We start from the raw sequence: 144,179 nt of genomic DNA on the forward strand, positions 1-144,179 counted from the left end.
CTGGCTCTGGGGAAGATGCCACAGCTGCCATGGAATAATCTGAAGGAAAAGAGTCTAGGTACACCATGCTCTTTTGTCTGTTCACTTTATTTCTCTAAGGCAAAATTCAATCTACACAGCTTCAGTTCTGTCCCTTCTTTTCCTGTCCTCTCTTTGCCCTAACTAAGCTCTTATGCTTTTGATCACATCTGTTCTTGGTTTCTCCCTCTATACTCATTTCTTCCTTTCCTCCTCTCCTGACCTGACCCAGTTCCTACTCTCTACAAAACCTCTGCCCTGTTCTTTCTTCTCCAGCCATGTGACTGTGCCTGGACTGGGAATTCTGCCCCAGTCTTTACTGCACCTGGTTATGAAACAACAACAACAACTTTTGTTGAGACAATTGCTCTGGAATGCTGTTCAGCCAGTCTGGGGAAGGAAGGTCTGAGCTTCATTTGCACAAGAAACAAAGCTATGGATCTACAATCTGCCTGTCTCCTAGGCTTAGGAGACCGATTTTATCTCTTTAGGGATGTTGTTATCTAGTTCAGATCAGCAGTAGGTCTGAGAAGCTTACACAGTTTGCCATTGTGGCCTAGTAGTATAGTAGCACACAAGAAATCATAGCAGAAGACTGCTGATACAATAAAAGTTGAGTAACATAAAATATTCCCTGATATTCGACTTCTCCAGAAGAATACCTGAATCCTTCTATGTACAGCTTTATCATATATAGCTGAATTTCTATTTCATATTCTTGCAGCCTGTAGCAACTCCCCTTTTCTCATTGAGTTAAAAAAAAAGGATGTTTAATTTTCTCTAGGGCATTGAATAATGTGGATAAATATTAAGTTGGAGAAGACTGGGAAAATGATAAGTAATGATCAAATAATATTGATATACTATTAATATTTGTATCACTAATATATGTTTATATTCCATAAAATATATTTAAAATCAATAATCTAGATAGATGGTAAGCTGAGAATTAGTTTAACCATCAAATAGTTATATTTGCATATAAGTAGAATATCTCTGTCCCAAGAACGGAGCAGAGGAATAACATACAAGTCATTAGCTAGTATGGCATAATGTGGTCAAATGTGTCTAAATACTATGGTTTTGACTTATCAAAAGTAAATGATTAGTTTGGAACATTGACTCTATCTATTAATCTCTGGTAAGTGGCATAAATTTGGTTAAACTGTATTTTAAAGAGGCATTATTAGATAAAATTACCTGAATTAGTTATGAGCATCTATGAGACCAAGGCTGCCATTGAACTTACGTAAGAATTGAAATTTGTAATCAAGGCAATATTAAACCATTAGCTATGAGAGGACATTAACAACCTGTGACAGGGTATACATAGCAAGACTTACACACAGAACAATTGTGAGACGTACATGAGGAGAATATATGATAGTGTATACATTTCAGGACCATGGGCAGAATTTATACAATTAATAATAGAATTTTTTTAAGGGCAGTCCAGCCCCTGGGCTGGAGAGTTCATTGTAGAAAGAGAGGTAAGTGAAAAAGGCTGCAGTGGAGACCTAGGAAAAGCAGGCTGTTTCAGGCTCTGTGAGACATGTAGTGTAGCAGGATTGCCTGTCTTGTGGGCTGTGGGCGGAGCACAAGGCTGAGCTGGACAGCACATCCATGTGGATTGGAGGATGAGATGCAGATCTGCAGCTAGACAGCATGTCCATGGTCCATAGGATGACAACCTATAACTCTTTAAATGATTGGAATTTCTGATGGAAGTAAATAGATGTCTTAATGGTAGAACATGCAGTTGAGGAGTTTTAAAGAGGAAACTTTTTTTGTAGGTGTACCTATGGAATATTAAATGCATGGTTTTAGCAGATGAGAAAAGGGGATATCAGTCCTGGGAGAGAGGGAAAAGCCCCCCCACTAGAGGAAAAAAAAGAAAATTTGTATGTGGGAGAATAAACTGTAGTCAGGTTACATTCCTCTTGGTCCTTCTTGGCTTGTGAGTGTGGGCCAATTTTGATCTCTTGAAGCTTATAAGAACCTTTTTAAGAGAAAAAAATTTTAGATATATTATCAAAATGATAACAGTGGTAAATTTTGTCAGAGTAAAATTATGAATCTTTGGAGTCTCAACAAAACATCTGGATAGCCAGAGAATAAAATTTGAAATGTGTCATTTATATATATATCTCAAATCTTGTTTATCTTTTGATCAAAGTTAATAACATATATTTAGAATAGAATTATTACTTTTAATCATATTTCTATAAGTTTTGATATTGTTGATGAACAGAGTTCATCAAAAGGACCTGGGACTGTATCATTTATTCATAAAGTCAAAGCCCAATTATTAAGGATCTGTGAGTAATTAACAGCCTGTAATCAGACTGGCAGCTTTAGAGTGCCCTTGTCCTGCAGTGGCCTAGTATATGGTGTGACCAATCAATCCAAGATTCATAAATGCAGGTCAGTGTCTTGTGAAAACATGTAAGCATATCCTCTTTTTGTCATTATGAAAACATCAGGGACCTTTGCAATTGCCAGTGAGAAGGTGCTAGAGGTTTAGGTATAACTTTGTGAAAAAATGTCTGAGGAAAGAATTCATATAGTCTTTAGAATGTATTGATTACAAACAGAGCATGACTTAGGATATTGATGAGTATTTATGGTAAGTTTTGTTCATCATAGCTTCACCTGGGGTAATAAGAAATGCCTGTAGTGGAAGATATGAAAAGTTAAGCACCAGGTCTTAAGATCTCTAGAAGTGTATGCAAGGTTGTTGTCAATATATGAACTCTAGGTATTCCTAAAATTGAAAAGCAGTGGAATAAATGTTGTATTATCTCTTATATCATATCCACAAATCATAAGGATGTAGGCCTCCTGGGTAAGTTCCCATACGGGGAGAATTTGTTGTTGTTGGACAGACATATGAAAAGGTTCCAGTATATCCTGTAGAGCTATCTGCCAATTTACAGACTCATACATTTTATAGTTTGATATAAATATATCATGTGTGCAATATATGTACTATAATAAATATGTATATACATGTATCTACACATATATGTATACATTATTGGGTTAGGGGACTGTGAGGAAGCTATAAATGTCTCTGTCAGCATGAGAAATCAATATATCATTTATATAATGAACAAGATAAACATCAGAATATATTTTATGAACTTGCCAAAATGCTGCATCCATAAACTTTGGGCATAAGGTTGGGCTAGTTTTATTTTCCTGAGGCAAGGTTTTTCACTGATACCTCTGATAGAGTCCCTGAAAACTTGGAGAAGGCAGATTAAAAACAAAACACTGACAGTCTTTAGGGTATAGAGGTATGGTAAAAAAGCAACCTTGTAAATCTATGGCAATTATATTTTGAATTCTAGGGATGGCTGCTGTCAAGGCAGGCTGTGAAGTTGCCTTTGGCTCCAATAAATTTTATTTAAAATTTTAAGGTCTTATAACAATATATAACCTAATTTTTTCTAAACAACAAATATTGGGGTTATTCAAGTGCTGGTGGAAGGCTTTGTATACCCCATTTTTAAGTTTTTCCTTCACAACAGGTAGCAGCTATAATTCAGCATTCAAAGGTCATTCTTTAACCAGATAGGGCCATCAGATTTCCAAATAATCATGTCAGCAATGAACAGTGGCCCCTAGGATAAATTATGATATCCTGGCCATGTCTGTCATTTATAATTTCTAGAATAATGGGCTCAATTTTGCCTTGGGCTTGTTTACCCAAGGTCTTTAAAGTTTAAAATCTATCTATAGCATTTGAGCTGATATTAGTCCATATCAGAGATTAATGATACAAATACTTGTATGTCTCTTCACCCAAAGTGTTAGATATAGAGGGGATTACCTATGGGCAGAATATGTCATAATTTTATCTATCTGACCATCTTAATTTTCCTGAACTCCTGGTAACAATATTAGCTTGATCTAGGCCCATAAGAGACAAAAGAGCAAATTGTCTCAGTTACTCAGCCAATATTTTCCTAAAGTGCAAGAAATGATTTTGCTTATGTCTAGCAAGCTAATTGTTTTCTTTCCCTGTGTTTTAAGCATTTAGTTGGTCTGAAATATTTAATTTCTTGAACCCAGAAGGCCATGCCTTAGCGACATTTGCCCTATTCTCTGTTTAATATGACTTTGAATTGTTTTTATATTGTATAAGTAGAACATAAGGACATTCCTAAAGTCCATATATCTTAGGCCTGAATAAAGAATTTTAAAATAAAGGAAAAGTCAAACAAAAAAATGGGAAGCAATCAGAAAACCCCTTGAAAGCCAAGAGAAAGCAATTAAACAAGTGAGGGAAACAGCTTAGGATTTGAAATCTGAAATCAAGACAATGAAGAAGACACAAACTGAGGAAATGCAGTAAGTGGAAAATCTGAGTAAATGAACAGGAACTACAGATGTAAGCATAACCAACAGGATACAAAAGATGGAAGAGAGAATCTCTGGCATTGAAGATACAATAGAGAAAAATAGATTCATTGGTGAAAGAAAACACTAAAGCCAAAAAAGTCATAACACAAAACGTCCAGGAAATTTGGGACACCATGAAAAGATCAAACCTAAGAATAATAGGGATAGAAGAAGGAGAAGAATACCAACTCAAAGGCACAGAAAATACAATCAACAAAATCAAAGAAGAAAATTTTCCAACCTAAAAGAGGAAATGCCTATGAAGATACAAGAAGCTTGGAGAACACCAAATAGACTGGATCCAAAAAAAAGTACAGGCCAAGTAACACAAAAAGGCAGACCCATAAGAATAACACCTGACTTTTCAATGGAGGCTCTGAAAGCCAGAAGGTCCTAGACAGACATTATGCAGACACTAAGAGACCATGGATGCCAACCCAGACTATTACCCAGCAAAACTCTCAATGAACATAAACAGAGTAAACAAAATATTCCATGATAAAACCAGATTTAAACAATACCTATCTACAAATCCAGCCCTACAGAAAGCACTAGAAAGAAAAATTCAACCTAAGGAAGTTAGATACACCCATGAAAACAAAGGAAATAGAGAGTCCCACACCAACAAATACCAAAGAAGGGAAACATACAACACTACCACCAAAAAAATAACAGGAATTAACAATAACTGGTCATTAATATCCATTAACATCCATGGTCTCAGTTTACCTATAAAAAGACACAGGCAACAGAATGGATACAAAATCAGGATCCATCCATTTGCGGCATACAAGAAACATACCTCAACTTCAAAGACAGATACTAACTCAAAATAAAAGGCTGGGAAAAAAACTTTCCAGTCAAATGGACTTAAGAAGCAAGCTAGTGTAGCTATCCTAATATCTAATAACATAGACTTCAAACTAAAATCAATCAAAAGAGATCAGGAAGGACATTACATACTTATCACAGGTAAAATCCAACAAGATGAAGTCTCAAATCTGAATATTTATGCCCCAAATACAAGGATAACTACATTTGCAAAAGAAGTATTACTAAAGTTTAAATCACACATTAAACCTTATACCCTAGTAGTAGGAGACTTCAACACACCACTGTCACCAATGGATAGGTCTGCCAGACAGAAACTTAACAGGGAAATAAGGGAACTAACAGTTATTATGAATCAAATAGACTTAATACATATCTACAGATTACCCCACCCTAACACAAAAGAATATAACTTCTTTTCAGCACTGCATGGAACCTTCTCCAAAATTGACCACATACTTGGTCACAAAGCAAATCTCAAGATATATACAAAAAAAAAAAAAAATTGAAATAACATCCTGTATCTTATCTGACCACCATGGCTTAAAGTTAGATTTCAACAACAACAAAAATTACAGAAAGCCTACAGTCTCATGGAAACTGAATAATGCCCAATTGAATCACCAACGGGTCAAGGAAGAAATTAAGAAAGAAATTAAAGACTTTCTAGAATTCAAAGAAAATGAATGTACAATATACCCAAACTTATGGAACACTATGAAAGCAGTGCTAAGAGGAAAATTCATAGCACTAAATGCCCACATAAAGAAGCTGGAGAAATCTCACACTAGTGACTTGACAGCACACCTGAAAGGTCTAGAACAACAAGAAGAAAACTCACCCAGAAGAAACAGATGCTAGGAAATAATCAAATTGAGAGCTGAAATCAATAAAATAGAAACAAAGAGAACAATACAAAGAATTAATGAAACGAAGAGTTGGTTCTTGCAGAAAATCAACAAGATAGACAAGCCCTTATCTAAATTAACCAAAAAGCAGAGAGAGAGAAAATTCAAATTAACAAAATCAGAAATGAAAGGGGGGACATAACAACAGACAATGAGGAAATCCAGAGAATCATCAGGTCATACTTCAAAAACCTGTACTCCACAAAATTGGAAAATCTGAAATAAATGGATGATTTTCTGTATAAGTACCACATACCAAAGTTAAATCAAGATAAGATTGTAGTTGGAGACCTTCTCTCCAGCCCCCACCAAGTCCTGTTAGTCTAACAACCCACTTGTAAAATAAACACACAGACATTTATATTATTTAAACTGCTTGGCCATTAGGTTAGGCCTACCATCGTCTAGCTCTTACTCTTATATTTAGCCCATTTCTATAAATATATACTTTGCCACATGGCTTGTGGCTTACCAGTACCTTACATCTTTCTTGTCATGGCAGTGGCTGGCTGGCAGTGTCCCTCTCCCCAGCCTTCCACTTCCCACAATTCTCCTCCTCCTTGTTCCACCTGCCCTATCCTCCCTTCCTGGCTACTGGCCAATAAGCACTTTATTTATTTTAACCAATCAGAGCAACACATATGACATACAGAATATCCCACAACATAAGATAAACTATTTAAATAGACCAATAACCCCAAAGGAAATAGAAACAGTCATTAAAAGCCTCCCAACCAAAAAAAGGCCAGGACCAGGTGGTTTCATCACAGAATCCTACCAGATTTTGAAAAAAGAGCTAATATCAGTACTCTTCAAATTGTTCTCCACAATAGAATCAGGAGGAACATTACCAAATTCCTGCTATGAGGCTACAGTTACTCTGATTCCCAAGTCACACAAAGATGCAACAAAGAAAGAGAATTACAGACCAATCTCCCTCATGAACATTGATGCAAAAATACTCAATAAAATACTGGCTAACCAAATCCAGGAACACATCAAAAATTTATCCACCATGACCAAGTAGGCTTCATCCCAGGGATGCAAGGATGGTTCAACATATGAAAATCAGTCAATGTAATGTACCATATAAACAAACTGAAAGAAAAAAAAAAAAAACATGATCATCTCATTGGACACTGAAAAAGCCTATGACAAAATCCAATACCCCTTCATGATAAAGGTTCTAGAGAGATCAGGAATACAAGGAACATACCTAAACATAATAAAGGCAATTTACAGCAGGCTGACAGCCAACACCAAGTTAAAAGAGAGAAACTCAAAGCAGTTCCACTAAAATCAGGAACAAGACAAGGCTGCACACTCTCCTCATATTTATTCAATATAGTACTTGAAGTTCTAGCTAGAGCAATAAGATAACAAAAGGAGATCAAGGGGATACAAATTGGAAAGGAAGAAGTCAAACTTTCACTATTTGCAGATGATACGAGAGTATACATTAGTGGCCCCCAAAATTCTAACAGGGAACACCTACAGCTGATAAACACCTTCAGTAATGTGGCAGGATACAAGATTAACTCAAAAAAACCAGTAGCCCTCCTATTTACAAATGATAAATGGGCTGAGTAAGAAATCAGAGAAACATCACCCTTTACAATAGCCACAAATAATATAAAATACATTGGTATAACTCTAACTAAGCAAGTGAAAGACCTGTATGATAAAAACTTTAAGTCTTTGAAGAAGTAGAAGAAGATACCAGAAAATGGGAAGATCTCCCATACTCATGGATAGGTAGAGTTAACGTAGTAAAAATGGCAATCTTACCAAAAGCAATCTACAGATTCAATGTAATCCCCATCAAAATTCCAACACAATTATTCAAAGATTTGGAAAGAATAATATTTAACTTTCTATGGAAAAGAAAAAATCCAGGGTAGCTAAAAGAATCCTGTACAATAAAGCAACCTCTGCAGGCATCACAATCCCTGACCTCAAGCTCTACCAAAGAACTATAGAACTATAGTAATAAAAACAGCTGGTACTTATATTTAAAAAAAAAAACAAAAAAAACCATGTGGACCAATAGAATTGAATTGAAGACCCTGACATTAATCCACACACCTAAGAACATATGATTTTCGACAAAGAAGCCAAAACTGTACCATGGAAAAAAGAAAGCATCTTCAACAAATGGTGCTGGCATAACTGGATGTCAACATGCAGAAGATTGCAAGTAGATCTATATCTGTTGCCATGCACAAAACTCAAGTCCAAGTGGATCAAAGACCTCAACATAAATACAGTTACTCTGAACCTTATAGAAGAGAAATTAGGCAGTAGTCTTGAACACATTGGCACTGGAGATCACTTTCTAAATATAACACCAGTAGCACAGACACTGGGATCGGCAATTAATAAATAGGACCTCCTGAAACTGAGAAGCTTTTGTAGAACAAAGGACATGGTCAATAAGACAAAACAACAGCCTACAAAATAAGAAAAGATCTTCACCAACCCCACATCTGACAGAGGGGTGAACTACAAAATATATAAAGAACTCAAAAAGCTAGACTTCAAAATACTGAACAATCCAATTTTAAAAAATGGGCTACAGAGCTAAACAGAGAATTGTTAACAGAAGACTCTCAAATGGCTGAAAGATATTTAAAGAACTGCTCAATATCCTTATTCATCAGAGAAATACAAACCAAACCAACTCTGAGGTACCATCTTACACGTGTCAGAATGGCTAAGATAAAAAACACTGAAGACAGCTTATGTTGGAGAGGATGTGGAGAAAGGGGAACACTCCTCCACTGTTGGTGGGAATGCAAACTTGTACAGCCACTCTGGAAATCAGTAAGGCGGTTTCTCAGAAAACTGGGAATAAGATGCAGCTATACCACTCTTGGGTATATACCCTAGGAACGCTCAATCTTTCCACAAGGACCCATGCTCAACTATGTTCATATCAGCACTATTCTTAAAAGAAAGAACCTGGAAACAACCTAGATGCCCCACAACTGAAGAATGGGTAAATAAAATGTGGTACATATACACAATGGAGTATTACTCAGCAGAGAAAAACAATGACATCATAAGGTTTGCAAACAAATGGATGGAACTAGAAAATATCATCCTGAGGTAACACAGTGCAGTAACACAGACTCAGAAGGACACACATAGTATGTACTCACTCATAAGTGGATACTAGATGTGAACCCACAACTCCAGAGAGGCTAGCTAACAGGAAAAAACCCAAAAGCAACACATGGATGGCCCAGTGAAGGAGAAATGGATGAGTGCTACATGAGTGGACTGGGAGTGGTAGGTAGCAGAGGGTGAGGAATGGGGGATGAGGACATGGGGGAATGGGAGGGTCAAGCTGGAACAGGGACAAAGTAGGAGGGAAGTTTGGGAGATACCATGATAGAAGAGGATAGCATGGGATAGAGGAGAGGCAGGGTGCTGGGGAGGCTCTCAGGAATCTACAAGGATGAGCCCACCTTGGTCTGCTGGCAGTGGTCCAGAGGGTGCCTGGACTGGTCTAGTCTGGTGACCAGCCTAGCAAATAACCCAGCTGTCATCATAGAGCCTTTTTCCAGTGACAGATGGAGGCAGATGCAGAGATCCATGGCCAGGCACAAGGCTGAGCTCTGGGAATCCAACTGATGAGAGAGAGGACAGATTCTGTAGGCAGGGAATGCTGAGATCATGACCAGAAGAAGTGCAGAGATGATGGACCACACTAGTGGAAGCCCATGAACTGTAGACTAGTGGCTGTGGAGCCCCCATGGGACCGGACTAGGCCCTCTGGATATGGAAGATGGTTGTTTGGCTCAAACTGTTTGGGGAGCACCCAAGCAGGGGGATCCGGATTCATCCCTAGTGCATGGGCAGGCTTTTGGGAATCTGGTACCTGTATTGTGACACCCTGTGCAGCCTTGGTGCAGTGTGAAGCATCTTTGACCTTCCTAGGCTCAGTGTGCCTGGCTCTGCTGACTCCCTATGGGAGACCATGATTTGGGGGTGTGGGTGGCTTGGGAGAGAGGGCTAGGGGGTGGGAGGAGGGAGGAGGTGGGATATGTGGGTAGTATGTGCAATGAGTAGAAGCAGAAGGAATATTACCAAACTCCTTCTATGAGGCTACAATTACCCTGATTCCCAAACCAAAGAAAGATGCAACAAAGAAAGAGAACTACAGACCGATCTCCCTCATGAACATTGATGCAAAAATACTCAATAAAATACTGGCAAACAGACTCCAAGAACACATCAAAACAATTATCCACCATGATCAAGTAGGCTTCATCACAGGGATGCAAGGGTGGTTCAACATACCAAAGTCCGTCAATGTAATACACCATATAAACAAACTCAAAGAAAAAAAAAAAAACACATGAGCATCTCACTAGATGCAGAAAAGGCCTTTGACAAAATCCAACACCCTTCATGATAAAGGTCTTGGAGCAATCAGGAATACAGGGAACATACCTAAACATAATAAAGGCAATCTACAGCAAGCCAACAGCCAACATCAAATTAAATGGAGAGAAACTCAAAGCAATACCACTAAAATCAGGAACAAGGCAAGGCTGTCCACTCTTCCCATACTTATTCAATATAGTACTTGAAGTTCTAGATAGAGCAATAAGACAACATAAAAAGATTAAGGGGATACAAATTGGAAAGGAAGAAGTCAAGCTTTCACTATTTGCAGATGACATGATAGTATACATGAGTGACACCAAGAATTCAACCAAGGAACTGATACAGCTAATAAAAACCTTCAGCAACATAGCAGGATACAATCAACTCAAAAAAATAAGTAGCCCTCCTATATACAATAGACAAACAGGCTGAGAAGGAAATCAGAGATACATCACCCTTTACAATAGCCACAATGATATAAAATACCTTGGGGTTACGCTAACTAAGCATGTGAAGGACCTATATGACAAGAACTATAAGTCCCTGAAAAATTCTTAATAAAGAAAAATGAAAAAAAGTATGAATGAAAACCATGTGTACAAGTTAATCTGTAACTTGAAAATACAGCAGTGAAGAAAATTCCACAGACTACTGAAAAAGAAATATATTCTATTGTGTTTGGATGGAATGTTCTGTAAATATCTGTTAAGTTCATTTGATTTATAATATTACTTTATTCCAGAAAAAAGAATTTTATCCATAGATCTAACTTAGGTATATATCCTTAATATATCTAGGTGATTTAATGAGATTCATATATCATTTACATCATATCTGGATGTTTATATGTTATATTTATCTATCCCAATAACTGGCAGTTCCTATATCTTAAGTCATTTTTAACTAAACATTCTTATATCTAAACTTTCCTACTCTTATAAAAACTTTACATCTAAAAGCATCTATATATTTAATTCATAAGGAGACACAGGTGATTGATTATTGAAAACAGCCAATATAAAGTGAATTTTTCTAAACAAAGGAAGAGTAAAAACATTTTGAAATCTGTTTGGCAAGCTATCTTTTATTTGAAATTGGATAATAAGGCAAATTACCTTTAGACCTGGTAAATGGGTATATAATCTAAATGATCTCAAAGTATAATTTGGAGAAAACTTTGGCAATAAGAGGCATGGCATAGTTTAAAGTGGGAAGCTTAAACATTTTTAAAATGCCAGGGCTAAATAAAGAATTTATTATATTAAATTTAGCTTACTTATCGTGTATATAAATGTAGTTTTGTATACATAGAAAATTTGACTATTATTAAGATAATCAAGCTTTAACTTGTATCTCAATAATTATCTTTAATAGTTTATAATTTAAGTACAAATGATCCTTAGTGGTTTACAGTTAAGTTGACCAATTAATCAGAAAGTTGTATTTTTTAATTATCTTTAATAGTTTATAATTAAAGTAAACTCATTTTTAACAGTTTATACGTTAGTTGTCCTTATAAACTTAGAACTTTAAGTTTTATATCTGCAGGTTTGGCCCTAAAAATACTGTTTGTATTGAAGTTATTTTAATACAGAAACAAGAGCTCTTATTAAGAAATATAGTATATAAGGAGAGTAACAATTTAATAAATACTTTATCTTGTATTATGACATAAGATAAGCAAAGCAAAAAATCCAAAATAATTATTATATGAATGAAAAAGGAAAGAGGATTATTTTAATTGCAGCAGCCAGTGTATCAAGTTCACTGCCAGTCATCAGGAACAGCAAGGTCAGGGAGGGGTGTAGACACAGGCTGAAGCGAGCAGAGGTGTGTGCAATGGAGAGTCATATTCAAAGAGAAAGAGAAGGCAGATTAGGAAGGTTCTCTTGGTCCCCCAGACATCTATAGAGAAACCAAGAGATCCATATAGAATCTACAGGTCATGGGAGAAGAGCCCCTCCCCATTGACTTGTCTGAATGAGCTAACTAGAAGTTCTTAGACTTGAGCCAAGATTTTTGTAAATAACCCAGAAACAGAAAGAGGGAAAGAAAGACATATATTTTTTTTATACAGCAATAGGAGGAAATGGCTGAAGACATAGTTTAAATTGCCATTAGTTTTAAACTGGCTTTGGCAGAGAGGCTTGTATTGTTATTTAAATGGAGGTTGCAGGAGTTCCAAGCAAACTGCAGGGCAATTTTAAAGTTTAGTATCAACTAACTAAACTCTTTAGTTTTCAGCAAGTCTTAGCAGGAAAAAAACAAACAAACAAAACAAAAAGCCAAAAAAAAAAAAAAAAAATACAACAACTGTTTGTAACATGGACTGCTGCCTTGGAGAAAATAGCAAACCTTATTGTCTCTAATATATGTTCCCAAAATATATAATGGTAGGTTCTCCCTAGAAGGGAGGGTTTAGAATCTTTGCCACTTATCATAATCTGCTGGTAAACATTCTATAAGGTCAGAAACTTTTAGGGGTGTCCTTGGACTAAGATAGTCTGTTGCTTCCTTATCTAAACCCATAAAATGACTGGAGCTGACTGAAATGCCTATCATCTTAAGCCTGTGTCCTGTAACTTCTATGGAAAGCTGTTTTTCTTTGACTTGTTCTGACCCATGGTAGAAGAAATATTCTTAGGAAAAGGATTATTGATAGCTACTCACGATTCCTTAGGTATAATGATACCCAGGCCTCCAGTACCCATTGCTGAGGGCTATTCCATAGGTGAAACCTTCAGAGGTCACCTTTGCGACTCCCCAGGGAAGCTTACCTCTTTTCAGGACAGCATCTACCAAGTGACACCTCTCTCTCTGGATGTACTTGTTTACATTCTTTCTCTGGTCCTATGAGCACCATGTTCAAAGGTGCCACGTACTGGAATTTTCCCAGGGTCCTGTGGAAGATGCTACAGCTGACATGGGGTAATCTGAAGGAAAAGAATCTATGAACACCATGGTCTTTTGTCTGTTCACTTTATTTCTCTAAGACAAAATTCTATCTACACAGCTTCAGTTCTGAACTCACACTCAGTTCCCCTCCATCCCTTCTTCTCCTGTCATCTCATAGCCCTAACTAAGCTCTTGTGCTTTCAATCTCATCTTCTTCTTCCATTTCCCATCATGCTCATTATCCCAACTAACCAAAAGCCAGAGAGAGAATATCCAAACTAACAAAATCAGAAATGGAAATGGAGGCACAACAATTCACAATGAAGGAAATCCAGAGAATCTTTAGCTCATACTTCAAAAACCTCTGCTCCAAAAAATTGGAAAATCTACAAGAAATGGACAGTTTTCAGGATAGGTACCACATGCCCAAATTAAATTCAGACTTGTAAACAATTTAAATAGTCCCAAAACTCCTATGAAAATAGAAGCAGTCATTCAAAGTCTTCCAACAAAAAAGAACCCAGGGCCACATATTTTCAGTACAGAATTCTGTCAGAATTTCAAAGAAGAGGTAATACCAATACTCTTCAAATTGTTCTACACAATAGAAACAGAAGGAACATTGCCAAATTCTTTCTATGAGGATACAGCTAGCCTGATACCCAAACCACACAAAGATGCAATGAAGAAAGAGAATTACAGAACAATCTCTACCATGCATATTGATGCAAAAATATTCAATAAAATACTGACAAACCAAATCTAAAAATCCACCATGATCAAGTAGTCTTCATCCCAGAGATTCAGGGGTGGTTCAACATATGAAAATTGGTCAATGTAATCCATCATATAAACAAACTGAAAGAAAAAAACACATGATTGCCTCAATAGATACTGAAAATGCATTTGACAAAATCCAACACCCCTTCATGACAAAGTTCTTAGAGAGATGAGGAATATAAGGAACATCCCTAAACATAATAAAGGCAATTTACAGGAATTCAACAGCCAACATCAAATTAAATGGAGAGAAACCCAAAGTGATTCCACTAAAATCAGGAACAAGACAAATATGTCCACTCTCCCCATATCTATTCAATATAGTACTCTAAGTCCTAGCTAGAGTAGTAAGACAACAAAAGGAGATCAAGGGCATACAAATTAAAAAGGAAGAAGTAAAATTTTTGCTATTTGCAGAAGATATATTACTCTACAACCCCAAAATTCTACTAGAGATCTCCTACAACTGAAAAACACCTTTAGTAATGTAGCAGGATTAACTTAAAAAATTACAAGTCCTCCTATATACAAATGGTAAATTGACCAAAAGGGAATTAATAGAAATATTACCCTTTACAATAGCCACAAAGAATATAAAACACTTTGGGGTAACCCTAACAAAATAAGTAAAGGACATGTAGGAAAAGAACTTTAAGTCCTTGAAGAAAGAAATTGAAGAAGATTTCAGAAAATGGAAAGCTCTCCTATGGTCATGGATAGGTAGAACCAACATAATAAAAGTGGCAATCTTACCATAAGCAACCTACAGATTCAATGCAATCCCTATCAAAATACCTATACAATTCTTCACAGACCTAGAAAGAACAATACTCAATTCCATACAGAAAAAAACAAAACAAAACAAAACAAACAAACAAAAACAAAAACAAAAACAAAAACCCTAGGATAGCTAAAACAATCCTTTACAATTAAGTAACTTCTGGAGGCATCACTGTCCTTGACTTCAAACTGTCCTATAAAACTATAGTAATAAAAACAGCTTGGAATTGGCATAAAAACTGACATGTGGAACAATGAAATTGATTTGAAAACCCTGACATTAATCCACATACCTATAAACACCTGATTTTTGACAAAGGAACCAAAACTGTACAATGGAAAAAAGCAAGCATCTTCAACAAATGGTGCTGGCATTACTGGATGTCAACATGTAGAAGACTGCAAATAAATCCATATCTATCACCATGCACAAAATTTAAGTCAAAGTGGATTGAAGACTTCAATGACTATCCAGCTACACTGAACCTACTAGAGGAGAAAGTAGGAAGTAGTCTATAAGGCATTGGCACAGGAGACCTCTTCCTAAATAAAACACTAGTAGCACAGACACTGAGAGCAAGAATTAATAAATAAAACCTCCTGAAACTGAGAAGCTTCTGGAAGCCAAAGGACATGGTAAATAAGACAAAAAGACAACCTATAGAATGGGAAAAGATCTTCACCAAGTCCACATCTGACAGAGGGCTGATCTCCAAAATATATAAATAACTTGCTCTGGGACCCAGGACCTAGGACATAGCCAGTTTCCAGAAACTCCCACCCAACTCCACCCCAGTTGCTGTCCAGCAGGGAAAATTCCCCAAAGCTAGGCTCACCCATCAAAATCCCTACTTTGGAACCTGCAATCTAGAAGACCCATGCCTTATACCAATACCCATCTTCCTGTGACCCCAGTAACTTCCTGAAGCAGGGAATCTGCCAGCTCTCATTGGACCAAGAGAGGCTTCCTGAGACATGGAATCCACCAGCTCTGAATGGACCAAGAGTCCTGATAAGGCCAAGAGTGATTCCCTGAGCAACAGAATCAGCTAGCTAGGATTGGGCTAAGAATAGCTCCCTGAGATACAGAATCTGCCATCTCCAATTAGACCAAGAGCTAAGACTGGACCTAGTGAGGGCCCCTGAGACACAGACACAACAAGCACAGAGTGGACCAATAGCAGCAGGTTTTAGACATAGGCACCCCTTGCACCTATTAGAGGAAGAGCTGGGCAGACGTAAATGCAAAAATATATACAACAACATAAAGAGCAATATGGCATCACCAGAACCTAGTCCAAATACAAAAGAAAAAAAAACTGAAAAACACAGTGTAGAGAAAAACACAGGAAAGCAACCTTGAAAATAGCTTCATGAAGATGCTAGAGGCCTTTAATGAAAAAATGAAAATTTTCCTTAAAGAAATTGAGGAAAAGACAAACAAAAATGGAAGAAATCAATAAATCCCTTAAAGAAAGCCAAGAAAACAAAAAGCAATTAAACATATGAAGGAAACAATTCAAGATCTGAAAATTGAAATAGAAACAATGAAGAAGACACAAACAGAGGGAATGCTGGAAATAGAAAATCTGAGTAAATGAACAGGAAATACAGATGCAAGCATAACCAACAGGAAACAAGAGATGGAAGAGAGAATCTCTAATGTAGAGGATACAATAGAGGAAATAGATTCATGAGTCAAAGAAAACATCAAAGACAAAAAAGTCATAACACAAAATGTCCAGGAATACTGGAACACCATGAAAAGGCCAAACCTAAGAATAATAGGGATAGAAGAAGGAGAAGAATACCAACTCAAAGGCAAAGAAAATACATTCAACAAAATCATGGAAGAAAACTTTTCCAACTTAAAGAAGAAAATAACAATGAAGCTACAAGAAGCTTATAGAATACCAAGTGGATTAGAGCCCCCAAAAAGTCCCCTCACCACATAAAAATTAAACCACAGAATAAACAATTAAACATACAGAATAAAGAAAGAGTACTAAGAGCAACAGAGGAAAAAGGCTAAGTGACTTATAAAGGAAGATCCATCAAAATGACACCCAGTTTCTCAATGGAGACTTTGAAAGCCAGAAAGTACTGGACAGGTATAATGCAGACACTAAGGAGACCATGGATGTCAGCCTAGACTAATATACCCAGCAAAACTTTCAATCATCATAGACATAGTGAACAAGATACTCCAAGTCAAAACCAGATTTAAACAATACCTATTCACAAATCCAGCCCTACAGAAAGCACTAGAAGGAAAATTGCAACCTAAGGAAGTTAGATACACCCATGAAAACATGAGCAATGGATAACCCCACAGTAGTAAATCCCAAAAGAAGAGAAATACACACACACTACCATCAAAAGATAACAGGAATTAACAATAACTGGTCATTAATATCCCTTAATATCAATGGACTCATTTTGTCTATAAAAAGACATGAGATAAGAGAATGGATATGAAAGCAGGACCCATTTTTCTGCTGCATACAAGAAACACATCACAACTTCAAAGTCAGACACTACCTCAGAGTAAAAGGCTGGGAAAAGTTTTTCCCATCAAATGGACTTAAGAAACAAGCTGGTGTTGTGATCGTAATATCTAACAAAATAGACTTCAAACTAAAATCAATCAAAAGAGATCAAGGAGGACATTACATACTTATAACAGGAAAGACACAACAAGATGAAGTTTCAATTCTGAACATTTATGCCCCAAATACAAGGGCACTCACATATGTAAAAGAAACATTACTAAAGCTTAAATCACACATCAAACCCCACAAATTAATGGTGAGAGACATCAACACACCATGCTCACAACTGGACAGATAGGCCAGATAGAAACTTAACAGAGAAATAAGGGACATAACTAATGTTATGACTCAAATGGACATAATTGATGTCTACAGAACATTCCACCCTAACAAAAAAGAATATACCTTCTTCTCAACACCCCATGGACTCGGCCACAAAGCAAATCTCAACAGATACTAAACAATTGAAATAACCTCCAGTATTCTATCAGACCACCATGGTTTAAAGTTAGATTTCAACAACAAAAATTACAAAAAGCCTACAGTCTCATGGAAACTGAATAATGCTCAACTGAATCACAACTGAGTCAAGGAAGAAATAAAGAAAGAAACTAAAGACTTCCTAGATTTTTTTATGTACTACATACCCAAACTTATGGGATACTATAAAAGCAGTGCTAAGAGGAAAATTCATAGCAATTAATGCCCCCATAAAGAAGTTGGAGAAATCTCACACTAGTGACTTAACAGCATACCTGAAAGTTCTAGAACAAGATGAAACAAAGTTACCCAGGAGGGATAGATGCTAGGAAATAATCAAATTGGGAGCTGAAATCAATGAAATAAAAAAAAAGAGAGAACAATACAAAAATCAATGAAACAAAGAATTTGGTTCCTTAAAAAATTCAGCAAGATAGACAAGCCCTTATCCAGACTAAACAAAATGCAGAGAGAGAGCGCGCATCCAAATTAGCAAAATCAGAACTGAAAAGGAAGATATAAAAACTGACAATGTGGAAATCCAGAGAATCATCAAGTCACACTTCAAAAACCTGTACTCCACAAAATTGGAAAATCTACAAGAAATGGACAGTTTTCTGGATAGGTACCACATACCAAAGTTAAATCAAGGCCAGATAAATAATTTAAATAGACCAGTAACCCTAAGGAAATAGAAACAGTCATTAAAAGTCTCTCAACCAAAAAATAAGCCCAGGACTAGATGGTTTCAAAGCAGAATTCTACCAAATTTGTAAAGAAGAGTTAATACCATTACTCTTCACATTGTTCCACACAATAGAAACAGAAGGAACATTACTAAACTCCATCTATGAGTTTACAGTTACTCTGATTCCCAAACCACACAAAGATGCAACAAAGAAAGAGAATTACAAACCAATTTACCTCATGAACATTGATGCAAAAATACTCAATAAAATATTGGCAAACAGACTCCAAAAACACATCAAAAAATTATCCACCATGATCAGGTAGGTTTTATTCCAAAAATGCAAAGATGGTTCAACATATGAAAGTCTGTCAATGTAATACACCATATAAACAAACTGAAAAAAAAATGATCATTTCATTAGATGCTGAAAAGGCCTTTGACAAAATCCAACATGCCTTCATGTTTATCATTTACAGCAAGCCAACAGGCAACATCAAAGTAAATGGAGAGAAACTCAAAGTGATTCCACTAAAATCAGGAACAAGTCAAGGCTTTCCACTCTCCTCATATCTATTCAATGTAGTACTTCAAATTCTAGCTAGAGCAATAAGACAGCAAAAGGAGATCAAGGGGATACAAATTGGAAAGGAAGAAGTCAGACTTTCTCTATTTGCAGATGACATGATAATATACATAAGTGACCATACCAGGGAATTCCTACAGCTGATAAACACCTTTAGTAATGTGGCAGGATGCAAGATTAACTTAAAAAATCCATAGCCTTCTTATATACAAATAATAAACGGGCTGAGAAAGAAATCAGAGAAATGTCCCTTTTTACAATAGCCACAAATAATATAAAATACCTTGGAGTAACTCTAACTAAGCAAGTGAAAGACCTGTATGACAAGAACTTTAAGTCTCTGAATAAAGAAATTGAAGAAGATATCAAAAAATGGAAAGATCTCCCATGCTCATGGATAGGTAGAGTTGACATAGTAAAAATGGCAATCTTACTAAAAGCAATCTATAGATTCAATGCAATACTCATCAAAATCCCAACACAATTTTTCACAGACATGGAAAGAACAATACTCAACTTCATTTGGAAAAACAAAAAACCCAGGTTAGCTACAAGAATCCTGTACAACAAAACCACCTCTAGAAGCATCATGAGCCCCTATTTCAAACTCTACTATAGACTTATGGTAATAAAAACAGCTTGGTACTGTCATAAAAACTGACACGTGGACCAATGGAATTGAATTGAAGACCCTGACATTAAGCCACACACCGATAAACACATGATTTTTTGACAAAGAAGCCAAAACTGTACAATGGAATAAAGAAATCATCTTCAACAAATGGTGCTGGTATAACTGGGTGTCAACACATAGAAGATTGCAAATAGATCCATATCTATCTCCATGCACAAAACTAAAGTCCAGGTGTGTAGCATGAATCTTAAAAGTTCTTATTAATAAAAACAAACCTGGGGCCAGTTATTGGGGTGAATGCTAGAAGATCAGAGAAGCAGAACAAGCCACAGCTTCCTCACCTCACCAGTTCCTCAGCTGGTCTTGTTTTCTCAGACTGGAAGCCTCTGAGTCCTCATCCAAATGGGTCTCAGCTGAACTGCTGCTAGAAGCCTAAAAGCTTAACCAGCCAAATGCTTCTAGTTTCTGGTCTTCAAACCTTATATATCTTTTCTTTTTCTGCCGTCACTCCCTGGTATTAAAGTCATGAGTCACCATGCCTGGCTGTTTCCAATGTGGCCTTGAACTCACAGAGATCCACCTGGTTCTGCCTCCTGAGTGCTGGGATTAAAGCCATGTGCTACCACTGCCTATCCTCATGTTTAATATTGTGTCTGTTCTGTCTCTGACCCCAGATAATTTTATTAGGGTGCACAATAGTTGGGGGAACACAATACCACCACACAAGTGGATCAAAGAACTCAATATAAATCTAGTTACATTGAATCTGATATAAGAGAAAATAGGAAATAGCCTTGAACTCATGGGCATAGGAGACCCCTTCCTAAATATAACACCAGTAGCATAGACACTGAAAGCAACATTAACAAATGGGAAGTCCTGTAACTGAGAAGCTTCTATAAGGCAAAGGGCACAGTAAATAAGACAAAATGACAGCATACAGAAAGGGAAAATATTTTCACCAACCCCATATCTGACAGAGGCCTGATTTATAAAATATATAAAGAACTCAAGAAACTAGATGTGAAAATAACACACAATCCAATAAAAAAAAGGGGGGGCTATAGAGCTAAACAGAGAATTCTTAAAGGAAGAATTTTAAATGGCTGAAAGACATTCAAGGAATTGCTCAACATTTTTAATTATCAGGGAGATGCAAATCAAAATCACCCTGAGATACCATCTTACACCTGTCAGAATGGATAAGATTAAAAGCACTCCAGACAGTTTATGTTGAAAAGCATGTGGAACAAGGGGAACACTCCTCCACTGTTGATGGGAGTGCAAACTGGTACAGCCCCTTTAGTAAATCAGTATAGCAGTTTCTCAGAGAATTGGGAATCAATCTACCTCAAGACTCAGCTATTCCACTCTTGGGCATATACCCAAGGAATACTCAATCATACCACAGGACACATGCTCAACTATGCTAATAGCAGCATTATTCATAATAGCCAGAACCTGAAAAAAAAACTAGATGCCCCTCAACTAAAGAATGGATAAAGAAAATGTACATATACACAATGGAGTACTACTCAGCAGAGAAAAACAATGACATCATGAAGTTTGCAGGCAAATGGGTAGAATTAGAAAATATTATCCTGAGTGAGGTAATCCAGACTCAGAAGGACAAACATGGTATGTACCCATTCATAAGTGGATACTAAGTATAATGTAAAGGGTAATCAGGCAACAACCCACAACTCCAGAGAAGCTAACTCATAAGAAGGATGCATGGAATGCCCTGGGAAGGAAAAATCGATGAAATATCCATGAGTAAATTGGGAATAAGAGATGGGCAATGGAGTGTAGGGGATAGGAGATGAGAACATAAGGGAATGGGATGGTTAAACTGGAACAGGGAGGGAGGGGGAATGCAATGAAAGAGATACCATAATAGAGAGAGACATTATGGACACAGAGAGAAACCATATGAGGGAAGTTACTAGAAATCCCCAAGAATGACCCCAGCCTGTGCTACTCACAACAGTGGAGAAGGTGCCTGAACTGGTTTACCCCAGAGATCAGACTGGGGAATACCCTAACTGTCATCACAGAACTTTTCTCCAATGACTGATGGAAGCAGATGCAGAGATCCACAGTCAATCACTAGACAGAACTCCAGGAGTCCAGTCAAAGAGAGAGAAGAGGGATTCTATGAGCAAGTACATCAGGATCATGATGGGGAAACATGCAGGAATGACCAAACCAAACTAGAGGGAACTCATGAAAGATGGATCAATGGCTGTGGAGCCTACATGGGACTAGACTAGACCCTTTACATGGTGAGACAGTTGTGTACCTTCATCAGCTTGGGAGGCCCCCTGGTGGTAGGATCAGAATCCATCTCTGGTGCACGAGCAGGTTTTGTGGAGCCCACTACCTATGGTGGGACACCTTGAGGGGAAGGGCCTGGACTTGCTTCTACTGAATGTGCCTCCCCATGGGAGGCCTTGGCTTCTTGTGGGTAGGAGTGGGAGGGTGGGTTGAGAGGCAGAGGTTGGGGGAGGGAGGATAGAGGATGGGGATCTATGATTGGTGTGTAAAATGAATGAAAAAATTCTTATTAAAAAAGAACTCAAGAAACTAGACATCAAAATACCAAATAATCCAATTAAAAAAATGGATCAGAGAGCTAACCAAAGAATTCTCAACAGAAGAATCGCAAATGTCTAAAAGACATTTAAGGCATTGCTCAGTATCCTTAGTCATCAGGGAAATGCAAATCAAAATGACCCTGAGGTACCATCTTATGCCTATCAGAATGGCTAAGATAAAAAACAGAGATGACAACTTACGTTGGAGAGGATGCAGAACAAGAGGAACACTTCTCCACTGTGGGTGGGAGTGCAAAGTTATACAGCCACTTTGGAAATCAGTATGGTGACTTCTCAGAAAATTGGGGATCAATTTACCTCAAGACCCAAGGATACCACTCCTGGGCATACACCAAAGGGATACTCAATCAAACTACAAGGACACTTGCTCAAGTATGTTCATAGTAGCATTATTCATAATAGCCAGAACCTGGAAACAACCTAGATGCTCCTCAACCAAAGAATTGATAAAGAAAATGTGGTACATTTACACAATGGAGTATTACTCATAAAAAATGACATTGTAAAATTTGCAGGCAAATGAAGGGAACTAGAAAATATCATCCTGAGTGAGGTAACCCAGACTCAGAAAGAAAACATGGTATGTACTCACTCTTAAGTGGATACAATATGTAATACAAAGGATAATCAGACTAAAACCCATGGCTCCAGAGGAGCTAGGAAATAAGGAGGGCCCTAAGAGTGGTGCATGGATCACCGTGGGAAGGAGAACAGAGGAAATTTCCTAAGTAAAATGTAGATGAAGAAGACAATAGAGAGGAAGGGAAGGGGTTGAAAACATCAGAGAACAGGATGGTTGAACTGGAGAAGAGATAGAGTGGGAGAGCAATGAGATGTTTTGAGAGAGGGAGACCTTATGGAGTAAGAGAGAAACTTGGTGCTAGGGAAATTCCCAGCAATACACAAGGACAACCCCAGATTAGACTACTAGCAATAGTGAAGAGGATACCTGAACTGGAGTACCCTGATAATTAGATTGATGAATACCTTGTCTGTCATCATAGGGCCTTCATCCAGGGACTGATGGAATCAAATGCAGAGGTCCATAACCACACACAAGGCTGAGCTCCTGGAGCCCAGGTAAAGAGAGCAAAGAGGGATTATATGAGTAAGGGGAATGAAGATCATGATGGGGAAATCTTTTGTTGTTGTTGTTGTTGTTGTTTGTTTTTTGAGACAGGGTTTCTCTGTGTAGTTTTGGCACCTGTCCTGGATCTTGCTCTGTAGACCAGGCTGGCCTTGAACTCACAGAGATCCACTTGGCTCTGCCTCCTGAGTGCTGCAATTAAAGACCTGTGCCACTGCCACCAGCCCATGATGGGGAAATCTACAGAGACAACTCAAGCAGGCTTATAGTAGCTCACAAACTTTAGACCAACAGATGTGTAACCTGCATGGAACAAGACTAGACACTCTGCATATGGGAGACAGTTATGTAGCTGGATTTGCTTGTGGGACTTTTGGCAGTGTGATCAGGATTTATCCCTGGTAATAATCTGGCTTTCTGGATCCCATTACCTATAGTCAGATACCTTGCTTACCCTTGATGCAAGGGGGAGGGCCTTGGTTCTTTTCCAAATGTATACACCAGGGTTTGCTGTCCCCCCCCCCCCCATGGGAGGACTTACTATTTTGGAGGAGGAGATGGGGATATGTTGAAGGAAGGCATGGAGAGACCAGGTTAAGGGATGAGAGAGAGATCTGTGGTTGGTATGTAAAATTAATAAAAGAAAAGATTTTAATTTAAAAAATGGTCAATTTTTTGATAGGTACTAGATACCAAAATTAAATCAAGAACAGAAAAATAATTTAAATAGACCTTTAACCCTAAGAAAATAGAAGCAGTCATTAAAATCTACCAGTCCAAAAAAAAAAAAAAAAAAAAAAAAAAAAAAAAAAAAAAAGCCCAGGGGCAGATGGTTTCAATGCAGAATTCTAACAGAATTTGAAAGAAGAGCTAATATCAATATTCTCCTGTTAGTCCACACAAAAGAAACAAAAGGAACATTGCCAAACAATTTATATAATGCTAAAGTTACACTGATAACCAAACCACAAAAGAAGAGAATTACAGACTAATATCCTGCACGACATTAGTGCAAAACTACTCAATAAAATACAAAAAAAAAAAAAAAATGTGTTCAAGTAGGCTTCATCCCAGAGATGCAGGTGTGGTTCAACATATGAAAATCTGTCAATATAATCCACCATATAAATAAACTGAAAGAAAAAAAAAAAACACCTGATCATCTCATTAGATGCTGAAAAACTTTTGACAAAATAAAACACCGCTTTATGATAAAGTTCTTGGACAGAACAGGGATTCAAGGAGCATGCCTATTTATACTAACAGCAGTATACAGCAAGCTGAAAGCAAACATCAAATTCAATGGAGAGAAAACCAAAGTGATTCCACTAAAATCGGAAACAAGACAAATCTGTCCACTCTCCCCATATCTATTCAATATAATACTCAATGTTCTATCTAGAGCAATAAGACAACAAAAGGAGATGAAGGGGATGTAAATTAGAAAGGAAAAAGTGAAATTTTTGCTATTTGCAGATGATATGATAGTCTATGTAAGTGACCCCAAAATTCTACCAGAGAGCTCCTACAACTGATAAACACCTTCAGTAATATGGCAGGATACAAGATTAACTAAAAATGATCAATAACCCTCCTATATACAAATGGTAAATTGATCAAAAGAGAATTCCAGAAACATCACCCCTTACAATAGCCACAAATAATATAAAATACTTTGGGGTAATCCTAACCAAACATGTACAAGACCTGTATGACAAGAACTTTAAATCCTTGAAGAAAGAAATTTAAGAAGATATCAGAATATGGAAAGATCTCCCATGGTCATGGGTATGTAAAACCAACATAATAAAAATGGCAATCTTACCAAAAGCGATCTACAAATTATATCTTAAATTAACTCATTTCTATTAATCTATAAGTTGCCATATGGCTTGTGGCTTACCAGTACTTTACATCTTGCTTCTCACTCAGCCTTCCACTTCCCAGAATTCTCCTCTCTGCTTATCCCACCTAAACTATAGTTCCTGTGTTTACTTGGGTCTGAGCAGCTGTGGGCCTGAGTGGACTGAAGAAAACTCCAACTACACTTGATAGAGGAGAAAGTTGGAAGTAGCATATAAGGCATTGGCACAGTAGACCCCTTCCTAAATAAAACACCAGTAGTACAGACACTGAAAGCAACAGTTAATAAATAGGACCTCTTGAAACTGAGAAGCTTCAGTAAGACAAAGGACATGGTTAATAAGACAAAATGATAACCTGCAGAATGGAAAAAGATCTTTACCAACCCCACATCTGACAGAGGGCTGATCTCCAAAATATATAAAGAACTCAAGAAACTAGACACTGAAATACTAAATAATAAATAAAAAATGGACCACAGAGCTAACCAGAGAATTCTCAACAGAAGAATCACAAATGGCAAAAGGACATTTAAGGCATTGCTCAGTATCCTTAGTCATGAGGGAAATGCAAATCAAAATGACCCTGAGATACTGTCTTATGCCTATCAGAATGGCTAATATCAAAACAGAGATGACAACTTACGTTGGAGAGGATGCAGAGCAAGAAGAACACTTCTCCACTGTGGGTGGGAGTGCAAACTTAAACAGCCACTTTGGAAATCAGTGTGGTGACTTCTCAGAAAATTTGGAATCAATCTTCCTTAAGACCCAACTATACCACTCTTGGGCATATACCCATGGAATGATCAATCATACCAAAAGGACACATGCTCAACTATGTTCATAGCAGCATTATTCATAATAGCCAGAACCTGGAAACAACCTAGATGCCCCTCAACTGAAGAATGGATTAAGGAAATGTGGTACATTTACACAATTTCACTACTCAGTAGTGAAAAACAATGACATCATGAAATTTGCAGGTAAATGGATGAAACTGGAAAATATCATCCTGAGTGAGGCAACTCAGACTCAGAAGGGCAAACATGGTATGTACTCACTCATAAGTAGATACTAGATGTAAAGCAAAGTATAACCAGACTACAACCTACATCTCTAGAGAAGCTAGCTAAAAATGATGACCCAAAGGGGCAGACATGGATTTCCCTGGGAAAAAGAAATAGATGAGATCTCCATGAGTTAACTGGGGATGAGGGGTAGGCAATGGAGGGTAGAGGATGTGGGATGAGAATATAAGATAACAGGATGGTTGAGCTGGAACATGGATGGAATGGGAGATCAATGAAAGAAATACCATGATAGAGGGAGACATCATGGGGATAGGGAGAAACTTTGTGCTATGGACGTTCCCAGAAATCCACAAGGATAACCCCAGGTTAGACTACTAGCAATATTGGAGAGGATGCCTGAACTGGCTTTCCCCAGTAACCAGATTGATGAATACCTTAACTGTCATCATAGAGCCTTTCTCAAGTAACTGATGGAAGTAGATGCATAGATCCACAGCCAAACACCAAGCCAAGCTCCAGAATCCAGTTGAAGAGGAAAAAAAGGTATTCTATGAGCAAGGGGCATCAAGATCACAATGGAGAAACCTACAGACACAACCAAACGAAACTAGTAGGAACTAATGAAATTTAGATCAATAGCTATGGATCCTGCATGGGACTAGACTAGGACCTCTTCATGGCAAGGCAGTTGTGTAGCTTGATCTGCCTATGGGGCCCCTGGCAGTAGGATCAGAATCCATCCCTGGTGTATGAGCAGGCCTTTTTGAGCCCACTTCTATGATGGGCTTGCACAGCCTTGAGGCAGGGGGAGGGCCTTGGGCCTGCCTCTTTTAAATGTACCTCTCCATGGGAGGCCTTCCCTTCTTGTAGGGGGGAGTGGGGGATGGGTTGGGAGAGAGAGACTGGATGAGCAGGAGGAGGTAAGAGAGGGATCTTTGATTGGTATATAAAATGAATAAAAATATTTTCTTAATTTAAAAAAATGAACTACAGATTTAAACAGAGAATTCTCAACAGAAGAATCTCAAATGGCTGGAAGACATTTAAGGCATTTACTCAATATCCTTAGTCATCAGGGATGCAAATAAAAATGAATCTGAGGTACCATCTTATACCTGTCAGATTGACTAAGATCAAAAACACTGATGACAGATTATGTTGGAGAGAATGTGGAGTGAAAAGGACACTTCTCTACTGCTAGTGAGAGGGCAAACTTGTATAGCCACTTTGGAAATCAGTATGGCAGTTTCTCAGAAAATTGAGATCAATCTACCTCCAGACCTAGCTTTACTAGTTTTGGTCATATACCAAAGAGATGCTCAATCATACCACAAGGACACTTGCTCAACTATATTCACAGCAGCATTATTCATAATAGCCAGAACCTGAACACCACCTAGATGCCCCTCAACTGAAGAACAGATAAAGAAAATGTGGTACATTAAAACAATGGTGTATTACACAGCAGTAAAAAACAATGACATCATGAAATTTTCTTGTCAATGGATGGAAGCAGAAAATATTATCCTGAGTAAGGTAGATCCCAGATCCAGAAAGACAACCATAGTATGTACTCATTCATAAGTGGATAGTAGATATAAAGCAAAAGACAATCAGACTACAGTCCACAGCTTTATAGAAACAAGGAGGACCTAGGAGGGATGCATGGATTGCCCTGGGAAGGGGAAATAGATGACGTCTCCTGGGTAAATGGAATGTGGGAGGTAGAGGGGAGAGAATGGTGTATGGGAACATGAGGAATCATAATGGTTGAGTGGGGGAGAGATAGAGAGGGAGAGCACCAAAAGAGATATTTTGATATAGGTAGTCATTAGGTCTGGGAGAAATCTGTTACCAGGGAAAATCCCAGGAATATACAAGGATGACCACCAGCTAAGACTCCTAGCAATAGTGGAGAGGGTACCTGAACTGGTATTCTCCTTTAATCAGATTAGCAACTACCCTAATTGTCATCATAGAAGCTTCATCCAGTAACTGATGGAAGCAGATGTAGTGATTCACAACCAAGCACTGGAATGTCCTCTGGAAGTCCAGTTGAAGAGAGGAATGAGGAATAATATAAGAAAGGGAGGGTCAAGTTCATTATGAGGAAACCTACAAAGAGAGATGATCTGAAATTGTGGGAGCTCACAGAATCTAGACTGACAGCTAGGGAGCCTGCATGGAACCAACCTAAGCCCTCTACATGTGAGTGGCAGTGGTGTAGCTTGGTCTGTTTGTGGGGCCCCTAGCAGTGAGACCAGCTTTTGTCCCTGGCATATGAACTGGCTTATTGGAACTTATTCCATGTGGTTGGATGCCTCACTCAGTCATGATGTAGGGTGGGGGGAGCTTAAACCTGCCTCAACTTCGTATGCCATGCATTGTTGACTCCCATGGGAGGCTTTACCTTTTCTGAGGAGTAGATGAGAAAGTAGAAAGAAGATGGGGGATAGAACAGGAGAAAAGGAGGGAGGGAAAATTGTGGTTGGTATGTAAAATAAATTAAGAACATACTAACGATAAAAGTAGACTCAGTGAAATTGCAATACTAGAGTGGTACACTAATCCTATAAGATGCAAAATGGTGAGGGGGCACCAGCACATTTGAGGAGTTTTGTTATCAAACATCTTCTTATGTCAGACCTTAGGACTGGAAATGCTGCTGCTCAATTGGATGAAAATGGGTTTAATTTGGACTTAGGGTAGAAGGGACCAAGAACCAGCACTGAATCGCCAAAGGTGGTGTTTTTATAGTGGGAAGCATAGACAAAAATAATGTTCATAATGACCTAACACATAGTGGTCAGGCAAGATGAACTTTACAGTGGCATGACTCATGTGCAGTTTAGTACCAGCCAGTGATGATGTTTCCAGCCATGAAATAGATAAGAAATCTACTGCACTTTTATTTGACCTGTATAATTAGAAAAATTATTAAGCAAATATAAGAAAGGCTACATTGTATCATGGCAAAAGTCAGTTTCAGCCAGTCTACAATTTTCCAGACTTATGCCTGTTTTCAGTCCCAGGACCACCTGAATGAAGGAGTGGCCAAGTTCCTCTGAGGCTGAACTGACACAGCCATACCTGATAGGAATTGTGAATATCATAAACCCAGCACAGCTGCTTGACAAAAATCCAGCAAAGGTGAGTCACATGATTGCCATCATGTCATCTTTGACTTTTGGTTTTGATCTCCACATGTTCCATACTGGGGGATCTTTTAATATTGTGCAACTTGAGGATATTTGGTTGATGGGAAATTTCTTTCAAATTATTTATGCTTTCTCCAGGAGTTCTGTTTCTAAGCTTCCCTAGGAAAGTCCTGAGCATAGTACTCCTCCTGCATTTAAGGGTCTACTTGAAGGTCTTCCTTGCACCCTGGAGGTTATTATACACCTAAAAAGGCCAAACTTACATCTCCCTGTACTTTCCTGGGAACAAGATAATCACAATAATGTAATTTAAATTGGTCAACAAGATTCAGTGGATTGGAGGAGTTGGAAGCAGATCAGATTACAAGACTCTCTATACGCTCAGGTGATTACATGGCCGAGAAGAATGAAGGCTACATATGGTATGCCCTTCAAGAGAAAGATACTACAAGGAAGTTAGAGTGGCTGGAGTTGACTTTTATATACACAGGGGCTTATGTTGATGGACAAAAATGGTGTGAAAAAATGATAAAAGAATGGGGTGTCAGGACCTCCCTTTCTTAGAAAAGTTAGCTGGTGCAGAGTCACTGTGGTGCCATATGACCAAGGGAAAAAATGATGCCAAGATTAGACATAGAAATAAATTCTATAGAGATGTAAAATAGAAACATTGTATTATATCAGAAGTTGAATAATAACTTCAGCAGCTTTGGCCTGAGGATTTTTCTTGAGCCTATTGCCAATTGGCACTCTGACCATTAACAGTTTATAATACACTGCTCAGGACTTAGCAGTCTGCCTGGTTTTGTTTCAGTGTTTTCTTTCTCTCTGATACCTTTGCAACTGCAAGAGCTGACAGCCTGAGACTGAGCTGCCATTTGCCATATATGCCTCTTTTGACAAAATATGTCTCTAGATAGATTAGCAAGTTACATGATTGGATTGATGAGGAAAATCGTTGTAAAAACAACACTGGTCTATCAAGATTTATTGATATTGACTAAACTTACGGCACTAGATATGCAAGAGGAAGTTAAACACATGTCTAGAGATAGCAATGATATAGTCTATATTTGGGAACATCATAAAGCTATCCCTGCTTATTGAGTTCTATATAAAGAAGCACCCTGGCTCCCAGGCAGCCAAGGCTACAAGATTCTACTGACCACTGTGCCTGTATCAATTCTTTCCTGTTTATTCACTGCCTCCTGTCTGGAGCCTATCAAATGCTGAGACAGGCCCCCAGCACAAAACCTAGATAAGGTACCTAAAAATTTTATGGTTAGCCTTTCTTCAGTATGTCTTCAGAGGACCTATGGCCATTTACTAGGGTAATTGTATATTGGAGGAAAGAAAACAATCAGACTTCCTGCAGTGTATTGGATGTGGGTTCTGAATTGACACTGATTGCAGAAGATCCCAAGAAACACTGTGGCCCCTCAGTTAAAGTGGAAGCTTATGGAGGCCAGGTGATTAATGGAATTCTGGCTGAAGTCTGACTCACAGGAGGTCCAGTAGGTCCCCGAACTTATCCTGTGGTTATTTCCCAAGTTCCAGAATGTATAGTTGGAATAGATATACTTAGAAGTTGGCAGAATCCTCAAACTGGTTTCCTGACCTGTGGAGTGAAGGGTATTATGGTTAGAAAGGCTAAAAGGAAGGCTTTAGAGTCACCTCTAACAAAAAAAAGAGCAAATGAAAATAACTGTCTCATCTCTGGAGATATTGCAGAAATTAGTATTACCATCAAGGACCTGGAAGATACAAGGGTGATAGTTCTCAGGACATATCCTTTTTACCTCTCCTATCTGGTTAGTGCAGAAGACAGATGGATTTTGGAGAATAACAGTTGGCAGCCAAAACCTCAATCTGGTAGAAACTCTGAATACATCTACTGTACCAGATGTAGTGTCATTATTTAGGAAGTTATTAACGTATTTCCTGGTACAGGGAATGCATCTGTTGATCTCAAAAGTGCCTTTGTCTCTTTACCTGTCCATAAAGAACACCAGAAGATATTTGCTTTCAGTTGGCAAATATAATACAGTATATTAAATGTCCTGTCCTTTCTTATAACTGAATTAAAAGGGATCTTGATCATCTACCTCTTCCATAAAATATCATAGTAGTGCACCATATGAATGACATTATTTTGACTGGACCAAGTTAGTGGGGGGTAGCAACCACTTTGAACTCATTGGTAACAAATATGTATATCAGAGGATAGGAGACCCTAGTGAGGACACTTAGCACTAGAGGACATAAAGCCTGAACCAGGCCATTTTCTGTAACCAAGCTAGGTACTCAGAGGTAACACTAGGACACCAGCCCAGTCACTAAAAACCTATGACCCACCACATATTGTGCCTGCAAGATGCTCTTGTCATAGTGGCTCAGAGCTTGAGGGACTGGCCAACCAATGACTGGTCTAACTTGAGGCCCACACCAGGAGAGGGAGCCCATGCAAAATACTGCCAAGATGGCCAGGATCTAGAAGCGGGATGGCTCACGGACCTTGGGTAGAACTAAACACAACTGACAAAAAGTCAATGAAATGATTCCTGATAATATTCTGTATTCATAGGATCAGTGCCTAGACCAAGTATAATCAGAGTCTTCCCAGATATAGATACCCACAGCCAAACATTGGACCAAACTCAGGGAACCCTGCAGAAGAAGGGGAGGGAGGATTGTAGAAGTCAGAGGTATCAAGAACACCAGGAGAGCATGGCCCATGGGATCAACTAAGCAGTGCTTACAGGGGTTCCCAGAGACTGAAGGAGCAACCACAGAACTTGAATGAATCTGCACAAAGCCCTCTGTATACACAATGTTGTAGTTTAGTTTGAGTTTTTTTGTTTGTTTGTTTGTTTGTTTGTTTTGTTTTGTTTTTTTACTCCTAACAAAGGTAATGAGGTTGTCTCTGACACTTTTGCCTGTTTGGAGAAACCTTTTTTCTTTATACCAGGTTGTTTCAGCCAGCCTTGATATGAGATTTTATGCTTAGTCTTATTGCATCCTGTTATACCATGTTAGATTGACATTGCCTGCTCTTTATGGAGGAAAATGGAGGAGCAGTGGATCTGGAGGAGAGGGAAGGAGGGTGGATGGACAGGGAAGAGTGGAAAGAGTAGAGGCTGCAGTCAGTATGTGTTATATGAGAGAAGAATATTTTTGCAAAAACAGATTTAAATTTGACACACTCAGAATCAGCAAGAAAATGACAGCTCATACAAAGATGTGGGAAAAGGGGACCACTTATCCATTCCTGTTAAATGTGCAAATTAATACAATCATTGTAAAGAAGTATGGTGATTCCCCAGGAAGCTGGGAATAGATCTTCCTCAAGGTCCAGTCATACCACTCTTTAATACAACAGTAGTATATTGTTGTATTAAAGTCTGTTTTTTGCATAGTTCAGACACTTTTGAGTCTTGGGGTGTTAATATCTCTGGACTGTTATTGCTTCTTACTGTCTGGGTATATTTGATGGTCCTTGGGCCTCCAGCTCTATGACTGATGGTGGTCCTGTAACAATTAGCTGAATATTAATTAGAAATTTGAATATGCTATTAGAGATACAGAGGGAAACTGATGAAGCAGAATATGGGCAGTAGAGACAGGAGAACTCAAAGTGGGAATCAGGAAGAAAAAATATATGGGGTTCCCAATCCAATGGGATTGAGTACAGTTGTGGGATGAAACCTCATTCTTCTGGAACTGGAAACATGGCAGTTTGATCCTGGTGTTCTCTGGAACTTAACAGAGCAGGGCCCTGTTTACTCCACTGTGTATGAGGAGGAATTCCCCCGGGGTGAAGGAAGGATAAAAGGCTTCAGGTGAGACAGATGAATCCAGTGGGGAAAGCCCTTGAGCTTAGCAGCTATGGGGGTTCCAAGAATTACCTTGAAGGGTCCCTGCCATTTAGGGGAAAGGGTTAAGAGGCATTGGTCTGGAGGGGAAAGAAGAGCCTGATCCCCAGTGTGGATTGGGGGCAGGCATGGATTATTGAAGGGAGCCATAAGCCTAAGTGACCCTTGACACACATGCCACCATATTTGGGCTTCTCTCTTCTTTTCCTAGATCTAGGCCTTGCTTAAGTCTTCACAACACCAGAGCCTCTTCTCATAAATACTAGAACCTCTTCTCAGAAATCAGGTGACCACACTGCAGTTAGGCAGTTAGGCAAGAGTAGGTGATCCTCATAGCAACATTCCCTCCTGGCTGAACAACCCATGGTTAAAGTCCCCTCCCTGCTTGCACCCTCCTTTTGCCCCCCACCTATATATGTCTTAAGAGGAAAATAAAATTTTTGAGCTTGATCAGACATCCTGTCTTGCTCTCATTCTTTGTGTCTATGGTCCCTCTCATTCGCCGGCCCTCCCTTCAGGTCCCCATTGAAGACCCCACTGGCCAGGGCAGATTATCGTGTGACTGGAGTAAGGAACGGTCAGTGTAATTCCATACGACACAACAGAGTTGATAGAGCATGAGAGTGGGCAGGTGATCAGGGAGAGGTGAAAGTTTGGATAGGAGGCAAAGGGTTAGTGCCAGTCTCCCATACATGAGTTCAAATGGCATGATGGAAAGGGGTTATTTTAGAATGGCCTGGAGCCTGAAAAGAGCTACAGGTAATAATTTTACTTAGTCAAGGTGAAGTTCCTGTGACATCTTAATAAGAATGTTTTTTAAAGAGCAGTTGGTACAGTCCACCTTCCCTGAATATATGGAAATGCCAAGGTATATTAAGAGCTTTAGATAGGGTCTGGGAAATCTGGGAGGCGAACTCTGGGCCATTATCAAACTGAAAAGAGGCAGAGATCCTAAATCTTGCCTGACTGCTGGAGTGGCTATGAATTATAACAATAAATACTTCTGTTTGTCCTGATTCACTTTGTAAATGTAGTATGACTCATAGTATAGCAGAATCTATGAATGCAGTGAGTATGGTAGGGACCTGAATTCTTTTAAATATGTGAAAAATCTCATATGCTATAAATGTGAGCCATGTAATAAAACCTCTTACCATCACAGATATCTTCAAAGATGTAAAACCACCCTTAATGAAGGGGAACACCATGAGTATAAACAAAATGTTAAAACTTTAAGAGCTGATTCCTCTTTATAATAAGACCAAATTTTAAAATTAATTTATACAGATACAAAGATTCAAATGGTGTAATGAATGTGGTAAAGCTATTCCATGTGCTAATTATTCTTGCAGGTATAAAAGAAGTCATACTGGAGAGAAACCCTATGAAGATATTCAGTATGGTGAAGAGTTTATGCCTCCTGTAAGGAGAAAAAAGGAACTTGCAAGCACGATGACCAGCTTGTCTGAATGACATGGTATCTGCTTCCATGATGCTTGAAAACCCCTCAGTTAGGAGCATGGAGTGACAGTGATTCCAGATAACATCCAAGTTGTCAGGAAATCCTGAGACTTAAACAAAAGTCACTCTAAGGTTGGGGCAATCAGACATTTACAAAGAGCTGTGGAGTACTGTGGAACTGTTAGGGAGGGACTGTGCATGTGAAAGCCAGAGGGTCAAATGGCCAGAGAGCAATGCTTGGGGTGTATCTGCGGGCAAACTGGCTTCTACTGTACTCTCTGTATCCACTCAGCTGTGGTTCATCAGGCCTCTCCAGGTCTTTCACTCTTTCTTTTGCTTGGCACTACATGTAGCTGTCAGTGTCCATACCCTGTAGGCTCCCGCTTTATTGTCCCCGCTTGTACTTTAAAGCTCCCAAGTCTTCACCACGTCAATTCTGAAACCTGCCTGACTGACTGGTAGGAATAAATATTCTACATTTATATCTGACCCTTTGGCTAACAACTAGTGAAACAGTGGATCCCATGAAACTCTCATTTCCCCAGGAATCTCATCGTGGGAAAAGACTGAATCATCCCATGAGAATGTCTCTACTGAAGAAACACTTACTCCTTCTCTGGCCACCTTGCAGGAGAGCCATGAGCTAAGGGAAAAGATCTTCATCAACCCCACATCTGACAGAGGGCTGATCTCCAAAATATATAAAGAATTCAAGAAACTAGACATCAAAATACTGAACAATTCGAATAAAAAAATGGGCTACAGAGCTAAACAGAGAATTACCAACAGAAGAATTTCAAATGGCTAAAAGACATTTAAAGAACTGCTCAACATCCTTAATCATCAGGGAAATGCAAATCAAAATGACTCTGAGATATCATCTTACACCTGTCAGAATGGCTATGATCAAAAACACTGATGATAGCTTATGTTGGAGAGGATGCAGAGCAAGGGGAACATTTCCTCCACCGTTGGTGGGAGTGTAAACTTGTACAGCCACTTTGGAATCAATTCAGCAGTTTCTCAAAAAATTGGGAATCAATCTTTCTCAAGACTCAGTTGTACCACTCTTGGGAATATACCCAAGGAATGCTAAATCATACCATAAGGACACATGATCAACTGTATTCGTAGCAGCATTATTTGCAATAGCCAGAACCTGGAAACAACCTAGATGATCCTCGATCAAAGAATGGATAAAGAAAATGTGGTACATATACACAATGGAGTACTACTTAGCAATAAGAAACAATGAAATTTGCAGGCAAATGGATGGAACTAGAAAATACATCCTGAGTAAGGTAACCCATACTCAGAAGGACAAACATGGTATTTACTCACTCATAAGTAGATACTAGATGTAAAGCAAAGGATAACCTGACTACAACCCACAGCTCCAGAGAAACCAGCTAACAAGGGATGCTTAGATCACCAAGTGAAGGAGAAATAGATGAGATCTACATTATCAAACTGGGGGTGAGGAGGGGAAATGGAGGGTAGATGGTGGGGGATGGGAACATAAGGGAATGGGATGGTAGAGCTGGAACAGAGACAGAGTGGGTGAGCAAAGAAAGAGATACTATGATAGAGGGAGACATCTTGGAGATAGGGAGAAACAGAGTTCTAGGGAAGTTCCCAGGAATCCACAAGGATGACCCCAGCTTAGACTACTAGCAATAGTTGAGAGGGTGACTGAACTAGCCTACTCTGGCAATCAGATTGATGAATATTGTAACTGTCATCATAGGGCCCTCATCCAGTAACTGATGAAAGCAGACACAGAGATCCATAGCTAGGCACCAGGCTAAGCTCCAGGAGTCCAATCGATGAGAGAAAGGAGGGATCCTATGAGCAAGGGGCATCGAGATCATGGTGGGGAAAAGTACATAGATAGCCAGGACAAACTAGTGGAAATGCATGAACTGTGGACCAATAGCAGTGGAGCCCCCATGAGACTGGACAAGGCCCCCTGGATAGGCAAGACAGTTTAGCTTAAACAATTTAGTGGGCCCCCTGGCAGTGGAATCAAAATCCATCCCTGGTGCATGAGTGGGCTTTTTGAGTTCAGTGCCTATGGTGGGACACCTGGTGCAGCCTTGGTGCGGGAAGGAGGGGCTTGGACACACCACAACTGAATGTACCAGGTTCTGCTGATTTCGCATGAGAGGCCTTGCCTTGGAGTAGGTGAGAATGGGGGGTGGTTTCAGGAGGAAGGCTGGGAGGGTGGAAGGAGGGGAAAGAGGGGGATCTGTGGTTGGTAAGTAAAATGAATAGAAATTTTCTTTAAAAAAATTTAAAAAACTAAATAAATAAAGACAGAAAAATTCATTGTATGGCTTCATTAGATTACTTAGTTTTGCATATCTTCAGCCTTCTATCTAAACCTGTTAGGACCCCAAAGATGGATAAGTTACCCTACATTTATATCACTTTTCCAATTTTGTCAAACAAAATAAATACCATATTTTCAGTCTTTATTAATAATTTGCTTTTTCTTTTCTATTTTTTCTCTTCTTTCTCTTTTAAAGAATATTCTTACTATGAACCCCTGACTGGCCTGGTACTCAGTCTATAGATTAGGCTGTCCTAGGACAGAGAGATCTGCCCACCTTGCCTCTAGAGTGCCTGAATTATTGGTGAGTAGGTCACAACTGGATAACTTGGTTCTTTTGATTGGCTTACTGAGGATGTTTAGCTGAGTCTGGCTAGTTAGGGTAGCCAGGACAAAGGCTCTGGCTCTTACTCCAGGAAGAGAAGCATCTCCCATCAAATGCAGGCCTCCTGCCTTAAAGTTCACTATCTTCCAATTATGAGTAATATTGTTTTTCTTTATCATTGAATTTGTTATAACTCATCAAAGAACTTTGGCAGAGTTCTGTCCTTATTCTACAGATGACAAAACCCAGACCCACAAAGAACCCTCATCCTGTCATTCTAACACTTCACTAAATGATGCTGAAGCCAATTGTGCATGGTGGCACAGGCCCTTAAACATAGAACTTAGAAACTGGAAGCAGAAATTTCAGGATATCAGAGTCATCGAAGGTGACAATGGTCAATGGAGTGGGAGACCCATGAAACCAATGGAGACTCTGATTGGCTCAGGACAGTGTCCATAGTCTACCCTGCAGCTCCAGAAGTTCAGGGTAATGTCACCAGCAAGTGTTAGCTCAGGTATTTACCACTCCAAGTTTACTATTCTTGATAATGTTTCCTGTCCAAGGCAGCCTAGATCATCTAGAAGTCAGACTCATCTTGCTCATTAAAGAGTGGAATTCTCTTGTAGATGGGAAAATTTGCCTCAGGCAGTTTCACGTTCAATGTAATACGTTCATCAATGAAACCATATACATACAACCAGCAGATATAGAATCAGCAGGTTTTATTCCTATATTTGTACATACATATCCTAATATTTTATAAGAAAAAAAATTGGAAGGAAAAAACTTGGGAAGGGGTGGAGAGAGGGTAGGAATGGGGAAAGTGAAGTAATATATTTTAATCATAATATATAAACAAATTTTAAATAAAAAAGCAGCTAGAGAAATGGCTTAACATTTAACAGCAATTGATGTTGTTACAGAGGACAAATATTCTAATTCAAGCAACCACTGTAGGTAACCATCTCCTGTAACTGCAGTTCCAAAGGATATGATGCCTTTTTCTGGCCTCTACAGGAACTGAGCACAGACACTCATGGATAAACTCCATAGATATAAAACAAAAATAAAGCTTAAAATGGAATTCTCTATAGTGATGTCACAGCCCTGAGACACACAGCAGGCAGGGTGAGTTAAAATGAACTCCTCTGGTCCTTCATGGAAGCAAGTATGGCCTTGCTCTAATCCAGCATGCTCAGAGGCAAAAAGCAGCCTTATTCCAAGGTTAAAATAGCTCAACAGGACTGTTGATCTATGAACAACATCCACAATGTTGATAGGTTACTTTTCCTTTATGTTTTCTATATTTGAGCTCTCAGCTCTTTGTATGTATGAGAATTAAAGGTAATAATGCATCTTAAATGTATTGATATATCTTTTAAATGTACATCATAATGTATGATCTAAAAGATAGACTTTCTCTGTAAATCTTCATCTGTCTAAGTGGCTAGACTTGCAGTCTCCTGTCCCTATTTAAATTGCCAAAGTATAACCTGGGGACTAATCCTAAAGAAGATTTAAGGATGATATATGTAAAGTAAAATCTGTTCTAGGCTGGCTCCTCTTTTAACATTAGTAAGAGATGGATGCACATTGTTATTAAAGAGATTTTTGTTTATTAATCTTTTAAGTGTGTGGAATGATTTCTCCCTGGGAAAGCATAACAGCTGTACCTCCAGCCTTTTAGAAAATGTTTCTAAGATAAGCTCTCTTATGTTGACTCAAGTGGCCTTGATCCCAGTCTATTGTTCCCCAAAGCAATGGCTGTACTGTCCTCTTGATTAAACCAACTAAATTCTTAAATTAAAGGGCTGTACCACCACTAATTTTAAAAGTAACCATTTGAGTCATGCAGTCAATTTTCCATTATAATAACAAGAAAAGGATTTGCTTATGGAGCATGACTTGTCCCTTCAAACTAGACTAGGAGGAATAGTTTCTTGTGTACACTCTAGGGGGAAGCAGGATAAGCAATCAGCTGATGAAGGAAAAAGGATCTGATTGTGGTATTGTTAGTGACTTTGTAATTTTCCAGCATATATTAACTCATATCATGTGAATGAAAGCAGGCTAGATTGGTAGGTGTACAGTTTGAAGAGATTAGCTTGAACCAATGAATATTGAATTTCAAACTAGGGGCTCTCCTTAGCAAATATGTTCAATTCTACTTGCCACAGTTAAAGTCAGCTCAGAGGGTTAAAACACAAGCCATTTGCTGTAGCTGTGTGTGTCAGGTTACAGGACTTAGTAGATAACATTGCATATAAGGACAAGGTCATGCAGTATTTTATTAATGCCATTCCTTATACCAGGTAATGGCCTCCTCTTTTTAAAAGTCAGGATAACTATGTGTTTTTTCAATTATATTTTTCTTTTTAAAAAGTCAAATATTGGTTACACTTTTAAAATTTGAGTTTCTTTAAATCTATCACTGCTCTAATCTCATATTTGTCTTATTCTCCAATGTTTCCCAGTCATTAAATATTTATTTCCATTTTTCTCAGGTGCTGTTGATTATTTCTGTTTAGAGCAATTTCTCTTGTAGCTCAGGCTTGCCTCACACTATGCAATTGAGAATTTCTCCAAACATTTAATCTTGCCTCTGCTTCTTAGGGCTGGGAATACAATCCTTCTGCTCCTTCTAGTCTGGGCTTTGAATGGTCAGTGAGAAGTAAAAATAGACCAGTGCATGAGTGTCTTCCCATCTTTTTTGCTTTTGTTTGGAACTTACAAATTCAGAGGGACCTGTGCAATAGTTGAGGTCATTGACCAACCTTAAAGCAGGTGTAGTCATATTGCTGAAATTATTAAGGCCATTCCAAGTAGTTAAAAGGGAGGTTTATTTTATGGGGTAACTTACAAATGAAGGGATAGATTGCAGGGTCTGGGAAAGGTATGGTGCATTCCGGCAGTGTTCTCTGGAGAACTCTGCTCCCTCTACCTCCAGCATCCAGGGTCCTGGAACCAAGAGAGGCCTCTCTTTTTGATCCTGGGTCTTCAGTGTCCTCTCTCAGCCCTGCCTTGTAGGCGTGATCATTACCAAAGCCTCAATGGGGGTTGGAACTTCCAGGCCAAGGCAGGAATGGCTACCCACTACATCTCCCCCTTTTGTCTAAATAAGAAGGTTCTAACCTAATACAAGACTATATACAAAGAAATGGTTATCAAATATTGTCCCAGAGTAATGAGGAATAATGACCTAGATAAGTTGGAACTACAATCAATGCAAACAATATCAAGCAAAAAACACATACTAAAATCCAGGGAAGTCTAGAGCATGAGTAGGTGGCATGTTACAAAGATCATTCCAAAAGGTGTCTTATCCTAAAGAACCTGAGTCTAATACTTAATATATTCTAAGATTATATATATATAAAGTTGTAACTATAACTGGTAGTCTTCAACCTCATCAAAGCCTGAGAAGGAATATAATAATACTTAAGAAATGGGAGAAGGACACAAGCAACTTTCAGGAGTCTTGCAAGAGTAGACAGAGACAGCTGGCAGACTGGACAGTCACCTAATGTTTCTCAGCATCGTTGGTGCATTCAAACTGGCTACAGGCTTAGAGTATCTGACAGACCATTTTCAGAAGCAGGAATTCTGAAAGACCATCTTACCCTGTCTTGGCAAAGTACAGTAGTCGCTTTCCTTGGGTCCTGCTTGTCCAAAAAGCACAGCATTTGTACTGTCAACAGTTGAGGCAAGGGCAGTTCTTTGCCCAGTAGGCCATTTTGTGCCAAGAAGACAAACTTCCAAATGGAAATGTCTTAGAAACCCAACATTCTCTCAGGATCAAATTGGTGCTGCCAGGAGCAACTGTGTCTCACGTCAACAGAATTCTAAGTTATTTAAATGCCATATTCTCTAGGTCCATGAAGTGTTTCAAGATTACCTGGCTATCTGAAATATATCTATGCATACCTAGAAAACTTAACATGACTATAAGTTTGACTATCATAGAAGACTAATTGATCTGTATTTCTTAATTATCCAATACAATCTAAATAAATTGCATAAACATAATACCTCAAACGAGAGTAGAAATATATATACAGTATAACAAAATTAACTTTAAGTTTGTATAAATAGACTAAAATCTATACCAATGTAAGACATTTTAAACAAGTTGTTGTTCTTTAAAAGTAAGTTCATTAATCTACCCTTTCATCCTATTATATCTATATTATATGCCCTTTTTTTTCTTTAGAAAGAGATCACATTTATAATCAACCTGATTTAAATAAAAATATTGGCTTTTCTCTATCCCACATCAGAGGGCTCTTCTGATTTGGGACACAAGAATCTCTTAACCTTTTATTTTATCAATATGCCTGGGTTTAGAGAAGGAGTGAGCCAATTCCATCTCCAAAGCCAGCTTGATAATTTTGGGAATTTGGGCATAGTTTCTCTTACTACTTCCTGCTGGATGGGGGCACTGTATCTTATGGGAACACAAAGAAAATTTTATGGTTATTGAGTAGTCAATGAGAGTAAACCTCTGAGCCAGTTGCTTTTTGGCCATCCGACTGTACTTACAAATCTGGATAATAACTAACATAATTATAGAGATGACAAACATAGGTGACAATAAATCTATAAGTCTTATCTACCTAAACAACCTAAGGACTAAGGCTTCATTTAAACAAGGCAAACAGTCTGTAAGCAAATGTACAGTAAAAGGACAATGACTTTAAAATTGTGACAATACACAAAATATCTTTAACAGAGGTAGGAGTGTATAGTGCAATATGCAATATGATAATAATCCTAAATATATATCAGTATACAGAATATCTTAAACAGAAGTAGAACATACATACAGTATGACAGATATAAATTTACATTTGTATCAATATATAAATATTTCAAATAAGAGTAAAAATATGTGTACATTATAATAAACATAGTTCTGTATTTTTATCAATATACAAATTATCTTAAACAGGAATATAAAAAGTTTATATTTGTATCAACATATAAGAATTCATAACAGTGCAAATTATCTAAGGCTGCTATTTTACTAAATTTGTTTACTAATGTATACAATAGTGTACCATAATATCTTATACCTATCCATTCCATTTCTTCTTTTCCCTTTTTTTTTTTGAGACATATTTTCTTTCCTTAAGGAGAGTACTGAGTTTAATAGTTTCTTCCACCCTCAACCCTAGAACCATCATCCATAACCCTGAGAAATATGAAACCTTAGGGAGAAGGAGTGCCATTTTCTTAGAATTGCTTCCTGCTGTTTAGGGGGCGATGGCATCTCTGTTGGGTATTGTGAGAAAGCTCAGATAGTTAAATCTCAGTTAGACTAACTGTAGATTCCACAGCAAGTCTCAGAGTAATGGGTAAGATTGTCTGAAATTCTGGCAAGAAGTGTAGTATGATGATGATTACCATGGCATCATTCTGGATTGCGTAGAGTTGTTGTTGAAGCCCCATCTTCCTTCTGGAAACTTCAGAGATTGCTATTGGAAAAACTTATTTTTTATCAGAATGGAAGGTTTGGATTTAAAAATGACATGACATGTAAGAAAGGATTCAGAGAAATTAAGAGTAAGCATGGAAAGAATTAGAATCTGGAAGACAATGGTCCCTTATTTTCTCAGTTATGATAAAAGATAAGTTAGATATAAAACCTTAGACTCACAAATATAAGATAGATAGGATATCTTCTTTAATATTGTAACTGTAATTCTTGCTTGATAATTGTTTTGTTATATGTAATTTTACTATATAAAAGTTAAAACCTTCCTTAAATAAAAGAAAAGGGGAAGTGCTGTGGATATCACTCTGTGTAAATAAAATTCTGATTGGCCAGTAGCCAGACAGAAAGTTTAGGTGGGACAAACAGAGAAGAGAATTTGGGGAACAGGAAGGCAGAGGGGAGACACTGCCAGCCGCCGCGATGACAAAAAAGATGTAAGGTACTGGTAAGCCACAAGCCAAGTGGCAAAGTATAGATTAATAGAAATGGGCTAAATATAAGAGTAAGAGCTAGACAATGGTAGGCCTGAGCTAATGGTCAAGCAGTTTAAATAATATGAGTGTCTGTGTGTTTATTTTATAAGTGGGTTGTTGGACTGACAGGGCTTGGTGGGGGCTGGAGAGAAGGTCTCCAACTACATAGTCACAGCACAGAAAGGGATTTATAAGACAGGGTAGAAGCTTTTCTGCTGTGATAGTAGTTGACATTAGCCATGAATAGTGAGATAATCAATCTTAGATGATCAATAAATATCCTGACTGGCCCAGAAACCAGGCAATCAAGAATATGGATAAAGAACAGAGGTTGTGTGAAACCAAATTACTCCAGTTCCTCTAGTTCAACGAAAATAGAAGATCTGGGCAAAATGTGTGGCCCTGCCTAACAGGACTGTTATTTTCCAAGTGTAAGATGTTCAGCCTGAGAGAAAACATGTGAGTAATCTTTGGTGTGCTCTCATGTAAATCCCTAGTCTCTGGAGCACATGGCTACACAGACAGTTTTAACATTTTTAAATGATTTTTGAGACTATAATTACATCATTTAAACATATCTTTCTTGCATCCATGCCCAAATGTGTCAGTCATTCCAAGCTGAGCCTTGACTGGTCAGTGAGAAGGAAAAAGAGACAGGGGAATGAGTGTCCTAATGCAGCCCAGGCTTTTATTGGGTAGTGACAATGCAGAAGTACTTTTGTAAGAATGGGAATTCATGGTCCACACATTAAAAGTTATTACAGTCACAGTACAGAAAGGGGCAGGAAGGAGCTTGGAAGTTTTCCAGTTATGTCTGCAGTTCAGATTACCAGTGTGTAATTAGTTAATCCATTATAGGTGATGTATGAATGTCCTGAGTGGCCATTTCTTGGACTCCACAAGACCAAGTTCCTTGGCAAGAAGATTAACCTTTCTCTATTGAAATGTTAGGTCTGCACCCAGGACAGAAATACTATTTTCTTGAACAAGGGCCGTTTATTCTTAACAGGCTTTCCTTATCACCTTTAACATTCCTCCTAAGCACTTAGCATCAAAGATCAGAGCTCCCAAAACACTTTGGCCTCTGGTAAGGATGAAACTGCTAACAGCCCCAATGATATTTCTGGCTTTTAGTCAAGAAAGCAACTGGTTACTTTTCTTTGAGGTTTTTTTTTACCCTAAACTTCCTAGTCAATTTATACCTCCAGTTCTTATCCCACCTCCCTTTGAAGAGATAACCCTAACTGCCATTATGGGATTGGGGCAATGAACAATCTGATCTGACTTTTTCCAGCTGAATTGGGGGTATCAAGTGGCAGTATTGGGATACCCTTCCACAGGGCCTCTCATAAAGACTGAACTCTCATACAGACAAGAAAGGAATTCCCTTACTGGTGTCTGGAAAGGACTGAAATGTCCAAAGTCCATAAGCCATTCTTGATGGGCTCCCAATAGCCGCCATCTATTAGATGTTTCCCTTTGACCTCCACAGTCGGTCACCAGAGTGATGAATCCACAGTTAACTTTTATATTCTTTCATGGCTGTTTCATCAGCCAAAAGTTAGCATGATGCCCTTCCCATGTTTCTTTTGGATAGGGTGAGAAGATAATCATGGGCCTGACTTCCTTGGCTGTGGGCAATTGCTCATTGAGCCAAGGTGTGGTGATACTTTATGTATGCTATAATAAATAAAGCTTGCCTGAAAATCAGAAAGCAAAGCCAGTCACTAGTTAGCCATAGTGGCCAGGCAGCTACTATGGGCCTTACGCCTTTGCTCACAGTACTTGGGAGGCACACACAGCTTTAATCCCAGGACTGGGGGGGGGGGGTTGAGACAGAAAGTGATATGGCTGGGTCGAGAAAAGAAATATAAGGGAGTTGGAGACAGGAGCACAGTCTTTTTCAGGCTGAGGATTCAGTAGAGGTAAGAACTCTAGTGGCTGGCTGTTCTGCTTTCTGACCTTTCAGCTTTCACCCTGATATCTGACTCCATGTTTTTAGAATTTATGCTACACTAAGGTCTCATGGCTCCCATCTACATAGTATCTTTTTGTAAAGAAGAAAATATTAGTGAGACTTGGTTGTCTAAATAATATCTCATGTGGCCTTATGTGGTGGTATTGTGTTCCCCAAAATATTGTGTGTTCCCTGAAATAAACATATCTGGGGTCAGAGAACAGACAGCCACTAGATACAGAGCCACAAATGGTGGCTAGAAAATGGGAAGAGTAAGCCAAAGCAGAAGTTGGGCGGTGGTGGTGCATGCCTTTAATCCCAGCTCTTGGGAGGCAGAGCCTGGGGGATCTCTGTGAGTTCAAGGCCACATTAGAAACAGACAAGCATGATGACCCACACCTTTAATCCCAGAAACCCAGCCTTTAATCCCAGGGAGTGGGAGCAGAAAAAGAAAGGTATGTAAGGCATGAGGACCAGGAACTAGGTTAGTTAAGCATTAGTTAAGCATTTGGCTGGCTTAGCATTCAGGCTTTGGAGCAGCACAGTTCAGCTGAGAGCCATTGGGATGAGGACTCAGAAGCTTCCAGCCTGAGGAACAGGATTCCCTGAGGAACTAGCGAGGTGAGATAGCTGTGGCTTGTTCTGCTTCTCTGATCTTTCAGCATTCACCCCAATAACTGGCCTCAGGTTTGATTTCATTAATAAGAACCTTTAAGATTCATACTACAGCCTTATGTCTAATTTCTGTCAAGTGTGATCCCATGGGTTGTTACCAATTCTCTTAGTCTTTAGTTAAACTTTCCTGCTGATGCTGAAGACCATGCAGGTGGCCAAAATTAATCTTTCTTTTTGTGCTGTCAAGGCCAGTGGAGCAACTAGTCCTTAGCGGTCACTTGGGCTTAGAGGAACCTCATTCTTTTCTAGCCTTGATTTTACCAGTTGTCCATCAATGTGAGGATGAATCAAAGGCTTTGCTTTACGTACTGTGGCTTCCTTTGAAGCCTTGAGAAAATCTTTCCCATATTGACCGTCCTTCTGTAGACTGGACAGTGTTTCAAATTCATTCAGTGGGGTCTCTATGATCTCCATGAACAAGACAAGTGATCAATGGCCTTAGTCCCCAGCTAGAGACCTCATTAACCTCATAAAGAAAGGGGAGAAATACTCCCTGTTTTAGTCACTCTAACACATTAGAATTGCCTCCAAGAATGATTATGAAACACCCAGATCATTTTATACCAGTTTGGTAATTTCAACTACTATATACTATTTCTATAGCCAGACATAACTCAATATACTTTTGTTTGACATATATTTCAGCCAGTCCTTGAAACAGCTGTTATCTGATCTTGCCAACTTTACTATAATTGTGATCTTTGCATCTCATCCTTATGTACCTGAGTCAACTTAGTAAGTCCTTCATAACTTCCAAAAACTTTCTAGTCTTTTTTATTCTGTAGCTATCCAGTCATTATCAAGTTCATTTATCTAAGTCCTTCTTTACAGAGATCATTTCCATATTTACATTCTTCTAACATGTTTTATGTACTGCTTCCTTTTTCTAATACCATGAGACATAGGAACATTAACAAATAAATTTATAATCTGTTGTGAGTAGTTTCTCCCAGTATGTATAACAGTATACATAAAAGGTGAACAAATATTTACATCCTAACATCCTAATCTCTAACAGGCCTGGTTAACATACTCCTTATCTGTGGGGTATTTTAGAGGCAGCCCTCCCTTAGCTAAATTCTACTTTGCACAATTTACTACCTCCTAATCATTGGTAAATCCTTTATATCAACAATTCTATTCTTCTACATCACAGCTTAGTAGTGGAGTGCTACCGAGTACACGAGAGGACATCTATAACCTTCACAAAATTAACTCCAAATGGATCTTACACCTAAATTTAGATGCAAAATGCAGAATTTCTAGGTCATCCTTGAGAAACTGGGGCTTGTTTGGCAACCTGCTTAGGCCTTAGGAGTTTTCTCTAAGACCCTGGTGGAAAGAGAAGGAAAAAGAGCATCTCTCACATCAGGAATATGCTTGGGAGAGCTGGTGGAGGTCTGTGGCCAGGGCGTTTCAGAGGTGTTGCTTCAGATTCTGAGAACTCAACTCATGGGGCTGTGGTTATCATTCCTAATGCCATTGTGGACTTTGTTTTTAATTTTCTTGAGTTACCCTGTGTTCCTCTTGTGCAAAGTTGTCAGATTAGTGAGGAAAAATAAAAATTAGAGATACATTTTACAATTGCAAATTGCTGACTTTGCTTCTGTAAACTTGCTTGCGTTAGACACTGACCCATCCTCTCCCTGGAAAAAAGTAAAAAGTTTCAGAGTCTAGCCGTTGGCCTTGGGACAAGGTCTGCAATTATAGATTAAAATAATAATAAGTCTCTGTTTAAAAATTCCTCAAAGGGGACCCAAGATAAGGACCATCTGGCGAGTCCAGCAAACTAGGTCACATGTCAGCCAATCATAAGCCTGTAACTATGCGAACTGCTCCCCCTAGACCTCCCCCGAGCCAACCAGTGTTACAAAATTTCCCGCATAACAAAATGATTGCTGAAATATATGATGATTTTTAAATTGGGCCAAACCCGGGGCACCTGGTATCTTATGCTAATTTTGTAGTTTCTGCCTTTAAAAATGCTTGTAACCGCTGCTCTGGGCTCTCTGACTGACCAGGACAGAGAGCCCACTTGCGCCAATGCTGAATACATTCCTCTTGCGTGTTGCATCTGCTGGTTTGGAATCTTGGTTTCTGGGGGAGCCCTCTCGCAAACGAAAGTATCCCAGGGGTCTGGGGTCTTTCAATTAGCATCCATCCGAATTTGCATACTTCCTTTAAAAATTGAACCCATTAGTTTATATTAACAAGATACTTGCTGTTAAATTGGGCACAAATCTCCAGCCAATCTGGGACAGATCTGTGCTTACTGTGGAAGCCAGGGCAGGGAATCCCCGATATTTGCTCCTGCCACTCACCGGCCAATCAGAGCTTCCATGGACCTGCCAGTCAGATGGGAGGGTTCTTCCGGGTGCCAGGCTCTAGTGGTCGGTGGCGGAGGAAATCGGAAGTTGGCTTGTGTAGGTCACTGTGTGCTCTGTTTTAGGGAAAGCGTGGGTGAGCTCTGCAGCCATGCCATGGTGAGCGACAGGTAGCTGTCCCCAGACGAGGAGGGACCGGCCATGGTGAGCGAGGGTGCATTATCTCCAGACTCGGCTGAGCCGTGGGGGAGCCGGTGGGGTTAGTCCACCCTTGGCTGGGTAGGAGTGAGTGGCCAGACAGTTTGGCTTGTTCCTGCTGGTCCTTTGTGGTTCTTACAACAACCCAGGCCTGGGCGGCAGCCTCTGAATAACTTCACTCTGTGGGCTGCATCAGCGAAGAGCGTTGGGAATGGGACTGTACTTAGAAAATATCCTTTTGTTGACATCACTGTGAAACGCTGGTGCCTGTAGAGCTTATATTGTTACCATGGAAGGCAGATTTGCCAGACTCAGAGAGCTATGATCTATCTAGTATCATACAGAAGTTCTGCACTTTTAACGTTCAACATTTAGGTTTATGATCTGTCTTTAGTTAATTTTGTGGCAGTTGTAAATGATATCACACAAGTATATAGCACTCCAGTGCTAAGGTGTGATGTAGACAAATAGAATTGATGGTATAAGGAGTTACCAATTCTTAGGAGACATTAAGTCACACAAAGTAGAATTTAGGTAAGGGAGGACTGCCTCCCAAATACTCCAAAGATAAGCGGTGTGCAAACCATGCTTGTAGAGATTAGTACAATAAGATGTAAATGTTTGTTTGCCAGGATTAACATTAAGCTCCCTTCCCAAAACAAAGGAGACAACCCTGACTTACAACTCCTGGAAAGCCCTCCATCAAAGAAAAAGCCTCTAACATGCTGCTCAAGAGGCCATGAGAGGGTTACAACAAACATTAAGTCCTGGTGTGCCAGAAAGATATATTAATTCTAGAACAGCTGCATCTCCAGCCTTTTGAAAATAGTTTTGAGTCAAGGTCTCCTATGTTGATTGAGGTGGACTTGAACTCTGTCTCTTAGCCCTAAGGGCATTCATTCCCTTTGCTATCTTCCTGACTAACCACCCTAAATTCTTGGATTACAGGTCTGTAGCACCAAAGAGTTGAAAATTTTAAGTTGAGTCACATAGCGGACTGTCCATTGCATTAACAGGAAAAAGATTTGTTTAGGGCATGGCTTCTCCTTCAGACCAGAAGAGGAGGAACAATTTACTGTGCACACTACAGGGGGAAACAGACTAGACAATAGCCAGATCACAGACTGAAGTTTAAGGCAGTGAGCTGCAGGGCTCTCCATTATAAAGGACCTGCTGGAGCAGGATGAGTGACTGTGTAATTTCCCAGTGTCTATTAATTCCTTCCATGTGAGTGGAGAGAGACAGAGTTGGTGGGTGTACTATTTAGGGAAGGTAACTTGAACTACTGAGTATTCAGCTTTCAGTTAGTGAACTCTCCTATATGTTGACACAGCTAAGTCAGCTCAGAGGTTTGAGACACAGGCCATTGGCTGTAAATCTGTGTCAGCTTACAGCACTCAGCAGCTAACATTTTACAGTGGACAAAGTCATACAATGTCTACTAGAGAAATGTCTACTCTATTTCAAAGTCAGTATAACCAAGTGTTCTTGTAATTATGTTTATCACTTTAAAAAGTCAATTATTGGTATCATTTTTTAAAGTTCATTTTCTTTAAATGCATTACTGCTCTAATCTTTGTTTCTATTTTCCAATGTTTCCTGGCCATGAAGAATTTCATTACAGTTTTTTCTTAAGTGCTATTTATTTATTTATTTATTTATATCAGTTTAGAGCAGTAGTTATCAACCTGTGGGATTGTGATTCCCTTTGGGGGATCAAATGACGCTATCACAGGAGTGGTCTAAGAACATTGGAAAACACAGATATTTATATTACAACTCATAACAGTCACAAATTATAGTTATGAAGTAGCAGTAATAATTTTATAGTTAAGGGAGGGGTCACCACAACCTAAGGAAATGTATTAAAGGTCATGGCATTAAGAAGGTTGAGAACCACTGATTTAGATCAATGTCTCCTGTATCTCAGGCTTGCCTCACACTATGTAATTGAGAATTGCTTTGAACACATAATCCTGCTTCTGCTGCCCAGTGCTGGGAAGACAGTCCTGCAAATCCTTCCATACTTGGCCTTGACTGGTCTGTGAGAAGGAAAAATATACCAGTTAATGAGTGTCCTCCAGTCTCTCAGGTTTTTATTGGGACTTACAGATGAAGAGGGAACTGTGTAAGAATTGAGTTCATTGACCAGCTGTAAAGCACGTGTAGTCACAGCACAGAAAGGGAGGGGCAAGAAGAAACTTTTCCTGCTATGACAGTTGTTGACATTACCAATGAGTAGTGAGGTAATCAATCTTAGATGATATGTAAGTGTCCTGAGTGGCCAATTCTTGGGTGCACAGACCAGACAATGAAGAATATGGACAAAGAATTGAACTTTCACAAAACCAAATTACTGTAGTCACACTAGTTGAACCAAAATAGAAGAATTGTATAAAATGGTGTGGCCCTGTCTAACATGACTGTGTTTTCCAGGTTTAAGATGTACAACCTGAGATAGATGCCATGAATAGTAGTTGGTGTGTCCTGATAGAAACCCCTCATCTCTGGAGCATGTGGGCGTAAAGCATGTTTCAACTTTTGAGCATAATTTTTTAGTATTATAATTTCATCATTTTCAGTATCTCTTTCTTGCCTCTAAGCCCTCCCGTAGACCCTTCACTGTTTTCTAACTCGTGGCCTCCTTTTGCTTTAACAACAGTTGCTGTTTGAATGTGATCTGTGTTTGGCTGTAGATGCTCCCAGCTATGAAGCAAAGGGTTGGCTGCATGGGACATTGAGTGTATAATGGAATGTGCATACAAGGGACCCTGTGCCTTGGAAGAGGAACAGGATGTGCTCCAGGAATGGAAGATTCTATTAAACTACAAATTTCCCAGACTAGGGCCTTGTCTGACCCTAGCTAAGGTGAGAGCCAGAGCTGGGAAGGCCTGTGATGCCAGAGTTACTCGATCTCTGCCTACCCAGTTGGGGAGCTGCAGATGTCCTGAGGCCCAGCTTGGTAGTCCAGCTAATGAGGGACTCTGGAAGATTAAGTAATCAAGAGCACCAATGGGAAGTAGTTTACAGCTTCTTTCTAAGATTCTTCTCTGGTTCTTCTGTAAAGATCTATAAGGAAGACCACAAGCCATGCCATGGGGAGTGAGGGGGCCACTGTCCCCAGACCAGGAAGAGCAAGTTGGCTGAGCTGTCAGAATCCGAGCTGCTGGGATTGGATGGACTGTGAGCTAGATAGTGGGTCTTTTGGTCCCTGTAGTGACCTGGGCAATGGCCCTTGGCCTCTGAGCCTCAGTGAGTATGGATCTCCTGGGTAGGGGGATGTTCTGCCACTCTGGCATGGGAGGCTATGATGTTTTTAAAATCACTGTCCAGTGTGCATACAGAGGCATTGTTGTTGGTGTGCAGTGAGAAGACAGATTGGAAAAATGAAGACCTGGTTTCTGGAAGTTCTGAATATTGCATTCCACATTCAGGTTTGTCTTATAAATGTTACAGATAGTTTAGAAAATGGTAGAAATGAGGTGATGGGGATTACCCTTCAGCAATACATAATGGGAATGCTTGTACCTTTCTGCTACTGCCATCCACCATGGTGAGAATCAGGGAGGTTCAGTTCAGGGTACAAAAGATGTTTCTGAGCTCTGGAGGTCTCTCCTGTTGTAAATCTTCTGACAGTGATGTAAGAAAAAGATTGGTAGGTCAGTTAGGTTACTCCATTGTCTCTTCCACCAGTTAGGATTGTTGTTTTATTGGTGGTGTATTAAACCTTGTGTAGTGGTGGTCCAGTTGTTAGAGCATTGATGGACTGCAAGGCAATTTGGTCAGACTTGCCCTCACAAGTCCAGTGTGAACTGGGTGATAGCATTGAGGTAATCCCAGTATGTAAGAGGTGACAGTAGACAGTAGTCTTGTTTACCATGGTTGGTAACCATCCCAGAGATTCTCTTATGAAGGTTGAGGCCTTTTGCATTAAAAACTGTGGTGGTATGTCCGAAAACAATGAGACTAAACCTTAGCCAATTCAAAGTATACAATTCAAAGTAATGTAACTGCTGCTTGCTTAAACAATTACATTTGAGGCCGGGTGGTGGTGGCACACACCTGTAATCCCAGCACTCGGGAGGCAGAGGCAGGTGGATCTCTGTGAGTTTGAGGCCAGCCTGGTCTACAAAGCGAGTTCCAGGACAGCCTCCAAAGCTATAGAGAAACCCTGTTTCTAAAAAAACAAAACAAAACAAAATTACATTTGAGATGATCCAATTGTCCCTGAAACACGCCTTAGCTATGCTTAAAAGGAGCTTGCATGTTCCTCTTAGGCTCATCACCATTTTGTATAGGTGTTGACCCCTGCTTGCTGGAATATTAATAAATGATCTTTGCTTTTACATACAAAAAAAACCCTGTGGCGGTATATAGGCCATGTCTATACAAAATATGGCTGGTTGTGCTAAGGAATTATCTGAGTCCCATAGAACACCATGTAGGCACAAAGTGTCTGGGTGTCTGCATGAGTTCTCCTCAGGAGGTGGGGCTTCATTGTCATAAGATGTGAAGGATTATGGTAGCATGTCAGTCATGATCATGGAAATCTATAATGTTGTGACCCCAGTGATGTAATTTCTAGTCAGCCATTAATAGGTAGAAATGAATCATTGTCTGCCTTCCCTATCAGGTGGTTATTTCATATGTTCATCCTACCATAGTAGGGTAGATTGGGAAATTTGGCCTTAAACTCTACAGTCACATTTGGCTTATTCAATTGTTGGTATAGTCTAAAAAGTGAATTTGGGCAGTTGAATCCATGTGGTTATGGTATTCTGTCCCAAAAGAGAAAATGCTTCTATGGTATTCTCCTATCAGTGTCTGGATCAAAGGTACATACAGTTCTGCCAAATCATATGTTCACATGGATTTGTTGTGATTGATGTTGATATCTCCTCAGTCAAGTAACCTACCTCCTTATTCTGGTCGTAATCCAGATAATTGTATACTTTTTTGTTTGTTTGTTTGTTTGGTTGGTTGGTTGGTTGGGTTTTTTTTTGTTTGTTTGTTTTGTTTTTGTTTTTCGAGACAGGGTTTCTCTGTGTAGTTTTGTTGCCTGTCCTGGATCTCGCTTTGTAGACCAGGCTGGCCTCAAACTCACAGAGATCCAGCTGGCTTTGCCTCCCGAGTGCTGGGATTAAAGGCATGCACCACTGTTGCCTGGCAATTATATACATTTTAATTTGCAATCCTGGTAGTTTTATTGTACTGGGGGCCAAACACAGTGTTCCTCTTCAGAATTTTATGTTTGCTGCTGTTTCAATGTCTGATGATCTCAAATCTTATTCTCTCCTGTTCTTTATAATTGTAAAGTGTAAGGATGATTTAAGAGCTATTTCTCTCAGTGGAAGTTGTAGATGGTTGATGCTGCTGTGATATTTCTCCCAATCTGTGTCAAATGGCATTTCAATGTGTTTCTTTCTTTAAAACTGGTGTTTTCAGCATCCTCTTGGTCATTGGTGGCAATGGCTCTCAAACTTGGTGCAATATGGACCTTAGCATTTCTCATTCATCACAGTAACTACAACAAACTGTATTTCCAAAAGCTTCACAATGAGCACATTGAACATAGAATGCATTCCTGGTGTGTGTGAGGTTTAAGATGAAGTGTTCATGGTCCCAGTCTTATGGTATGAATCCATCCAAGGTGTAATAGGGTAGTCACAATATCACACTTTACTCTTGGTTTATTTGTATTGTAGCGGTTGGTATAATAGTTATTTAATTCATTGTTGCTGATGCTGTAGATATGGTTGTTGATCAGAGTGATGATTATTCTGACTTTGACAATCTCAGTAGTCATGGTGACAGTAAAGTGAACAATGGTGTTGTCAAAGATCCTGAGCTTGGCTCATTGGGTAATGTTAAACATACAGAATTTAACAAGAGGAGTCCCAGGAATATTGTCCTGGGTTCCTTGACCCAGGAGATGGATACTATGACATTGTTCCATCTTGTGTTATCTTTTATTTTCTTGTTAAAGTTTCTATGAGACATAGGGTGTAATTTGTTATGGTCTTGCCTTGTTCTATTTCCCTCTCTGTCTAGGTAGAAGGTATAATGTCTAGTTAGCACCAGTGCTAAGTAAATTAATTCTAAGACTTACTATCCTTATGAAAGTGCAAATCATACATAATGGGTTTGGTCCTAGACACATTATGTTTGTACATCATCTAATTTTCTAGGGTCCACATTTCCCTTCTTATATGTGGTCCAGATTGTATTGCCTATTACTGGTGCCACGGCTTGTCTCCTTTAAGTCTTGAGTATTTCTGTCCTGGTAAACATGCTTATGGGGGAATATTCTACACAGTCAGTAAATACCTGTTTGTTATTCTTTCTCTAAGTCTGACTTAAGTGTCTTCAAATGGAGAAGCTCTATTCAATCTTTGTCTACTATTTAACTCATAGCATGCAACTTCAATAGCATCTTCCAAGGGGAAATCTTTGAGTTGTAATAAGTTGATTTTAAGCAGTCCATTCCATCTTCCTATATTGTCAGCTGCAGTTGGGTTATATGCTACATGGAAGTCCCACTGTATGCCCATAGTCTCGGACCACCTCTGGACTTTAGAACCTGTCAAGGGTGTTCCTTGATATATATCAGTAATTATTGAGGAGCTATATCTGGCTATCCAACACCAGAGTGTATATTTTGTTGCCAACTGGTCTGGTCTATGACTTTCTCTAGCTAATCCAAGCTCTGTGCTTATATCTTCAAGAGTAATCACACAACGTTACTATATTTTATCCATCCTTAAAAATGCTAACACATTGTGCTCTGTAATCTTCATTCTTGAGAATCACTCTTCTAATTTGAGGTGTGACATATTGTGTTGGGATATTATTCTTGAAGTGATTAATGTTAACTGAGAGTCCTTTTGAATCATAAAAAGATGAGAATGCCAGTACTACATGAGAAACGTCTTGCACATTTTTACAAAAAATTTACTATTGAAAGTAAACCCATTGAAAGCATAAAAGCTATCGTCATTCAGCAATGGCTCAGTGTTTAAATGTCTTTGAGACTGATTTGATTAATGAATGTTGCAAAGCCATTTGGTAGATAACTCAATGTCTCTTCAGTTACAATTGATTTGCACATGAAACACAGTAAACCAAGCTGTGTATTTCACAATTTTTCATTAATTTCCCTTGTTAGTCCTGTCATTACTGATAAAGGAATTAGGTTATATTTGAGTGAGTGTTAGAGGCTCTGAAATAGTTTCTTTTGAAGGAATAATAATTTTGTAACTTTTCTTAAGAGTACAGCCAATGGAAATTTTGTCAGGATTAAGCGGGTATTTCTCATTAAGGGGGAATTCCAAAAGAGACATTTCAAATGACCACCAGGGTAGATTTCTTAGGGATACAAAGTCTCTTTACATGTATCCCTCGCAATTGTGTGGTGTCTACCATGTGCCCATTTGGGCATCCTATCCACAATTTGGCATTGTGTTCTCTGACATTGCCACACTTAAGAACTGCTGCTAGTTCATTTGGAGCAATATCTCCTCATTACTTCCTATCACCAAATATTGACCATCTCATTTTTGCCTCTTCTGTCCATGCTGCCCTCAGTATCCTCCTAGTTCCAATATATGATCTTGGTTCAATAATTTGAAGGTGAGATGTCAGTTCTGCTTTACTGCAGTCAATATTGAATCCATTTGTTAGTTAATTTCTTTATATAGCTAGCTATTGAAAGACTTATTACAACAGCTGGTTTATTGTATACAGAGCAATCTTCCATGCATTGTGGATGGTAGTACAACCTGTGGTTACTGCATCTCCACTAATTCACTGTGAAAAAGAAACAACATGAATATTTTTGACAATCATATAAATTCATCTACCTATGTAATGCACTTTTAGGGGGGAAAAAAACAACAACAAAACCTTGATCGTTGTCTTTGTATTCAGAACAGTTCTGGGAAAAAATTCATTTCCAATGCAGCTATTAGAACAAATTTCAGCATACATTTAGTGGCACTTGACCAACATAAAGCATTAAAAATATGATGCCAGATTATAACCTTACTTATTCATGTGTTCATGATATGTGTGTTGTTTGCCATGGTAGTTTGTTTTTTATCAACTTAATATGAGCAGAATTCATTTGGGAAAAGAAAACCTCAATTGAAAAAAATACATCCATATGATTAGTCTTTAGGCTCATCTCTGGGAGATTTTCTTGTTTCATGATTGATGTGAGAGAACTAAGCCCATCCTGTACAGTGATACCTTTGTAGGTTGTTCTGGGAGGTATAAGAAATGTTACTGTTGGAGCTGGAGACATGGCTTCCTGAGCAAGAGCACACAATGCATGTTTAGAGGACCTGAGTTTAGTTCCCAACACATACATCAGGCAGCATAAAACTGCATGTCACACTACCTCTAGGGAGAATACATGCCATTAGTTCATGTCTTCCATGTGAACCTTCATTCATGTGCATTCACATGTGTGTGTGCATGCACATGCATGTGTGAGTGCACACACAGACATTCACACAGTGAAAATAAAGGTTTAATTTTTTTTTTTTTTTTTTGGAAAGTAGCTGACTGAGAGTGTGGAGAAGAAAGAAGTATGAAGCATTCCTCTAGTGGTTCTATTATAGTTCCTGCTTTAGATTCCTACCCTGGTTTAGTTCTTGCATTGGTTTCCCTCCATGATGGACCTTGCTCAGGAAGGTCAGTCAAATAAACTATTTCCCCTCTCACGTGCTTTTGGTCCTTGTCTTTTTCACAGTAATAGGAAGGAAAGTAAGAAATTGGTACCAAGATTATGAGGAATTGCTGAGAACAGTCTGACACTGTTGCTTGTGTGAAGATGGTGGAAGTCTTTGGAACTTCTGGCTGTGACAGCCATTGAGGTTCAGAGCTTAATAAGCTATTTTCAGAGTTTTGAATACCTTGCCGACAACAATGTCCATGGTAGAGATCTGGCTTGTAAAGCCCTAAAAGAACTATCAGGGTCATGCATATTATGTGTTTGTATTAAGAATATGTGCTTTCTGGACATGGGGGGCCAGGCAAATCATAGTGATTATCAAGAGAGGAATACCACTAAAGTGAAATATTGGCTTTTTGGGGTCAAATGATTACAGTGGGCTAGAGCTGAGAAGTCAAATGTGGTTAAAAAGAAATCATCATTACCACCGCAAAATCTTCTTGAAATTATTTCCTTAAAGTCATCAAAAAGAAGTTATGTTCTGTAAGAGTCAGAGGCATCACCTTTTTCCAACAGTAGAATCATATAATAGACAATAGTCATCTAGGAGTTGTGTATTATTTGTACTGAAATGTGATTTTATTTGTATATTAATAAAGTTGCCTTGGGGTCAGAGTAAGCCATAGCAGAAGCTGGGTGGTGGTAGTGCACGCCATTAATCCCAGCACTTGGGAGGCAGAGCTAGGCGGATCTCTGTGTGTTCAAGGATACAGCCAGCATGGCAGACACACGCCTTTAATCTCAATACCTACTATAGAAGACCTGGAGGTCTGTACAGTGATGAGGAGGTCATGTGGTTGGGTTTACAACCAATGAGAAGGCAGAACAGAAAGTCTATAAAAAAGAAAAACCACAGAAAAGTAGGTGTCTTGTGGAGAGGAAAGACAGAGCAGCAGTGAAGGGTAAGATTTTCAGCTCTAAGCTATTGCTCTGACCTCGTGGTTTTTAACTCTGCAATTGGCTCTTTGTTTCTTATTTAACAAGATGGTTTCATCTACAAGGAGTTATTGGTGTAACAGCATGGAAAGTATAGAATTGGAGGTGTCATGGAGAACATTTTGGACTTGATACTATGTAGTGATGTTGGAGTCACTGAAGGGAGATTCATGGTGATGACACAGCCTCAGTTACAGTGTAAACCACATACAGATATGGTGAGGCTGGACAGCACATGGCAGGGTTGAAGTACCTGAAGAGGCTAAGGAATGCCATGGTTGGGTAGTTAACTTCAGTTGCAAGGGAGCCCTAGCATATGGATGATACCTGGACATTGGGATGGCTACCTAGAACAGCAGCATGTGTGGGATAATTGGACCTGAGCTTATTCAATAATCTGTATGTGCACTGTGGAAGGCAAAACCAGAGAAATAGAGAAGATTTAAGTTCCAACACTGGACACTTGAGTTCTTTATACTCTTGGATTTTTTATCTTGGTTTTTTACTTTGCAACTGTGCAATGGCTCTTCCTTCTTGGAAGAAGAAAGTGTGTAACTTATTTTTTATTTTTCCAGAGCCCACAGTTAAAAGACTGGATATAAGAAACGCTGAATCTTTAATATGCTGGAATTTTTAAAAGAATGAAGAACATTTAAAAGTTGGACTGTATTATATTGTGATAATATAAATCTTGTAGATAATGTAAAAAGAAAAGGTTATGACTTGATATATTTGCCTATTGAGTTGACAAGATATCAATCGTACTGGCTAGATTTTTTTTTTTTTTTTTTTTGTCAAAATGACAAAACCAATAGTTCTCTGGGAAGAGGAAACCACAATTCAGAAAATGAATACATCAATTTGGCCTGCACACAATTGTATGAGACAATTTCTTGAATAACGGTTGATGTGGGCTCTGTGAGGTCTCACCTATGGTCCTGAGAGGCATTAGGAAGCTGGCCTAACAGGAATCTAGAGAGTTAGTATTCATAATCTTCCATAGATTCTGTTTCAATTCCTGGCAAAAAGATTTCTATTCTGCTTTGGTTTCAGCCTTGTCTTCCCTCATGATGCACTGTGGGCTGAATATATAAGGCAAATACACCCTCTCCTCCCCATGCTGCTTTTGGTTGTGAAACAATAGAAGACAGACCTATTTTCTGAAACTGTTGACATGTGTATATCAAGATTTGTGTTTGAAGACGAAGGACAAGATTTCATTGTTCACCCCTTACCATTTTTAAGACTTTGTTATTGTTGTTCCTTATTTATTACAGGACAGACGGCCAGGTAGTCTCTCCTGCCATACTTGTCTATCACCCTAGGGGAAGAATTAGGTGAATGCACTACCATGTCCACTAAATCATGGGTTTTGTGGCTCCAAATTGAGGTCACTACAAATTGATTGCAAGCACTTGACACATGAAGCTCTATACCAAAACTGAAGTAGCCTAGTGTTTAGGATATTTTTAACACTGTCAAGACTCAAGGAATACATAGTTTATGCTAGTTAAAAACACTGTGAATTTTCTTAAACCAGAATGAAAAGACTCTTATTTAATGGTAGGAAGTGCTGCTGGTAAATTTCAGAAATAACTTATATCATTCTCAAAGAAACAAGGAGAGCCACAAGTTAAGGTTTAAACTCAAGGTTACTATAGAAACAAAATGGCAGTTCTTTAGGACTTTCCTCAAAGGAAAAACTAAGGAGTGATCAAAGCTTTTTCTAAGAACTATGCGTCATATAGTCTCTTAATAAGTTATTGCCACCTCCTATGTGCAACAGAGCCTAGGGGAATAGTAATCACATGTTTTATGAATGTTCTATTTTTCCACTGTTGTATATGATGGTCTTGAATTTATTCTTAGGAACAAATTTTCAACCCTACATCTATAGCTACAGTACCTTCTTAAAGGGTGTTTCAGCTTGTAAACCTTTGGTTATTTTAGTTGTAACATCTATTTGGGATGTTCTGGTAAAATTCAAATATCATGTATCACATCTTGTCTACTGCTATATATACTATGAAGGTTATTTTTTCAAAGTGAAAATTTTAACTTCATACCTGATAATGATACTATTATCAGTAATGGTTGGTACATAGTTTTGTTTAGAAAAAAAAAAATATGTGGTACCAACTAAGGCATATAACAGAGCCCTCAGTATAGAAAGACAATTTTTTTACCTCTGATGTCAAGTAATCTCTCAGCTCATGAGATGGATATGCAGGTAAAAGCAATGCCCACCAATCCTCATAACTTGAATAAGTCCCCAAGGACCTCATGTGGTCAAAAGAGATAACTGGTTTCCATAACATTTCCTCTGATCTCCACATGTGTGTTATTGGTATCAAAGTAAATAAAAAATATATGAACATGATAAAAATTTTGAACTTACTCTCAAGGCCATCTACAGCTGCTCAGTTTGGAGGATGCTATCAAACATTCTTGGGAAGAATTTCTTTTCAAGGGGAGCTAATTCATGTTGAAGGCTCTTCCTTCCTTTGAAATAACATTGTCCTTCATCAACATGTTACTTTATTGCTGAAAATCAAATCTCAAGCCATTTTTTAAGTTACCTGACAGTGTTAAGGTTGTATTGACTGCTTTAATAATTTCCTCTTAATGCCTGGAGTAGATTGAATGATGAAAGTTACATCAGCCTCAAGACCTCCAAAGTTGGGAATGCTTAGGCATAGTTTTTGTGGCAGTTTGACAAAGAATGGCCAGGCCAGTATATTTAAATGCTTAGTTATCAGAGAGTGGCAATATTTAAAAGGATTAGAAGGATAAGGAGTTCTGGCACTGTTGGAGGAAGTGTATCACTAGGGGTAGGCTGCAAAGTTCCAAAATCTCATGACAGACTCAGTTTCTCTCTTCCTCTCTCATTCTCATATTCTCTCTCTCTCTCTCTCTCTCTCTCTCTCTCTCTCTCTCTCTCTCTCTTCCTATAATTCAAGATACAGATCTCTCAGCTACTTTTTCAGCACTGTCTCTGCCTGAGTGCCACCAGGCTTCCCACCATGATGACAATGAACTATCCTCTGAAACTGTAAGCAATCTCACAACTAAATGCTTTCTTCCATAAGAGTTGCCTTGGTGTCATGGTGTCTCTTCACAGCAATAGAACAGTGATTAAGACATCATTTCAGTGTGTGTGTGTGTGTGTGTGTGTGTAGTTGGAAGATTTCCTGTGTCCCAACCTCTCCCACTCATGTCCCCCAAGTAAACACACAGAGGCTTATATTAATTATAACTGCATGGCCATGGCTCAAAAACTTTTTGCTAGCTAGCTTTTATATCTTGAGTTAGCCCATAACTATTAATCTATCATGTTGCTCCTTGGGTGGCTTGCTGGCACTCCCCCCTTTCTTCCTGTCTCTTTGAATTTTCCACCTGTCTTTAAGCTGCCTTGCCATAGTCCAAGTGGCTTTATTTATTAGCCAACCAGAGCAACACGTATTCGCAGCATACAGAAAGACATTCCCCCATCATGTGTGTATTAAATTTAACAAGAGCAATGAATATTGAAATTCACATATGCAGTATTCCAAGTAAAAGTATACACTTTGCCAGGAAGAGCTATGAGAAGCAACTACTCTAAAAAGAAAAGGTACCACATTGTCATCCCATATTTTAACAATTCTGTTACTGGTGTGTGTGTGTGTGTGTGTGTGTGTGTGTGTGTGTGTGTGTGTTAATTTGGATTTGATACTGATACTTTTCTTCCTAAGTGGACATAGATTTTTTTTTTTAATTGCTATCAGCAGCATTGAAAGCATGTCAAGAGGCTGCTAGGTGGTGGTGGCGCCAAGCCTTTAATCCCAGCACTAGGTAGGCAGAGGGAGGTGGATCACTGTGAGTTCAAGGACAGCCTGGTCTACACATTGAGTTCCAGGGCAGCTAGAACTGTTACACAGAGAAACCCTGTCTTGAAAAATCAAAAAAGAAAAAGAAAAGGGGGGAAGAAGAAAGCTATATAAAGGTGGGAAATACACAGAGAGTCTGAATCCCGTGTACTATTGTAGTGTCTTTAATTTTTTTTTTGGCTGCTGAGAGATATGAGATTATGAAAGCTGCTAGATTAAACCAACCTACTTTTTTTTTTTTTTTTTTTTTAAATCTTCACTTCAAAGTTTAAATGAAAATGTGTGTTGCTTTGGGGAACAGTTTAAACTTTTATTTCCACAGGAAATGAGAAGCTGTGGATTCATTCCAGGTTAAAGATGATCAGATTTGACTGGGGAAAACCCCCTAAAATCCTGACTGCAGACATAAAAAATAAACCTAAAAGAATTATATAATATATAATGCATATTTTACCTGCTCAAACATAAAGCAAAAATCATTTTTGGCTAACTCGTGTACAACACACAGTCTATACTTTCATTAATACAGAAATTTATGTTACCTTTAAAAGTCTATGTATTTTCAGAAGTAGGAGGCCATACACCAATGAAAATGGATGGCCCAGGTGATACAGCATTTGAAAATGCCTCTGTTACAGTCTCCTCAAAACTCCGGATCCAAAAGAACCTCAGACCAATGGCTAAGATGAGACAGACTCACAGACTACTCCAGCCAGGACTTCCTTATTATCCCAGTTTTTTCTAAGTTCCCCCCAAAATACCAGCACCACAGACAGCAGGAAGTAGTCTAGAGAATGATTCCCACATTCCCAAAATATTGGTTATGGATGTCTGTTATCACTTAAAGGGGGTTGGTTATAAGTTGTTATTGGCCATACCCAGAAAAAAAGAAAGTTAAACAAAAGAGTTAAATTTACAGATCTCTTCCTAAATGAAAAAAGGGGGATATGATATAGGAATAATAGGGAAAAAGTATAGATTGCTGAATCCATTTTAATCCAAAGACAACCATTAATCTCAAAATATTTTACATTTGTATGGATTTTAGTTTATTGATAGAAATTTAAAGTTATTTCTGTTATACTGTATGTATGTTTTTATTCATTTGGGATATTGTGCTTATATAGCTCATTTAAAAATAATATATAATTAAGGTTAATGCATAATACAGGTTAATAGTCATCTATAATAATTAGGTATGTTTTTAAGGTTAAACAGATATATTTAGATAGATAGATGGTCTTCAAACACTCCAAAGACCTACAGAATATGGCATTTAAAATGTTTTAATAACATAAGGCTTTTCATGACAGTGAGACACGTCTGCTCCTAGCAGCACCAATTTACTTCAGAGAAGATGATGGTCATAAAAAAAAAAAAAAAAAAAAAAAAAAAAAAAAAAAAACCATGCCATGTGGACTTTATTTTCTTTATGGCAAAAGCTAGCTATTTGGGAAAAGAAACTGCCCTTGCCTCAATTGCTGACAGTTACTGTCCAAACTGGTTCAGCAGGATGCAAAATAAAGCAACTATCAAACTTTGCCAAGACAAGGTAGGACAGTCCTTCAAAATTCCCTAATTCACAAAAAAAAAAAAAAAAAAAAAATCTGTCAGATATATTAGGCCTGCCAGCCAAAGATGGATGCCCCAATGTTTCAGGAAAACTTTGGGTGGTTGTCCAGACAGCCAGGTGTCCTTGTCATTAAGTAACATTTCACCCTTTTGGGTCTTTTAGAGTTAATGACTAAATAATTAGACTTAAAGTTTTTCTTAGTTATGATCAAATGTACATTAGGTATAAAACTTTAGACTCACATAAGTAAAATTGATAATAGAATATTTTCTTTAACTTTGCCAAATATGAATGGACTGGATATTGTAACTAATTCTTGTGTGTGTGTGTGTGTGTGTGTGTGTGTGTGTGTGTGTGTGTGTGTATCTGTGTCTGTGTGTGTCTGTTTGTGTGTGAAATCTTTTTCCTTTTAACCTTAATTAAATAGTATTTTTTACCTTTATTTTATATACCGACCATAGTTTCCCCTCTTCTTGTGGTTCCCCTGCCCACTTCCCATCTACCCCTCTTCCCTTCCACTCCACTCTGTCTCCATTCAGAAAGAGGCAAGCCTCCCATAGGTTTGAACAAAGCATGGCACATCAAGCTGAGGCAGGACCAAGCTCCTCCCTTTGTGTCAAACAAAGCTGGGCAAGGTAATATAACATGGGAAACAAATTCCCAAAAGCCTGTAACTATAATTCTTAATAACTTTGTGTTGTGCATTATTTTACTATGTTAAAACCTTCCTTTTTTATTTAGATGAAAAGGGGGAAATGCTGTGGAATAATCCTTTTGTACATTGTGAAATTGTGTTCTCATTGTTAATGAAAAGTTATTGGCCAATAGCTAGGCAGGATTTTCAGGGCAACTGGGAGCAAGATGGGTAGAGTCTGAGGAGTCACCAGCCAGATGCAGAGGGAGCAAGAGATGAACATGCCATGATAATAAAGGTACAGTCATATGGCAAAGCATAAATAGAAATATAGGAATGTAAGAGCTATTGGCTGGGCATTTATTAATATTAAGTCTCTACTTGGTTATTTGGGAAAGGTGGCTTGGACACAGGAAAGCACCTACAGGAAGGCATAGCAAGGTGTTGTCAAAATCATGGAAATCAGCATGCCTTTGTGTCCCAAGTGCCTGGATGAATGGCATTAGCTATCAGTCTTGACAATATTCATTACTAAAATGATTATATGGACATCAGTGGTACCCAACTGAAATGACTTTTAGAGATATTGTATTGTGCCAATTCTACAACACTTTTTTTCTCTGTCACTAAGTTTTGTTCTTCATTTCCAGCACGATATGTGTGTGTGTGTGTGTGTGTGTGTGTGTGTGTGTGTGTGTGGTCTGTCTGTCTGTCTTTCTCTCTGCCTATGTATGGACTATGTAGCACAGACTTTCCTCAAATTCACAGTGGTCTTTCTGACTCTGTGTCCAGAATTAGGATTAAAGGAATGCACTACCATGCCAAGTTTTATTGGAGCAAGTGTCTCTTCATTTTTACAAAAGAATTTTAGTCATTATTTTATGTATAAAGCTGTTTTGCCTGAATGTGTGTCGTTGTACACCATTCCTGCCTGGTGGCCTGGGAGAACAGGATTTGGAATCAGATCACCTAGAACTAGAGCTACAGAGTGATAGTAGTTAGCTTTCTTATGTGCTGGGAATGGAACTTGAGTATTCTGGAAGAATCTTCAGTGCTCTTAACTGCTGAGGTATTTTCCACCCTACTTTTCTGTTCTTTCATTCTTTTTCTTTTTCCCAGACAGGGGTTCTCTGTGTAATACCTCTGGCTGTCTTAAAACTCGCTTTATAGACCCAACTGGCCTCAGACTCACAGATATCCACCTCCTTCTGCCTCCAGAGTGCTGAGATTAAAGATGTGTACTACCACTGCTAGGCCATGTTTTCTCTTCTTGATAATGTTTACTGTCCAATGCAGCCTATGTCACTTGGAGGTCAGATTGTTGTTGCTAATTAAAGATTGGAATTCTCCTGCAAGTGGGAGAATTAGCCTCAGACAGAGATGAATCCCCTGATTGTTTATTTAATACAGTATGGTCATCTCTGAAACTATATATGCACAACCAACAAAATGGACTTAGAAGGTTGGATTCATATATTTCAGCATACATATTCATACATAGTTAGCAAGGAAGGGGGAAAGGAAGAATTTGGGAAAGGGTGGAAGGAGAACAAGATAGGGGAAAGTGATGTAATATATTTTGATTAAATACATAAAAGCAAATTCTAAATAAAAATAAGGGTTAGAGGGGATGGCTCATCCGTCAGCAGCATGGGTGGTGCCCAGAAGCCCTTTATTCCTCTTCCATAACACATATGGTAGCTAAAAATCTATTTTAACTTCAGTCCTGGGGAACTGATGTCCCTTTCTTGCCTCTGCAAGCACTTTGTATAAACACCTATAGGCAAACATGCATATTCATAAAATAAAAGTGTTTAATAAAAAATAGAAATTTCTACAGTGATGTCACAGCCCTTAGAGAGCAGCCATAGTTAGTTAAAATGAACTCTTTCTGGTCCTGCATGGAAGCAGCTGTGGCCTTCTTTTGAACCAGTCTGCTTAGAGGCAATAACAGCTTTGTTCTGAGGATAGAATAACTCAGCATAGTCATTCATCTAAGAGCTGTTGAGTTAAACAAAAATGTATATTTTAAAGGCACCTTGACTTCAAAATTTGGATGTAAGGATATGTTGCTTTGGAAAGGAGGCTCTGCTTTTGTTTCCACAGAAAGCCAGAGGCTATGGATTTGTTCCAGATTAAGATACATCAGGTTTGACCAGCCAAGACCCCCAGAAAGGTCTCCGATGACACCATGGCCCAGAAGATCCAACATCCAGAATGATTTCAAGGCAACTGGCTCAGATGATACACCCTTACAGACTACCCCATAATCCTAAAATTTTCTTTGTGTCCCCATAAGATACAGCGCCCCCTTCCAAACCCAAACATATTGCTAAAAAAAAAAGGTTAAGATCCATTTGGAGTTAATTTGATGGAGGTGGCAATGGGAAGAGTAGCACTCCACTACTGTGCTGTCATATAGAAGAGTAGAATCGGTGTTATAGAGGATATGCCAGTGCTTGGGAAATAGTAAGTCACACTAAGTAGAATTTAGCTAAGGGAGGGCTGCTTCTAAAATACCCGCAAAGTAGGTAGTACGCTAATCAGGCCTGAGAGAAATTAGGATGCTTGGATACATGTTTGTTCATCAGGATTATCCAGACATTTGGCTCCAAAACAGGACATAGGAGAAACCCAATTTATGTCCAGCCACTAGGCCCATCTCCATATCAAAGAACAGGCTTCTAAAAGTTGCTCATTACAGTGCTAAAACCAACTTTGAGGCCTGGTGTGCCATTAAGGTCCACTTTTCTTCTTGAGAAAAGTATTTTCTGTCAGGCAAGAAACTGCATGACAACTATTTGGAAATGAAAAACACTGTTGTGTTGAGAGCTGACCTGATCAACCAGACCTCCCTTTAAGCCCTCAGGCAGGGAGATTCTAGGAACATACGTCCTTCTCAAACCCATGAACATGATTGGCAGAGCCAGTAACAGCCTGGGGCCTAGCCCTTGGGAACTCTCCCTAAGGGCCTGATGTATTGAGAATAAAACAGCTCCTTCTCTGGAACTAGGAATATGCTTGGGAGAACTGGTAATGGTCCGGGGCTAGGGCCTTGGTGAAGGGACTGCTTCGGATCCTGGGAACCCAGTTCTTTGTATCACATGGGGCTGTAGTTATCAGGCCAAGGACACTGTTGGCTTGGTCAGTAATTTTCTTGAGATACTTTGTGTTCCCCTTGTGTAGCAGGGTTTGAATAGCCTTCTCCTGAGTTTGTCTCATTGTATAAATAGTTTGTGCTTACTTCATAAAAGTCCCCTATTTCCTTGAGTTCTCCCACGAGTGTATAAGACACTGTTTTTAAGAAGCTAGCATGGCACAACCGTAGCTTGTGCAAGACCTCCCTGCCCCACCTTTTCTCCTTTCTTTCTACATTTTCTGACTTTCTCATCTTCTGGCATCTCTACCTCATCACTGAACAGTGACCTGCTGTTTCACATCACTTAAAAAAATACTGTAGGAATATCTTTGCTGTTTAAATCTCCCATCTACCTAAGTGACTAGACTTGCAGTCTCCAGTCAATATTTAAATTGTTCAAAATGGAACTTGGAGCATGAACCTAAAACAAATGATGACAGCATATGTCGAATCCAAAATATGTTCTAGGCTTTTTGCTCTTTGAACATTAGCCATTGATAAATTATTAAAGAGATTTTTCTTTATGAATAGCTTAAGTGTGTGGAGTGAGAGTGATTTCCCCCCAGGAAGGTATATTAATGCTAGAACAGCTGGACTTCAGCCCTCTGGAAAATGTTTCTGTCACAAGCTCTCATTTTTTCTCAGGTGGATTTGTTCCCAGTCTTTTGCTCTCCAGGTCATTGACCTTGTTGTCCTCTATATTACACCTCCAAACTTCTTAAATGATTATACCACCCCAGAATTTTACAATTATGCACTTGAGTCATGTAGTAAGCTATCCATTGTGATCACAGAAAAAAAGATTTGCACGTGGAACATGGTTTCTGCCTTCAGACAAAAACAGGAGAAATAGTTTATTGTGTACACCTCAAGGGGAAAGAGAGAAGCTGCTGGACTCACAATTATGCAAAGGCCTTGGTTGTGGCAGGCAGAGTGGTTTTTTTTTTTTTTTTAATTTCCCAGCATGTATTAATCTAGGTCATGTGAATGAAGACAGAACAGGTTGGTGGGTATTCTTATTGGGAAGGTTACCTTCAGCCAGTGAATATTAAATTTCCAATTAGAAAACTCTCCTGTGCAGATATGTTCAATCCTGCTTGATACAGTTTCGTCAGCTCAGAGGTTTGAGAAACAGACCATTAACTGTAACTCTGTGTGTCAGATTACAGATCTTAGTAGCCAACAGGTACATATGGGTGAGGTTAATCTGTCTCTTTTTCATGGCATTTCCTCAACTTGGGAAGGACCTACTTAAAAGTTTCCCTACCCCAACATTAAGCCTCTTTGCCAATGCAGTAATCCAAATCAAAGCAAATTAAGAAAAAGCCCAGGTTTAATGAGTAAAATGCTCCCAGATGATTTTTCCAGCCCCCAGAGAGGAAATAGGGAAGGGCCCAAAAAATCACATGTCTTTTCTCTAGAGGGCAATTTAAATACCCTGTGGGAGTGGTCTTGAGCATCTCTGGGGCAGGGGCCACTGTTTGGTGGGCTTTCTGAGATGAGGCAGGGTTTGGAGAGAGAGATGGGGGAGGGGGCTGAGGTGGAGTTTGCACCTAAATACCTACTCCTTTTCAAAGTCAGAACAGCTAAGTTATTTCATTTAAAATATTTTTACCATTTTAAAAAGTCAATTATTGATGTTATTTTTTAAATTGTATATTCCTTAAATGCATTCATTCTCTAAAATCTCTATTTGTTTTTGCTCTCCAGTGTTTCTCTGTCGTTGAGAATTTCATTGTTTTTTTCTGAAGTGATATTAATTTATTTATTTCTGTTTAGCTCATGTTTCCTCCCACTATGTAATTTAGAATTGCTTTGAACACCTAATTCTGCCTCTGCTGCCCCATGCTGGGAAGACAGTTCTGTAACTCTTTCCAAGCTGGGCCTTGACTGGCCCAGTTAGAAAAATAGACCCGTTAGTGAGCATCCTCCAGTCTCTCTGGCTTTTATCGCACACGTACAAATGAAGAGGGACCTGGACGAATATTGAGTACACCGACCAGCTCGAAAGCTGGTGTGGTCACAGTGCAGAAAGCGGGGAGCAGTATGGAAGGTGAAGGTACCTGGACTTAGCAAGGCAGAGCCAGGTAATCAACTTTAGATGATCCTTAAATGTCCTGACTGGCCATTTCTTGGGGTCCACACAACAGGGAAATCAAGAATCTGGATAAAGGACTGGCCGTATCATGAAACCAAATTACTGCAGTGAAACTAGTTCAACAAAAACAGATCTGGATAAAATGGTGTAGCCCTGCCTAACAGACTCTTATTTTCTGCTTTAAGATGTTCAGCCTGATAGAAAAGGTATGAGTAATCCTTGGTGTGCTCTCATACAAATCCCTAGTATCTGGAACACATGGCCATAAAGCCTATTTCAACTTTTCAAAATAATTCTTTGTGATTATAACTCCATCATGTGCACAGTCTCTTCCCCGCTTCCAAGCCCTCCTCTGACCCCTCATTGTTTTTAATTCATGGCTTGTTTTTGCTTAACAACAGTTAACAGTAAAAACAATCATTGTTTGAATGCAACATCTGTTTGACTGTAAGACTTCATTGCTACGGATCAAAGGGTTGGCACTGCTGAGTATGTAAAGGAATGTGCACACAAAGGATCCTGTAGCTTGGTATAGCAATAGGAAGTGCTCTGGAAGACTAAAATACAAAGTTCCCAGACTAGGGCCCTGTCTGCTTGGGTGGAAGGGCAGAACTGGGAAGGCATGTGCTGTCTGAGTCATTTGATCTTTGATCACCTAGTAGGGGAGTTGCTAATGTCCTGGGGACAAGCTGGGTGATCCTAGCTAATGTGGGATCCTCAGAATACTTAGCAATCAGGAGTCCCAGTGGGAGGTAGCTTTCAGATTCTTTCTAGGAATTTCCTCTAAAGCAGCTGTAGGGAGTTGTAAAGGAGACCACAACCCATGCCTTGATGGGTATGGGTTCACTCCCTTCAATGACACAAAGCAGATAGCTCTGCTGAGCTATCAGAGCTTCTGGACCCTGAGTTAGTCTGTGGTTTGGTTGGTGGATGTGGTTACCTGGGCAGAGGTCCTGGGACACGGAGCCTTGCTGAGTGTGGGTTTCCTGAGGAGGGGTGGCTCTGCAGCCTTGGCTGTGGGGATCTGTGGTGCTTATAATATCACTGCCCAGGATGCACACACAGGCATTGTTTTTGTTGTGCAGTGGGAAGACAGATTGGAAAACTGAAAGTTGAATTTCCTGAAGTTTTGAACATTACATTCCACTTTCAGGTTTGTCTTATAAATAGTATAACCAGTTTTAGAAACTGGTAGATGGGCTGGAAAGATGGCTCAGGGGTTAAGAGCACCATCTGCTCTTCCAGAGGACCTGAGTTCAATTCCCAGCAACCACATGGTGGCTCACAACCATCTGTAATGAGGTCTGGTGCCCTCTTCTGTATACATACTAAATAAATAAATCATTTTTTTTTAAAAAAGAAAGAAACTGGTAGACAGAGGTGATCCTTTAGCAATACATGATTAGAATGCCTTTAACTTTGTACTACCACCAGCCACAATGGCCTGGTTCAGGGTAGTTCAATTCCATGTGTCAATAGTAGTTTCTGAGCTACAGAGTTTTTTTTTTAGGTGTGCATGGTATTGTATGGGTGGATAGGGCACATTCCACATCTTGTGCCATAGTCCATGTGGTAAGAAGGAGACATTAAATTCTATATTGTTTTGTGATTGAGCATCAATGGGGCTAGATTTTCCTGAAACCATAAGGGGACATGAGAGTTTAATGGAGGCATAGCATGAGATGTCCTCCACTTGCAGAGAGGGCTCTAAAGCATGGGGCCTCTTTGTGAGAAACAAGTGGATGGAGGGTCAGGAACATAACAGTTTAAGGGTCTCTTTGAGTTAATTTTGTGGGAGTTATGAAGTCAGTGTTCAATTTCTATACTTTTAGAATTGTTGGTAGTTGGTTAACATTGGTGAAGATAACACTTTTCCTGACTGAGTTTCCTTTGGTCTTTTGAATGAAAGTAGACCATATTCTCCTGCTTTTATTCTTATCTTTTTCTCTCCATACTCTTTATTCTTTCACAAATGTTGTACACATTCTTGACTGTTGTAGCTTTGTGGTAAGTACAGAAGTCACACTGTGTCAGTGTGTGCGCTATTTTTTCACAATCCTATTCAACATTCCCAGTGTTTCCACTTTGCATTTAGCTGTGGAATCAGGCATCCTGTTACAAGTCATTGGGGATTTTCTTTGGATTGTATTCAGTATATGCTGCAAATTGACCATATACAACCTCTTAATACTGATGCATCATATTCCAAGGATTTATTTACTTTATTTAGGGGGGGTTGTTGTTATTGCTGTTTTGTTGTTATCTGTGGAAAACTTTTAATTTATTGGATAAAAAGTATTATGGGGCTTGGCAGGTAGGTCAGCACATAATCTTGGTTGATGACATAAGTTCAGATCCCAGCACCCAAGTCAGGAGACTCATAACCTCCTGATACTCCAGATCAAAGGATATTACACCCTCTTCTTCTGTGTGTCACCTACACACATGGAAGACATTTTCCCTTACACGCAAACATATACAGCAAAATGAAGATAAACTTGTTTTCAAAATTGCTTGTGATTAGAGCAAAACAATTAGAGCAAAACAAGTTGCTTTAGGTGTATAATACAAGTCATTCAGTATTTCTTTAAAAAATGTTTTCTTGCATTTGGTTTGGAAAAGTTTTTATTTCCTCAATCTGCAGACTTACAGGCAGTCATCAATTGCAGGAAACAAAATTGTGTTTAAATGATCCTAACAAATGTCCATTTCTTTATTCTAAGAGAATGAGATCATTTTAGTACTCAAACTATTTTCTAGTTTCAAGTGAATCTCTCCAATTTTAGTGGAATAGCCCTCCTCACACAACAACCCACTTTCTTTTATTAGCAAAGGAGAGAATCAGAGTGCATAGGATGAGTGCTGGTGAGTGGTTCCTTTTAGTTTGATTTTGAATATAATCTTGTCATTCTTGCTTAAGGGACCATGTTATATATTTCTATGGATGTCTTTATGTGTCATTTGTTTTCCAGTGGTGTCATCTATATTGTTATTTTTATTATCTAATTATATTGTTCTTTCTCTGGAAAATGATGGGACCTTTACCTATTTTGTATTTGGAAAACTTAGTATTACTTTATGAGTTCCTTGAGTTTTTGTTGGCTTGGGAAATTTTTGTAGAGTCATAGTTTTAGTTTCCTCTTCTTGATCTTAGAGGCTTGCCTATCCTCATTTCTAGGCATATTTGTGTTTTCCAATTATGTCTGTCTTCATATTTGGATTTTTGCTGCTTAAGTTATTGATATGCTTAATACATTGTTTTTTGTTTTTTGGGTTTGTTTTTGTTTTTGTTTTTGTTTTTGTTTTTGTTTTTAGAACTTTCTCATATATTATGTCTCTTTGTCTTAATTAGCTTTAGCTGTCAACATGATAGCTTAGAGTCATTTGAGGAACATCAATTGAGGGCATGCCCAGATAAGAATCACTAGTTACTATGCCTGTGAGAAATTGTGTTGATTAATGATTGATATAAGAAGGCTCTTTCACTGAGCATGGCAATATCCCTAACCAAGTGGGTGTGGGATGGATAAGAGAGCTAATTGAATATGAGAAAGAGACAGAAACCAAGCAGGAGAGAAAACTAGTAAACAAAATTCTCTCATGGATTTTTGCCTTTAGCTGCTAAATTGAGTTTCTATCCTAAGCTCCCACAATGATAGATTGTAGTCTGGCAGTATCAGTCAATAAAACCATTCATTACCTGAGATGCTTTTGATTAGAGAATTTAGTCACAGTAAGAAACAAGCAATATAGAACAAAAAAACGGTGAGCCAAAAGTGATTTTGTTGCTACAGAGGACCAGAGATTGATGACTTTTTGAGGAATGTTGAAGATATTAGGACTTTAGATAGGAAGTCATAGAAAGCTGTACTCAGAGCTTAACTGGCTATTCCTGTAGGACTGAAAAGATAGGAGTGTTGGGAGTAATGCAGACAGTGGAGGTCAAGGTCATAATATTTCAGTGGGAAATAGACTCCATCATTCTGTTGGATGGTTATTACTGATGACTCTCATTCAGGTCTACTGTGAAAACAAAACAAATGGGGCAGAAACAAATGAAAAGTCTGTGTTTTGTAGAGAAAAACAACACTAGGTAGTTTTGGGTGGTAGTCCAGTGGTGAAACAGGCAGGAACTTTCAAGGAGATTGTCACCATTAAAGAGAAGGCCCTTCCTCTACAGTAGAATTTATCAAGGTGCCCTAAGGTTAAGACACCATCCAGCTAAACCTTCAATTTATGGAAGGAGTAAGCAAAGTGATTCCTAGTGCCAGAAAGTAACTTCATACAGAACCTGCTGCAACTCTGGTTCAAGCGTGATAGGGTCCATCACAATTTAGAAGCCAAATTTGAGGTGATCACCCATGTTGTACTAGTTCTGGAAACAAGAAAGATGCAAAACTTAGAGGCCATGTATTCTTCCTCTGTGGTTTTTATTCAGCACTTTAGATTCATGTATGTTTTTCATAGTTAGAAATCCAATGAGGAGACAGTGAGAATTCATCACATGAAGCTATGAAGTTGAAGCTTGTATTGTTTTGAGACCTTAGGATGTTGAGAGACCCAAGCTATGAGACATCTGCCATGGAGAGCTACATGCAGGAAGTGGAAACATGTATGAAAAGTTGCAGGCACAGAGATATCTAAGCCTTTTAAGAATCAACCCCCATGTGTCTGAGACAGAGCTACAGGATTTGGTGTTTGCCCTGCAGAGTTTTAGTCTTCCCTTGGTCTAATCTTCCCTCACTGTGTCGACATTCCTGTATTTTCTTTTTTTATTTATTCTTCCCTCATACAATATAACCTACTGTATTTCCCCTCCCTCTATGTCTCCAGTCCTCTGCCCTACTCCCCTCTTCCCTGGATCCCCTCTCCTCTGTTTCCCTTCATAAAACAACAGATCTCCCAGGGATGTCAACCAAACATGGCACAACGAGTTACACTAAGACTAGGCACAAACCCTCATATCAAGGCTGGACAGGCAACCCAGTAGGAAGAGAGGCCCAAGAGCAGGTGAAGAGTCAGAGACCCCCCCTTCCACTCTTAGGAGTCCTTCAAGAACACCAAGATACACAAACATAGATGCAGAGGAACTGTCACAGACCCATACAGGCTCCATGATTTCTGCTTCAGTCTCTGTGAGTCCCTATGAGCTCTACTTAGTTGATCTTGTGGGCTGTGTTCTCTTGGTGTCCTCCTTTAGGCTAGGAGAATTTTGGACTGTGATCTTTTTGAAAATATATTCGTGACCTAAGAGCAGGAATTTCTCTCCTATTCCTTTTATTCCCAGGTTTGGTCTTTTCATAGTGATCCAGAAATTTTTTAGATTTAATATTTTCTTTGATCAATATAGTCATTCCTTCTATCATATCTTCAATGTCTGAGATTTTCTCTTCCATCTCTTCTGTTTGTGAAGCTTGCCTCTGTAGTTTCCTATTCACTTACCTAGATTTTTCATTCCAGAATTACTTCAGTTTGTGCTTTTATATTGCTTCTATTTCTATTTGCAGGTCTTGAACACTTTCATTCATTTCCTTCAACTGTTTTTTCTTGGCTTTCTTTAGGGGATTTATTCATTTTTTCCAATATTTGCAGTCACAAAGCTGAAAGGAGTTGGAGATCTGACATTAGATATGGGAATCTATCTACATCAAGACCCACGTATACCACTCTTGGGCATATACCCAAAAGATGCTCTACCATACCACAAGGACACTTGCGCAACTATGTTCATAGCAGCTTTATTCATACTAGCCAGAAACTACTCTGTCTATCAGAGAGTGTGTTGATTGGTGATTGATGGGGGAAGGCTCTTCCACTGGGAATATTCCTCAGCAAGTGGGCCTCAGGTGAATATGAGAGCTAGTTGAATATAAGACAGTGACCAAGCAAGTGAGACAGCCAGAAAACAATGTTTGTCCATGGTTTTTGCCTTCAGTTGCTAGCTTGAGTTTCTATCCTAAGCTCACAAAGTGATGGACTGTGATCTGACAAGAATCAGTCAAAAAAAAAAAAAAACCCATTCATTATCTGGTTAAAGAATAATTTAATGACAGCAACAAAAAAAGCAAGTTAGAATTAAAAAATGGGACACAAAAAGTGATGTTGTTACTGGTCAGAACCTGGGAATATTGTCTTTTGGAGGAAAATGGAAGATATCCAGATTTTAATTGGCAAAATATATACAAAGCATACAGAGAGCTTGACTGGCTCTTCCAGAACCCGGAAGGTGGGACTGTTGAGAGCAATGCAGACAGTGGAAGTTGAGGTCATAGGATTTCTGTTGGAAATAGATTCCATGAAAAATTAAATTAAAGGTCCTTTGTATGATATTTTGACCAGAAATCGTTCTTATTTTGCCTATGCTCTAAGAAATTGAGTAAGGTAACATTAAAATGTAATGGGCTGATTTCTTAGATGGAATATTGAATCTGTTGGATGGCTCTTAATGATGACTCATTTAAGACTACAGTGAAAAGTATCAACAAGTGAGGCAGAAATAAATGAAAATGAAAATGTAGTTTCAGATGGCAATCAAGTACTTAAACAGAGACAGGAATTCTCACGGAGATTTTCACCATTAAAGAAAATGCCCTTGCTCTACAATGGAAACCTAGGAAGGTGCTCTAAGGGTAATACTCCACCAATTAATGGAAGGACTAGTCAAAGTGATTCCTAGTCCGAGAAAGCAGCTTCATACAGAACCAGTTGCAGTTGTGATCCAAGTGATGAATTGTCCATCCTAATTAAGAAGCTGAACTTGGCAGGATCACTCATGTTGTGCTGGTGCTAGAAACAAAAAGGAACCAAAATTTCAGGTTATGAGTTCTTAGTCTCTGGTTTCAGTTCAGCACTATTGTATGTATCTATGTTTGGCAGAGTCAGAGATCCAGTGTTGAGAGTTCATTTCATGAAGCTGTGAGAATGAAGCCTGGATTGCATTTTGAGACCACAAGATGTAGATATGTCTAAGCTATGAGACATCTGCCATGGAGAGCTGCATATAGGGAATAGAAGTAGCCAAATGGAGAGATATAAGTTGCAAGAAAAAACGAGCCATCTAAGGCCTTTGAACAGAAGCCCCATGTGTCTGAGACAGAGCTAAAAGATCTGATGTTTACCCTGCTCTTTTAGTCTTGCCTTGGTCCAATCTTGTCTCACTATGTCTCCATTATTCTCTTTTGGAATGAGAATGGGTATTCCATGCCATTGTAACTTGTTTTCTGAATTCACAAGATGTTACCGTCAAACTATTGTCTTGGATGTCAGAAGAGACTTTGGACATTTAAACATATAGGGGCTATGGCAGACTATGAGAATCACTGAAGTTAGAGTAAATACATTGTTATCATGGGATGATCCTAAACCTGTAATGACTTGGGTCAGAATGTAGCTAGTTGAATGAAAAGCTCCCAAATAGGATGATTTGAATTCTTGTTTCCCTTTGGTGGTGGCTATCCTTGTGGAACCTTTAGTAGGAGGAGTCTTTGTGGATGAAATTCTTTTCTGGGGACAGGATGTGCATGTCTGTGGCCTCAACCCATTTCTTGGTCACTGTGTCCTGCTGTCATTTTTTCACTACTGTTATACATGATATCACTAAGGCACATAAGATGCAGTTTAAATAATTGCTATTCAGTCTTACGCCATTTTGCTAGCCTGATTTTTTTATTGTTCTAATTTTAGTTTTGAACACAAGGTTTCTCTGTGTAGCCCTGGTTGTCCTGAAAGTAGCTCAGTAGACCAGGCTGACCTCAAATCAGAGATCCAGTTGATTCTGGATCCTGGAGTGCTGGGTTTTAAAAATGGGCCAACATTCCTAAAATATGTATAAAACTGGCTGGTAGGCCTGGAATATAGGATTTTGTACATGTCAAGCATATGCTGTTGTGCTGAATTCTACCCACCCACATCTTGAATTTTGAAATTTGGCAGAGGGTATTCCCTTTCCCATGTTGATGATACTCAAGGCATTAATACTGCCTGAGCCTTCTGAGTCATTGGATTGCAGATTTGTAACATTCTTCTTGCCTATGTGTTTATTTTGAATTCATATGATCAAGTATGAATATTTTGCCTGTATGCATGGATATGCACCACATGTGTGTTTGGTCTTCACAGTAGTCAGAAAATGGCCTCAGAAACCTCTGCATTTGGAGTAATGGACAGTTGTTAATCCCCATGTAAGTACTGGCCATTGAACCTCCTATCTGTAAGAGCAGTAAGAGATCTTAACTGATGAACCATCTATCCTTCTCTATGTTGTTTATTAATGACCAACATTTACATTATTAATACTTTCACCTGTTCATGAGTAACTACACTTCCTTTTAGTAAGATCTTAATGTTATAGTTTAAACTGAGGCACTTCGGGTTTCTGGAAGAATAATACAGAACTAAAGTGAATGCAAACCTCTGTAAGAACTTTAGTAAAAACCTCTCAGTTCTTTCTACCATTTTTTTTTTTGTTTGATTGATTTTTTAAAATTTTTATTTGTTTGTTTGTTTGTTTGTTTGTTGGTGGAGATGGGTCTTATTAACTCTGGCTGTCCTGAAACTCATTGCTTATGCCAGGCTGGCATCCAACTCAATTAAATTCACCTACCTCTGCTTCCTGAGTCCTGGGATTAAAGGCATGAGTGAAGACACCCAGCTTGCCCACCTTTTTTATACTTTGTAATCATTCACTCAATTACTCTGATGTGTTCTCATTATTGTTGACCTGTTTGCCTGCCTCTCTCTGTCTGTTAATTGGCATTTCTCTTTCAAGACTATATCCTATTCAAAGGGTGCAAAAAGAAATTTCTCCTGTAGTTCAGGCTTGCCTTATACTATGTAACTGAGAATTGCTTTGATCATTTTAACCCTGCCTCTGCTTCCCAGGACTGGGAAGACAGTCCTTTAACTCCTTTCAGTCTGGGCCTTAACTAGTCAGTGAGGAAAAAAAATAGTGAATAAGTGTCCTTCCATCCCTCTGGCTTTTATTGGGAATGTACAAATGAAGAAGACTTGTGCAATCATTGAGTTCATTGACCAACTTTAAAGCCAGTGTAGCCACAGCACAGAAGTGGAAGGCACGAAGGAGGGTGAAAGCTTTCCTGTTGAAAGTAGTTGACATTAGCTAGGAGTACTGAAGTAATCCATCTTAGATAACTGGTAAGTGTCCTGCCTGGCCACAGACCAGGTAACCAAGAATCTGGATAAAGAATAAAACTTATTGTAAAAACAAATTATTGTAGTTACTCCAGTTCAACAAAAACAGAAGAGCTGGGTAAAATGGTGTGGCCTGCCTAACAGGACTGTTATGTTCCAGCTTTAAGATGTTCAGCCTGAGAGAAATACCATGAGTAGTACTTGATGTGCTGTAATACAAATCTTTAGTCTGTGGAGCACATGGCCGTAAAGCCTGTTTTAACTCCTAAACATTTTTTATTATAATTACACCATTTCCTCCATCTCTTTCCTGCCTCAAAGCCCAAATATGTAAGTCATTCCAGAGTAGGCCTTGACTGGTCACTGAAAAGGAAAAAGAAACAGGGAATGAGTGTCCTAATGCAGCCCAGGCTTTTATTGAAGAGTGGTGCTTAAGAATGGGAATTTATTGTTGACTCTTATAGGTGGAAGATTCTCTCCTGCCTGCCTGTTCCCAAACACTCAGCAGCCATTTTCCAAATGATTGACACAGAGACTTAATATTACTTGTAAATGCTCAATTGGTAACTCAGGCTTATTACTAACTAGCTCTTGCACTTAAATTAACCCACAATTTCTTTCTTTCTCTCTCTGTCTCTCTCTCTCTCTGTCTCTCTCTCTCTCTGTCTCTCTCTCTGTCTCTCTCTCTCTCTCTCTCTCTCTCTCTCTCTCTCTCTCTTCTCTCTCTCTCTCTCTCTCTCTCTCTCTCTCTCTCTCTCTCTCTCTCTCTGGTTTATTGAGACAGGGTTTCTCTGTGTAGCTTTGGAGGCTGTTCTGGAACTCACTCTGTAGCCCAGGCTGGTCTCAAACTCAACAGGGATGCCGCCTGGCTCTGGCTTCCAAGTGCTGGTATTAAAGGTGTGCACCACCACCACCCAGCTCCCACAATTCTTATCTATGTTTAGCCATGGGACTTGGCACCTTTTCTCAGTGCAGCATTCTCACCTTGCTTCCTCTGCAGCTGGCTGGCGACTCCTGACTCCGCCCTTCCTCTTCCCAGCATTCTCCTAGTCTGGTTGCCCCACCTATACTTCCTGCCTGGCTACTGACCAATCAGCGTTTTATTAAGCTGATTTGAGGGACAAATCTTTACAGTGCACAAGAGTGTTTATCCCAGAGCATTTCTCTTTTGTTGTCTAATATGGAGATTTTTAACCTTAATATAGTAAAGCAAAAACAGTTATTAACATGTACAGTAACATAGCCAATCCTTTTGCATTTGACAAAATTAGAGAAAAATACTTAATTATCTATCTTGGCAAGTCTAAAGTTTTGTATCTTTTATCTTTTATTATAACTAAAAAAAAAAAAAAAACTATAACTAAAGCTATCTAGTCTTCAACTCCATCAAAGACTCCAGAAGGATGTCATGTTACCTAATGACAGGGACATCAGGCTGCCTGGATGGTTACCCAGAGTTGCTTTGCAATGTTGGGGCATCCATTTTCAGCATACAAGCCTAGCCTATCTGATAGACTTATCTGTGAAACAGGAATTTTGAAGGACTGTCTCACCTTGTCTTTTTAAAGTTTGCTACTCTTTTCTTTTGTGTCCTGCTTGTCCAATTTGTTCAGCCTACCTACAGCAGTCAAGACAAGGCACTTTCTTTGCCCACATGGCTAGCTTTTGCCATGAAAAAAAAAAAACCCTCCATATGGAATTTCTTCAATGCTCATTATCCTCTTTGAACTAATTGGTGTGCCAAGAACAGACATATCTCACTGTGGAGAAAAGTCTAAGTTCTTAAAACATTTTAAATGCCATATTCTATAGGTCTTTGAAGTGTTTGAAGATTGCCTATCTATCTGAAATATATCTCTGTATGACCTTGGAAACATATCTAACATGTCTATAAGTTTCTTATTATACATGACTATTAATCTGTATTTCTTAATTACATATTACATTCTTAAATGAGCTGCATAAGCAAGAGTAGAAGTGTACATACAGTATAACAAAACTGACTTTAAATTTGTATGAGTAAACTAAAATTCATACTAATGTAAAAATAGGTAAGATTAACAGTTGTCTTTTGGATTAAAGTAGATTTAATAACCTACCCTTTTTTACCATCATTTCTATATCAGATCTCCTTTCTCTTTCATAACAAGATTAACTATGACCAATAATAATTTGTGACCAAACCCCCTAAACAAAGACAAAAACCCATAATCCATTTTTTGAGAATGTGGTGTAGCTTTTTAGGCTACTTCCTGCTGAGTGGAGGTGTTGTTAATCTTATGGGGACCCTGAGAAAATTTAGGATTATGGTCAAGTCTTGACTGGAGTAATCTGTAGATCATCTCATCCAGCAGCTTTGAAACCTTTCTGGATGCAGAACTCAGAGGAAACTGCATCAGAGGTGCTCTGACACATTGGATCATCTGGGCCATTCATTCCCATTGGAGATTTTTCAGAGGGTCTTCCTTGATCAAATCTGATTTTTCTTAACACAGAATGAATCCATGGCCTCTCATTCCCTGTGGAAATAAAAGCACAACCTCTTCTCCAAAATAACATCTTTTGACTTAAATTTTGAAGTCAAAGCATTTTCAAAATATATAGGTTAACCAGCAGCATTTATAATCAAATATTTCTTAGCAGATGTTGCTCCTTCATCAGCTGTCAAACAATTCAATGACAGCACAATAGCATACAGTATCCAGACTCTCTATATTTCCATCTTTACATGGCTTTTTTTATTATTTACTTCCTTTTAAGAATTTTACTTTATTATTTTAAAACTGTATGTTTCTTTTTTATGACTGTCTATACCTTCTCTTTACTCCCCCAAGCCTATGTGAGAGTATTTTTAAACACATTATAATCTACTTAGAGGTTTTTTGTTTTTGTTTTAATCTGTCTTTATTGCATATCTCAATCTTTTTCTGACAACATGAGCATTTAAGCTGCTAATTGGACATGGCTAGGACTAAAGCTGCAACTTTGGTAGCTGACTCACCCTAATCCTTGGTTCCTTGAGATACTAGTCTCATTTCAGAGGCATGTGTACTGCTCCAACTCTGAGAAGTTTGGGTCTGTGCTACCACTGAGTAGTGTGCCACCTGCTGCTCATAAACTCCATTTAAGTGTTTGGCAGCAGGGCTTCTTAAAAAAGCCACACCATTTTTATCACTAATACTGAGTCAGCAAACTATATCTTAAAGGAGCTGTACCTCTGCTCACTGCCAGCAAACAGAGCCTACCAAAGAAAAGATGGTTACCAAGAAGCTGCTTTTTACTCCAATTTTGTATGTTTAGAATCCTTTTTTTAAGATTTCTCAGGTTTTATATGGAAATTCTCAGCAAAAGTTTGGGCACCACATGTTGACAGAACTTTCTTTCCTGCTTGCCTGTTTTCAGATACCCAGCAGGCACTTCCCAAATAATTGACTCAGAAGTTTAATATTACTTATAAAATCTCAGCCAATAACTCAGGCTTATTACTAACTAGCTCTCATACTTAATTTAACCCATAATTCTTATATATGTTTAGCCACATGGCTTGGTACCTTTCCTAAGTACGGCATTCCCATCTTGCTTCCTTCTGCACCTGGCTGGCAACTCCTGACTCTGCCCTTCCTCTTCCCAGAATTCTTCTAGTCTGGTTGCCCTGCCTATACTTTCTGCCTGGCTGCTAGCCAATTGGCATTTTATTAAACCCGTTTGAGTGACAAATTTTTACAGTGTACAAGAGCATTATCCCACAGCACACACATTTCAAGCCATTATGGTCACAGTACAGAAATAAAGGAGCTTGAATGTTTTCCAGTTTTGTCTGCAGTTTGGATTACCAATGTGCAATCAGTTAATCAATTATAGGTGATCTGTATATGTCCTGAGTGGCTATTTCTTGAGCTCCACAGTCCAGGTTTCTTGGCCAGGAGGTTCTGTTCTCTTAACAGGCTTCCTTATCACTTTTAACATTCCTCCTTACTAAGGCCCCCAGAATCACTTAGCATCAGAAATCACAGCTCCAAAACACTTCTGGCATCTTTGGCCTCTGGCAAGGGTGAAACTGCTAAGAGTCCCAGTGACACCTCTGGCTTTTAGTAAAGAACCAACCAGTTAGTTTTTGGGGGGCCTTTTTACCCTAAACTGCCTAGTCAGTTTCTAACTACAGTTATTATCCCATGCCCTTCTTAAGAGGTAACTTAACTGCCATTAAGGGATTGGGATGATGACCAATCTGGCTTCTTCCAGCTGAATTTGGTATCAGGTGGCCCTTCCAGAGGGCCTCTCATTGAGTGCAAACTCTAAGAACTAAAATGTCCAAAGTCCCTAAGACATTCATGATGGGCTCCAGTAGCCCTCATCTATCATACGTTTCTCTTTGTCTTCCATGGTTGGTCTCCAGAGTAATGAACCCACAATCAGCTTTCACACCCTTCATAACTGTTTCATTAGCCAAAAGTCAGATGGTGCCCCTCCCATGAGGCTTTTAGAAAGAGAAAAAATTGGAGTGTTAAGTCTATCATGGGCCTGTTTTCCTTGGCTGTGAGCAGGTGCTCAGTGAGCCAGGGTCTGACGTCTTACATTTAGGCAACATCTTTTGTGATGGAGAAAATAGTAGTGAGATTGGCCGTCTAAATAACAGCTCGTGTAGACTTACACCTACTGTCTGTGCAGTGTGATCCCTTGGGATGTTAGCAATTCTCCTAGTCTTGTTAACCTTTTCTGTTGAGGGCTGAAGACCACGCATGTGGCCAAAATTAGGAGTTCTTCATGTACTGCCAAGGCCAGTTGAGCAACTAACTAGTCCTCAATGAGTCACTTGGGCTTAAGAGGAACCTCAGATTCTTTTAGCCTTTTGTTTACCAGTTGTCCATCAATGTGAAGGTAAATCAAAGGCTTTCCTTTATGTACTGTAGCTTCTTCTGAAGCCTTAAGGAAATCTTTCCCACATTAACCCTCCTTTTTGTAGACTGAACAATGTTTCAAATTCATGAGTGGGAACGTCATGGCCTCCATCAGTAGCCTTAGTCTCCAGGGACCTCACTGACCTTGTAGGGAAGGAGGAGAAATGTTCTTCCATTTAGTACCTCTAACCACATTAGAATAATCTCAGAATGATTATGAAACACCTACAAGATCAGTTTTTACACCAGTTTGGTACTTTTAACTGTTGTATAATATTTCAATAGCCATACATAACTTAACAAAAGCGAGAATTTGAAATAGTTGATATCTGACCTTGCCAACATTAGTACAATGTATGATCTCTAAAATTATCCTTTCTGTACCTTAAATAACTTACTGAGAACTTCATAACTTGTAAAAGCTTTCCTGCCTTTTTTTATTCTGGAGCAATCCAGTTATTATCATCTTCATATATCTAAGCCCTTCTTTACGAGGGCCATTTCCATATTTACATTCTTCTAACATGTTCTTTTATGTACTGTTTCTTTATTCTAATACCATGAGACATAGGGACATAAACAAATATATTTGATCTGTTGTGAGAATTTTCTCCCCAGCGGAGGGGGACAAAGCAATGTCTATCCCATCTGCATAAATCCCAATGACAATGCAAAGTAAAATTTCACCAAAGTCCACCCTGGGGAACCAATGAGTTTATTAAATTTACTTACTGAACATAATTGAGGAAGTACTTACAGGAGTTTGGATAGTGTGGTGGTTTGAATCAAAATGGTCCCCATAGTCCCCGAGGGAGTGGCACTGTTAGGAAGTGTGGCATGGTTGGAGGAACTGTGTCACAGTCACTTCCTTCTGCCCGCTGGTCTGGCTGTAGATTTCTCAGCACTCTCTCCCGCACCATGGCTGGCTGCATACCACTGAAGGGGAAAAGTCAGTAGCCCTTTAAAGAATCAGCTCCCATCCCAAGGTATCTGCTGACCTGTAGATGAATTTAGAGCTGACCATAATTTAGAGCTAGCCTATAAATGAACCCAGAAGCTTACCAGTAGGTGAACTTAGACTGGAACGATAAATTTAAATGGATATATCCTGGACCCAGTGAACAGGATATGGGGAGTGAAAAATGTATGTCTCTGTAGATATCCTGTATCCTGTCAGCCATTAGTAATTCCATGCTTATAGTTCAGCCAGTAACTTCAAAGAACTACCTCATCCCTAGCTCCCTCATCCAATTCTAAGACACTAAGATATGTAACCCACTGCATGTAAATGTTTCCTATATAGACCCCTTGTAATGAGTATTTGGGGCTTCCTCCTTCATTCACTGTAACTGAGTATCAGACAAAGTCTGCCTGGAGGCAGGTGGATCTCTGTGAGTTCGAGGCCAGCCTGGGCTACAGAGTGAGTTCCAGGACAGGTTCCAAAGCTACACAGAGAAACCCTATCTTGAAAAAAGAAAGAAAGAAAGAAAGAAAGAAAGAAAGAAAGAAAGAAAGAAAGAAAGAAAGAAAGAAAGAAAGAAAGGAAAAGAAAAGAAAAGATGCCCTACAAGCTTGCCTGCTGCCTGGTCTCAGTTGAGGTTCCCATCACTCCAATGACGCTAGCCTGTGTCAGGTTGACATAACACTAGCCAGCCCAACTGACTTCTCACAATTAATGCCAACATACATTAAAACTAAAAAAGTTTCATCCTTTGATTCAAGTAGCTGAATATGAAATGTCACATCTTTAGCATTCACATTTCCTAGCACTCCCTCAAGCAACACCACTCCATATTAATGCCATGAATTGTTGGTTTCATACAGTTAAAAGCTATTTTCTGATAGATAGATAGATAGATAGATAGATAGATAGATAGATAGATAGATATCACCTGTAAAAAAAAAAAACAAAAAAACAAAACAAAACAAAAAAAAAAACCTTTTGTTTTTGCATCAGACATTGGCTCCTTGGTGATCTTGTTGGGGGCGGGGGGTACTCATGATATAGGCATAACACCACTATGCTTCCACCATAACAATAATGGATTAAACACTCTGAATGTAAGTCAACCCTAATGAAATGTTTTTCTTTATAAGAGCTGCTGTGGTCATGGTGTCTCTTCATAGAAAAACTCTAAGACACATACCCCAAAGCAGCCACACAGGAATGTCTCTCTCCACTTACTTTGTACAATGGCTTTCCCATAGCTGCATATGTTGACTCTACCTTCTCTCTATATTTCCACTGCCCATATACTTAGCATTACATTACATTCCTCAGCATATACAGCCAATAATCCCGCAAGGTAAATTCCCACTTTTATGATGGCTTTCTCATAGGTGCATATACAGAATCCACCTCCTTCCAATTCTTTTTCCCAGGCTATGTACTCTATCTCTTCTCCAAAACCATAAGGTAAGATGTCATTAGGGCTTAATTTCACTGCCTCTGTGAAAGAGGCTGTATAATCAATCAGAAGGAGGGGATGCCTCATATGATAGAATATCGACCATCAGCAAACCTAGTGGTGGTCATCCTTTGGAAGCAGGCAGGGCTGATCTTAGGAAGGTGCCAATTGATTGTCTTAAGATAGTGCTGAGCAACAAGAATAAAATAAAAGAAAGCTGAACAGAAACTGTATATAAGATAATGTAATAAATTAATATTTCCTAGGTAAAATCTGTTAAACTAAAGCTTAGAAAAAACACAAGACAGTATTCATACAATACATGGCATCACTACTGTAACCATGCTTTGGGTTTTTAATGGGTCTATATAGGCAATACAAATAAACAGCAAATACATTTTTAAAAAATCAAGTTAGTGTTACAGCATTTAGCACAACACAACTTAAGAAATCCCTCTTAAAACTATGATGCTCCATCTTACTACAGCTCTAGAGATCTTTGCACAGAGGGTCTCTCAATCTTCTCTATGGATGAGCATCCCATTAGCTGTTTTTACCACAGACATGTGGTCAATAACAGTATACATAAATGGTGAACAAATATTTATATCTTAGCATCCTAATCTCTTAACAGGCCTGGTTAACATACTATTTACCTTTGGGTATTTTAAAGGTAGCCCTCCCATAGCTCAATTCCACTTTGTGTGACTTACTGTCTCCCAAGCATTGCTAAATCCTTTATATCCATGACCCAGTTAATGAGATGCCATTTATAACCTCCACAAAATTAACTCCAAATGGATCTTATACTTAAATATCAAATTCAAAATGCAGAACTTCTAGAAGATACTTGAGAAACTAGGCCTCACTGAGTTTGGCAACCTGCCCAGGCCTTGGGAGGTTTTCTTAAGGCCCTGGTGTATAAAGTAAAAACAGAGCTCCTTCTCAAAAACCAGGAATATGCTTGGGAGAGCTGGTGAAGGTCTGGGGGCATTTATTTCTTCAGGTCCTGAGAACCCAACTCTTTCCAAACATAGGGTTGTGGTTACTACTCCCAACACCACTGTGGACTTGGTTTACAATGTGCTTAAGATATCCTGTGTTTCTTTTGTGAAACATTTGTTTGATTAGCCTCCTTCTGAATTTGTATACTTTCTTTTAAAACTGAATCCATTGGTTTACATTAAAAAGAGACTATAGGGTAGTATAGGGTAGGTCTGTGCTTGGAGTGGGGAACCTTTTCAGCTCACCTGGACCCCAAAGGAACTATTCCTGTCACTCAGGCCAGACTAGCCAATCAAGGCCTCACACAGACCAGTCAGATGGGAGGGTTCTTCCAGGTGCCAGTCTTCTGGCTCAGTTCCTCTGCTGAGGAAGTAGGAAGGTGGCCTGTGTGCTAAGGGGAACTGTGGGAAGAGCATGAGCAATCTAGGCTGCAGCACCAAGGTGAGTAAGGGACCTGCATCCCCAAACTGGGAGAAGCAGCCAGTGGAGCTATGGGAGAAGGTGTGGTGGATCCTCCTCTGACTGGGTGGAAGCCAGCACCAAATGCAGAGTTCAGCATAATCTTGTGTGGTCCTGTGTGTTCTTATGTGTTATTTGCAACTCCCTGTGGCTGAGTGTCAGCCTGTGAATAGCTTCACTCCAAGGTCTAGTTCTATGTTTAGAGATATCCTTGTTGTCGACATCACTGTGAAATGCTGGTGCCTTTAATGCTTGTATTGTCTCTATGGAAGACAGAATTGCCAAACTGGGAGAGCCCTGGTCTCTCTAGTATCTTTCAGAAATTCTGCACTTTTAATATTTAACATTTTTTTTTAGGATCCATCTGAAGCTAATTTTGTGGAACTTGTAAATGCTATCTCCTATGTAGAGTAGCATTCCACTGCTAAACTGTGATGTAGATGAGTATAATAGATGGTATAAGCATTTACCAATTCTTAGGAGACATTAAGTCACAAGAAGTAGAATTTAGATAATTGCCTCCTAAATCCCCAAAGATAAGTAGTATGCTAATCCTGCCTATTAGAGAATAGTATAAGATTATAAATGTTTGTTCACCAGGATTAACGAGCCATTACTACATTTCCAAAACAAAAGTGATGACCGTGATTTACCACCAGCCAAAAGCTGCCCCCTACCCCCATCAAAGAATAGGCCTAGTCTAATATGCTGTTCAAGGGGCTATTAAAGGGTCACAACCAACATTAAGTACCAGTGTGCCATAAAGGTATATTAATTCTCTTAACAGCTATATCTCCAGCATTTTTGAAAAGTGGTTTTGAGTCAAGGTCTCTTATGTTGATTGAGGTGGACTTTAACCCTGTCTGCATCCCCACAGGGCATTGCCCTTGCTATCCTTCTGACAAACTACCCTAAATTTTTGGATTACAGGTCTGTAGCACCACAGAGTTATAAAATGACCAGTTTGAGTCACATAGTGGACTGTCCATTGCAATAACAGGAAAAAGTATTGTGTGTGGAGAATTGCTTCTACCTTCAGACCAGAAGAGGAGGAACAGTGTACTGTGCACATTGCAGTGAAAATAGACTGGGCAATAGTTAGATCATAGACTGATGTTTAAGGCAGTGAGCTGCAGGGCTCTCCATCATAAAGAAGGACCTACTGGGGCAGGGTGAGTGACTGTCTGGTAATTTACCAGCATGTATTAATTTCTTCCTTATGAATGAAGGCAGATAGAATTGATGGCTGTATAATTTAGGGTGGGTAACTTGAACTGCTAAGTATTTAGTTTTCAGTTAGGGAACTCTTCTGTGTACATATGTGCAGTTCTGGTTGACACAGTTAAATCAGCTGAGAGGTTTGAGACACAGGCCATTGGCTATAAATCTAGATCAACTTACAGTACTCAGCAGCTAACATTTTACATGGACAAGTGATAAAATGTCTTATTAATGGCGTTCTCCCTACCAAGGAAGTACCTATTCTCTTTCAAAGTCAATATAGCTAAGTGTTCTTCTAATTATTTGTTATGATTTTAGAAATTCAGTTATTAGTTTCCTCTCCTAAATTTCATTTTCTTTAAATTACTGCTCTAATCTCTATTTGTTTCTATTTTCCAGTGTTCTCAGTCATTAGACTATCATTCCACTTTTTCCTTAGTGCTATTTATTTACTTATTTATGTCAGTTAGAAGCAGTGGTTCTAAACCTGGAGAATCCTGGCTCCCTTTGGGGTAATCAAATGATCCTATCAGATTCACCTAAGACCATCAGATAGCCGGGCCGTGGTGGCACATGCTTTTGATCTCAGCACTCGGGAGGCAGAGCCAGGAAGGATCTCTGTGAGTTTGAGGCCAGCCTGGTCTACAAAGCAAGATCCAGGACAGGCACCAAAGCTGCACAGAGAAACCTTGTCTTGAAAAGACCATCAGAAAACACAGATATTTATATTATGTTTCACAACAAAGTAAAATTATAGTTATGAAGTAGCAGTGGAATAATTTTGTAGTTGGGGTGGACATCACAATGAGAGGCTCACAGTATTAGGAAGGTTTAGAACCACTAATTTAGAGTAATATCTCCTGTAGCTCAGGCTTGCTTCACACTATGTAATTGAGAATTCCTTTGAACATTTAATCCTGCCTCTTCTGGCCAGTGTTGGAAAGTCAATTCTGCAACTGCTTCAAGGTTAGTCCTTGACTGGCCATTGAGAAGGAAAAATAGACCAGTGAATGAATGTCCTCCAACCTTGCTGGCTTTTACTGGAACTTACAAATGAAGAGGAAATTGTGTAAGAATTGAGTTCACGACCAACTAACTATAAAGCAGATGTAGTCACAGCACAGAAAAAGATGGCAAGAAGGAAGGTGAAAGCTTTCCTGCTATGAAAGTAGTTGACATTAGCAATGAGTAGTGAGGTAATCATGTTAGATGATCGGTAAGTGTTGTGACTGGCCATTTCTCTGGTCCACAGATGAGGGCATCAAGAATTTGGATAAAGAACTGAACTTATTGTGAAGCCAAGTTACTGTAGTTAGTTAGCCTGTTCAACCACAATAAAGAACAATTTATCCTGGATAAAATACTGTATTTTCCAGTTTTAAGATGTACAGCCTAAGAGAAAAGGCATGAGTAATACTTGGTGTGCTCTAATACAAATTCCTATTCTCTAGAGCACATAACGGTAAAGCCTGTTTCATCTTTTAAAAATAATTCTTTAGGATTACAATTACACCCTTTCCACCATCTCTTTCCTGCTTTCAAGACCCCTCATAGACTCCTCCTTTCTTTGTAATCCTCTCTTTGCTTTAACAACACCTACTGTTTGAATGTGACGTGTGTTTGGCTGTAAGACTTCTGAGGTATGAAGGGTTGACTGCACTGGACATTGAGTGTGTAGTGTAATGTGCACACAAAAGAGCCTGTCCATTGGGAGAGGAACAGGAAGTTTACTAGGAGAATTGAAGATTCTACTGAAATAAAATTTTCCCGGACTAGGGCCCAGTCTACTCCTTGGATGCAATGAGAGAGCTGAGAAGGCATGAGTTGTCTGAGTCATTTTATCTCTGCTCATCCAGTAGGGGAGCTGCTAATGTTTTGAGGCCCAGCTGGGTGACTCTAGCTAATATTGGACTCTGGGAAGGTTTAAAATCAGGAGGACTAGTGGGGGTTAGCTTGCAGGTTCTTTCCAGGATTTTTCTCTGATTCTGCTATAGGCAGCTGTATGGAAAACCACAGCCATGCCATGGTGAATGTGGTGGCCACTGTCCCCAGATCAGTAAGAGCATGTTGGCTCTGCTATCAGAGTCCCAGGTTCTGGGACAGGGATGGACCATAAGCCCTACTGATTCTGTTGCTATATGTGGTGACCTGCTGTATGTTGCTATATGTGGTAGCCTTCCTGAATATGGATTCCCTGGGGGAGGAAGACTATGCTGCTCTGCTATGGGAGGCTGTGATGCTTGTAATATCACTGTCCAATGTGCACACACAGGCATTGCTTTTAGTTTGCAGTGGGAAGAGAGATTGGGAAACTGAAGGTCTAGTTTCTAGAAGTTCTGAATACTGCATTTCACATTCACTTTTATGTGATAAACTTAGCAAATAGTTTAGAAAGTGGTAGAAAGAAGGTGATGGGGATCACACTTCAGTAATACTTGATTGGGAAAATTCAATTCCAGGGGACAAAAGGAGTTTCTGAACTGCAGAGGTTTTTTGGGTGTGCATGGGGTTGGGCAGGTAGATAGATTCCATATATTGTGCTATAGTTTATGTTGCAGGAAGCAGACTTTAAATTATCCCTCAACATTGTTTTGTGTGTTTGGGCATCAGTGGGGCTGGGCTTGCCTGAAACCACAGTGGGCAACAGGGAAGGACTATGGAGCCATAGCCCACCTTTCTGATGACTTCCATTTCCAGAGAGAGCTCCAGAATCTGGGGCCTCTGCTTAGATGAGAGAGATCACTAATTGAAGGGTCAGAAATGTGAGTTTAGGGGCCACTTTGAGTTAATTTTGTGAAGTCTGTTTTTATTTCATTTCTATAAACCTACAATCATAGGTTACACTGGTCAAGCGAACATTTTCTCTGAGTTTCCTTAGGTCTTTTTTTTTTTTTTTTTTTTTGGCTTTTTCTCTCTATCCTCTTATTCTTTCACAAACGTTGTACATATTCCTAATTGTTGTAGCTTTGCAGTAAGTACTGAAGTCCATTGTCAGCGTGTGTACTATGTCTTCATAATCCTATGAGAGCTCTGAAAGCAGTGCTTTAGAATTTTCCACAGATATCAAATATAATAAATTAAAACCATGTTACATCGTTATAGTTGATGTAAAACTGCACCTTTTTAGTGTGTGTATTCTGTTACATTTGGGCATATTACCTCAACTCACCAACCCCATTACCACAAACAACAGAGTAACCATGTTGTCCAGACCTCCTTTTTCTATCCATGTGTTCATGTGTGTCTACAGTATACAGAGTTCTCATAAAATGACAGAATTGCTATGGACCCCAGCAATCTTCTCAGTGTAATCTTCCATGCACTTGAAATTAGTATTAAGAAGTATCAGAACTCCCATGTTCATGGCAGTTATGAAAATGACTGCCTAAATTTGAAAATAACCTAAATGATCACTTGTTAAGAACAAGCTGGGTGTCTCAGGAGGAAAGAAGACAATAGCAGTTGTTAAAGGATTATACCCTGATAGAGGACTCTGACAGGCAGTGCTGTATTGGTCATGGGACAGCATGTCATTGCAGCTGATTGTAATCTCTTGTGTACTCTCATTTGTCAGCCAGCTCTGAGAACTTCAGACATCCTGTCTACATTACATAAATAAAAAGTGAAGGACCGAAAGAACACAGAATCTAGCTGAAGCAATCACCTTCCAAGGGTTGTTCTGACAAATATTTCATACAAGAATTTAACTTTCTTTTCTAGAGTTACCCCAACATATTTTATATTATTTGAGAATATTGTGAAAGATTTTGTTGCCATGAATTATTTTTCAGTCTCATTAGTATATAGGAGGGATACTGATTTTTTTTTTTAGTTGATCTTGTATCTAGCCACTTTGTTGAAAATATTAATTGGTTGTAGTTTAGTAGTGGAATTTTTAGGGTCACATATGTATACTATCATATCACCTACAAATAATACTTTGACTTCTTTCCCAAATGATATCCCATTGATCTCCTTTAGCTGTCTTTTTGCTCTAGCTAGAACTTCAAGGACTTTATTGAATAAATATGGAGAGAGTGGATGGCCTTGACTTGTTCATGATTTTAGGGGAACTGGCTTGAGTTTCTCTCCATTTAATTTCATGTTGGCTATAGGCTTTCTGTAAATTGTCTTATTTTAGGTATGCACCTGTATCCCTAATCCCAACAAAGACTTTTATCATGAAAGGGTGTTGCATTTAGTCAAATGCCTTTTCAGTGTCTAATGATATGGTCCTGTGCATTTTTTAAATTTTGGCTTATTTATATGGTAGATTGTATTTACTGATTCTCATACATTGAATGATCCCTGCATCACTGAGATGAAGCCTACTTGGTCATATGGATGATCCTTTTTATGTGTTTTGAGGTTCTGTTTTCAAGTATTTTGTCAAGTATTTTTGCATCAGTGTTCATGAGTGAAATTGGTCTGTAATTCTCTCTTTCTCTCTCTTTTTTTTTTTTTTTTTTTTGGCCAGATCTGAGGATCGAACCCAGGGCCATGTGCTTGCTAGGCAAGCGCTCTACCACTGAGCTAAATCCCCAACACCAGTAATTCTCTTTCTTTGTTGAATCTTTATGTGCTTTGGGTATCTGGGTAACTGTGGCTTCATAAAAGAATTGGGTAATGTTCCTTCTGTTTCTATGTGAGATAATTTGAGGAGTATTGCCATTAACTCTTCTTTCAAAGTCTGGTAGAATTCTGCACTAAAACTGGCCCTGGTTTAAAAGACTTGTAATGACTGCTTCTATTTCACTAGGTGTTTTATATGTATTTAAATCATTTACTTGGTCTTGATTGATCTTTGGTAAGATGTACCTGCTGAGAAAATTATCCTTTTTTTTTTTTACATTTTCCAATTTGGTAGAGTACAGGTTTTTAAAGTTATGTCCTTATGAGTCTGTGAATTTCCTTGGTGTATGTTGTTAAGTCCCCATTTTCATTTCTGATCTTTTTAATTTGGATATTTTCTCTCTGTCTCATAGTTAGTTCGGATAAGGATTTGTCTATTTTGTTAATTTTCTCAAAGAATCAACTCTGTTTCATTTATTTTTGCAGTATTTTTTTGTTTCTGTTTTATTAATTTTAGCCCTCAATTGTATAGGTTGTTGTCTACTCCTTTCTAGTTTGCTTACTTTGTAGTGAGAAATTTAGTAGGGCTGTTGTTCCTGGTGTAAACTCCAGAGTGATGTCTCACCTAGGCTTTGAAGTAAATGTTTTGTAAATAATCAGAAATTATTATCTGAGCTTTATAGAGTTGTTTTCCTGTAGTAGCTCCAGAGCTTTTGCAAAACTTCAGTCACAAGACATTCCTGGCAAACAAGGGAGTCTTGTAATGGCTGAGAATTATTTGGGTGATGTGTTCCTTCAGGCAACTCCTAGATCAGATCAAAGGTTTAGTATGTGAATACTGACTTGTTAAAAAAGTACTGTTTGTGTAACAATCAATAAAAAGGCTTCTGCAAGACTGCATGGGGTTCAGTCCACTGAGGCTCACTTATCTGCTCCTTTAAGACTTCATTATTTCCTCAGGTGTCTCTCTTTCTTTGGTTGTCCTTCATGAAATGGTTTAATCAGCATTACTTCTTTTCGTTGTAGGGTTTTCAGGTGTGCTGTTAAGTTGCTAGTATATAGGCACTTAGTGCTAGGAACTTTCCTCTTAGCACGCACCATTTTATGTCCCAGGAATTTGGGTATGTTGTATATTCATTTTCATTGAATTCTAGAAAGTCTTTAATTTCTTTATTATTGTTTTGACTCTGTAGTCATTCAGTAGAGAATTGTTCAGTTTCCATGAGTTTTTAAGCTTGCTGTTGTTTCTGTGGTTATTTATGTCTAATTTTAATCCATGGTGGTCTGATAGGATGCTGGAGATTATTTCAGTTTCCTCATCATATCTGTTGAGACTTTCAGTAATGTCATCAATTTGGGGGGAAATTTCATGAGGTGCTGAGAAGACAGTATATTCTTTTATGTTATGTTTGGGTGGAATGTTCTGTAAATATCAGTTAGGTTCATTTGGTTTATAACTTCAGTTAGCTCTAGCATTTCCTTTGTTTTGTTTTTGTCTGGAGGACCTGTCCATTGATGAGAGTTGGGTATTGAAGTCTCTCACTATCAGTGTGTGAGGGTCAATGTGTGACTTAAGCTGCAGAGGTTTTACAAAGGTGGTGACTGTTGTATTTTAAAAATGGCTGAGGCAGCCTTAGTGAGTGGAGTCAAGGAGCATGATAGAAAGTTACACTCACCATGAGATAGTGCTAATGAGAAAAGTTTTGCTTGGGTTTTGTTTTGTTTTGTTTTTGTTTTTTTGGTTTTTTGAGACAGGGTTTCTCTTTGTAGTTTTGGTGCCTGTCCTGGATCTCATTCTGTAGACGAGGCTGGCCTCGAATTCACAGAGATCTGCCTGTTTCTACTTCCCAAGTGCTGGGATTAAAGGCGTGGGCCACCTCCGCCTGGTGAGAAAAGTTTTATTATTAAAGGGGAAAGGGAGAAGGAAAGAGGAAAGGGGGAGGGGTGTGTGCAACCCTTGTGGCAAGAAAAAGGAAGGGGGAGGGGTTTTCTCTTAAAGAGGACTTTACATAAGATGATGTTGTCAGGATGCTGGATGGGTGGGTCTGAATGCTAACAGTGACTCTGGATTTGTGGCATAGATGTTAAGAACTGAAATGTTATCTTGGTGGATTTTCTCTTTGATGAATAGGTAGGGTCCTTCCCCATCTCTTTTGATTAAGTTTTGTCTGAATTCTATTCTGTGAGATATTAAAATGACTACACCTGCTTGCTTCTTAGGTCCATTTTCTTGGAATACCTTTTCCCAGCTTTTACCTTTTGATAATGTCTATCCTTGATATTTTTCGTATGCAGTACAAAGTTGGATCCTCTTTTTACATGCAATCTGTTCATCTGTGTCTTTGATTGGAGAATGGAGCCCATTGATATTGAGCAATATCGATAAACAATGATTGTTAATTCCTGTTACTTTGGTGGTGGTGGTGGTGTGTTATGTGTACGTGTGTGTGTGTGTGTGTGTGTGTGTGTGTGTGTGTGTGTGTGCACTTCCCTCATTTTGGTTTTGCTGCCGTGAAATTATTTCCTTTGTTTTCATGTGTGTAGTCATGGGTTGGATTTTCCTTTTCAGCATCTTCTGTAGTGTATTTGTAGGTAGATAGTGTTTAAATTTGACTTTATTATGGAATATCTTATACTCCATTTATGGTGAATGAAAATTTTCTGGGTATAGTAATATGGGCTGGGATCTGTGGTTTCTTAAGAGTCTGCCACATATGTGTCCAAAGCCCTTCTGGCTTTTCAACTCTCTATTAGGAAGTCAGGTGCAGTTCTCACAGGTCTGCCTTTGTATGTTACTTGATATTTTTCCATTGTAGCATTTAATATTCTTTCCTGTGCTGTATGCTTAATGTTTTGATTATTATGTAGTGAGGGGACTTTTTTTTCTGGGCTAAACTATTTGTTCTTTTGTATACTTCTTATACCTTGATAGGCACCTACTCCTTTAGGTTAGGAAATTGTTCTTCTATGATTTTGTTGAAAATATTTTCTGGACCTTTGAGCTGGCATTCTTTTTCTAGCTTGGTCTTTTCATAGTTTACTATATTTCCTGGATATTTTGTGTCATGAATTTTTAGATTTAATATTTTTTTTGACTGGTATACCCATTTATTCTATCATATCTTCAATGCCTGAGATTCTCTCTTCCATCTCTGTATTCTGTTGGTGAACCTTGCCTCTGCAGTTCCTCTTCGCAGTCCTAAATTTTTCATTTCCAGTATTCCCTCAATTTGTGTTTTCTTTTTTGCTTCTATTTCCATTTTCAGATCTTGTACAGTTATATTTGTTTCCTTCAATTTATTTATTTAAGGGATTTATTGGTTTCTTCAATTGCTTGTGTTTTTCTGGCTTTCTTTGAGCGATTTTTTTTTTTATTTCCTTCAATTGTTTTCCTGGATTTCTTTAAGGGGTTTATTCATTTCCCCATTAAGAACCTCTGTCATCTTCATATAGTTGGTTTTAAGGTCTTTTTCTTTTGCTTCAGCTATGTTGGAATCTTCAGGACCTGCTGTGGTAACATAGCTGGGCTCTGTTGGTGATATTACTACCCTGGCTGTCATAAGCTGGCATCTAGACATCTGGTTTTGGGGTGAATATAGGTCTAGGTGCTGATTTCTGGGATTGTCTTGGTTATGAGGTGGTTTTGTTTCTGGGTTTCTGTTTTCTCTCTGTATTTTCAGAGGGTGTGTTGGATGAATGTTGCATTTCTTACTGGCATGCTTGGCTGGTGTGTTCATGGGGGAATGCTTACTACTGTTCAAAGCTGGTGGAAGGGCAGATCAGGGGGAGAAAATTTTAGGAATCTATGGGGCGTTTACCTACAGCTCCCCAGAGTTTCCTTGAGTGTGAACAGCAGGAAATATTAGATAGAAGGATTTATATTGCAGAGATAAACAAATAGAAAATAAAGGATAGCCTCGAGAGGGCCTGGAACCTTTTCCAATGGGCCCTGACTGTCTCTGCCTCAGGGTATTTATAGAGATGCCAAGGGGTGGAGCAAAAGACTTCATGCCCCAGCACAGCAAAGTACAGACCATTTCAGACACCTGCAATCAGGCCCGTGGTCTAATCATCCTCTTTATGTGGACCTGCTGGTTAAAGCCACAAGGAACCTGAAAACAGGCTCCCACAAGTCCCCCTTTTTTAATACATAAAAAATAAATCGTTACTAAGAGCTCACAGCAATCTCCATAGCTGTCACACCTCCCAGGATGGGAATAGAGGATAATAAAGATGGCATTTCTCTTTTGAATTAGGTCTAAGGTGACTACAGCGGTCTTAGCTGCCTCAAGCCCTTTCTAAACCAAAAATTTAATGCAATCGCAAACTTAAAGAATCCCTTAGCTTCATCATTACCATTAACAGGTTAACAAAAATATTGCTATACATACTCACAGTTCTCCCAATCTTAGAACTCAAAGCAAACTCTTTATAGAACCATTTGAATTAACATAAATGGTGTTATATATAGTTAACAATTTTCTCAGTCTTACAACTTTAACGGTTAATAGAATCATTTGAATTTCTTGCTAACAGAACATAGGAAAAACTTCTGATGTATTCACATCAAACCTAAATATTTCTTTAACTCCACAAAACCAGGGTGCATAAATATTAATAGGTTAAACGTTATTTCTGCAAACATATATTCAACCTTAATTCACTCATAACTCTTTTTCTTTATAATTTTCTAAAACAAAATCTCGAACCTAGTTAGAAAACACCCAAACTTATACAATTCCTACAAACCCATATTGAAAAGCAATATTCTCAATCTAACCAAAAGCAGTTTCTTAATAAAACTCTTTACACTTTAAAAGTAGTCTCTTAGTATACCCCATTTGTATTTCTTACTAACAAAACATGACATTAATCCATTCAAACAACAAGAAAATATTTTTGACATTCTAAGATAGTATTTATTTATTTATTTTTTTGTTTTCAAATTTTATTTATTATATTTGTGTTTTAATTTTACACATCAGCCATGGGTTCCCCTGTCCTCCCCCCTCCTGTCCCTGCCCCCACCTTTCCCCCCAGCCCCTCCTCTCCTTTCCCATCTTCTTCAGGGCCAAGACTCCCCAGGGGATTCATTTCAACCTGGTGGATTCAGTACAGGCAGGTCCAGTCCCCTCCTTCCAGGCTAAGCAAAGTGTCCCTGTGTAAGCCCAAGGTTCCAAACAGCCAGCTCATGCACTAAGGACAGGTCCCGGTCCCACAGCCTAGATGCCTCCCAAACAGTTCAAGCTATTCAATTGTCTCACTTATCCAGAGGGCCTGACCAGTTGTGGGCTCTACAGCGTTTGGTTCATAAATCAAGTGTTTCCATTCGTTTGGCTATTTGTCCCTGTGCTTTTCCAATCTTGGTCTCAACAATTCACACTCTTACAGTCCCTCCTCTTTCTCGACAACTGGACACCTGGAGCTCCACCTGGGGCCTGGCTGAGGCTCTCTGCATCCACTTCCATCAGTTATTGGATGAAAGTCCCAGCACAACCGTTAGGGTGTTTGGCCATCTGGAAAATATTTTTTAAATTAAACAGACTAAGGAATATTAACTCTCCCTTTTCTTTTTAATTTTTTAAACAAAGTCTCAAGCCTAGTTAAAAAAAATAAAATAAAACCCAAACTTTTCCTTTTAAACAGTTCCATTTGTAACACAAATAACTCTAGAAAACAGTTCCCAGGCCATTACTATAAGTAAATTCAAAATTATCCCATTGCAGTGAAATCACTATTGTTCTTTTCATTTCTTAAGTCATAAAATTCAAATGATAAATTCTGGTACTAGCCTTCTAAATATGAAGAAATCCATACCAAATGTTCTTGAAGTTTTTTTAATTTTTTTTTTGTTTGTTTTTTTGTTTGTTTGTTTTTCCAGTCAGGGTTTCTCTGTAGCTTTGGAGTCTGTCCTGGACTAGCTCTGTAGACCAGGCTGGCCTCGAACTCACAGAGATCCGCCTGGCTCTGCCTCCCTAGTGCTGGGATTACAGGTGTGCGCCACCACTGCCCGGCTTTTTTTGTAGATTTATCTCATTATTTTAAGTTCAAAAAGTTCAAAAAGCAAATTCTGGTATCAGGCTTTCACTTCAAAATGTGAAGAGACGTTTTACAACCAAAACTTTTTGCAGTTAATAGTTTTAGTTCAAACAAGTGTCTCTGCAACTTTTGTTCTCATGAGATCTTTGTAATTACAGTAGTATTCTAAACCGTATCATTTTTTATATTAACTTAGGTTTTTCTGTGTTGCATTGATTTTTCCATGGATCTCAGCTGTAGATGCCTTGTTATGCTGGTTCTGGCATCTGTGGTGGTATTGTATACCCCAAAATATTGTGCACCCTAATAAATTTATATGGGGACAGAGAACTGACAGGCACTAGATACAGAGCCAAAAATGGTGGCTAGAAAATGGGTCAGAGCAAGCCATAGCAGAAGCTGGGTGGTGGTAGTGTATGCCTTTAATCCCACTTAGGAGGCAGAGCTAGGCGGATCTCTGTGTTCAAGGATACAGCCAGCATGGCGACACACGCCTTTAATCTCAATACCAACCATAGAAGACCTGGAGGTCTGTACAGACAGGCAGTGACGAGGAGGTCATGTGGTTGGGTCTATATAAAAAATAGAACACAGGAAGTAGGTCTCTTGCGGAGAGGAAAGACAGAGCAGCAGTGAAGGGTAAGGTTTTCAGCTCTCAGCTATTGCTCTGACCTCTTGGCTTTTAACTCTGCAATGTGTTTCTTATTTAACAAGACGGTTACATCTACAGGTGTCCACCATTCTTAGCTTCTTAGTGGCTTCTGGAGCTTTTGAAACATTCAGACTACCTGCTTTGCAGTCTACTAGGTCACTACCTTCTGTGTTTCAGGTTCTTTCACCATATACATTAAGAATAGACTGCTGGGCGGCGGTGGTGGTGAACACCTGTAATCCCAGCAGCACTCAGGAGGCAAAGGCAGGTGGATCTCTGTGAGTTCAAGGCCAGCCTAGTCAACAGAGCTAGTCCAAGACAGGCTCCAAAGCTACAGAGAAACTCTGTTTCAAAAAACCAAAAAACAAAAACAAAAACAAAAAGTAGACTAACACTTAACATTTACACTTTTTTTTTACAAACTCATATGTAACATATTTTGCCTTACAAAGCATTTAGACTCACATTCAACATTTACACTTTTTTTTTTTTACAAATTCACATATAATGTTAACATCTACTTATTTATACTCCTTAAGAAAACTATAGAACTGCTTTAGAAAATATAAGAGAGCTTTTAGTTTGAGAAAGATTAAGGCTTTTTAGAATTTTTCCTGAATTTTTCAAGAAAAGCTTTAAGATATTTTCCCAAGAGAGAAAGACCAACTTTTCCCAAAGCTTCCCAACTTTAAACTTTTTGGCTTTTTACACCTGCATTTTTGCCTCAGGGAGAAATCACTTTCTCCTGCCCTAGGACTTAGCATTTCAGCTGTCCCTAGGCCAAAAGCTTCCATAGGAAACTTTTTCTTCCCCATAAGCTCAAAGAAATATATTTCCCAGTTTGCATTCATAGCCCCCAAAGTTAGAAAATTGATGAGTTTTTCTGTCTAGTTGCCTTACTTATTTTTTTCTACACGATCTTACACTTCTGAGTTTTTCTTACACTGTATTACTACGTTATACTTATTTTTTCACAGATAGAAATTGAAAAAGGGATAGAAGATAGAAAATTTTGACAGAAGAGAATTTTGCACTGCAGTATTGGACATCCTTCTAGTCCATTTTCCTTTTCTCTCGAGGATAAAGCCCCTGCCCCTCTCTCTATATATATATTTTTCCCCATAACACTGGCATGCCACTTTCCACTGGCAGGGCTGACTCATACTTTCACCAAAAGCTCTGTAATAAAACTATTATTTTCCTTCTTCTTTAGTCCCCATTCACTTGTCTTTAGTTTCCCCCCCCCCCTTTTTCCCTTTTTCTTTAGTCCCTGTTCATGGCGCCATTCTGTGGGGCGTTTACCCACCAACCCCACAGCTCTCCAGAGTTTTCTTGAGTGTGAACAGCAGGAAATATTAGATAGAAGGATTTATATTGCAGAGATAAACAGATAGAAAATAAAGGCTAGCCTCGAGAGGGCCTGGAACCTTTTCCAGTGGGCCCTATCTCTGCCTCGGGGTATTTATAGAGATGCCAAGGGGTGGAGCAAAAGACCTCATGCCCCTGCACAGCCAAGTGCAGACCATTTCAGACACCTGCACTCAGGCCTGTGGTCTAATCATCCTCTTTATGTGGGCCTGCTGGTTAAAGCCACAAGGAACCTGAAAACGGGCTCCCACAGGAATCCACAGGAGTAATGAAGGGGCGGGAAGTTGTTCCTAGTTTTCTATTCCAGTGCTAAGGGCAACTGTGAAAATTAGGTCTGTGGTAACAGATAGTGTGGTAGATCTGCAGACAGCCTACTTGGTCTTCTGATAGGCATGACATTTGGCTGATCAGGGGCGGCCTACCTGAGTTGAGTGCTGGGACATAGAGATGAGGCAGGTGGGGATGGTCTGAGTGGACATGTGGACAGGGGAAGATAAAGGGACTCTTTGTAGTGTCTTCCTCGTAGTCTGTTCCAGTACTAAAGGGAGCTGAGAATATGGTCTGTGGTAACAGACAGTGCGGTAGTTCTTTGGGCAGCCTACCTAGCCTTCTGACAGGCATGACCTATGATTGAGCAGGCGTTATCTGCCCAAGTTGGGGGCAGGAAGGGAAGGGAAGAGCAGGTAGGGATGGTCTGTGGAATCTATAAGAGGTGTGGGCATAGGGGAGAGGAGCCTGCACCTGGTGTTGTAGCACTAGGGACAACCTTGAGTATTGCATCTCTGGTAACAGAGAGGGGTGAATGTCTATGAGCAGCCTACCTGGTCCCATACCCAATATGTTAATACTGAGGCATCAGGTTCACAGTGATCATTTATATTCTTCTTTGTTTGTTTAGGGTTTTTTTGTTGTTGTTAATATGTAAAGGACTTTCAGTTTATTGAATAAAAAGTACTGGGTGGTCAGGACAGGCCGATCAACATTATTCTTGAGGTTGACCAGAGTTCAGACACCAACATCCAAGACAGGAGGCTCATAACCACCTGCTACTCCAGATCCAAGGGATCTGACGTCCTCTTCTCTGGTCTGTTGCCTGTACACATAGAAGACCTTCTAACACACACAAACATACACACAAAGATGGAGACAGACTTGTTTTCAAAAGTACTTGAGATTATAAAGCAATTTGAGCAAAATAAGTTATTTTAGGTATATAATAGAAATCATACATCGTTTCTTTAAAAATATGTTATCTTTTTTTTTTATTTGTGTTTTAATTTTCCATATCAGCCATGGGTTCCCCTGTCCTTCCCCCTCCTGCCCCCGCCCCCACCTTCCCCACAGCCCCTCCCCTCCATTCCCATCTCCTTCAGGGCCAGGAATCCCCTCCTTCAAAGCTGAGCAAAGTGTCCCTGTGTAAGCCCAAGGTTCCAAACAGCCAGCTCATGCACTAAGGACAGGTCCGGGTACCACTGCCTGGGTGCCTCCCGAACAGTTCAAGCTATTCAACTGTCTCACTTATCCAGAGGGCGTGATTCAGCTGGGGGTTCCACAGCCTTTGGTTCATAATTAATGTGCTTCCATTCATTTGGCTATTTGTCCCTGTGCTTTTCCAATCTTGGTCTCAACAATTCACACTCTTACAGTTCCTCCTCTTTCTCGACAATTGGACTCCTGGAGCTCCACCTGGGGCCTGGCTGAGGATCTCTGCATCCACTTCCATCAGTTATTGGATGAGAATTCCAGCACAACCTTTAGGGTGTTTGGCCATCTGATCACCAGACTAAGTCAGATCAGGCTTTCTCTCTACCATTGCCAGTAGTCTACAGTGGATGTATCATTGTGGATTTCTGGGGACCTCTCTAGCACTTTGCTTCTTCCTGTTCTCATGTGGTCTTCTTTATCATGGTCTGTTATTCCTTGTTCTCCCTTTCTGTTCTTGATCCAGCTGGGATCTCCTGCTCCCCTAAGCTCTCTTTCCCTAGAACTTTGCCCTTCATTACTCCCACTGTCGTCCAGGTTGTTCATGTAGATCTCAGACATTTTTCTGTCATTGGGCGATCCCTGTGTCTTTCTTAGGGTCCTGTTTTAGGTAGCCTCCCTGGAGTTGTGTAGCAGTCTAATCATCTTTGTTTTACATCTAGTATCCTACTGTGAGTGAGTACATACCATGTTTGTCTTTCTGAGTCTGGGTTACCTCACTCAGGATGATTTTTTCTAGATCCATCCATTTGCCTGCAAACCTCATGATGTCATTGTTTTTCTCTGCTGAGTAGTACTCCATTGTGTATATGTACCATATTTTCTTTATCCATTCTTCAGTTGAAGGGCATCTAGGTTGTTTCCAGGTTCTGGCTATTAGAAACAATGCTGATATGAACATAGCTGAGCAAATGCCCTTGTGGTATGATTGAGCATTCCTTGGGTATATGCCCAAGAGTGCTCTAGCTGGGTCTTGGGGGAGATGGATTCCCAATTTTCTAAGGAAATGCCATATTGATTTCCAAAGAGGCTGTAAAAGCCTTCATTCCCACCAGCAGTGGAGGAGAGTTCCCCTTGCTCCACATCCTCTCCAGCATAAGCTGTCTTCTGTATTTTTGATCTTAGCCATTCTGACAGGTATAAGGTGGTATCTCAGAGTCATTTTGATTTGCATTTCCCGGATAATTAGCGATGTTGAACAATTCCTTAAATGTCTTACAGCCATTTGAGCTTCCTCTGTTGAGAATTCTCTGTTTAGTTCTATAGCCCATTTCTTAATTGGATTGTTGGGCATTTTGATGTCTAATTTCTTGAGTTCTTTATATATGCTGGATATCAGCCCTCAGTCAGATGTGGGGATGGTGAAGACCTTTTCCCATTCTGTAGGCTGTCGATTTGTCTTGTTGACTATGTCCTTTGCTCTACAAAAGCTTCTCAGTTTCAACAGGTCCCATTGATTTTTTTTCTCAGTGTGTGTGCTACTGGTGTTATATTTAGAAAGTGATCTCTAGTGCCAATGCATTCAAGAGTACTTCCTACTTTCTCTTCTATCAGGTTCACAGTAACTGGATTTATGTTGAGGTCTTTGATCCACTTGGACTTAAGTTTTGTGCATGGTGACAGATATGGATCTATTTGCAGCCTTCTACACATTGACATCCAGTTATGCCAGCACCATTTGTTGAAGATGCTTTCTTTTTTCCATTGTACATTTTTGGCTTCTTTGTCAAAAATTATATGTTCATAGGTGTGCTGGTTAATGTCAGGGTCTTCAATTTGATTCCATTCGTCCACATGTCGGTTTTTATGCCAGTACCAAATTGTTTTTATTATGATAGCTCTATAATAGAGCTTGAGGTCAAGGATCGTGATGCCTCCAGAGGTTGTTTTATTGTACAGGATTCTTTTGGCTATCCTGGGCTTTTTGCTTTTCCATATGAAGTTGGGTATTATTATTCTTTCCAGGTCTGTGAAGAATTGTGTTGGTAATTTGATGGGGATTGCATTGAATCTGTAGATTGCTTTTGGTAAGATCGCCATTTTTACTATGTTAATCCTGCCTATCCATGAGCATTGGAGAGCTTTCCATTTTCTGACATCTTCTTCAGTTTCTTTTTTTAGGGACTTAAAGTTCTTGTCATATAGGTCCTTCACATGCTTAGTTAGAGTAACTCAAAGGTATTTTATATATTTGTGGCTATTGTAAAGGGTGATGTATCTCTGATTTCCTTCTGAGCCTGTTTGTCTATTGTATATAGGAGGGCTACTGATTTTTTTGAGTTATCTTGTATCCTGCTATGTTGCTGCAGGTGTTTATAAGATGTATCAGTTTCTTGGTTGAATTTTTGGGGTCACTCATATATACTATCATGTCATCTGCAAATAGGGAAAGCTTGACTTCTTCCTTGCCAATTTGTATCCCCTTAATCTCCTTATGTTGTCTTATTCCTCTGGCTAGAACTTCAAATACTATATTGAATAAGTATGGGGAGAGGGGACAGCCTTGCCTTGTTCCTGATTTTAGTGGTATTGGCTTTGAGTTTCTCTCCATTTAATTTGATGTTGGCTATTGGTTTGCTGTAAATTGCCTTTATTATGTTTAGGTATGTTCCCTGTATTCCTGATCGCTCCAAGACCTTTATCATGAAGGGGTGTTGGATTTTGTCAAATGTCTTTTCTGAGTCTAGTGAGATGATTATGTGGTTTTTTCTCTGAGTTTGTTTATATGGTGTATTACATTGACAGACTTTCATATGTTGAACCACCCTTGCATCCCTGGGATGAAGCCTACTTGATCATGGTGGATAATTACTTTGATGTGTTCTTGGAGTCTGTTTGCCAGTATTTTATTGAGTATTTTTGCGTCAATGTTCATGAGGGAGATCAGTCTGTAGTTCTCTTTCTTTGTTGCATCTTTGGTTTAGGAATCAGGGTAATTGTAGCCTAATAAAAGGAGTTTGGTAATATTCCTTCTGCTTCTATTGTATGGAACAATTTGAAAAGTATTTGTATTAAGTCTTCTTTGAAGATCTGTTAGAATTCTGCACTGACCATCTGGTCCTGGGCTTTTTTTGGTTAGGAGACTTTTAATGACTGATTCTATTTCCTTAGGGGTTATTGGACTATTTAAATGGTTTATCTGGTCTTGATTTAACTTAGGTATGTGGTACCTATCCAGAAAATTATCCATTTCTTTTACATTTTCCAGTTTTGTGGAGTAGAGATTTTTGAAGTATGACCTGATGATTCTTTGGATTTCCTCATTGTCTGTTGTTATGTCCCCCTTTTCATTTCTGATTTTGTTAATTTGGATGCTCTCTCTCTGTCCTTTTGTTAGTTTAGATAAGGGCTTGTCTATCTTGTTGATTTTTCTCAAAGAACCAACTCTTTGTTTCATTAATTTTTTGTATTGTTCTCTTTATTTCTATTTTATTGATTTCAGCTCCCAATTTGAAAATTTCCTGATGTCTGTTCTTCCTGAGAGACTTTGTTTCTTCTTGTTCTAGAGCTTTCAGGTGTGCTGTTAACTCACTAGTGTAAGATTTCTCCAACTTCTTTATGTGGGCATTTAGTGCTATGAATTTCCCTCTTAGCACTGCTTTCATAGTGTCCCATAAGTTTGGGTGTGTGGTGTATTGATTTTCATTGATATCTAGGAAGTCTTTAATTTCTTTATTTCCTCCTTAACCCATTGGTGATTCAGTTGAGCATTATTCAGTTTCCATGAGATTGTAGGATTTCTGTAGTTTTTTCTGTTCTTGAAATCTAACTTTAAACCATGGTGGTCTGATAGAACACAGGAGGTTATTCCAATTGTTTTGTATCTGTTGAGATTTGCTTTGTGGCCAAGTTTGTGGTCGATTTTAGAGAAGGTTCCATGGGGTGCTGAGAAGAAGGTATATTCTTTTTTGTTTGGGTGGAATATTCTGTAGATATCAATTAAGAACATTTGAGTCATAACATCAGATAAATCTGATTATTTCTCTGTTAAGTTTCAACTTGGCAGATCTGTCCAGAGGTGAAAATGCTGTTTTGAAGCCTCCCACTATTAATGTGTGGGGTTTTATATGTAATTTAAGCTTTAGTAATGTTTCTTTTACATATGTGGGTGCCCTTGTGTTTGGGGCATAAATGTTCAGAATTGAAACTTCATCTTGGTAGATCTTTCCTGCGATGAGTATGTAATGTCCTTCATCATCTCTTTTGATTGATTTTAGTTTGAAGTCTATTTTGCTGGATATTAGGATGGCTACACCAGCTTGCTTCTTAAGACCATTTGATTGGAAAGTCTTTCCCCAGCCTTTTATTCTCACGTAGTGTCTTTCTTTGAATTTGAGGTGTGTTTCTTGTATGCAGCAGAAAGATTGGTCCTGTTTTCATATCCATTCTGTTAGTCTGTGTCTTTTTATAGGTGAATTAAGTCCATTGATATTAAGGGATATTAATGACCAGTGATTGTTCATTCCTATTATTATTTTTATTTTTTGGTGGTAGTGTGTGTGTACTTCTCTTCTTTGGGGTTTACTGCTGTGGTGTTACCTATTGCCTGTGTTTTTAAGGGTTTATCTGCCTTCCTTAGGTTAGAATTTTCCTTCTAGTGCTTTCTGTAGGGCTGGGTTTGTGGATAAGTATTGTTTAAATCTGGCTTTGTCTTGGAATGTCTTGTTCACTCCATCTATGGTGATTGAAAGTTTTGCTGGGTATATTAGTCTAGGCTGGCATCCATGGTCTCAGTGTCTGCATTATATCTGTCCAGGTCCTTCTGGCTTTCAAAGTCTCCATTGAGAAATCGAGTGTTACTCTGATGGGTTTGCCTTTATAATTCACTTGGCCTTTTTCCTTTGCTGCCCTTAATATTCTTTCTTTATTCTGTACATTTAGTTGTTTAATTATTATGTGGCAAGGGGACTTTTTGGGGGGAGTCTAGTCTGTTTGGTGTTCTATAGGCTTCTTGTATCTTCATAGGCATTTCCTTCTTTAAGTTGGAAAAGTTTTCTTCTATGATCTTGTTAAATATATTTTCTGTAACTTTGAGTTGGTATTCTTCTCCTTCTTCTATCCCTATTATTCATGGGTTTGGTCTTTCAGGGTGTCCCAGATTTTGTGGACATTTTGGGTCATGACTTTATTGGCTTTAGTGTTTTCTTTGACTGATGAATCTATTTCTTCTAACGTATCTTCAACACCAGAGATCCTCCCGTCTCTTGCATTCTGTTGGTTATACTTGCATCTGAAGTTCCTGTTTGTTTACTCAGATTTTCTATATCCAGCATTCCCTCTGCTTGTGTCTTCTTCATTTTTTTAATTTCCCTTTTCAGGTCGTGGACTGTTTCATTGCTTTTTCATGGTTTTCTTTCAGGGACTTATTGTTTTCTTCTGCTTTATTTGTCCTTTCCTCTAGTTTTTTATAACATTCTTCCCATTTTTTGTTTGTCTGTTCCTCCACTTTATTTTTTATTTCTTCTATATAAGGCTCTAGCCTCTTCATGATGTTATTTATAACGTTATTTTCTAATGCTTCTTCCATTCTGTGATGTTCAGGTCTAGCTGTTGGATGAGAGCTAGGTTGTGGTGATGCTGTATTGCTCTTTATTTTTTGTATGTATTTCTGCTTTGACGTCTGCCCTTCTCCTTGTGGATTCATTCTTGGTCTTATCAGTGCACTTTGTCCAGACAGAGCTGACAGATTTTGGGAGCCTCTCTCTGGTCCAGATGGGAGCTCTGGGCCGGATGGGAGCTGGGAGCTGGTCTGAGTCTCAGGAAGTCCCTGGAGTCTCCGTATCTTGTACAGATGGGAGCTCTTCTTGACCAGATGGGAGTTCCGGGGCAAATGGGAGCCAGGGACTAGTCTTTGAGTCTCAAGAAGTGGCTGGGATCTCGGGCAGATGGGTGTGGGGGCAGGGTGTGGAGATTGCAGGGTCTGTCTTCAGTCTTAGAAAAGGGAGACCTTCCTGAAGGGCCTGCTGAATGGCCAGAAACTGGGGCCAAGTTGGGCAGGTCTTCCCGGGATGGCTGGTGCCCAAGGGTGGGACCTAGAGGTGGGGGCCTCTCTGACTATAACTCCAGGCACTCACCTCTGGTCCAGATGGGAGTTCTGGGGCTGGATGGAAGCTGGGGCTTGGTTTCTAAGTCTCAGGAAGTGTCTGGGTCTCTGGCAGATGGGTGTGGGGGTTGGGCATGGAAGTTGTAGGGTCCACCGGAGGGTCTTGTAGAGGGGGAATCTTCCCGGTGGGGATGGGGGGGTCCTGCCCTATGGCCAGAACCTGGGGCCAAGTTGGCAGGTCTTCTCTGGAATTGCTGGTGCCCAGGGTTGGGTCCTAGGTGTGTGTGGTCCTTTCTGGGTGTGACCCCAGGGACTCACCTCTGGTCCAGATGGGAGTTCCGGGGCGGATGGGACAAAAATATGTTATCTTGCATTTGTTTTTTTAAAGTTTACATTTTCTCACTCTGGTGCAGCCTTATATCCAATCTTCAATCATTGGAAAAAAATAATTTCTAAGTAATCCTAACAAACATACTTTTCTTTACTGTAAGGGAATATGATACTTTTAGCAGTCAAAACTATTTTCAACAATGTTGAAACATCAGAAGGCTTCAAATGAATCTCTTCAATTTCCTCACCAAACCCATTTTCTATTAGTGAAAAAGGAATAAAAGCAGAGTGCACAGGGTGAGTGAGTGCTAGCCACTGATTTCTTTGATTTTTGTTAGAATCTTTTAGTTCTTGTTTAAGGTACCATGTTAAGTTTGTAGGTATGTTTGTTGTCTCCTTTTATCAGTGGTACCTTCTATGGTATCTGATTTTATTAATTATATTGTCGTTTCTGGAAAATAATGGATCTCCACCTATTTTATATTCTAAAATCTTACTATATTATGAGTTCATTGAGTTTTTGCTGGTTTGTGAACTTCCTGTAGAGAAACAGTTTTAGTTTTTTTCTTCTTGACACATTTTCTTTTATAGGACTTTAATTTGTCCATGATGTTTAATACTTAAATGCATGAGTATTATAAATTAGAATTTCTAAGTGTTGTCAGCAAGCTATGGAGACTTAAAACTTATTCTAACTCTTACAGATTGTGTAAGAAAGATACTTGATAGGTACTTAATAAATTTGATTAGAATCTCATAACTTTATATGACTTTGAGATATATAGATTAAATTCTCATAAAATATTCTTAGAAACAATAAATCCTTTTTCTCCTGGGTATGATGTTAAATGAACATCACTGTCTTGTGGATAAGTGACAAATTATATCCAGTCACCACCATTGCTTCATGTAAAAGACCAAAGTGAATTTGGCCAATAATGTGGAAACTAAATAAGTTTCTTTAAACAATAATTTAAAAGTGTTATATTATTTTTCTTGACTATTGCAATGTGCATTTTTATCAGCATTTATAAATTTGGAATTTGAGGTGAATTGTATTGCTTATTCTTAAGAAGAATAATCCTTTATTCATCATTTGCAAATATGGCATTGAAGGGACTTAATACTTTAGATTGTGTAAGGATAAATATGATGCTTGGATGCACTAGTGAAAATAGTTTGTTTTATTCTTTTACATTTAATACACGTATTTGTTGCAAATATTTCTTCATTTGAGCTTTTATAGGTTTAATTATTCTCATGTCTACAGGGTCCTCTGTTTTTGTCTATTTCCATAAAGCATGTAAGGCCTAGAATTCTGCTGAATTTTGAGGATTTTATTTCTATAATACATATAGTATATAACACACCAACTTTAAATAAGCTTTTGTATTGTTGGTCTTGTTTGATCCATTTGAGTTAATTAAATTATTTCTCCAAATCTATGTCTTGTTCAATTTTTTAGGACTAGGTTTCCAGTGCATTCAGAGTGCCTAAATCTGAAGAAAGTTATGTGTTTGTTAGTGAGGTTACGTTCAGTTTTGTTAACAGTATCACATATAATTACTAAGCGCCTTCCATAAAAATAAAGATCTTCTTATTTTATATTCATTTATCTATTTATTTAGGGTTTTTTTTTTTGAGACATGGTTTCTCTGTGTAGCCTTGGTTGTCCTGGATCTTGCTCTGTAGATGAGGCTAACCTCGAACTCATAGAGATCCACATGCCTCTGCCTCTCAAGTGTTGGGATTAAATGCATGCACTACCATTGCCCAGCCCATGAAGGTCTTTTTATTGTTGTTGTTTATAGTAGTTGATCATATATTGCATCTCAAAGGTACCTTCTAAATCAACTTTTGATTGAATTATGGCATAATAACCTTTGACAAATGGGACATTTCTAAACGTTGACTACTCTTGCTTCTGAAAACTTCTACCATGTGAAGAAGGCTGAACTAACCTGATGTAGATTGAGAAAAAAAAATTACTAGCCAGTTCAAATGACAGACATGTTAGTGAACCCCAGTTGAGCTGTTAAATGACTACATGTCCATGAGTTCCACAGCCAAGACCAGATAATATGCCCAGCTGAGCATCCTACAAAAACTATGTGAGTCATAAACAAAACATGACTGTCTAGACATGAAATTATGGAATATTTACTATTAAAATAAAAAATGTTTAATACAACATAATTAAATATATTTAAATCATAAATTATACTGAATAGAATAAAACAGAAAATCAGGATATATTTTGGAGGTAGATTTTTCTCAATTGTGGATAGCTGGAAGGAGGCATCAAATCAGATTTTTTATTTTTTAGTTTATGATTGGTGTTTTAATTCCTTTTTTGTCTGTTTGCCTGCCTGCTTTGGGGGGATTTTTTTTTCATGACATGGTTTCTCTGTGTAGCCTAGGATGTCCTGGAACTCACTTTGTAGACCAGGGTGCCCTCAAATTCAGCTATCCACCTGCCTCTATCTCCCAAGTGCTGGGATTAACGGCATGTGCCACCATCTGCTAGCTTGGTGTTTTGATTCTTTTGTTGAAGAATTCACTTATTTCTGTACAGGTGTGCTTTAAATCAAGTTTGAACAAATCCTGCCAGCATTTTGAAAAATAGCTGTTAGAAGAATATTGTATTGGCTTTAAAGAGAAGCTGGTGCCAGTGGTTTTGTGTGCTGTGCTGTGCTGTGCTGAGAGGACTGCTTCTGGGAGCTGAGCAGAGAACATGGGTGAGCTGGAAAACTATGATATGAAAGTGGTGACCTATGATGATGTGCATGTTGACTTCACTTGGGAAGAGTGGACTTTGCTGGATCCTTCCCAGAAAAATCTCTACAAAGATGTGATGCTGGAAACCTACAGAAACCTCACTACTGTAGGATACAGTTGGGAAGACCATAATATTGAAGAACATTATCAAAGTTCTAGAAGACATGAAAGGTATGGAAGAAGTCAACATGGAGAGAAACCTTCCATATATACTCATTGTGATAAAGCCTTTGCATATGAGAGTCATCTTCAAAGGCATGAAAGAACACATACTGGAGGGAAACCCCATGAGTGTAATCAGTGTGGTAAAGCCTTTCATTGTCACAAGCATCTTCAAATACATAACAGAACACCTACTGGAGAGAAACCCTATGAATGCACTCAATGTGGTAAAGCCTTTGTACGACACATTCAACTTCAAAGGCACAAAAGAACACATACTAGAGAGAAACCCTATGAATGCAATCAGTGTAGTAAAGCCTTTGCATATCTTAGTCATCTTCAAAGACATAAAAGAACACATACTGGAGAGAAACCCTATGAATGTAATCAATGCGATAAAGCCTTTGCAAATCACAGTTCTCTCCAAGTTCATAAAATAAACCATCCTGGAGAGAAACCCTATGAATGTATTGAGTGTGGTAAAGCCTTTGCATATCACAGTCATCTTAAAAGCCATGAAAGAACACATACTGGAGAGAAACCCTATGTATGTAATCATTGTGGTAAAGCCTTTGCATTTCATGGTGATCTTCAAATGCATAAAAGAACACATACTGGAGAGAAACCCTATGAATGCACTCTATGTGGTAAAGCCTTTACATGGCACAAAAGTCTTCAACTACATAAAAGAACACATACTGGAGACAAACCCTATGAATGCACTCAATGTGGTAAAGCCTTTGCACAACACAATCATCTTCAAAGGCATAAAAGAACACATACTGGAGACAAACCCTATGAATGCACTCAATGTGGTAAAGCCTTTGCATGGCCCAAAAGTCTTCAAATGCATAAAAGAACACACACTGGAGACAAACCCTATGAATGCACTCAATGTGGTAAAAACTTTGCATGGCCCAAAAGTCTTCAAAGCCATAAAAGAACACACACTGGAGACAAACCATATGAATGCACCCTATGTGGTAAAGCCTTTACATGGCACAAAAGTCTTCAAATGCATAAAAGAACACACACTGGAGACAAACCCTATGAATGCACTCAATGTGGTAAAGCCTTTTCACAACACAATCATCTTCAAAGCCATAATAGAACACATACTGGAGAGAAACCTTATGAATGTACTCAATGTGCTAAAGCCTTTGCACGACAAAGTCATCTTCAAAATCATAAAAGAACACATAAATAATTGAGGAAAGGTCTATGAATGTAATCACTGTGCTAAAGCCTTTGAACATCACAATGCTCTTCAGATGCATAAAAGAACGCTTACTGGAGAGGAAACCTATGAATGTAATCAGTGAAGTAAAACTTTTTTATGTCACAATAGTCACTGGAACCATGAAAGAACCCATACTGCAGAGAAACCCTGTGTATGTAATCAGTGTGACAAATCCTTTATGTGTCATAGTACTCTTCAAATGCATAAAAGAACACATACTGGAGAGAAACTCGACATGAGCAACAGTTTTTGTGTGTAATTGGTCTGTTAAAGCCTTGGACTATAACATTAGATTTTGAGGATCTGGAAAAACTCATACTGAAAGGAATCTGAATATAAAGGATTTGGTAAGATCTTTAGCCAGCCCACTTTCATTCAGTTACACAAGATGATTTATTATGGAGAAAACAATCTGACAAGTGTCAACAACTGGTCCAAGCAATATGATGTGCCTCTTTATTTTGTTTACACCTGCAAAGCACATAGACACAAGTCCTATGAATTTAAATGACAAGGTAACCCTTTTAGATTTCATAACTCCTCAGTTACATGAGGTAATGAATCCAGGTATAAAATTTTATGGATGTGTATTAGTGCCTTTTCTGTTGCTGTGATAAAACATCATATCTAAATTTGCTGGCAAAAGTGTTTAATTTGTCCCCTGGTTCCAGAGCAATGCAGAATCCCCATGAAAGATGCATGGAAACAAGTGTCAAAGATGGCAGCTAACGTAGAATGCTAAAAATTCATATCCTTAACCTGCAGCATGAAGCAGAAAGTGTAAATTGGAAATGGTGTGCAGATATAAACTCTCAGCCCAAACTTCAGTGAAATATTTCTTCCAGCAGGGCAGCATTTTCTAAATCTTCCCAAATGATACCACATACTGAAAATGATTTATTTCTCTGTCTTCAAGCCTACATGCTTGCTTTTTGTTACATGATGGGGAAAAATGCTGTAAGCCTTCAGATGCCTCATACCTGTGTTACAGGAATCACAAAGGATAAACATTCATAAGTAAAAATTAATTTAAAGATTTGTTTTAATTTTAATAATGCAATGTTAATGTGTCTTTTTATGGGTATGTGCATGTGCATTCTGGTTCCCAAACAGGTTAGACCCTTGGAGTCTTTTGTAGCACAAATTACTGGAAGTTATCAAAAACCTGACCTTGCTCCTGGGAATGGTTTTTAATTAAGGGCTTAGCCATGTCTCTAGATATTAATATAATATTAATATCTGTAATGCTGTAAATATCCTATAGCTTTTTTATATCATCTTTATATTAGGAAATAGGGAGGAACTTACACAAGAGATAAACCCTGTTTGCCTAAATAATTTGGTAAAGACTTTAGACATCACAATTGTCTTCAGTTTCAAGAAAAAAAAACAAAAACTTTTTTCCTCTCTTTTTCATCATAGCCTTGAAGTGAATATATTATTAACCAAGTTCACTAAAGACTAATGTGAAAATCCTATTGTGGCTTTTATTTTGCAACATTTGATGTAGATATTATATTATGTTCTATGTGTGGCATTCATTTAGTGAAGTTTATTTGTAGCCCTTATATTCCTTCTGTGGCTTTTATTCTTTTTCTATTGTGCTTTCACTTAGTGAAGCACTCTGCTGCACTGTATAGAATGGGATGGCTATCACTAAGTTGTACATTTTTATATAAATATCAGGCAATATGTGGTCATATTTTCAAGTAAGTGTGTCTGTGAAAGGGTGGTGGGTTTTTATTTCTGGGTTTTTTTTATATTTTTTTCAAAAATTACCTTGAAATGTTGTTTTTATCCAACCTCACTTGGATGGGAGTAGTTAAAGATAAAATCAAACTCATGATCCTCATGTGTCAGTCTTCTGAGTACAAGACTAAGGGTAGAAAATGGACTCCCAACATTTTCTGTTTTGTCAACACATATTAAGAATGTTAATGTTAAAATGCTTAAAATTAGAAGAGAATATAAGAAATATTAAATGCCTCATGTGTTTATCCAAAGAAACATTTTAATCTATCTGCAAGTGATGTAATAAGGTAGGATAATCAGCAATCAACTGTATATTTCACAATATAACTTAATGTACTATGGATATGTATATATGATTTGAAGTTCCATGCATTTTCATGTCCTCATCAGTTATCCATTTGGCATCATATCTTGAAGTATTGCCTTCTAAGGAAATTATCCAGAGATGCTGAATAATGTAATGGCAATGAGATTTATTTAAAAACATTTTGCTGTGTGTTTGTGTCATGTGTCTATCGGTTTTTTAGGCCATGACAGATATGTGGAGACAAGAAGATAACTGTGTGGGGTCTACTTATTTCCAAATGAAAAAGAAAGAAGAATATTGTAACAGTAAATGAAGAAAGAAGTAATATGTGGTTATGGGTATTCTAGTCTCAAAATGAATGAAAAAAATTATGGGGAGCTAACTAAATGGACTTATCCAGATGGAGCCTCAGACACCCTCCTACAGTTGTCTCTTGTGCAGGCCACTATGGAATTTAATGGTCTTCAAAAGGTTGTTCTATACTCACTGTTGAATGAAAAATGTTATTTTAGTACAAATATATTATGAGAGACTAGACTTACCTTAGTTCTTATTGAAATAGATTCTAAAGAATTTCTTTTTTTGTTGTTGTTTTTTTTTTTTGTTTTGGTTTTTTTTGAGACAGGATTTCTCTGTGTAGTTTTGGTGCCTCACCTGGATCTCACTCTGTAGACCAGGCTGGCCTTGAACTGACAGAGATCTGCCTGGCTCTGCCTCTCAAATGCTGGGATTAAAGGCATGCGCCACCACCGCCCGGCTCTAAAGAACTTCTAAAAACAATTAGACAAATACCATCAAGCAAAGAAATGTCAGGAATTTGAAGATGAAAGGACTAAAGATGTGTGACTTCAAGTTCTGAATCTCATCTCCATTCTGGACAGTGAATTATGAACTGATAGTTAGCTATAAATCTCTGGGCTTGTGTTATGCTAACTTCTGACTTCAAAGAAAATTTTACCACACTCAATGTATTATTTCAGAAAAGTATTGTGGAATAAAAAGAATTTTATTGACACCATTTAGTATGGCTATTTTTCAGGTATTTTATCTGTACTTGAGATGAAGCGAGTAGGAGTGACAGAATATTTTGAAAGTAACAGCACAGTAAATAGTGGCACAGGGTTTTGTTCTTTAGAATGATTGATGTTTTAATCAAATAATTTGTTTTCTCAAAGATCTTAATTCTTCCATTCATTTCAAAGCACTCTGCCATCTTGTATAGTCCCATGGGTCATTAGGAAGTAAAAAGTTAAGGCATGAACTTCAGTATAGTGAGCACAGGATTCAACTGGAAGTATTGATCATAAAAATACATAGATACCATTTACAGATTTGATTGTAAAAGTTCCCAAATCTAGTCATAAAATGGTATGACAAGATCCTATCATTTGATTAGCAACTATCTGGATTTATGGATGTCTTATTGATGATACTTCCTTTGAATAAATCTTTCATTTCCTTCTACTCTGTCTTAGTATTTATAGCTCTCGGTGTACAAAGATGCTGTCACAAAACCCACAGTGACTGCAATCTATCCTGCCACTGATTTATTGTTACATTGAGCATAGCACAAAACTTACTGAATTTTTTTAACTTTCAGAAGTAGGATTATGGCAGTCATGGCTATTGCTAAATTTTATAAAACATTTAAGGCTTACTGTAGTAAATCTTGTTCCTAATATGATAAACTTGTTCTCATGCAGTATAAACTTCCCTATATCTAGTATAGTGCTTGGAGGGATGTTGGATATTCAATAAATGTTTCCACTGATAATTTAGTAGCTTATTTGAAATAAAAAGGCCCAAATATGGGACATATTTTTATGTATTTTGTTAGGATTAAAGGATTAATACCACATGAAATTTTTTGCATGTTGAATCACTTAAAATGCAAATGAAAGCTTGTCAAATATTTCACATTAGAAAAATGAGCACCCTCAATGCAATCATTGGCTATGAAAGGAGAGATCAGACATAGTGGGAGTTCAAGGAAGAAGGTGACAAGGTGATGTGAGGCAGAGGTAAATTCATAGAGCCATGTCCATTGTGCCCCCTGCCATCATCCAGAAGGAAGTTTCTATGCTTAAACCAGCAGAAAAGACAAGTATGTATTTTCTTCTCATGCTTGCCTTCTATAAATCAGTAAAATCTAAATGGGGTATTCTCTCTTTAAAAGTGATATTTTACAGTTTCTCTTCCCTTATCCTGGGTTGTCTAATAGTTCTTCCAATTAGAGAAAAGATTTATAAGTGCTATATTCTCTGGAAATACTGTGGCCACAGAAGGAAAAAAAAATGATGCTTACCAGAATTGGATCAGGCAACTCACCATCTTCACAAATAGCCACAGTGGTCTTTTGAAAAAAGTGCCCAGTGTGTGGGGCTGGTGTGCTCAGAAGGACATAGTTAGCACCTCGCTGAAAACTCCAGCTTATCAAAGAACAACTTCTTCTATTTTCTTTAAATCTGAAAAAGAATGGAGGGCATAACTTGTAGTAGTTTGATGATTTCCCAACATGGTACTGTAATGCTTGCTTAAATCAGCTACATATATCAAATAATTTAAAAGTGAACAGAGGGAGCATGCTGTAGAATATGTGAGAAATTTTACCATATATCTTATCTACCTGGTTACTTGTCTTTTCTGGGATTGATTCCTTAAATAAACTAAGCTCACTAGTCAAGGTACTAGGTAGGATCCTAACTCTGGGAACCAATTCTAAGTCAGTTATTCAAAACTCTACATAAGTGTGTTTCCCTTGGAATAGACATAGAAGTCAGAAAATTAGTAAAGGACAATGGGGAGAAATTTCAAGGCAGGGGAAATTTCACACAATGATATAAAGGGGAAAAGAGGAATCATGGAAAAAGAGGTTACATGATGTGGGAGTGAGATGGCAGCATAGAGGAGTGACTACTAGGAGGATAACTATTTTTTAAAGTCATCTGGAAGCTAACTATTATAGAAGATGCCTAAATGTATAAATATACATGTACATATGTAAAATAGTATAAGTGGAGTTATCCACTAAGAAATGATGACACTCACACTAGACTCCATAGTCTAACAAGTATAAGTATAGTGCTAGAATTGGGATGCTATTTGTGAGCTGTTAGCTAGTGAATCCCATAGATTCTCAACAGGCCCTGACATTGATCTTGGTTACCCTTCCAAACTTGAGACTAAGCTCCTATTATTGGAGATAACATGATTGTCTCATAGAATGGAGAAATCAACCTGGTAATGGCCTGGAAGTCTTCTTCCAACTGTGCTATATACACCACTGGAGAATAAGAGTAATCATCAGGGGCTGGAGTGATGGCTCAGAGGTTAAGAGTACCAACTGCTCTTCCAGAGGTCCTGAGTTCAATTTCCAGCAACCACATGGTGGCTCACAACCATCTGTAATGAGATCTGGCACCCTCTTCTGTATACTAAATAAATAAATCTAAAAAAATTAATAAAAAAATAAAAAATACTTAAAAAAAAAAAGAGAGTAATCATCAGTCTTACCTCAGAGTAACCCTGTCAGCTACAATAATAACAGTGCTGCAAAATTTGCCCAGTGATGCAATAGTAGTACAAATGCCATGAAGTTACCAGTCATGTTCTGAATATATTAAGGTCCAATCCCCAAGATGGAACATATATCTGGCACCATTATCAGGGCCAATATCCTCTAGCTAGATAGGTTGAGACCTTAGGGAAAAACTATCAGTATCTTCTTATTGGTATGAGTACATAGTATTAAACCAGCTCCTAATGACTTATGCAATATATTAATGCAATTCTCAGTCCTCATCAGAGTTACTTTTTTTTGGCAACAGATAGTGATTTAACACACAGATATACACCTGGTCAATGTGTGAGGAGAATACAATGCTGTGAAGTGCAGAGTCCTAAATGGTATGTCAGTAAATCATAATCCTTCCTCCTATGACTTAGTGATACTTTCCCAAAAGAGCATAAAGACTGAAAGATACAAAGCAAGTAGCTGGCTGCAGTGAAACAAGGTTTTCTGCACACAAATGTGATGAGCTATGGACAATTTCTGTCTGCCCAATAGTGAAATTCAGTTTGCTTTAAGGATGTGGTCTCCAGTTGGTGGACCATGCTCCAGTGGATGTTAACACACCCAAGAGTATATGGCCAATTTAAAAAAAAAAAAATGTTTAAAATTGTTTTAAGGGAAAATAAAGATGACACAAAATTGATGGGTTTGAAAAAAAGGCGTGAATGTGGGAGCAGTTGAGGGGTTAGGATTAAATAGGATAAATATACAATACATAAAATTTCAAAAGAATTAATAAAATCTGTCTGATCTTATATTTAATCAGTTTTATTATGAATGAGAATACCTACCCATGAGTGATATTAAGCACTGCACAGCTCAGGGAATGGTCAAAGAAATGTTCATACAATGTTAACCTTTACTTAGGTGATTTTTGACATTCTAACCAAAACTGCCACCTTAGCTATACTCCATTTGGATGAGGAGCCACTACAGGTATAAGGTCCCAAAGCCATGCAGTCCCATTACTGCAATTAATGCCCCATCATCTTAAAAAGGAGAGAAGGGAGAAAGCACACATCCTTACATGCAGGATGTTTCTACAAGTCAATACGTACAAATTATTTGTTAACCAAACATGGAGCTAGATATTTCAAGTTGCTTATGCAACCTGACATCTCTTCTTAAACTGAATTTATTTTTTTGAATACCATTCAAATATATTCTACTCCCTAATTTTAAGGCACATACTGTAAGAGGAAGGCTCTGTCTTAGCTAGGTTTGTGTCAACTTTGTATAAGCAAGACTCATTTGGGAAGAGGGACATTCTATTGAGAAAATGCCACCACCAAATTGGCCTGTGGAAAAGACTGTGGTCTCTTTTCCTGTGAATTTTAAGGTTGATGTCCAAAATCTCAGCTCACTGTGGGTGATGCCACTCCTGGAATGGTGGTTCTGGGCTCTGTAAGAAGGTAGGCTGAGCAAGTCATGAAGAGAAAGCCAGTATATAGCACTCTGCCATGACTTCTGCTGCCAGGTTTTTTACTTGTTTGAGTGTTTCCCTTTGTTAGGCTAGAGATTTCCAGACAAAAAGATCCTTGCCCTCCCTCCCCCTTCCAGCCAGAAGCTGGTGCTTGCAGCCACTAACTAACAGAGAGATTCCCACCAGAAACATGCACTAAGGAAAGCCAGAGCACAACAATGGGCAAAGGAGACACTTAGGTCTAGATTCCAAAGTGACCACTGAACCCAGGACATATCTATGGGACCCCAGACGTGACCTCATTACCTTAACATGCATGTCACTGCCTCCCACCCTGCTCCTACAAAAAGCACATAATCCAGGCCCCCTGAAAGACTCCTCTGGCTGAGATCTCTGGTACCTGAGGACCCACCTGGGAGTTGCAGAGTTCAAAAATACCTGGTGTGGCACAGCCATATCTTATGGCAATGAAAAAAGTCATAAGGTCACAGCTGCTTGACAAAGATCCAGCAAAGCTGAGCCACATGATGGCCGCTGTGCCACCTTTAGTTTTCATCTCTCTCTGTTGCATACTTGGGGGACTTTTAATATTTGTACAATTTAGGGTTATTGGATTGATGGAAATTTTCTTATGAATCATTTATTTAGAGTATTGCTTCTAAACTTCCCCAGCAAAGTCCTGAGTATACTACCCCCTCTTGCTTTAAGGGAGATATCCTTATCTACTTAAAGGTCTTCTTATGTCTTGGAGGTTGTAATGCACATAAAGAAGCTAGAAGTCTCTTTATGAGGCTATGAGATATTCTTGAAACATCTGCCCCTGTGCTTATGAAGAACCAAGATATCTAAAACAAAGTAAACTCAAAAAGGTGAGCAAGATTCAGTAGGCTGGAGGAGTTGGCCACAGTTCAGATTGCAAGCCTCTTTCCACTATACACTCAGGCAATTATGTGGTAAATACAACAACACAATTAGATTAGCTGAAGTTACCTCTGCCCTACACAGATACTTTTATTGATGAGCAAAGAATGGAGTGGAAAGATGATAAAAAAAATGTCAGGACCTCCCTTTCTTAGAAAAGTCAGCACACACAGAGCCAATGTGGTGTCATATAACCAAGGAACAACAGAATGCCAGGATTAGACATTTTATATCCTTATAGAATTTGTCTATAAGGATAAAAATATAAACATTGTATTATGCCAGAATTTAAATAATAACTCCAGCAGCTTTGGCCTAAGGATTTTTCTTGGGCACTCTGACCATTAAGAGTTAATAATACACTGCTTGGGACATAGCAATATACCCAGGCTGGCATGGAAATTTTGTTTTAGTTAGTGTCCTTGTAGCCACAAAATCTACTAGCCTGAGAACAGGCTCTAGAGTCTTAAAATTTGGGTTATAGGGTTAATGAGTAAAAATGATAGCTGTTTATTAATGATATCAAAACTTTAGGGTAAAATGGTTAGAAATGATAACTCTGTCAAAGTTTGTTAGTGATGACTAAAAGATGAGCAAGAGAAAGTGAAACACATGTCCAGTACCAAAAATGATATGATCTATGGTTTGGAAAAACATGAATGTATCCCTGTTTACTAAATTCTGTATAAATAAAGAAGCAATCAGTCTGCAAGATTCTCACCACCAGCACAGCCTGGCTCACCTCTGTTCCCTGCCAACTCCTTACATCCTCTGCTGGGATCTGTTCACCATCAGGGATGGTTCCTGGCATTGTTGTTATACTTTTTCAATTCAGCTTAATCTGGCCTACTGCATCAAGGAAGAAAGTTCTTATGGGAGGAGGGGCAGAAAACTTAATACCCTGAATTCCCTCAGTGATGGACTGTGATGTAAAAATGAAATATACCCTTTCCTTCCAAAGTGTCTTTTGCTCATGTTGTTTTATCACAGCAATAGAAACCCTAATTTAGTTTCTGTCTCTTGACTTAGAAATATGTTAACAACTCAATGAAGAAAAACAAAAATCATATAACCAGTACTGTCTCAAAAATATTTTCAGAACTACTCAGAATGTATAGTGGATATTAGATGATGTGACCATTTCTCAGTCCACTGTGACAAGGGGAATATGTGCTTTTGCCTTGAGAAATATTAATTTAATTAATTTATAATATTAATTAATAATGTATAATATATAAATTATACATGTATTATAATATTAACTAATATAATGTATTAATCAGATTTAATTAAATTATCTTAGAACAGTTTTAGTTAATGATATCCCATTGCCTGAACTAAAAGATGAGAACTTAAAATTAAAATTAGTGGGTGTCAAGCCCACACTGGAAACAGAGTCAGATGTGGTGGCACACACCTAGTTAACCATAAAGGTCTGGAGGTCTGTACAGAGATGGACAAGAAGAGGAAGTGATGTAGCTGGGCGAAGAGAGCCAATGAGAGAACAGAACAGAAAAGGCACGTAAACGTGAGTATACAGGAAGGAGGTCTCTTTGGAGGCTGTGGAGTTGGTGAGGTGAGGTTAGCTCATGGTTTGTCCTATTCCTCTGATCTATCTCTCAAGCTTTAACCCAAATTTCTGGCTCTGTTTTTTATTTATTAAGACAACTTAAAAATTCATCTGCAGTATTCTTCCTCTATACAAATGACAAACACAGAAAGAAAGAACTCAAGAAGATAAGTCCATTCTCAATAGTATAATAAAATGAAACAAAACAAAAATCCTGGAAATAGATCTGACCAAAGAAATTAATGATTTATGCAGTGAAAATGTTAAAACACTGAAAAAATAATTGAAGATACCAGCATATAGGAAGACCTCCCATGCTCATGGACTGACAGGATTAAAGTGAAAATGGCCAGTGAAAATTTTCAAAGCAATTAAAAATTATTTTTGAATTTCATATGGGAATACAAATGACTGAGGATATCCAGAACAAACGTAAATATTAAGCATCATCAAAAGCAACAGAAACAAGCTGGAGGTATCACCATAACAGATCTCAGGCTATGCTTCAGTAAAATAATAAATACAAAAGTTATACTGGCACAAAAACAGGCATTTATCCAGTGAATAGAATTGATGTCTTCATATAAACCCACATTCCTTCAGTCACCTAATTTTTGACAAAGAAGGTAGTCATACACTTTGGAGAAGATAAAGTATCTCCAATAAATAGTGCAGTTCATACTGAATCACTGCATTTAGAAGAATGAAATTTGAACCTTATCTCTCACCCTACACAATGCCTTCTGGTACCCTAGATTTTATATAGGAGAAAATTAGGAAATACATGCAAACTCATTGGCACAGGAAAGTACTTTCTGAACATATTGCAAATAGTGCAGACGTAGAAACAAACAACTAATACTTGGGACCTCATGAAACTAAGGAGTTTCTGTACAGCAAGAGACACTATTGTTTGAGCAAAGAGGCAGCCAACAGAATGGGAAAGTGTTTTTGTGAGTTATCATAGAGTTAGTATCTAGAATATATGAACAACTTTAAAAAAAAAAAAAAACAAGAAAGTAAATGACCCAAATAAAAGTTGGGGTATAAGACAAAAAGAGTTCTCCAAAGATACAAAGAAACATCATTATCCAACTGAAAAATAAAAATTAAACTTATTTTAAGATTTAATCTTTCCCTAATTAGGATGGCTAAGATGAAAGTGAAATGATGGCAAATGCTGATGCACAAGTGAGGAAGGGGGAACACTTATTTACTTCTGGTAAGAATGCAAATCCATACAACCATGACAAAAATTGGTGTGCAATTTGCTCAAAAAGAAAGAAAGAAATTTACCACATGGTTCAATTATACTATTCTTCTATATAGACCTGAAGGACTCTAACCTACTCTACAGACACCAGCTCATCAATGTTCATCTGTGCTTTCCCCTTAATAGACAGAAAAATGTCTAGATGTTCATCAAATGGTGAATCAATGAGGAAAATATGGTATATATTCAGAATAGAATACTACTCATCTATTGAAAAAAATGAAAATTTGAACTTTATAGATAAATGCATAAAGCAAGAAACAAATTACTTTGAGTAAGTCAAGTCAGATGCAGACAGACAAAAGCCACACGTTTTCTTTCCTCTGTGAATGTTAAGGCTCTTCACATTGGGTGGTGGTGGCACATATCTTTAATCCCAGCATTTAGAATAGAAGAGGCAGACAGATCTCTGAGTTTGAGGCCAGCCTGGTCTACAGAGCAAGTTCCAGGATAGTCAGGGATACACAAAGAAACCCTGTCTTGAAGAACAAACAGACTTCAGATATGTGTCTTTAATTTGAAATATCATTAGAGATCAGAAAATTACTAAGGGATAGTAGGGAGGCATGTTCTAGGGAAGAGATATATAATATGCTAGTATATTTGGTTACAGGGGAATAATGAATCCAGAAGGATTAAGTGGATATGAAGCTGATGGTAAGGTAATGAAAGGAAAGACAAATAACACTAAAGACTATCAAGAAAGTCATGAAAACCTACTTGTGAAGAACATTCATATATACTAGGTCTTGAATGATTTTTTAAAGACTTCTCCCTGCCTAACTCCATTCCCTCGGGACTCCACCTCTTGGTGCACACTCAGGATCCTACCACCTTTTTTTATTCCAGTCTGAGTAGACTACACTTAGTCCTGCTGTGGCCTGTATTCAGTAGCTGTTCCTTCCACATAACCTCAATTCCCTGGGGGTTTTACTTTGTATTAGCATAAAAGTAGACATGTTGATCGATGGACTTGAAGTTAATATCCAGACATAAATTAGCACACCTGATTCTTCACAAATAGCCAAAAACACACAATGGAATAAAAGACAGCACTTTGGTGATATTTTGTGTAAACTCTAACAAATAAAGCTTACCTAAAGATCAGTGGGCAAAGCTAGCCACTAGTTAGCCATAGAGGACAGGCAATAATGGCACACACCTTTAATCCCTGCACTTGGAATCTCATGCCTTTGCTCCCAATACTTGGGAGGTACACATACATTTAATCCCAGCACTAAGGAGTTAGAGACAGGAAATGATATGGCTGGGCAGAGAAAGTAATATAAGGCAGGAGGAGACAGGAGCTCAGTCTTTTTGCCTGAGGAGTTGATAAGGTGAAAGGTGTCTGTAGCTTGCTCCTTTGTCTCTGATCTTTCAGTATTTGTCCCAATATCTAGCCCTGGGTTTTGATCATAAGACCAATTAGAATTCGTACTACATTTGTCATGCATCTTGTGGGGCATGAATACATGAAAAGCTGTTTGCCTGTGGCATTGCAGCCACCAGCTCAGACCAGAGCTACATGGAGCCTACCCTGCTGGCTAGATTTTTCTTTTCTACCCAAAGCACTCTGGGATGTTTTTTTCTGTTGTAGCATCTCTGCAACAGACTCCACAGGCTATAAGAATTAGCTGCTTTAACATGTTACCCCATGCAGATGCAGGCTCCTTGGCTTCTTCCCTCTCTTGGTGGGTTGTGGCTTTCACTGGACCCACTCTTGGGCTGTTGCCATACTAGGTAGCTGTCTCACTTCACTGTCATCTGAATTGTCATTGTCAGTATATTTAGTGATTCAATTGGGATTTCTTAAAGGAGGAATTAGTTAAAAAATAGAGAGCTTTTTCCCACATTGAAAAATGGGGAACATTATTACAATGAAGGGAGTTAGATCTCTGTTTCATAATATGCTAGACAGTTTGAAAATGGAGCAATTAAATGAGAGCATAATTAATGTAGATGGAATTTATGTAATGTCAATTATAAATATTATTTGTTTGATCATTTTTATTTTATCATTTAAAAGGTTGGTTAATATGGGTGCCAAGATAAAACTTTTAGGAAAACTTACTAAAATGGATCATAGAGATATTCAGACCCAGACAGAGGAATTTAAAGAAGAAACAATCTCAGCATTGCATTATAAGGTTAGAGAGAGAAAGTCTAAAGTTTTCAAACAACCAACCTTAATTTATCTAGTAACTTTAAAGGAATTTCCAAATGATAGATATCCCCAAGGCTGTATAAGAGCTAAATGGATTCCTGTGCAAATGCTATATTTAAGGAGATTCAAGGAAGTGATAGTCTAATATGGCATGCATTCACCTTTTGTGAAGCAGATGTTAAACTCGTGGTCAACTTATAATAGAATTATCCCTCAAGACTGGAGAGATGTGGTTATAGCAGTCTTGAAGGCTGGTTCTCAATTATAAGCTGGTGGAAAGATGAGGCTAAGACCATTGAACAACAAAGTAGAGCTAGAGGTATGGAAATCTCCCAAGACCAACTTCTTGGAGAGGGAGATTATGCTAATGTAGAAAAGCAATCTCTATATGATGACCACACCGTGGCTTTATGCCATGCAGCAGCCTTGAATGCTTGGGAAAGAATCAAAGAAGTAGGGGAAAAAATGAGTCATTTATTAAAGTTATGCAGGCCCAAAAGAAAACTTCACTGACTTTTTTACAGAGATTGACTTCAACAGTAAATAGAATAATACCAAATTCAGAAGCTAGATAAATAATAATTTAATCTCTGGCTTTTGATAATGCTTATGCACAATGCAAATGGGTAAGTAGGCAATTAAAGGCAAGATCAGCATCCTTAGAAAAATGGATCTGAAATATAATCAATATTTAATCTCATAACCATAATCATGCTTGGATAGGAAAGGTGATTTCCAGAGGTTTGAAGAAAAATTGAAATGTTAGGCATTTCAATTGTGGTAAACAAGGTCACCTAAAAGGGACTGTAAACAGGGCACTCCTAGAAACAATGCTTTTTCTAAGAATAATCCAAATAGAATACCACTTCCTTCTGGATTATGCACAAGGTGTGGCAGACTTTGGTCTAATGAATGTAGATCAACAAGGGACAGTCAAGGTAACCCTTTGCTATCAGTAAATGCCTTGAGGGGCCTCTTGTAGGCATCCATGTCAAATTTGATTAGGTCATTTCCTGTCAGCATGGAGGAAACTCCTTCTCAGAGCAATTAAAGACCCTAATGCAATCTCTGAGGTCTCCAAAAAGATGATGAGATCCCACACTGATGATTCCATATAGACTATGGTAATGCCACTAAGCTGACAAACACCATCTAAAGATTAGCTTTGGACTACAAACTGCTCAGGGCAATTTTAAGGTGACTAGCTGAGATGATCCAGCCTCACAGACTACTCTAGCCAGAACTTGAGACAAGCCCTACACTTTACCATTATGAAAAGACTGGACAACAAATGATATATCTATCTCTCCCAGGACTTCACTATTAACCCAATTTTTTTTCAGGATAATCTAAAGATGCCATTGCCCACAGAGAGCAGGATGTCCATTAAGAACATCATAACCACATTCCCAAGAGGTGTGGTGGGTGGTTTTTGGTCTTTCATTGGGTTATGGATATTTGTCATTGTTTAGGGTGGTTGGTTACAAGATGTTATTGGTAATGGTCAGTAAAAAAAAAAGCTGAACAAAGGAATTAGATTCAGGGTTCTTGTTTGGAAAGAAAAGAAAAAGAAAAAAGGGGATGCAGATGTAATAGGACAAAAGGGTAGATTACTGAATCTACTCTGAAAAAAAAGATACAGATATGATAAGATAAAAGTGCAGATTATTGAAGATACTCTGAAAAAAGATATAGAAATGATATGATAAAAGGATAAATTATTGAATCTACTTTTAAAAACCAACTACTACTTTTCAATATTTTACATTGAAATGGATCTTTGTACATTGATACAAAGGTAAGATTATTTTTGTTAGAAAATACTGTACATACATTTCTAGTCTTGATCAAGGTATTGTATCTATACATCTCATTTAACAATCTAATGCAAATTGCTAGTCCTTGAAAGTTATTACCAACTAATTAGGATATAAAGAAATGTAAGTTAGTAGTTAGTTATTGCAATCAAACCTGTAGTCATATTAGGTATGTTTCAAGGTCAAACAAACATATTTTATATATAAAGGTCATCTTCAAACACTTCAGAGATCTACAGAATATGGCACTTAAGATGGTTTGATAATGTAGGTTATTTTTATTTTTATGACACAAGACATGTCTGCTCCTGGCAGCACTGATGTACTTCAGAGATGATGGGCCTCAAAGAAACTCCTTATGGAGTTTACTTTCTTAGTGGCTAAAGTTAGCCACTGGGCAAGAAAGTGCTGTTGCTTTGACTGCTGACAGTTGCTTTCCAATGGACAAGTAGGACACAAAGAAAAGGACTGCTGAACTTTGCCAAAGCAAGGTGGGACAGCCCTTCAGAATATCCTGCTTCACAGAAATGTCTGTCAGATATACTAGGTCTGTAGGCTGGAGATGGATGCCTCAATGTTGAAGAGGAACCTTGGGTGACAGTCCAGATAGCCAGTTGTTTCTGTCATTTCTCATATTTTTTGGAAGTTGCTTGCTTGTACTTCCTATTTACTCAGTTAATGTTATTTACTTCTCAGGTCTCTTATGGAGTTGAAGGCTAGATAGTTATAGCTTTCTTTGTTAACAAATTCAGATGAGAAATTCAATAAAGAGGTGTAAAGTGTATAAGTTTAAGAGACATTAAAAAATAAATTTTGGTTGGTAGTACAAGTTGGGATAGAAAGTGAATTAGGTACCACATTTTGAACTCACCAAAATAGGATAGATATTTTCTCTGAATTTGTCAGATGTGGACTAGACATTGTTGATATAATTATTTTGTACATATTGCATATAGTATTTGTACTTATTGTATATATTTTTCATATATTAGTTATAACCTTTTTATTTTAGATAAAAAGTGGAAATGTGATATTTTGCATATGATCTAAAAAATAAAGCTTGCCTGAAGATCAGAGGGCAAAGCCAGCCCCTAGTTAGCCATAGAAGACAGACAGTGATGGCACACACCTTTAATCCCAGCACTAGGAAGGTTAAGATAGGAAGTGATATGGCTGGGTAGAGAAAGGAAGATAAGGTAGGAGGAAATAGGAGCTCAGTCTTTTTGGCTGAGGAGTTGGTGAGGTGAGAGCTGACTGCAGCTTGTTCGTTTGTCTCTCTGATCTTTCATCATTTGCCCCAATATCTGGCTCTGGATTTTTATTATAAGACCAATTATAATTTGTGCTACACAGCATCTTCTACAAATGATACTAGGCCAACCAGAGAATAATTTCCATCATTTCACCCAAAACTAAACTCAAAAATTCAGCATAAGAAGAGATACCTTGAATCTGATGGAAGTAGTGTAGGTGTTACACACCGTTACAGGACAATGGTAACCCCAACAGCATTCAGCTGTGAACTCCACCATCTGGAGCAGTGACTTGCCTGGAAGATATACTAGAGAAGTAGGAGCACATGTGATGGGATTAACCAGCCACTTTTTGATTGGTCTAATGCTGATGCCCAGAAATGGTACTCATAAATTATACTGATACGGTAGCCAGAATCTGAGACTAGCTAACACATAGACCTTGAGGAAAACTGACTACAAATATTCTGTTACAGGAACATAAAATGACTCCTAATGGCATATTGCTATACCTTATATCAACACATCAGTCAGTCGTCATCAGAGAAGCTTCTTCTTGCATTATATTGTAAAATTTTTTTTAAATGAGAGAAAGAGAGATATCCAACTGGGAAATGTGCAGAAAGTGAGATGTTTTTGGAGCACTTAAGTCTTAAATGGATGTCTTCATCAAACTGCTTCCCCCTTCATAGCTCAAGGATTTATGGAGAAGAGGAGACAGAAAGAATGTAAGAGTGAGAGGTAATAGATGACTCAAAAACAGTGTCTTCCATACATGACAGAGCTGATGAACATACAAACACAGAGATAGCGACAGCAGGCATAAGACCTGCACGGGTTCAAGCAAGATGGTGTGTCAGCACTGAAAAGGAGAAATATATACAAACTCCCATCCATAACCACAAAGCTGTCTGCTATTTACACCAACTGGTATATGGAAAACCAGTTTTCTCCAATTCAGTGATACTAGGTATATCAACCACACACCAGGGTAGGCCCCATTCCAGGAAGTAGTTGGCCAACACAAAACAAACTCAATAATAAGTTCATGGATTTTTGTTTTATTTTATGTTGTTTTGGCATTTTTGCTTTAATGACCTCTTGTTTTGTTCTTTTGATTTTTGTTGATGTAGTGTGTGTATCTATTTTGGGTGGACAGATTGTTTCTTAGTTTTTGATTTGTTTGATTTGAAAGAGAGAAGGGGATAAAAGTTACCTAAATCTGAGTTTTTAAGGAGAATCTGGGAGAAAATGGGGGAGGTAAAAACATGATCAAAATGTATTTTATGAAAAAGGGTATAATGTTGCATTGATAAGGGATAGATCTGGGAAGAGTTGAGGAGGTAAATTTTTCAATACTATGTTAAATATAACACCAGTAGCACAGACACTGAGAGAAACAATCAATCAATGGGACCTGTTGAAACTGAGAAGCTTTTGTAGAGCAAAGGACATGGTCAACAAGACAAAGCGACAGCCTACAGAATGGGAAAAGGTCTTCACCAACCCCACATCTGACAGAGGGCTGATATCCAGAATATATAAAGAACTCAAGAAATTAGACATCAAAATGCCCAACAGTCCAATTAAGAAATAGGCTACAGAGCTAAACAGAGAATTCTCAACAGAGGAAGTTCAAATGGCTGAAAGATATTTAAGGAATTGATCAACATCCCTAATCATCAGGGAAATGCAAATCAAAATGACTCTGAGATACCACCTTACACCTTTCAGAATGACTAAGATCAAAAACACTGAAGACAGCTTATGCTGGAGAGGATGTGGAGCAAGGGGAATTCTCCTCCACTGTTGGTGGGAATGCAAGCTTGTACAGACACTTTGGAAATCAATATGGCGCTTCCTTAGAAAATTGGGAATCCATCTCCCCCAAGACCCAGCTAGAGCACTCTTGGGCATATACCCAAGGAATGCTCAATCATACCACAAGGGCATTTGCTCAGCTATGTTCATGTCAGCATTGTTTGTAATAGCCAGAACCTGGAAACAGCCTAACTGCCTTTCAACTGAAGAATGGATAAAGAAAATGTGGTACATATACACAGTGGAGTACTACTCAGCAGAGAAAAACAATGACATCATGAGGTTTGCAGGCAAATGGATGGATCTAGAAAAAATCATCCTGAGTGAGGTAACCCAGACTCAGAAAGACAAACATGGTATGTACTCACTCATAGGAGGATACTAGGTGTAAAACAAAGACGACTAGACTGCTACTCACAACTCCAGGGAGGCTACCTAGAAAACGGGACCCTAGGAAAGACACAGGGATCACCCAATGACAGAGAAATGGATGAGATCTACATGAGCAAACGGGATGTTTCTGATTCAACCTTCCCCTGTCCTGATCCTCATACCCTCTGCAGAACCAGTTCATTGCTGGTGCTGGTGCTGCTTCCCACTCCCTGTCAATTTTGTTTTATCATTATCACCTAGAAGCCTGCTTGTTTTCTAATGAGCAACAGGGAGGGAGTAGATTGGAATGGGAGGGGAGGGGAGAAGCAATTGGGAGGAGGAGAGAGAGTAGAAACCATAATAGGATATACTATATGAGGGAGAAAAGTCCATTTTTAATAAAAGGTTAAAACAGAGAAATCAGAAAAACCATTATAATGCTATAAAATTTTAAGGATACTATAAAACATGGGACACTAGAACCCTATCTAAGACAACAACATGGATCACAGTGATACTTTCTTGTGAATAATAATCATTGTGTTACTTAAAGAAAAACATTAACTTAATTGTTCTTGGGAAAAAACATTTGCTATGTTTAAAAAAATGATTTTAAAAGTATTTAGGTCCTTTTTCATAAGTAAAGGAAAAAATTTGCCTTGCTTGGTGGTACCATGAAAATGAGCAACTTCTAGAGTATATGATCAGACTGCTATTCACAATTACTTAAGTGTTAATGTCTGTGGAAAAACTACTAGAATAAAATAAATTCTAAAATGCAAAAAAGGCTGAAACTAAGACAAGGCTTCAATTGGGTACATGCTCAGTCTTTATAGACTAAAATCAAGGAATGAAAATGTATAGTCACACAACCTTAAAGAATAAATTAACAGACTAGAAGCCCAGTAACCAATGCAGCATAACTGCCTATACAGTATATTTGCATATACACCCCTATGTGTGTGTGTGTGTGTGTGTGTGTGTACATACGTATTTAGCTAATTTTCAATGCTCTATTCTTCAAGGAAAAATAACATGAATATAATACCAATATAATATAAAAAAGTGATATTTTATTTGTATTGAAATGTGACTTTACTTGTATGTTAATAAAGTTGCCTTGGGGTCAGAGCAAGCCATAGCAGAAGCTGGGTGGTGGTAGTGTATGCCTTTAATCCCAGCACTTGGGAGGCAGAGCTAGGCAAATCTCTGTGTGTTCAAGAATACAGCCAGCATGGCGACACACTCCTTTAATCTCAATACCAACCATAGAAGACCTGGAGGTCTGTACAGATAGGCAGTGATGAGGAGGTCATGTGGTTGAGTTTACAACCAATGAGAAAGCAGAACAGAAAGTCTATAAAAAAGAAAAAACAACACAGAAGTAGGTCTGTTGGGGAGAGGAAAGACAGAGCAGCAGTGAAGGGTAAGGTTTTCAGCTCTCAGCTATTGCTCTGACCTCTTGGCTTTTAACTCTGCAATTGGCTTTGTGTTTCTTATTTAACAAGATGGATACATCTACAACTAAGCAAGAACTGAAGTAAAAACGACAAGGGGTAAAAACAAACAAACAAACAAATAGTAGTTGTCTCTGATAGGAAATCACAACATGTCCACACAGTTGGGCTTGCCTGGCAGACCACCTAATTATTTCCAGTTCAAAATAGCCATTTCCAGGTCAGAACATCTCGTGTGGCTAGGACTCCATGGCTTTACATGGTTGCATAAAGTATGTGTAATCTACACGCATGCGTGGAGTAGCCACATGCGGTCCTGTACGCATGCACAGCCCACTCTTTAAAAAGCTGGCGCCATTTTGCACAGGTCTCTCTTCTCTTCTCTCTCTTCTCCTCTTCTCTCCTCTCCTCACTCACGTATGTGCTTCACACAGGCCTGTCACATTCTCTTTCTATCCTACATTAATAAACAGCTCGTCTGTGGATTTGTCGTGTTCGGGACGTGTTCCTCACAGGGTAAGAGCACCGCCAAATAACTAACATTGGTGCTGTGAGGGAACAGGTGCTTCCAGTCACCCTGCGCCTGGAAACCCGGGAACTGGGGATGAAAACTCTGAGCTGCACAAACCGGAACTCTGCTCCATTCACGACAGATCACTCTCCATTAGCCTGGTCACACAAATCCACATGCAACACCGCTGCTCTGATTGGTGAGTTATCCCCTTTTCAGCTAGCGTAAACGGTTTCCTGAATCTGTGAGAATGACCGTTGAGCGTCCGGTACTCACTGGTTATTCTTGAGACTGGGGAACCCCTGGCCACGGTCTTCACTGGCTACGGTCAGCCCCCATCGCAGGCCCAAATTTCCAGCCACCTTCCACATCTGCAGCTTGAGATATTTTTCGCGATAGGACCACCACCATCAGGTGCGTCCTGGAGCTGTGTGAAGCCGGCACATTCTTCACACCCGATGGGGCGGCTGAACGTTAAGGGCTCCTGGGGAGTCTGCCTCACACAGCGGTGGGCCCCGGCTTATCAGCTGATGCCCGAGATCCATCTTTGATCTCTGGGGATGCCCGGGTCTTAGCTCCGGATCACGTTTATTTTTTTAATTTTTTATTTTTTCTGCCTCTCCACTGCAGACATTGGAAATAAGGCTTCCAACCTGATCAGTCCTTCCTCCCCCTTAGGCTGTTCCCTTAGGCTGTCTTCTTGAAGCTTTACTTAAAGATTCCTAAGCTTATCCGTCTCTGTACTGAGAGATGGCCCAAGTATGCTTTAAAAAATAACAGGGTTGGGGATTTAGCTCAGTGGTAGAGCACTTGCCTACCAAGCACAAGGCCCTAGGTTCGATCCTCAGCTCAAAAAAAAAAAAAAAAAAAAAAAAAAAAAAGAAAAAGTAAAAAATAACAAAAATCCCAATCTTTTACAGGAGTTATCTAATTCTGGCCAGCAAACAGGCAAATGGAAAGAGTTGCTCTCTATCTCAGCTTTCTTTCTCTCAATGTTAAACTGTCTCTTCATTCTCTCCTGCTCATGTGCTCCTAGCTATGCCTAAACCGGAAGGTTCTCTGTCCCTATCTCTCTCTCAATAAAGCTCTAGAAAGGTAACCATGGCTTGTGATTCTTCCGCCAAAGAGCACGCACCTCCAGCTGGCTGCCACGGGTGGTGGCCAGCCATGAGAAGCACAGCTTTCCACTACTGATACTGCCACGATTTTCACAGTGAGTCTACTGTTCTAATGACTGAAATCTGAGCTATATGTTTGCGACAGAAAATCCTGGGGGTTGTCCTCAGGCTGTGCTGGCAATGGCAGGCACATTTTTGCTCCCGACAAGAAGGAGCAAAAATGGCATCTGGAGTCTACTGGGTGGACCAACAGCAGCACAGTCACAGCTCTTCCCATCCCTTGATGAGGAGGGGGGGGACTTGAGCTGATCTTAGATCTTACTTCATTCTTGGGACGCCTGAGTTGAAGTCTGATCCTGTTTGTTTGTTTTCATTTTTTATTTTCCACTCAGTTACAGCCATGGGACAGAGGATGGATACCACCCACTTACATTGGCGGATGGGGCGGGTACCGGTAAGTCTGGCTGCTTAACAGCTTTACGGTACTGGTAAATCTGACCACATAACAGTGTGGCAGGTACTTCAGCCAGCGAACGGGAAAATAAGAGTTGCTTCATCTCCAAGCTTTCTGCTAAAGCTCTAAACCCTTTCTTTCCTTTCCCACTAAGGCATCTGCCACGTGTAACCTTTTCTGTCTGACTTCAGCGCTGTCGGTGGGCGGGCTCAAATGCGAGGGCTTGGGCGGTTTCTAAGACTCACCCTAACTCACCTTAACTCCACCCACTCATTCTCAAACTGCTTTGAGAACCACAGACGGGTCTAAAAGCAGCTGAGATCTAAACAATTAAGTTTACAATTATCAGGATGGCTCCTAAGCCAAAAAAAAAAAAAAATATATCAGCTTATAGCCTCAGGCAAGTCTTCCAAAAGGATCGGTTTATAGTCTGCCTACTGGCAGATCTTCTAAAAGCTGTCCCTAAGCCACCAATCATCAGGAAAAATTCAGGACACAGAGTAAAATCCGTCTCTTGTTCCCAGCTAAAAGTTAAGTATCTGGAGAGCAAGGCTCCTGATCCCATGGGCAAAAGAGTCATCTGTAGCATTTAAGGTGTGCCAGGGAAGAGATAAAAGCCCAAAAACAAAATTGCCAAGTGCTGGCACTCACTGACTCCCGAAAGCTGTTGGGTCCCTGTTTTAAGTGAAAAAGGCCATGGGGCTAGCAAATGCCTTGCCCATCAACAGCCTTGTCCTTGTGCTGCCTAGAAAGACAACCAGCCAAGACGCATGGGTACATCAAGCTAAGACCTCCAGCAAACCTAGGCTTGGCTACAGACACAGCAGGGAACCCAGAACTCAACAGGGAAGCGATCTGTTTCTTTCCTTCTGGACACCAGAGCCATTGACTCAGTCTTGGGAGTTTTAGGATGTCACTCCTCCTTTCTATTGTCAGGAACAGAGGACAGCCTTATTTACCTCACCAGATTTAATTGTACTTTCAGAATTACTTAATGAGAAAGATTTCCAACTAAGATAAGAGCTCATTGTCTCACTTTATAGTTACTGCCTGTGTTTCTCATGTGCATACAGACAGGGTCATGATCTTTGCCTTATCCCTAACTCAAAAAAAAAAAAAAGTTCTCTTCCCCTCTCAAGCTCCAGAGGACACCAGGATCCACTGCCTTGTCACCAATTCCAGAGGAATAAGATATCACCCCTTCCTTTCCCAACTAGAACCACACAGGGCCGGAGGCAAAAGGGACCATTAAAATATCCAGGCAGTAAGGATATAACAGTCTATCACTATTCAATACTCAGCAACTGATCACCTGTGTATCCTAAATGCTAAACTAACAAAACAAACAGGTGCCTTAAACTACCTTAAATAATGCTTGTCTCAGGTAAAAATCAAGCAGAGTACTAAAACATCACAGCCACCTTTTTAAGATGTCTCCATCCAGACAGGCCAGATCCACCTCAGATAAATGTCAACTCCAAAAATAAAATAATAATGAGCCTTTTCTCTAAGCTTTTATGTCACCAGTGTCTTGTCAGAGAGAAGGTTCCCAGCTATACCATGAAGGACGGACAACTGCAGGACAAGGCATGACAGAACTTCATCCCAGGACCAGCCACACCATGAAGGATGGACACAGCTGCAGGACTTCATCCCAGGACTTCAGGAGCCAGCTTCCCATTTTCCCCCTAACTGATGCCCACCATTCAACCTGAGCAGGCTTTGAAAGAAACGGCACCCCATACCCACTCATCCACATTTTTTTTCTTTTTTTAAGAAGAAATGAGTCAGGAATGATAGGAAATCACAACATGTCCACACAGTTGGACTTGCCCGGCGGACCGCCTAATTATTTCCAGTTCAAAATAGCCATTTCCAGGTCAGAACATCTCGCGTGACTAGGACTCCATGGCTTTACATGGTTGTAGCCATGTAATCTACGCAACGTGTTCCTTGCGGGGTAAGAGAGCCACCAAATAACTAACAGTCCCCAGACTGAAATTTTTGAGAAGATATGTTTAACAAGTAGTTCCAGTTTAGTTACATGGTAGTATAAAAATTCAAGTGAATGAGGATTCTTGAAAAGTCATTCTGGTCATAAGCACTGTTCAAATTTGGGGAAATAGATGCAGAAGAACAGAAAATAATTTTGGAAACATCAAAAAATTCCTAAAACCAGGAGAGTTTGTAGAACTTTAGATGAAATGTGACTATTATACAGTAATGTTCTATGGGCAAAATAGTTAAAATTAGACTGAGCACAACATCAGTCCTCCCCATTAATCCAACAGCCATTTTAAGAGACTTGCAGACATTTCCTACCATGTAGTTCAGGACATATCTCTCCTGACAGTGTAAAGTCTCCTTTCTTTAGGGACAGAACTTAACCTTATTATCCTAAGTAGCTTTTCATAAAGCTAGAGCTGAAGTGTAAGAATTATTTTACATTATCTGGAGGAATCAAGATAGGACATCTCCTGAAACCACCAGTCTAGCCTAAGGATCGAAAGTAGATATTAGAAGAATACCTTTTCAGCAGAGCCTGGAATGGAGACCCATCCAATGGACTTGAAATTCTCTTACTCCTCCTTGACACTAAATATCAAAGTTAGCTTCAGCAGTTGGCAAACCAACTACTGAAGTCTGAGGATTCTGCAGTAGTCAAGGCGACTAACCACTGTGATGTCACAGTTCTGAGGCTCATGACATACCTGACAAAATGACATGTGCCTTTCTCCCATCTGTTTTTATCAAGATAAAATTCTGATTAAAAATAGCTTTAAGGATGAACAAAGATGCTATGACTATGCAAATTTGTATGACAGATGCTACTACTGATTCATATCAAAAGAAAGTGTATCCTCAAACCATAGTGCACTATGATAACTGTATATATATTAGACTAGCTTCCATTGCTCACTGTTTTAAAGTTTTAAAGTATAAGAGTAGTCTATCAATTTCGTCTCTAATCACTTTAAACTTGGTTATGCTGCGTCACATCAGATGGCATCATATTAAGGGTGTGCATGAGACAGTATGTGGTGAATCAAGAGCCAGACAGTGAGGACAGGCTTAATCTTATTCCCTGTCAATTACGCTCATGTGTCAATTAGAAAGGTCCCACTAAATCAACCTTAATCCCTTCAGAGGTCAGCATTTGCACTTACAGGGTGGTCTCCTTGTGGGTCGTGTTTTAAAAGATGCCATTATCTCCCTTCATTGCCACACTAGGGAGTAAGCTTCAATATATCAGTCCATGGGATAAAATGACTCAAATCATAGAACCAGGAAATGTATACTTCTTGTACACTTAAGATTAGGACATTCCCACTGCAACAATAATTCTTTATATTATTCTTTTTCTTGTTTATAAAATTTTATAATGTTTTAATTTCGTACAATTTCATCACTTTCTCTCCTCCTTTTCCTCCCAACTGTCCACCATTAAGCCCTTCCCATCCCTTCCCACTCTCAAGTTGAAAGTAATTTTCTTTTATTATTATTGCTTATCAACAAATATATATAATATATATAAATATTTCTTGATGACTCCTGTTTTTCTTGTTTATATGGTTATGGTTTCAAGGCTTGCCACTCTGCATTGGAAAACCAATAAAGGGATTAGTCCCTGGAAGATGCTATTTTTCCTTTTCCCAACAGTCATTAGTTTTCTGTAGTTCTTTTTCTAGACAAGGGACCCTGTGAGATACTTTCCCTTTATGTTAACATGTCCATTGATAGTGTCATTGATCTGGCATTGTTTATGAAGTCATTTCTAGGAAAGATGGTTTCATAACAAACTTCCTGGTATTTTGACTCTTACAATCTGTCCAACCCCTTCTATGATGTTTCCTGAGCCAAAGATGCAGGGGCTGTATATAGATATATTCCCTGGAGCTGGGCACCCCATGATTTGGGGATATCTATAGTGTTTTCAGTGTGGTTTTCTGTGATGGTCTCCATTTGCTATAAAGAGTGGCTTCTTGGAATGGGGGGTAGTGGTAATTACACTTACCTGTGGATAGATATTGGAAGGCATTTGTTGACTGGTCGAAGTTGCAGTCTCCCCATGGCCTGGCAGTTTATCTCGATAGCTCAGCACCATGGGACTCCCTCCCTCCCCAGCAGAACTCCTGTCTCTACCTGCTCTTACCTGGAGAATGTCCCTGGACCTGGAGGATTGACCTTGTCTGAAAGCTCTCTCTAAGCCAGAATACTGATTTAACTTTAGGTTGACCCTTGGCACAGATTTCTGCTAAGAATACTTGTGCTAGGAGCTCTGCTATAGGAGCCTACTGCCATACACAAAACTTTGTGATAGGAATGTGCCACTTAATGCAAATTAGGGTTTGTCCCCAGGTTCCCCAATCCTATATATTCCTTATACTCTGGAATAAAGTTTAGCTGCTTCACCAAAAGTAGTCTCCCAGAGGGCTGTCTTCGTTGGTACTCATAGCCTTCTTGAACCCTGTTCCCTGTTTCTGTTCACTCCACCCTGGTGGATTAATGCAGCCAATGATCCCAAGGAAGAAGCAGAGCCACAATATAAAAATAAACCTGGCAAGGAATTGAGATAGTCTAGCCAAGTAGTGGTAGGAAACACTTTTCGAAGGTCCATAGACACACTATCCTCAAAAAGCTGGCTAGGATTCTATAACCAGTTATGATTTCACTCCCCTTGAGTTAGACCTAAGTTTAGTTAGACAGTTGTGGATAGCCACTGAGTGAGTGCCACCTCTTACACACACACACACACACACACACACACACACACACACACACACACTCAGATATATATATGGGCTCATGATCAAGCCCTGAGAGGAAACCATCAACTAGACCAATGAACTGCATTGCTTGAAGAGTCATTTGGACTGCCCTGACCAATAATTTGAAAGGACATTTCTCATGCCTGCTCCTGGTTTTATACTCACAGCAATTGAGTTCTCACGTTGACCACCGTTTTGTGGCTGTCAAAGCGTTATCTATTGTCCATTTCTGTGATGGTTTCTTTTCAAGAACACACTATATTGAGGAACATAATCTGTATTTGGGCTTTTGGATGTTCTTTTCCAACAATCATAATTGGAGGTTCATTTAATGATTTATATTATTGCATAGTATATGGAGGTTTACTCAGACTATCAAGTTTACATCATATGTATGGAACATATATGTATATACTTCATTTTAACTATTTCACTACTGAAGGATATATGGCAGCCTCCAGTTTGAAGATTTTGCAAATAGCCATTGTTAAAATAATTTGTGTACACTTTTAAAATTTTTAACAGCATTAATTTACTTGTTCAATGACATCCCACTGAGGATGGGGACCAATAGGCATACTCAGTATTTAATTTAACTATTTTAAAGGACTGAGAAATCCAGAGAAAATATCTCAAATGAAAACAAACATTGGTAACTCTGGCATCATCAATCTCAGAAATTATTTCAGCCCATCCATCAGTGGCACTGAATCATGTGGTTATACAAGATGAAAGTTCTCTCAGAATCAACATGGACTTGTGCTCTTTACAATTATTCTTTAGATTAGTAACTTAAGTTGTGTCCATCCTTTCTACAGCACAATCAGACAAAACACCTCAGACAACCCTCCATCTGGTTTTGGACACTTATTGTGTAACAGTTTGCTTGAGCAAACTATTTGAAGCATTCCATTCTGCAGGAACTCTCCTTCCTGCAGGAAGGTAAAACAACCCAAAATAGCTACAAGAATCCCTGAAATTGACCAGATTTACTAGGCCCTGTCTTCCCAACAAAAAAAAAGCCAAACTGCTGAGAGTCAATCTTAAGCCAAGCTGCAAGGAAGACTAAGACCAGACCAGCTGCTAGGAAGAAGCAAAAACCAGCCCAGCTTCCTGAAATAGATACAGATCAACTGAATCCCCTGGAAAGGACACTGTCTCCAACCTGGTGAGCTGTGTTCAGGCTGTTCTCTGTGCTCCAGGTTCCCTGCATTTGTGAGTTGTTGCTGGAGTGGGCTTTTGTGATGCAAGTGTTCTTGAGTCATTTCTGCAATGGTGAGTAACCCCTCATCAGTAATCCTATATGTAATACTGTACAAGTAAAACCCCAGTACAACTCATTGGTTCATCAGGTTGACTTGTGTAACATACATACTTTGGTCTGTTGTGGGCTTCCTATCTGGGATGAGTAGACTGTGTTGCATCTTGCTAAGAGAAGTTTTGTCATAAAACTATTTAATGATTTACTTTAAAGTCTACCAACTATTAACATGTAAAACAAATAAAAATAACTTTCAGGCTAGAGAGATGGCTCAGTTATTAAGAGCACTGGGCCCAGGCTCTTCCAGAAGTCCTGAGTTCAATTCCCAGCAACCACAAGGTGGCTCACAACCATCTCCACTGGGATCTGATGCCATCTTCTGGCATGAAGTTGTACATGCAGATAAAGCAGTCATATACATAAATAAATAATAAAATCTTTTTTAAAAAAATTAAAAAATAACTTTCAAATCCTTTCTAAAGAGCATATTTGTACAATACAAACTGAGAATTAATAAAGTGCAATAATTATAACCCCCCAAATTTCCATAGACATGTACTCCTCAAACATCTGAGGCTGCAGCCAAAACTAATAGTTACTCTTGTTTTGAGTTCATTTGTACAGGAGTTGTGTAGTAGCCATCCCATTGGGGAGGAATCCTTTTACATTACTTGTCAAAATACTTTCATGCCCAAGAGATATCAATTTCTACAATCTCAGAGAAAATTGCTTAACCACTATATTCTGAGGGAGACAGAATTTAGTACATATTGCACATTGCATTTGGATTGAAAATTATATTGTTTGAACACCGATTCTTCTGCTTTCTTTTAAGCTTGCTACCTCCAAAGCAATAGCTTCTTTGGCATTGGCTTTTGCCATTGAGGAGATGAACAAGAAATCCAGTCTTTTGTGCAACATATCTTTTAAAATTGTCTTTTTTAGTATCTATTAGGCTATGAAGACTTTTTCAGTCTAATGACTCTGTTTGTCAAAGAACTCACAAATATGGCAATTATGTATACAAAGACAGGAGATTCTAAGCAATAGTTACAGGATCGTGAAGTCAACCTCTGCCAAAATTTAGCCATTTATCTACCAGTATCAAATCTCACATGTGAAGTTGTATGGGATGGGAAAATTAAAACCCTGTCTCTGTTGCTGTTTGTCTCAGATCTCTGTTTTGTTTCCATCTATTGTGGGAGAAAGCTTCTCTAATGACAACAGAGTAAGATACTGATCTATGAGTATGAATAAAGGAAACATTTTAACACACAAACACTAATGTAGATTTTATATTCCACAGAGAATTTCCCACATGCACCTACATTTAATCTGCACTGAAGCTAAGTAAATGCAACATCCAACACAGTAATCTTCCATGTCTTTACTTTCCAATGCCTAATAAAGTGATTGACAAGAGGCGGATGACCAAAGTGTGTTTGCCCAAAGGAGTGGTTGTTTTATATGTAAAACCTGCCATGGCAGAGCATAAGGTCAAAGAGTAGGTTTCATTTTCTCTTCTTTTCATAAGTCCCTAGTGAAAAGAATAGGTAGAGATGCAAACTCAGGCTAATGTCTCAAGGCTGCAGTCAATGTCTATATTGAAAACTATGGGAAGATATAAATGATTATTTCCATATTGTTGGGATGGTACCAATAAATTTTTTTAAAGATCATGGTTTTTATGGGTAGCAGTAATTTTTAGTAGATTTAATAGAAGCTGCTAAGTATTAGAAATTGCAACTTCTTTTCCTACCTAGTGTGCTTTGTAGAAAATCTTCACTTTGAAATTGAAGAAATTAGGTGATAATGTAAATGATGGTGTAGAAAAAAAGGTGCATGAGACTTTTAATATAAAACCTACTGAGTACAACCAGACAAAAAGTATTAAAATAACATTGTGTTGAAAGGAACTTTGCAAAATCTGGTTATTTGGGTAATACTGTCAAATACATTTAAAAGACATAATCATCTGTTTTATACTTAATTATTAAAGTACCATATTATATTATTTATGGAATTTACTATCGACTAGTGAGAATGTTTACCAACAGACAATGTTTTGAATTGCTCCTTGTTTATCTTAATTTATGGGAAAGAGAATATTAATAAGTTAACATATAAATTATATACCTAGACAGAATTTATAAAAACATTTATTTATACATGCCCATATTTTCTTGTTTGTTTGTTTTTGTTTTGTTTTCTCTCTGTAGAGAACTTGATCTGTAATCTAGGCTGACCTGATACTCACAAAGATGCATCTGCCTCACCTTCCTGAGTACTGGGATTAAAGGTGTACAACACCACCAGCCAGCATGTGGCCATATTTTTAAAGAATAAAATGTAGAGCAAGAAGATTTAGATACACGAGGGGAAGGTGTCTTTTAGTTGAAAAAAAAAAAAAAAAACACGAAATCCCCTATTTTTCAATTTTATCTAATGATGTAATGGAATTGCAATAAAACTAATAATACATTAGTAGAAAACTAATGTTTCAAAAGTGAGGCATGGTACTACATTTCATTCTTTTTGTGTTAAGTATTTTGCCTTACCAGTGGGCAAAATATCTTGTTCATGCTGCTTTCTCAATAAGTTCTGGACCATTGAGTGGACTAACAACTTACAGGTATACAAGGTGGGTCAATAAACTGGATGGTGTCCCAATTTGTTCCTTAATACATAAACCTAATGTTGTCAGCATTAAGATATTCCACTTTTTTTTTTTTTTTTTTTTTTTTGAGA

The 144,179-nt window shown here is 38.7% G+C and overlaps 1 protein-coding gene across 2 annotated transcripts; it reads left to right on the top strand.

The window, feature by feature from the left end:
* Nucleotides 1-48,706: 48,706 nt before the first annotated feature.
* LOC118597637 (zinc finger protein 120-like) lies at nt 48,707-115,560 on the top strand. Of its 2 annotated transcripts, XM_036209250.1 has the most exons (3): nt 48,707-48,833; nt 112,013-113,276; nt 113,445-115,560. In XM_036209250.1, the coding sequence occupies exons 2-3, from the start codon at nt 112,172-112,174 to the stop codon at nt 113,582-113,584; spliced, it is 1,245 nt and encodes a 414-aa protein (XP_036065143.1). In that variant the 5' UTR covers nt 48,707-48,833; nt 112,013-112,171; the 3' UTR covers nt 113,585-115,560. The 2 variants fall into 2 exon arrangements, with proteins under 2 accessions (XP_036065143.1, XP_036065142.1); XM_036209249.1 differs by having other exon boundaries at nt 112,013-115,560.
* The last annotated feature ends 28,619 nt before the right edge of the window (nt 115,561-144,179 follow it).

This window comes from Onychomys torridus, chromosome 17 (genome assembly GCF_903995425.1).
Source record: "Onychomys torridus chromosome 17, mOncTor1.1, whole genome shotgun sequence".
Taxonomy (NCBI): Eukaryota; Metazoa; Chordata; class Mammalia; order Rodentia; family Cricetidae; genus Onychomys; species Onychomys torridus.

Excerpts from the sequence above, each read along its gene's own strand:
- LOC118597637 (XM_036209249.1), top strand. The coding sequence starts at position 112,172 with ATGGGTGAGCTGGAAAACTATGATATGAAAGTGGTGACCTATGATGAT.